The 144,179-nt window shown below is 40.8% G+C and overlaps 1 protein-coding gene across 1 annotated transcript; it reads right to left on the minus strand.

Moving 5' to 3' along the window:
• Nucleotides 1-9,682: 9,682 nt before the first annotated feature.
• Nucleotides 9,683-95,315, minus strand: vstm2a (V-set and transmembrane domain containing 2A; the record flags this gene model as incomplete). The annotated part of the gene is made up of 5 exons (XM_083901927.1): nt 9,683-9,768; nt 25,362-25,698; nt 28,570-28,620; nt 93,895-94,061; nt 95,237-95,315. 5 exons carry the CDS (start codon nt 95,313-95,315, stop codon nt 9,683-9,685), a joined length of 720 nt encoding a protein of 239 aa, XP_083758053.1.
• Nucleotides 95,316-144,179: the final 48,864 nt, after the last annotated feature.

A 144,179-nucleotide genomic window follows, 5' to 3' on the forward strand; every position in this document is an offset into this window, starting at 1 on the left:
CTGTTAAGTGGTAAAAAAATATATATCACATATATGACTTTATCACCCCAAAGGAAAATGTGTTAGTGAGTGATTACAAAAGCTGCTAAGTGTTTAAAAAATGAGGTTTCATTAGGACCATGTTTTGGTCTCCGTGAGGACTACTGGTCCTGACAAGGTCAGTGTTTATGTGAGAAATGGTCACACACACACACACACACACACACACACACACAGGAGACCAGTACATGTCTGTCCCCGGTTCCATAGTTTAATGAGGCAGGCTTCACATTCTGTCAACACACGTTCAACACTCAATACTCTTGGGCTGTCGTTTTTAATCAAACACACCCACTCACTTACAGCGGCTTCAGCACATTTCCATAACTGCCTTCACGCTGCCTCCTCCTCCTTTGCTCTGCTGTTGACATAAACCCCGTAGCTTTTTACTCGCACATGTGGAGGTGACATGGCTGACATTATACTTATCCGACTGCGTAATGCGTTATCGGACTGCGTCACCACGATGGCGTCCGAGAGAGAAAGAGAGAGAAAGACTGTTGTTGTTGTAACAGTGGCCGTTTCTCACTTTTCTGTGTCACGGAACGCAGTTTTAAGATCATTTGAGGCGAGAAATTGGCCATTTAGAGTCTAAACATGTGCTGTGTGTGTTAAGATATGACGTATTTATAGTTTTTGCAGCGACGTTGTCGGCGGTGATCAGCTCCGCCTCTGTGGACGCTCGGTGCGCGACTGTGAGCCGGCACAGAGCAGCGTTATCTCGGCCTCGTCCTGAGGACCAATCGCAGCTCTTGCCGTCTCCGTTGTCCCTTGACGGAGTGACGGACACTTAAAGGATATTTGGTGGCTCTACGACAGGCTCTCCGTCGACGCAGAGCACTTTACGCAGGAGTATAAATTGGGCTTTTGCACTCTAGATGCAAGTTTGTGCACTTTATTTGTACGTCTCTCAGCTGGGAACGCCTCAGGATTTCCCCCGAAAAGAGCTGGACAAGAGGGAAGTCTGGGCTTTTTAACCTTTAAATGCTATTTATTAAGAAATCAACTTACTTATTCATGCTTTATTTCCTTTTACTCTCTTAACACATTACAATTTTTTTTTGTTTTCCAAATTCTTTTGGACTCTTCATAAAGCTTGAGTGACGCTCCACAACGATGTGTCCAGACAAAACACATTTCCATTCCTTTGGCCTCTTTGTGGGACAACACAATCAGGCAGGGTTAGAAAGTCACACGGTACATTATAGTGACGGATTCCTGAAAGCTCAATATAGGCCTTTACATCAATGCCAGTTCCAATTGATTACTTTTAATGAGTGCAAATAAATAATGCAGGGCAGTTCGTGCGCGCACACACACACACACACACACACACACAATGTGAGGCGACAGAAACTTTAGTAAAGTTTAACGCCCTTCACTTCCTTTGCCTCTGTAAAAAATGTCTTTGAGCAGAATTGCTTGTTAGCACTTTGCCGGTCGCTACATCCTCACAACGAAATACAGAAGACAAGTCAGCGTTTGTCAAATCAAGAGGAATATTTGTCTTCTCTTTTCCAAATGAGCCCAAACAGTACATCTGTTTCAGACCCTGCAGGTTTAAATGAATAAGTACGCTAAAGGCTGGCTTTGAACAATACATCTCAGTCAAAAGAGAGTGTGACTAAATTTTACAGGCATTTCGAGATGGAGGAGAAAATTCTATTCCTATGCATTTTTCTTTCTTTTTTATTGTAAAACACTTTGAAACGTGCCGTGCTTTGCCTTCTGAATCAAAGACAGACTACAACAAAAAACCCTCGGTACGACGTTCGCGTGACTCATTTCCGCTAATGTCATTTGTTACACTTCTGGAAGGCGCTCGGTAAGACGGGATTACCGACTGGGCAGTGCAGGCCACCGACTCCCCGTGGGCACATAAACCCAGGTTAATCGTGTGTTAATTGGTTTGTGGCAATTTTGTGAATTATTGTATTTGAGAGCATTTGAGTGTCCAGACCTCCTTTGTTTCAGCACACACTGTGCTCACACCGTCGCTTTTTATTTGTGTGTAACTATCGACAACAAAAGAGTTTGGGTGTATTCCAATTCCTTGCTCAATCCTCAATCTCAAAAATGCTCTCCCTCTAGTCCAAGTTCTGTCCCGATTCTCAGAAAAATTAAGTTGAGGCCAAGTTTAAGGGCTGTATCGCCCTCAATATTGAGATTTTCAGAGACCACCCTTGGGAGCAAGGGCTACCCAGAATGCATTGCGTGTTTTCACATAAGAAAGATGGCATTGGAAGCAGCAAAACGAGTACGATACAAATGAAGTATTTTCTTTGTTAATAGAGATATAAAAATGATCTTAGTTTAGGCCCATATTATGGATTACTGACGTCATTGTTGACGTAACATTTATTTTTATTTTACCATCTTTTGTCAATAGTCGGCCGGTGTGGTTTACTTTTCAATAAGTCGTGGTGTGTGGTAACTGTCAGCTGAATATTTGTATGAGTATCATCTTATAACTAACTGACAACCTAATAACTTGACTGACAAACGGATCAGAATAAATAATCCTGACGTAAATGTCTTCTTCTTCTTCTTCTTCTTTTTTGGAGTTGACAGACTGGACGCAGCTTTGGCGTTATTCTGCCCCCTACAGTCTGAAGACGTATCTGCATTTAAGGGGTGTCCCATTTCTAAGTGACAAAATAACCCTCAACACTTGGTTTTGAGGCCAGTTAAGATTAAGGGTTGAGCTTGAGGGTTAAGATAGGAATTGGAATTGGCCCTTGTACTACATCAGAATAAAGTCTAGCTTGAATGCATCGGCAGGAGCGGCACCTGGTGCAGTTTTGTGTTTGTGCATAACTATGTTGTAACCCGAGCTTCTCTGAGTCATTTCAAACCAGACCCTTCGCTGTAAACCCTGGAGATAAACTGTTTCTGAAATATTCAGACCAGCCCGTCTGGCATCAGCGACCACGCCATGTTCAAAGTCACTTCATTTTGCCGTTCCACCCTCATCCCGATCCCAGCTCCTGTTTGAACTTTGGCCACGTCTACACACTCGATTGCTTTGAGTCTCTGCCATGTGATTGGTTGATTAGATATTTGCATGAAAAAGGCAGTTGAAATTTCAACAAACAAAGCAGCTGGTGTAATCTGTCAGTGCCAGTGACAAAGAACAAAGGACTGTGATTAGAAGACGCTCAACACACCAACAGCAAAAATCCCATTCTGTTGTCTCAGTTGAAAACTTGTGGCGCTGTAACGACGGGCTGCTGTTCGTTACCCTAATATTTATAGTTCAATTTATATTGTTTGACTAACAATACACAGAGTAATACTGTAACTCTGACTGACTGAGGGGTTGATTGTTTGTAGATTGATTGTATTGTGTGCATGTGCTGCAGCCACAGGAGCTGCACTCATGTCTCAAATGTTCAGTTGCGCTGAATAATAATAATAATTCCCTGCATTTTAACTTATTTCCAAGTAAGGCGAGGTTTGAGGGGTGTTTTATAGACATAATAAATAAATGTATGTATTGTTGTATCAATTTTTGGGGGGATTTTAGGCGTTTTGTCTGCTGAAAAGGATGCATGATGTTACCTGGGGTAGTAGAATCCGCCTATATTGAGGGGTCAGCTTCAGTGAACATTGATGGAACATCTTTCCAGCCAGCTAGCATAGGCACCAAACTTAGCACTGACCTGACTGAAGTAAAACCTGAAATAAAGCTTATCCGTGAGCCAACAAAGTTCAACAACATTCAGCCTCTACAATGTGAGACGATAGGAAGAAGGAATCACTGTTTTTTTGCAGATGTGTTCAGTGAAGCAAACACTAAACAGCTGATTTCTCGGCCCAGATACTTCCAGTCCAATCTATAACCTTTAGGCCAGTGCGCCCCTGCAGTGCCGTCGTGGTACGATCTCGCCCATTCGTATCTGACACACAATGTCATCCTCGTGGTGCCGGTAGCAGCTTAGAATACGTTGGCGTACACACGCAGTGCAGCCGGTGGGGATGCTTTGCATTAAGGCAAGAATCACAGCGGCTCTCCCTGGCTCAGCGTGGATCCTGTCTGTACAATGTATATGTATATTTCATGAGCGCTAGGAAAATCCAAACTTCAGTAACCTCTCGATGGAAGCGCACCAAAACACGAGGAGCTCTTGGCCGTTTGAGATTCGAAAAAACACAACATACATAAATATGCAAGACTTCAGAAAGCTTATTGTCCTGAAATAATGTCCACACACTGGATTTATCTGTGGTGCGCGATGAGCAGTGCCCTAATTAGAGTGCCAGAGGGAGGTCGGTGGTTTGCTCGCTGCTTGTCTCCACATAAATAACTGTCATTGCCTGCTGAATTAACAAACGTGGGCCCAGGGTTAATTTTGCATTGTTGCTCAACTCTCGCCCATCTCCCCGGCCTTTGTCCCCGTTTGTGAGCGTGCCTGCTTTGCATACTGAATTCACTGATTAAGTAAACCTGATTAGTTGAGCCGCCGCCACTGCCAAATTCACTCCATCCTTCCAGAGTGGATTCTCCCCCCCCGTTCTCTTCTCCTCATTTCCCATTTCCCTCTCTTGTCTTTCAAACAGATGAGTGGATGATGAGATTTGACAGGCCCATTTTTACCTGCAGATAGGTACTTTCCTGTTTTTCAGTCGTTGTGCTGATGGAGGCTGGCTGTCAAATCAAGAGAGCTGCAGTCGGACAAATTTGCACAGAATCACCTGCAAACTGCTCTTTTCCCTCTGGAACTTCCCAAATCTTTCAATTACAAGAAGTGCTTTTAATATCCTAACCTCAGAGAACCTTTTTTTTCCTTGTTCACTTTTAACTTAACTGATTGTTTTAAATGTATTCCTGTTGTACGTAATTATAAACATGTATATCAGCCATCACAATAAAACCAAACTTGTGTGCAAACCATGAGTCTACATTACTAGACGACCAAACAGCAACACTGAACGCCACAGGAAGTCTTTCCTACCTGTGGCCATCAAACTCTATAATTCTTCAGCCTTCTGCAGGAAGGAAAGCTAACATGTTCATTTTTGGACTGAGATCAATACCAACAACATATGTCACTATTACCGTTCATTACCATGTGCAATAACTCTGTTTCACGTGCTATATTAGATTTTTTGAATTTCAATTTCAATATTATTGGCTTTATTATGTTCATTATTATGTGCAATACACACAATACATCATGTCATTCCATTTGCACCAGTCTTTTGACACTTATTATATATTTTTTAAGTATTTCATATTTTTACTTTGTAATTATTGTTGTTATTTGGCAATTTGGGGGGAAACCTGGAACAAGAATTTCCTTCAGGATTAACAAAGTTCTATCTTATCTTATCTTTAATTGCCATACACGATGCTGTATGTCTAAGACCAGCGGCCGTTTGTGTCCTGTCAGGTTACACTGCATGTTAATGTTGGTGGTGGTGAGCTTTGCTGTAGTGTTAGGATATTGTCAGACTACAGAAAATCTGAAATACACTGGGTTTGAGGCCCGAATGTCATTGGTCAAAGTCCTGCACAAAGAGTTTCAGGCACTGGGGACATCTCTGGAGTTGAGGCAGCGGCGGGTGTCGAGAATGAAGAACCCAGAGGGCAGATTAAAAAAACGAGGCAACTCTTATTAGAACATTAGAACATAAAGGAACCCCTCATTGATCTCCAGGTGCTCAGCATGGAGGACAATCTGGTTTTCTCTGGGATTATCATGGTGGATCCGAGGCTGTCGTTTTTCAATTTCAAAATACTTGATTTGTCTCCAGGGAGATTTTAAAGACTATTCAAACATAGCTGTTTAACAGGCAGCAGTACCATGCTCTACTGAACCATGCTATACAGGTTATTATGTAACCTGTGCTGTCTACAACCCAGCGTCTAATGGTTGTATAGGTATTAGAGTGTGCATCTGTAAAGTGTGCCGGTCTCCCGTTTCATTATTTTTAATACAATATTTTTCAAAAAGTACTGAATTAATCCTTTCAAATTAGACAAAAACTGTTTTTGGTGTTTAAAGTTGAGAGTTGCTGTGACGGCGTACAGCCTTAGTGCCGTGTAAATCTATTTATGAATAATATTCTCTGCTTTATCATTCTGTTAGACAACCTTGATCAGCTAATAACTTGTTCCTGTACCAACGTCTATAGAGAGACATTCTCGTGGCCTCCTGAACATTAGATACTCTTGTGTTTCTGTGAAGTAAAGTGTCAGCGCAGAGGATTTCTAAACACACACCACATCACAATATTATTCAGAATGTTGTGTTCTTGTTAAAGTGGGTTTATTTCTAGTTTATTGTGCCAAACAGACCCTGGTACACTGACCTGAAAGGAAAAAAAACAAAACACTTTTTCAAGATGTGGCAAAAAACTTTTCACAAGATGCAAGTTACAACAACAGTTTTGTGAGATTCTGCAAAAGTACATTTAATTTTTTTCTCCCCTTCCATCTGTCACAAGCACAGATCAGGGGAGGGAAAACAACCACTGGGCAGTATTTTTACTTCTTTTCATTTTTTATTTTTTTTGCTTTCCAGATTGTGTGTTATATAAACGAAAGGCAGAGTGATTTATTTTTGATTCGCCGCTTCGTCAAATGAAAAGTAACTTTCCCTCTTAGTTGGAAACCGGGCCTGTTTTCCAGTGCTGTCAGCACTTTCTCTCCCTACAGCTCAGTCACTCACTCCACAGCTCAGTGTGTTACCAAGCAAACAGATGGAAATCCCTCAGTGTTTGAACTTCATCTGTGAAAATGATTTATTTAAATATTATTCTGATATCGTCATTATAATACAAACTGTTGCAATGTTCCAGTACAGAAGCCTCACACAATACCAAAAGGGAGGAAGGGAACAAAAAAAAAGAAGAAAGAATTGTAATTCATCAGAGTTTTTGACAGCTCAACAAACAGACAGGACCGCATTGGAAATGAAATACATTAGAAGAAACAAATACATCTAGTTTGGGATGAGGTGCGCTGCATATAAAACAGAACAGAGGAATGAATGGTTCTGGTGTGTGGTTCTGAAATAACATCTGTGGATAAAGGAGCTGCTGCTTTTTTTTTTTGCCTTCACCCTCACTCTTTGGTAACAGAGGCATTGTTGCTGCAAAAGCACCTGCGCTTCCATCAAAACCCAAACCTCACCACTCGGTTTGACTCTGATCAAAAAATTCTAATCAGTTCTTGTCTCGCTCTGTCGTCCTTTGTTATTCAACATGTTTGCAAAAAACCCACAGTGATGGTTTTTCCCCTGGATTAGGATGAAAGCTTTTTTTTTTATAAAGGAGATGTTTCTAATATATATAGATATAGATATTATTATATATATATTTTTTTTTTTTTTCGTCAAATACATTTAAACCAAGTTCATTTTGAAGAGATGAAGACCCACTTTGGACTTGTTAACACTTCAGTATGAACACATGACACCATTGTTACGAGTACAGAACATCACTGGCCTCTGCCTTTTTAAAGTTGATCTTTAAAAAATAATAATAACATGCTGATTAATTCATTTACAAGTTGTACAGATCCGTGTTTAACTTTTTACATGAGGGTTTTTGGACAAAGTCAACATGTCCTCTCAAAACTGTGCACATTCTCACCAAAGTGCTCAGGCACATTTCCAAAGTCCCGCCCCCCCCCCCCCCCATACCTTAAAATAAACTCTTATCTTTTTTTTTTCGTTCTTTTTTTTTGTTTGTTTTTATTCTCCCCTGCAAACTAAACATTCTACATCGTATTACATCACATGTCGCATTTTTTTTAAAAACAAATGCAGCAGTCTATTTCCGGTCACAGCAGAGAGTGGCGTATTTATATATTTATATATACCGTATATGAAAGTGACGCTAGATGAAGAACCGTCCAAACGCACCCGCGAAGCTATTTTTTGGAGCTGGATGGATTCGACAAGTTTTCCCGCTCATTGCTCGCGCACACCTCGCGCCGAGGAGGCGGCGGCTGACCGGGAGGAGACGTCCGTCTCTGGTATGATCCCAAAGTGTGGCTCGCTCTGTCGGCCTTTTTGAAAGTGTTCCCCACCACCACCACCGGCTCTTTGGGCAAATGTAATATGACTATAGTACATGTAAGCGCGGAAAAATAGCACAAAGTGAGGTGAGCATTTTTTTTTGGGGGGGGGGGGGAGGGGGGGGGGGGGGCACACAGGACAGATTGTTGTAATAAAAAAATCAAAAATCAAAGTGTGTGGTTAGAGAGACGGCGTCTACAAAAATAAAATGTTGTCATTGGAAGGAAACTGCTTCCTTTTACAGCAGGTTTCAATAGACACAATTCAACTTTTCAATTATTCATAAATATTCCAGTGTGCATTGGAACTTCTGCATTTCTAAGTGTTGTTGCACAATAATCCCCCTCAACCCCCCCCCCCTCTCTCTCTTTTTCAGCTCAAAGGTTAACAATAACACAAGAGGTTGTGTTCTGGAAGGTTTTATGTTAATGTTCAGAATATTATAGCATGTTTCAGACTGTGTCGAAATCCATTTGCTTATAAATGCTCTGAGTGGATACAAATCTCAATGATCCCGTGTGAATATAAACCTACAATAAATAAAAGCAGTTCTGTTTTCCCCAAACATGTAAATGAAGGGTTTGCTCAAACCTTCCCAGCACAATGCAGCGTGAGTAAATCCATCCAAATCCATCCTCCCATCCCGTAATACTGTGAGCATGCCGCTTAACTTACAACAAATGGTGCCGGCCAATTAAAATTAATCACCCAATGGTCACTTATCAGGACTTTGAATGACTCATAAATTGTGACATTTTTTTTTTTTTTTTTATTCCTACACAGGATGCAATACAAATTAAAATGACAGGAGACAACTTGTTTTTGTTTGTTTTGTTGTTTTTTTTCACACCACATGAACAAAAAAAAAAAAAAAAAAAAAAAAAATTCAACATACGACTTATGTGGCTCTTCTCTTTTAAGCCCTCTGACAAGAAAATAAAAAATATATAAAGAAAGCATGCAGACCTGTCACTAACAAGATGTAACATTACATCGTCCTGATGGTTAACGTTAACAGTCTGGATTAACACGTACGTCTTCTTCTTTGAGAGGGCATATTCACAATGGGCCTAACATGGTGGATTTCAGCTATACAGCACATACAGAAACTCTAGGCGTGTCAATTAAAACAGATTTATATATCTGGAATCCTATTTAATACACAAATATGTATTACGTATTTTTTGTACGCTTTGTTTGAGCAATGAACCACGTGAACTGGAACATCAAAAAACAAAAAAACATAATAAAGTCATACTTTTCCGTGAGAATTATCCAGTTAAGAGACAAGAGTCCGTTTTCACGCCACAGAGCTGCACCTTTACGCGGTGTCGGGGGGTGGATGTCTGTACAAAAGGTAAATCCAACTGGCTTAAAGGTGACTGGTGTTTACACTGGCTAATAACAATGTGCTGGGTTGCAAGAGCGGTGGTGGCTGGGAAATGAGGGCCAACTGTGCTGTCCGCCTGGTGGTGGTGGTGGTGGTGGTGGTGGTGGTGGTGGGGAGGGAGGGAGGGAGGGAGGGAGAGTAGAACAGGCAATTTTCTTGTTCACTTTGGGAGCAAACAGAGAAAGAGAGAGCGAGATCTGGGAGCAAATCACGTCAGTTCTTGGAATTATAACAAGGCATCCCTCACCACGCCGCACGCCAGGAGGAGGAGGAGGAGGACGGTCAATCCAGAGCAGGAGAATATTCTTGTACCTGGACAAAAAAGAGACGAGAAAAAGAAACACAAAAACACAGACATCAAATTTCCTGCTTACAGATTCCTCTGCTTGATAAAGACACAGATAAGCAGGGAAAAAAACTAAAAACTCAACGGAGAACATTTCTTTTACGGTTTAGTGTAAAACAAATGCAGAATTCTCCTCTTCACACAAAACAAGTGGAGTGAATAATGATGGAGTAAAGAGGCAGCATATGTGCCTGAAATACACCGTTCAAAAGTGTGGGCTCACCTGGACAATTTTGTGGTGTTTTCCATAAAAAAAAGTCAGACTTTGATTAATCAAAAGAGTTGCAAAATGAATAGAAAATATAGTGGAGACATTGACAAGATTAGAAATAATGATTTTTTATTCAAAATAATCATTTTTCCCCTTTGGTCAAAGAACCAGTAAAACTGTTTTCAGCTGTGCTAACATCATCGCACAAGGGTTTTCAAGGGTTTTCTAATCATCCAATAGCCTTCTAACGCCATTAGCAAACACAATGTACCATTAGAGCACTAGAAACGGGCCTCTATACACCTATGGACATATTCTATTAAAAACCAGACGTTTACAGCTAGAATAGCCATGTGTAGCGCTTGTTCATTTAATGTTATATTCATTGAGAAAAGTGCTTTTCCTTCAAAAATAAGGACATTTCTAACTGAGGCAAAACTTCTGAAAGTCTGATTTGATGAAAGGCCTTTAAATGTATCCACCTGCAGGAACTACAAGTGATGGGATTGAAAACCTGGTTTTATTATCATCATTATTATTATACATTAATGAATTAACAGCACATGCGGTTGCCTGTTTGATTTTCACCCTCTCATGCATTTCACATTTTTTCACCAGATGGCGTGATGTACGACGGACCATAAGGCTCCAGTCACCTGTGAAACCCCCGTCAGCGCGGCTTTGCTGCAGATCAGTGTTCAGATTCACGTGTTGAATCCAACATCTGGATCTGGTTTCTCACTTCAGAAAAGCAGCTTTGAAAGGTCACCGAGACGAGAGAATCGCTGCATAAATACAGACAGATTTATCTCGTCCGTGTTTGTTTGATAAGAGTGATTTAATTTGCTTGATATAACGGAAGCATTTGTTCCTTAAGATCAACTTAAAAAGGTATGGTTGCGTTTCTAATTATGCACTCGTAGAGGGAAGACATTTTGATTTCTTAAAATTACTCCTGACTTTATTTTGATATTACACATTTATACATCACATAGTCAAATTAGCCTGAAAAGCAACTGTGCTTTTATGGATCGAACCAACATTTTGTCATCCCACACATTCACAGCTGAACATGATATCGTTTGAAGACACCCACAGAAAAAACTGCATGTGTAATCTGCCTCGAAAAAAACTGATTTACACGACCAGCAACTGTCGCTTTTGGCCTGGACTAACTATCATCGCTGCGGGCGTCACTATGACTCTTTCTGCACAGCATCTAATGACTGCAAAGAGGAACACAGACTATAACGGTATATACTGTTTAAATTGTCCTCATCCCAAGGACAGCGAGCCCGAAACGATGAGAGTGAAGCAGCAAATGACAGCGGCACAATCAGTCAGAGTCTCTATTAAAGCAGAAACTGCTTTTTTGTGTGGGAGGAGAAGGGATTCGAGTGAAAGACGAGAAAGGCGAGGAACAGGAGAAGTTGTAATCCAGTGAAAACAAGGTAGTGCTCGGGTAATAGAAGGTGAACTGTTCACTTCATCATATTGACATTTTTCTGGCTTCCTGTGCCAGACCGGTAGATGGTTCTAGAATAAAAATCTTCCCGGGGTAACTCTTTGTTCCTTGCGGGCAAGCTTTGAGTTTCTGCTGGGGATAGAGGAATAAAGGAGGGGGTAAGACGTGGAGTGCTTTGACCCTTTATTCCATCCCCACGTCTCATTTAGCTTAAGGTGATCTGGAGAACGGCGGTGCCACGAAGGAGCAGCAATCACTCGGTGGCCCAAACATCGTTCACGCGGAGAATAATTAATCAGCCTCCGGCTAAGAGCCGGCGCCAAGATGACGTGTCACGGTGAACGCCACAAACATAAACCCTGCTAACTCTGGCACGGTTAAACAATATTACGCTCAGTAACATTAAAACGTCAACGTTAAAGTCCACAAAGTACCGTTACGTTTTAAAAAAAAGAAGTGAAATGGTACTTCATTATCTGAGGGAAAAGGGGGACGTGTCCTTGTGTCACGTTTCTTCTCTTGTCATGGACACGGCCTCGGGAAAAGAAACAGCAGCAGCAGCAGCAGCAGCAGCGTTTTCTCCTGCTCCTGCAGGAACGTGAGAGACTCTGGGCGGCTGCCAAGCAATCTTATGCCAATTGGAACAACCTACTCTATTTTGTCAAGCAGTCACATAAGCGTGTCCTGCTGTAGGTTCTGCTGTAGCTGTCATCTGTGTCCGTAGGTTTTAGGGAATCATCTCCCTTTGCTTTGTTTTCACACGACACGCCATAACCGATCCAAAAGACAGTTGTATTGCTTGGAAGTCGCAGTATATTTATTTATCCATCCATCCATTATCTACCACTTCAACCTCCACCAGAGGGTCGCGGGGGGCGCTGTGCCTATCTCAGCAGACATTGGCCGATAGGCGGGGTCACACCCTGGACAGTTGGCCAGTCCATCACAGACAAACAACCATTCACTGACACTCTCACACCTACGGTCAATTTAGAGCATTGGTTCTCAAAGTGCAGCCCGGGGGCCAATGGCTAAATTACATTATATTAACTCTTATATTACTTAACGCTAAACTGTAGAACTGCAATCTGGTCATTAAAATTATTACAAATGGGATTTCTTTCTGTTTTTTTTTCCTTTGGCGGCCCTCAGTCCAATGTTGGGTTCCTAAATTGGCCCTCAGGTATCAAAACTTTGAGAACCCCTGATTTAGAGTGACCAATTCACCTAATCCCCATATCGCATGTTTTTGGACTGTGGGAGGAAGCCGGAGAACCCGGAGGAAAACCACGCACACACGGGGAGAACATGCAAACTCCTTGCAGAAACCCAGGAACCCGGGTATTCTTGCTGCAAAGGCAAGAGTGCCAACCACTACACCAACCGTGGGCCCCATTGGATTCAAACGACTGAAGGAGCATCTGTGTGTATACAGCAGCAGATCAGAGCCAGGTGGAGACGAGAACTGTTTTTTCCTTACGCGTAAAAATAAAAGCTGATTGTGATCGGATCATTTGGGAAAGGATGTTAACGCCAGCAGGTCAGAATGGAACAAGGTCTATTATTCTCTAGTCATTGACTCAAGGTCATTGTTCTGCTGCAGTTTTTTTCTATAAAGACAGAGATGTGAAAGAAAAAAAAAAAAAAAACCCAAGATAACCTGTCAACCCTTTCATGTCGGGAATAATGTGTTTCTGATTATTTCCACCGCCAGATAAAAGCAGATAATACAGGAAAACTGGAGTAATTGTTAGGTTTGTTCCGCCACCTACCATGTCAGAGTGGCATGTTTGGAGAGGTTTGTGGTGCTGGCTCACTGTGCTATAATAAAGCCCATCTATTGTTGAGACATCTGCTCCCACACCACGTACGTAGGCCTAAATTAAAAACAAAAAATACAAGGAAATGTGACCGAACAAAAGAGGAGATAAATGAAGCGAGATAAGACGAAACCTGGTCAAAAAAAGTGTGTGCATTTGAGTAAATTAAACATATTTTTATTTCCTTCGCTACATATCCACCCCAACGCTACTGTAGCATTGAGTGCTAACCATGTGGCCCACTGTGGAATTATTATTTCAATAATGGAAATTGCACATAAAAGAAGAACAATCACCAATCACTCGCTATAACTTTAATTATTTCCAGAGTGAACAGAACAGCGAGAGCACTGCAGCCGTGTTAACTCACTCGCTGCACGGGTCGCTGCTTTTATAGATTGCATCGGGGAAGCTTTCTTCTATATACGTGAGCATCTTTCATGGCTTGAGAGTCTTAGCGAGTGTCTTTTCTGCTTAGCTGCATATGTGTTTGTTTGTATCGTCGCGTACACGTGGAAATTATTGAGCAAAAATCTAGGATTCAGGCAATTCATTAGAAACTATGTTCAGGCTGAGTGCAGACATGCACTGTGAATCCCAGAGCTTTGTATGTGAGCTGATTCTTTCATTTTTATATTTTTTGCTAATGCCTTTTGCAGACGGACTGGTTCATAATATATTAAATTGTTGCTGCCACGATCCGCATTCTGCTGAAGGTCTGCAATAAACCAAACACAATAACAGTGGATTTATTGATTCACGCTCAGCATATGACAAATCCCAAACACTTCAGTGGAGGATGATATACCTAATTAATCTGAGCCTGTGAACTCTATTGTTGTCAAAAGCAGTGACAAACACACCAGTGAGCTTCACTTTTACACAAAAAAAAAACAACAAAAAGAAGAAGTGTGCTGCATTGGCATTTGTTTACTATGTTGTTTACCATGTCCTTATAATGGTTTCCTTTAGGATTATTATCATATATCTACAAATCTAATAAATGCACATGAGTTTTACAAATGTGAATGAGTTGGATGTAAACCACCACCAGTTGATAGTTTTAATCCAGGAGCGACTAAGCTTGTTAAATGTTTATTGGACATTACTGGATACAGACCAATAAGTGTAAACAAAAATACTGGGTATTTACCTGGTTTCTATATGGTGAATTTTAGTGTATTATTGTGTTATAAGCTGGTAATAAGCAGGTAGCTACATCCCCCAATTACTAGCTATTTACCCAGTAAATATATGGTAACAGAAATGTGTTACTTGGTATTAACCTGTAATTAGAAGGTAAGAACAATGGCCAAAATACTGGGTAATTACCCAGTAAATTATAAAGCGTGATTATATTAATGCTTAAATTACATTATATTAACACTTATATTACTTAACGCTAAACTGTAGAACTGCAATCTGGTCATTAAAATGATCACAAATGAGATTTCTTTCTGTTTTCTTTCCTTTGGCGGCCCTCAGTCCAATGTTGGGTTCCTAAATTGGCCCTCAGGTATCAAAACTTTGAGAACCCCTGATGTAAACCCAGAAAGCGCAGAATAATCTTGAAGTATGGGCCATTTTGTGCAGCAGCCATTTTGACAGGAAACAAAGAAGTGTAAATAATCAAAGGAACGATAGCTGAGTTCTAGCGTCCTCAGAACCATTGTTAATGTGATCAGTAACACCTGAGATTTGCTAAAACATCTCAAAATGGCTGCCGTGCAAAAACAAACCCATTGTGATACATTATTGATTCAGGATGTTTGCCTCTGCGACGCGGTGGATTCTCTCTCCATCATCATCTCCCCTGACGGTCGACTGCTCTCCCTCAATGTTTGTCGCGTGACAGACATTAGGGGGATGGGGGTGGGGGGGGGGGGTGAGCGGTACATGACGACAGTGCCACTGTCTCTACCCCGCAGTGTGGTGTCCGTGCCACATCTTTCCCCCTCTCAGCTTTAATTGCACATGAGAAACCAACACAACAACATGCCTCACACATACGCACGCATGCACACACCACCAAACCATATACTGGTGATCTGGGGCGGGGGGGGTTAGCGTGAGGGCTCTCCCCCCCGTCTCCTGCTTGGTTGGGTTGGAGCTGACTATGATGGAGATGGGGCGGGGGGGGGGGGGGGGGATCTGGTCCCCTTCACTCCGTCTGTACCTCATTTTTCATTTCACCCCAACCGGTCGAGGCAGATGCCGCACATATTTGAGTCTGTTTCTGTCAGAGTTAGTGTGAAACTGTTGTGTTTCTCTGCTCCCTCTACGATCGTACGAAGGTTGTTGGCCTTACTGTGTGTACAGTACCTTGAGATAATGTATGTTGTGATTTGGCGCAACACAAATAACAGTGAATTTTTTGTTTTCCATATAGATTTTACCTGCTTGTTTTTTATCTTTTTTTCTTTTGATTTTATATCTGATTTTATAAATGTCTCTTCTATGCTTTTTAATGTTTTATGTAAAGCACTTTGAATTACCTTGTTGCTGAAATGTGCTACACAAATAAACTTGCCTTGCCTTGAATTGAATTGAATTGAATTTAAATGAATTGGAATTCTGTTGCATAATAATACAATAGATTCAAACATTCAAAGATCCAGTTCTTGAAGGCTTGGTTACTTTTCTCTTCTGTAGATATTGTACTTGTCAGTGTCAATACTGTTATTGTTCAGGTGTGTTATTAACCTGTACCTGTACTGTCTCTGGTATGGTTTTTCTTGTTTAAACTCCCTCTCTCTTTCCCGCTCACTCCCACATCACATAGTAAATAATAATAGTATCACTGACTCTGTTTAGGTTCAATAAAAAGATAAAATAAAGCTGTTCAATGACACAAGTCGACCACACTGCATGTCCAAATGTACTGGACACGACAGTTTTGCAGTTAGTTGACTTAGCTACTTTGCAAAACTAACTTTAAACTTGGTTGTTGTAATTATTTCATTTACTCCAGATAATTTCAGCGTCATTATGTTTGCTTATTTGTGCTTAGTTGGGAACAAACACGGGGCTCAGTGTCTTTGCTCAAGGACACTGCAGAGAGCCAGATTGACCAACACCTGGTCCAACAGCAGAGCTGTGGACAGCGTCAGGTACAAGGGTCACTGATTTTTACTGTCAGCTCCGACATGGTCCAGATGAGCTCTAAAGTCTGTGCATCTGTAGTGAATATGGCTACACTTCCTCTGGAGTCCGCTGATCAAAACACATTCAAGCAGAACGGGAGGGAGATTTGGTTTGGTTCATATATTATTGATTTACTGCTGAGGTATGGTTTCTCTTGTTTGATATGATATTTGCCAAGCAATTTCCCAGCAACGGAGGGTGTATGAAGATGATTTTATCATGAGAAAAACTGAACTCCTGTAATTCTCTCTTTACAGGTGAATAAGAGACTGCGGCTGAGTCAGGACGCTGCTGCAGTACTTACAGTAAAACAAGGAAATCTCATATTTATCCAATTACTGACTCTTCTTTTACCTGTTTCTTCAAATTAAGTTGACTGCTTGTTGTTGTTTTTTGTGAAGCACAAAGATTCCAAACTGTGTGTTTATTTTATTGCTACCGTACATTGTGAACCATCCAGACACCTGACCTGACCCACATCTGGGACAGGTCTTTCCGCAGGTCTTTCTCCAGTCCCCAGAGTTAACATGAAGCATGAGTAAGCAGCATTCAGTTTTTCTAAGGAGCTCCATGTAGGTCTCTTCTACCTTTCAGCTCTTTTAAATGAGCCTGGAGACCTCTCTGTTTTATAACTAAATCACCTTTAATTTACTCTATGAGACACCTGGTGTATAATAGTGCGTTTGCTGTATTTATGGTGTTCACTCAGTAAGTGTTGACATAACTGACTCCAATAATAATGCAACGACTGATGGTGTGTGCTAGAAGCTGGGGTGTGATGAACAACACTTCGCTCTGAAATTTAATTGAGCCGAAAGTCGAAAGAGAAAGAAAAGAACATGCAGTATTGCGTTCAAATACGTGCGCTAGCTTATCCGACTAGGTCAGCCAGTGTCAAACCTACTAACAAGCTCAGCTTTGGGCTATTCAACACCACCTGATATTCTCCCACCTCACATGTACTCCACCACCCATTGTTACACCCTAATGACCTTGTTTTGATGCGAAAATCGAAATTATGCACCATCCAGTGCACTCTATCCAGCCATCAATCATTGCCTCGTCTCTCCATTATTTTGTTTATCAACAAAACCCAACTGCTGTTATCTCGACTATCATTCAAAACTCAAAACCTTCTACCTGATCTAAGATCTTGTCTTAGGTAAGTGTTCCTCAGGATTTTTGCTCTCAGATCCTCTCCCTACCTCTCAGTCACATTTTCAGGAAATTCACTTCAACTGTTATGCAGATGACACCCAGCTCTATCTGTCTTCCAAGCCGACTGTATCCTCGATGTTACATCCTTGTTCTTTTAAAGCAGACCTAGAGTGGTCCTGTTGCACATATATGTTAGTTATGGAGGTCTACTTACATACATTAACTTGTTTTTATGCTCAAAAACCTCCTAGTTGCTGTAAACGAGCCGTTAGAAATCCACTTTTCTGACGATGTTGCCCAGCCGCGATATTTGAGACTCAACTCTCACACCCAGAAGACAGAGTCTTGTGATTGGCCAGTATATTCAGCACACCTGCTCTCAGAAGCACAGCTCCCCCCCCTGGAACGGTGGATGCACTGCTCCTTATTATCAAAACATTGTTTTAACAGTGTTTAAAAATAGCTTCTTCACGACTCCCCGCCGCAGTCCCTTTGACGACCTTTGACCCGGAGTCAGACCCAGAGTCAGAAGACACTGTCGCTCGTGAAACACCTCCACAACGGACGTTATTCTTCTTCTGCGGTTCAATGTACGCAACCGGATGTGCCCGGACTAGTGCCCGGAGCAGGAGGATCTGCTGTTCAGGAGAACCGCTGTTTACGTAACCGGACCGGGTTTTTTCAGAGATCTCGCTGAGCCCGAGATTACAATAAAACACAGCGTTCTCAGCAGTGACTGAACTGTTTGTTTAGAACCTTCAGGGCTTCATAAACAAGGTAATGACGCAGATACACACTAAAAAACAGCCGTAATTGGAACTTCCTGTCTAGGTCCGCTTTAAAACTCTCTCGAGCTCAATAGCGATACAAGTGAAGTGACTCCAAATCTTCTCACTTGTTGTTATTGCTGCGCTTGTTCTTGGTTTTGTTCTTATGTGTTCTCGTACATTTGAATCCAGCTACAGCCACTGTGTGTTCCCTGCTGTGACAAAGTACAATTCTGTGACACTTATATAACACATACATGACTATTGCAGCTATTAGCATGCATGTGTTATGAGAATGTTCCATTTCTCCTCTCCCTGACACTGAAAACACAAGTAAACACAACACAAACCCACGTCTGACGTTATTACTCTCATGAATAAATCACAGATATTCTTGGGGGGGGGTTTTATGTGAGGTGTTTTTCACTTTGAAAATAACCTTGCCTGTAAGAATCGTTAAGGTAAAGATACCGTCTGTGGTCCCATGCTATTTTTAGAAAACAACAAAGGGAGAACAGTTGTGAGTTATTGTTTACTTGTACACTACTGTGAATTTTCAGTGCTGCACAAAGAGAAAAATAACACCAGCAGACTCATATGCCATATGCTCATAAAACAACCCTCTATTTAGGCAGTGATTAAATCATTTCATTTGTTCGTCAATGAAAAATAACTTTTACTGATTTACAAGGTCACTGTGTCTTTGCCAGTTATTTGGAACAATAACTGGCAAATAGATTAGTATTTTGGTGACTATCCAGCAACACGGTTAAATGAAATAAAAGTGTTTTTTTAATCTTACGTGTGAGTTGTGAGTCTGAGCTTTTCCGTTCTTTTGACTTTGACTTTTTCTGCAAACCTGTAACATGTATATTTTGTACAGAGAAAAGCAGGAGTCAGAGTTTATGTCCACCAGACACAGATCACAGATCAAAAGTGTGTTTTTTTATGCCGTGAGGACATCCTTGTGTGGTGAAACAGGAAGCAAAAGGAAGCGATGTCCCTAGCAGCAACCACAACCTGACCACATTCATCTGCAGTAACTTAGGCTTTTTTAAAAAAGACATTACAGTATCTGTGGTTTGCAGACATTTACACTGGCAACACATGATCCTGGCAACGGCTTCTCTCCACCTCAGTCTGCATGCACTCAATTATCTTCAGGTGTAATGAATAAGTGTATCTGGCTGAGCTCGTACGAACCTTTTTAGGTTGTTTTTTTTTGGTACATGCTGGGATAGAATAGACCCACAATGAGCACACGCTTCATTTTGTCCTATTTAACCTAACACAACACTGGCACATTTTGCCAATAATGTTTTTGGCTTGGTGAAACGGCGATGTGGGGATATCGATTTCCAGGGCCAGCGAGGCAGTCGTTGTTCAGTAAGGTAGGGATTTGAATCACCACAGCACATCCGCAGGGAGCTCAAACTGTGGCTTACTGCCAGCTCCATCTATTCCTGCTGATCCCTGACCGGCTGACTGGCGAGCCGACTGTCTCTTTGACTCGCTGCCGCCTCTCTTGCCTGGTGGCTCTCTTCTAAAAAAAACTGGCTGTCTGATTCGCTTGTTGACTGATAGCCTTACGCTCTCTAACGGACTGTCTGCCTCCTTCAGCCATGACTGGATTGTTGGCTGACTGACCAGTTAAATACAACCGGATGACATTATTGTTCAACTGTGTGTGTATACTCCAAAATCAACACCTATTCAGAGGGTTTTTGTTTGTTTTGTTTGTTTTCTGACAGCACTGTACTCACTAATCAAAGTACACTAATGACGAGATGAGAGAAACATGCAGGCATAATATGTACGTAATCATTGTTGTTGTTCATTCATTAATATCAACTGATTTGAAGGTTGATCAAGGCAGAGTCACGCCCTCGACAGATCGCCTGCTTTATGTAACACTTAATATTATTTTACATGGATAATCTAGACATGATACATTAATAAAACTTCATGTTTTGTACATAATGTTTAACAATTCTTTATTAAAATCTGATAAATATCAGCAAATGTATCCACTCTGTGACTGATGTATCGACTGCATTATAGTATCAACATCAATGTAATATTATTATTACTGTAATACTATGCATGTGGAATCGAACCCACAACCTAAAAAGACAACATGCTGTACCACTGAGCTACAGTAGATAATACGACCATTTATTTCATGACATTTTAGAGCATAAAACGATCAACCATCTCTCTTGAATTTGTAAGTTCACACATCTTTTCACCATCCCTGCCCGTTGGCCACAAACTGCTCAGAGTTGGTCTTTTTCTTGCTGTGTGCTCACACAGACATTAACCACATTTACAAGCACGCGCGAGACATTAGTGGATAAAAGAAAGGAGCGATGGAAGCCAGACATAAATCTGAAGTGGCACGCTGACATTGCATGCGACTGCCTGAGCGATACGAACGCATCCGCGGACGGCCGTCCTGCTGTTTCTCACCACACAGTACGATCAGTTTTAAAAGGAATATGGTGCTTCTCAAAAACAATCTCAGTTATTGTGATTTTTTTTTTTTCTTTTGATAAGAATGCTTATGCAATCAAGCTGAGGATAAGGGGGCATTTTTCTTTTTCTTTTTTTCCCCCCCTGTATTAAGCTCCGGTCACCTCTGAGCCTTGAGAAAACAACACTGCCAGGAACGATGGAGGGTGAGCTGTGATCTAACAACAGCTGACACACTGGTGGGTAGTAGCTGTGAACAACCACTCTGCTGCAGCCGCTCCACCACGCAGAGCCCCCCCACCCCACCGCACCCCACCCCCCCATCTGGAAAGTGCCTCATTGTTTACAGATGCAGCAATGCGGAAAAGGGAAAATATCTGCACTCTCCCAGGTTTAATTTCATCTCAGCCAATTTACCTATTGTTGCTCAGCCGCTTCAGACCTGAGCAGAGCTTCTGTCGCCCTCAGCTCAACACCTCTCAGTTGCTCATAGAAAGTGGCTGAGGCTGTCTGAGCAGCTACGGAGAGGCATTTATCAGTGTCACCCACACCGTGCAGAGGACTGACTACAACACAGTTGTCAGCATAATTTGGCTACCTCATAATCTCCTCTGCAGCCCCGGGGATTATTCAACTTTTTACTTCCATTCAGTGGCAAGTAATATCTCGCTGTGTTTCACTCCAGGGTGCAGGAGGCTATCTGTGCACAGAGCAGGGCTGACTTTGTGTTTGAACTGTCTGGCCAGCGAGGAAATGACTGGCATACAAATATGTGGAGGATAAGGACGGCAATTATAACTCGGCTTGATGGAGAATTTAAAATATTGCCAAGACTTAATAAGAGAAGATTTACTGTGAAGCACCTGAGGGTAAAAAAAAAAATACGGCCCCTGAACAGGGGCTGATAATGTTAGACTCATGGTCTTCACCACACAGAAGTCTAGGACAACAACAATTAATCAATTAATAAACCTAGAATAAATGACGCATCGAATGTTTTGATAATCGGCAAATCATCTCAGTTTTTCTTCATTATTATCTCAAATGTGAATCTATTATGGTTCCTTTGTGGGGTTTTTTTCCACAAATCTTTCACATTTCCATTCACAGCCGTCAGGAGCATTGTGTGTCTTGCCCAAGGACACTTCGGCATGTAGACATGCGGGAAACAAGTAACCGGTTCTCTGTTGAGGAGACGGAGCTCTCTCTGGTAAAGGCATGCAAGCAGTTCCCAGAGGATTGGGCTGGTTTGGCAGTGAGTGATGCAGTGTGAGTGAAAAACAGGAGAGACGGAGCTGAAAAAGCTGTGTTTGAAAATGAATCATTAAAGAAATATGTGTCATGGTGATGAAACTGTTTTTATCAAAACATTTAATTGGTTTGCGAATCTATTTTAGTTGAGAGTGATTTATCGATGTATGCACACTTCTGTGGTTAGTGTAACTCTTGATTCAATGCTGAGCTTGACAGCCCGAAAGAGGAGTTGGAGAAAGGCTCAACTTAAGGCAAATATACGACAACACAGTGCAAGTGACACCCGGTGCAAGAGCCGATCACGATCGTCTTGATTCCAGTGGAAACAGAAACGCTGTTGTTTTACTACACCCACTCCACTATGGAGATTACAATGATTGCCGCAGTTGCCCCCTTTCCAATCTCTCTGTGGCGACACTTTAACGAGTGCCCGGGACTTAACAAAGAAGAATGACATGTTGGAACAACACACGTGCATTTGTTTGTGTGTGACCTCCAGAAATACAGATACAAAAAAGAAAAACAGTGTCTAACAATAAAAAAAATACAAAGCGATGAACACATTCTGAAGATATAGTCGGCTTAATCAGGCATCGATTTTATTGAATGGGCCCTTTGGTAAGTCTCAGCCATGTTTTTGGTCAGACTTAGGGTGAATTCCAATTCCTTGCTTAACCCTCAATCTCAAAAATGTTCTCCCTCTAGTCCAAGTTCTGTCCTGATTCTCAGATAAATTAAGTTGAGGCCAAGTTTAAGGGCTGTATCGCCCTCAATACTGAGATTTTCAGAGACCACCCTTGGGAGCAAGGGCTACCCAGAATGCATTGCGTGTTTTCACATAACAAAGATGGCGTCGAAAGCAGCGAAGCAAGTACGATACAAATGAAGTATTTTCTTTGTTAATAGAGATATAAAAATGATCTTAGTTTAGGCCCATATTATGGATTACTGACGTCATTGTTGCCTAACATTTATTTTTATTTGACCATCTTTTGTCAATAGTCGGCCGGTGTGGTTTACTTTTCAATAAGTCGTGGTGTGTGGTAACTGTCAGCTGAATATTTGTATGAGTATCATCTTATAACTAACTGACAACCTAATAACTTGACTGACAAACGGATCAGAATAAATAATCCTGACCTAAATGTCTTCTTCTTCTTCTTCTTCTTTTTTGGAGTTGACAGACTGGACGCAGCTTTGGCGTTATTCTGCCCCCTACAGTCTGAAGACGTATCTGCATTTAAGGGGTGTCCCATTTCTAAGTGACAAAATAACCCTCAACACTTGGTTTTGAGGCCAGTTAAGATTAAGGGTTGAGCTTGAGGGTTAAGATAGGAATTGGAATTGGCCCCTGGAGTCACATGTGTCCAGCTGGACATTAGACTTCATACATCTTTAATATGTTTCCTGCCTTTGAACTTGATATGGGACAAAGGTAACAATAATATGCTTTGTAATCTCCCGAATGTATTTATGGACTTAAAGTTTCAAAGTGCCCTGAAGCTCCTGTGATACAAATATAAGTGGAATACATGAATTACATTTATACAAGGTAATAAACATAACTAATCCACATATAATAATATTATTTTCAAGACAATTCTGGTGAGAATAGTGCAGTCTCTGTGGTTCAGTGTGTTTTGGAGCTGCTTCTGCTGCTCAGCAGCTGCTCATATGGGGAAGCATGAGCCTGGGAGCTTGTCCATGCAGACATTACAAGCTAAATATTAAAAAAAAAAAATCTTGAGAAAGCCCAGAGGCTTAAAATTATTATTTCTGTCTGTGATCCTCAACTAAAAAAAAAACACTGCTGTATCGCCTGCTCTCTCTGTGATCAATAAAAAAGAAAGTCATTATGGAAAAGAGGGATCTGAGATTTGTTTTATTGTTATGGAGAGGCAGTGACTGTTCGGCTCTGAAAATACATACACCCATAAGCTTTAGTGATTTAGTGTCCCTAACTACAGCTGGTGAATGTGAAACAGTATAGTTCTGCAGTCGCAGGAACCATAGACTGGTATCTGTGTTACCTGGTTAACTCATTCCCTTCTACGAGACAAACCAACGTTCATCAGCGCATACATATTGTGTTATTAAACATGCCTCAAGACCTCAAGAACGCTCAGTATGTGAACAAATACTAGTGTATTCATGTCCATGATCAAACCTAACTACCATGGTCTGAGTATTTCAGAAACTGCAGATCTACTGACTGATTTTCACACACACAACCATCTTTGGGGTTCACAGGCAATGGTTCAAAGAAGATAAAATATCCAGGGAGTGGCAGCTCTCTGAGCAAAAATACTTTGTTAATGCAAGAGATCAGAGAAAACTGACCAGACCAGTGTGAAATGACAGAAAAGAACCCTTTGGTGCAATCTCTGAATGCACAACACATATGTACATTATATGGCTGCATACACCATGCTGGGAGCTAAAGGGCCTTTACACATCATCAGTGTGTTTTGAAAAGCATGGACTTCAAACCTCATTAGCGTTCTCGCATGCTGCCAAAAGGTCAAACGGATTAAAACTTTGACATTGTTTGTCATAACCTTTTAAGTCACGTGACAGCCTACTGAGATTTGACCCGACAACCACATGAGCCTTCAGTTTTCTCCTGACTCCAGGTTTCCAGAACTTTATTGTACCTCATGCAACCGTACAATAATCTGGACAGAAAGGCCTTAACCTGACGGAAACTGCCAGAACCACGAAAAAGAGAGCACATAACACATATGTTAGCTTCAATACAGTTGTACTGCTGTGCATTATAGTGTCGTAACATTTTAAGACTGTTTCAGGACCTAAATCCAGAGTATTTGTCGATCGAAACCTGAAGTACTCGGCAAAAGCCTGGTACTTGGCTCAGGATGAAAGGGTGAGTGTAGTTTCAAGTTGGACACTCTGTAAAACAACCTACCTGAAGAAAACCACTTTGGTAAGCTCATTATCTGCTTTTAAATCCCTTTTAGGAACACATTTTTATCAGCTGTAGTGTCATCTCCGTCACACTGCCTTAAAATATGGTTGAATTTTTTTTGCACCACATTAGATTTGAGTGTTGTATGCCATCCTGCTATGGTCTGCTGGTTGTTATTCGACCAAATAACCTATTTTAACTAAAGTGCACAGCTCACAAATGAAAAACATCAGGCAGGGTTGTGGACCAAATCGTAATAATGCCAGTAATAAAAACCTCAGGCCATATGAGTGTTTGTGTTCCACAGTGCCCTCATTATCTAACCATCCCCCAGGGCCTTACCTGAGCCGGAGTTTAGTTTATCTGTGTTGGAGGATGTGTGAGAGGTGGAGGTGGAGGCCACCCTCTGGTCTGAGCTCATGCTGTCCTGCCCCAGCGCTGAGCTGGACTTTCTCGGTTTCTTGTCGGTCAGGTGCAGTGGGGAACTCTTCTTTGGAGGCTGCAGTGGTCGTCGTGGCCGGGCTGTGGCGTTGACCCTCAGCCAGGCTTGGGCCTTGTACTCCACGATCTCGCCATAGTTGGCTCGCGTCACCCTGCACTCGTACAGACCCTCGTCATTCTTGCCGACTCTGGAGATCTGCAGCTTGTGTGAGATGTCATTGCCCTGGACCTTCACTGTCTGTTGGAGTAATTAAAAGAGACCGCAGTGTCATAACAGTGTCATATTAAACCAAATGCTACACGATTCTCTGGAGGATAACACATTGGCAGTCAAGGTGACGATTACAGAGATGACAAAGATTACATACATGCGATAAATATATGTTTTCGATCACACATTTCTTGACTGGCAGCTTCTCAGCTGTTATTCTCAACTAGCTCTGACAGGGTTTTCTTGCATCCTGTGGAGTATGAAAGCTCTGAATTAACTTTTCACACTAGTGGTAAAATGGAGTCAAAACCTCCCACTTACTGGCCTTGAGCATTCAATTTAGAGGTGCCTTGTAAATAAAAAGAGGAAATGCGTCACGGTACATTGCTGTGATATAATCGTTCAACATGATTCTTAAGTAACTTTCTGCAGAGAGCTGAGAAGTGTGGGATCAGATGTCAAGGAAAAAGATTATAATCTCCAAAATCCCGAATATTTTCTTTTCTTGGGTGGTTGTGTTCTCTTACATTAGCAAAAAACCGAACTGAGCGGTAGAGTCAAACATTGACTCCTCTGATAATGTCACTTAGTCCCTGACTTGTGTGGATTCATATCACCATGTCACATCAACAGAGAAAGGAGTACAGAGTGAACAAAAGTCAGATTTATACTTAAAACACCATGGCAAGGATTGTGTGTGTAATAAATCACTGGAGATTATCCTTTAACCCCATTAAATGTTCTTTGATCATTCAAAGTCAAAGAAACTGTGAGGGGAAGAACAAGTGTCAATGAGAATGAAGAAGAACTTTGGACTGTGTTGAAGGACTGTGCTGTGGAGCCTGTCACTGAGAGCATTGAATTTCTGATTGCATTGAACCTCTTGTACCTCGTGTACTTCATGCCAGAGCTTGTTAGAAAAGGAAGAAGAAGAAGAAGAAGGGCATTAAAGCATCAGAGGTTTAACCACTAACCAGGATCCAGCCAAGATTCACCTGTTGGGCAAGTTCAGAAAGAGAAAGGAAGTAAAAGGAGACTGAAATGAAGAAGAGAACAGTGTGTCTCCTCCAGTCAAAGCCAAGGAAACAATCCCAACTGCGCTCAAACTGGTAACTGCCATGACTGCTCTCTCAATAATGACAGTCAATTTGTGCAATGGATCAATTGCAAGAACGTCTGTGAATGGTGATGACAGGAGTCAGGAAGTCCAGTGTGGACCATGAAACGGCAAAATCTAAAATGTTGGATAGCAGCACTGAGAGATACTCAGCTATGTGCTTCAGGAGAATGATGGCTGCTGTTGTGAGCAAATCATGCCACGGAGGGGAGAGACTGGTGTTAACAGTAGATGCAGCAGCAGTGAAGGAGACACCAGCTCTTCCCAAGGTTCTTCCTCTTCTTGTGCATACTCAGCTGCAGCCTTAGAGGAAGGATAAGATGAGCGCCAAAGGAAGACGTGGAGAAAGAGGAGGAGGGGAGCAGTTGGTTTGGAGGCCTTTGGCACAGGTCATGCCTGCCACCTTACATGCAAGGTCACAAGCAGTGAAAATGATTCAGTGGCTGTGGGTCGAGTGAGTGATGCTGAGAACCAGAGAGAAGCCCACTTCTGTTGGGGGTAGAGCGACGTTAAGTCAAGATCGAAGATTACGATCAGAAAAGACGGCCACCTGTGCCATATCTGCCACAAATGCAGGGGAGGAATTCTCTTTCCAACTGTTTGATTTGACCTAGATGCTGTACATGCTGTCTGCAGTACATCCACAAAGAATGGGCAACAACCATCAAGGCCATCACAACATGTGAACTCTGCATGTGACAAAAGCGACTTATCCTGGTCAATCTTGCAAATTGTGAGGGAACGGTGTATCATCCACGAGGATGGAATATTGATGGAGTTATTAGTTAAATAGATTTTTCCCACTTGCCTGCCAGAATTCGATCGTTATCTCTCAATCCATCTCACAGGTATCATTGTTAGATATATTTTATGAAGTGGAAGACATCAACCTGGTTCGATGTTCCATGAGGAGTCGTAATTATGGGATTGAGGGGAAGAAAAACTATGTTCAGACTTATGAAGTTGTGGGCTATTTGTACTTTTTTATATAAGCTGAGAACCTTCACAGATACGCATTGATCAAATGATACTCACTTTTGGTTTGGGTTATCTTACATTACCTGGGTGTTTTAATTGTATATATATGTGTGTGTGTGTGTGTTACTAATGGAGAAAACAATCCATCATCATGCAATAGCGAGTCAGGGCAACAGTACACGCAAGGTGGCGTTCGAGGGCTTCACACATCTGTGTGAAAAGACCGAGAAGAAGACAAGAAAATTGATACTTTGACAGCCTAAGCTGTGGTTAAAATGTGCCTATAAAGATACATAATACCCACCACTGGTAACATTTCCATGGGCCTGATTAGAACTGTTTGAGTTGAAAGCTCCTCTGAGCGCAAACCTGCACATGCAGAGGGGCAGGAATAAAGGGGGCAAACTAATTTCCCAAGCCATGAAAGCAGAAAGTGAACCAATGTGACAGTAATAATATACTGCCACTGATTTCTTTGATTACCCCTTTCTTTCGCCGAAGGTGTGTTATTAGGGGAAATCAGTTGCTGTTGTGTTTGGATGGGATGAAATGCTGCCAACTTTGGTCCTCGCGGCACATGTTTGAGATGCACTGAGTCACAACAGTATACGGGATCAAATGAACCTAAGCTTCAGAATTGATTTTCACAAATACTAAGAGAGTGCAAGCGTTTTTACAGGTTAACATTGGTTGATTCTACAGCTACAGACCTTTTCAGAATTCATCATTTTACAAGCTCGTAATGATTTTCACCCTCAGAACTTGTTGGGACTAGGGACATGTGGCATATTCCTTCAACTTACACTTATTTTTGTTCCCTCATCATCAGGATCAGGCTCTGGAATCATCTCCATCTGGAAAACAAAAACACAAAGCAAGGAAGAGTATTATTTTCGGGTTAAAAGCCACATTATTGACCACATGATCAGACTGAGTGTGCAGCACTGCTGCTGTTCTGCCTTCAAAGATGTCACATTTGCAACAGTTTTTTTTCCCCATTTATTTTTAGATTCTGTAAGTGGTTCTGCAGAGAAATTAAGCAGAGCCTCCCAAACACTCACTACGGTGAGCCAGCGAGGGGAAAACTGGATCAAACCAGCATGCTGTGCAACAGACGGCCAGCTTCATGGGACAAATGATGTCTCAAAATGTGCATCAGTCTGTGCAGTAAAAGTAATATTACCAATGAAAAACTTATGATGAATAATAAAATGTCAGAAGGCTTTTTTTGTGTGAAAAAATATATACATACTAAACATAAAAAGAAAGAAACGCAGAATATCAAAACCTCCTGGAATCATGAAACGTCCCCGTTTGAGTCCCAGTGGCATCATTCTAGTACGGTGGCAAGTGCTATGTCTACTGCCTACATTATGGGCCAGGCATCGATTTTAGAGGCTATAATTTATTTATCCCACATCGGATGCCAAATGGATGCGTGCCCGAGAGAAAACTCTGCTGACTACAAAGCTGAAGTAGACCAATGGTGGGGAAGCTGAAAAGAAGAAGGTGGGAGACGTGGGAGGAGTGAGGAAGTTTCTCCACAGAATGTGAATGTTTGCTCCGTAGCTGAGACAAAAAATGCAAAAGCAAGGGCAGTAGAGGGATAAGATGGCTACTCATGAGCATTTGCTGGAGAGAGCATTATTTCAAGTACTGTAATTACTTTGGAGAAATGGGGCACTTTTCTCCGGAGGATGTTCAGCAGACAGGTGATTAATGAGCAGAATTAGGAGCTGTAACTTTCCCTGTCTGCATGTATGCATGACTCTTACATCTCCACTCCACCAATCGACCTGGCATCCGCCATTGTATCAAGGAGACATCTTCAACAGCGAGGCAGGATTAATCGTCCTCTGCCTCGTATTGGACTATCTAGAGCCATCAATTTTTAGCCTGGCTATGTGGGCTATAGTGTCTGCCACCTGAAGAGGACATGAGTAGAGCCTCTGAGGACAGATGCTCTTCTTTGGTCTGCACACACTGACTGTGTTGTCAGCGACAAAGACGATGGAGCAAAATGGTTTAATTTCTTATTACACATTTCATTATGGGAAGTCCTATGAGGCTGTTAAAATGGCTTTTCATCACAACACAGCTGAACTCCATTACTTCGTAGCTTCCAGCATCTAATCATTAGTGCATTTTTGGTGATGTATGAAATCAGTGTTTTTCAGTCTTTGTTTCATATTTAAAAGCTTTTCTATCAAAGCAGTGGCACGAGCACGATTCCACGGCTAAATTGAAAGGGCTTATTTTTCTTACCAAAGACACGGGAATATAGATCTGCTGAAGTGTAAATATTGTAGACTGTGACTGAGTTTTAAGAAACATGCTTTATTCATGATTTAAAACACTTCACTACCCACAAACCAATGTTATGCACATTCTCAGATTGGTGGAAGGCCTTTTCCACTCCCACATGACTGTTTTACCATTCACCCATTCACTTACACTTCCATACAGCGCATCTATGTGCAGCCCATTTCCTATCACTCCCCTTTCATACCCATTCTCATGCTGCCATTTTGTGGGGTAAAGACTAGAGGAGACGGGAATCAAACCCACAATGACTCACTCTACCACTGAGCTAATGTCGCTGAGGCCTGTTCATCCCAGCTGTACTGGACTTCCCTTAAACCACTCACAGTCAGCCAACTGCTAGTTTTGATAAACCTATAAAAGATTTATAATTTCCAGGCAAAACTGCCTGGAACTTCACTGAACATCACACCACTGGTACATTCAGTACAACAGCACAACTACAAGAGTGGCACTGCTTTTATGCAACAGTTCTACAAAGTTATTTAACAGTTGACAATTAGAAGCTTTTTTTCTTTTTTTTTAACCATTTATTTGAGTCTGCCAACACAAATTAGTCCGCGACTGGACCAACGTGCCTGTTGCCAGGCAAAACAAACAATAAGCATATCCTGCAAACTACTACTAACAGCGTATGTCCACTACTTTGCTTAATCTACAGTTATTTGTATGCAACCAGAGGAAAAATATATTGAGATCTGGCTGGAATTCCTTTGTGTGCACAACACTTTATAAGTCGCCATGCTCGGTGTGCATTTTACCTGTGCTCAATCTCTGCCATGTTCTCTCTCACCTAAAGTCCCACTGTATATATGGCTGTGGCTCTCAGACTGTGGTTGGTGTAAGATGCATGTTTTCCTGCCTCTGTGCACATCCTGGGTAGCATTTGCGACAGCTGGTTGACTCCCAGGAGAATGTTGGTATACCAGAAGGTGTCTGCTGCAGCTTCCTCCCTCCTGGGCTGCAGGTAGAAAGCTTTTGCACCTGTTGGAATTTTCCTCAGGTATTTTTCCAGAGATGCAACACTGTGAGCTTATCTCAGTGAGCTAATTTTATTAACTTAATTTATTTAGTTGTGTTTCCTTTGTAAATTCGCAATTTGCAATGCACCTTGTCTCTCCTGGCCTTCTGTAGCTCCCTCTCCCTCACATTGGTAAGTTTACGGTTAAACTCTTATTGTTCTCCGACACATACTAGCTAACCACGCTAATTTGGTGTCATTTATAATGCTAATGTAAATTTTTGGCTGGAGTTAGCCAAATTGTTCCACTCGGTGCTACGTGACGCTGCAGATATTTATTGTGCCTTTACCTCTGGTACTGTTGTTGTAGGAGCAGGAGGTTAGGAAAGAGGAATCAGAGGACAACTGTGTGTTTTCTTGTCTTTGGCAGAGCCCTGATTAAATGTTGAAAACACAGTCTTGAGAGTTGTCATCCTTGGCCTTGATTACACATTTTGTACACAGATTCTGCAATGTGGAAGCTGTTACAAAAGCACCCATCCCCAAATCACCAACATGGGCTTTGGTCTCTCATGATTCAGGACACGTGTTACTAACTAGTAAGAAGATTTGATTGGGGGTGAAATTGCAAAGTCCTAAATTTGTGTGAACTGCCATTTTGAAAGCTTTTTCTTAACAAGAATTATCACAAAACACAGAAGAGAAGACGTAATTTGTCATACATGACTGGCACGAAAACAATCGTATACGTTGCATGTTGGGTTAACGATGGGTTAAATAAGAAATATTCGATAGAAACGAGCAAGTCAGCACCACCAGGAAACAACATTGATCTCCAGTGTTCTGTATGTGTTCAAGTAGGAAATATGATTCATCATCATTTTTTTATTTTTTTTGTGATAGTATCTCCACTCTGACTCCTGTTCAGCAGTCTGGGTCTGCATTGTCTGAAGTTCACCTCCATCTTTCGAATCTGCGTTGCTTTGAATTCAAAGGCATTGAAACAAAAAAAAGAGGGGACTTTATGAGTCTGAAACCATTATTCACCCAGAACTGTATAAGTGCAATTAACATAATAGTCAGATAATGGATGTACAATATCAATTAAGAATCCTGACATTTATTACCCAGTGTAAAAGACATTTATCTGTCGCGGAGACATTGCTTTGTGTGTCCTTAAAAAGATAAAATGTTAGATTTATACCTTTTGCAGAGAATAATCACTCCTGTTTAAATTAACTGCTTCAATTTATCAATGACTTCTTATCTAAATGTGTACCTGACGAATGTCCCACGAGTAAGTTTTGAGCCTGCGACAGCAATGACACTTTAGAAGTAAGCTTCCATTATTTCCCCATTTATATTTCATTTCTATCACACGAGTGCTTTTCTGAGCCAAAGCTGCAGCTGCTTGAAAGTATCTCAATTTCAATCGCTTGTCTCTTTATTGCAGAAACCCTTTAACCATGACGTGCTGCCATCCCGCTGGCGTATCTCAAACAGACTCCTTGGAATATGTGTTCTGTGATTACTGGGCATCACAGACTTTTTCAAAGATACGCATGGGGCTAGATTAAGGTCATGTCAGCGTCGTCGTGTGATTTGAAACATGGACTCGACCAACTGCATTCCTGTGATGGCGGAATATCACAACCTGCAGGTCCACAACCAACGGAATACGTCATCTTCGACAAACAGAAATCAACGAAAACAGAGAAGACTGCACATTTCTTTCACTTGTTCAACCTCAAGGGGAAATGTCAAATACGCAGATATTACACACACGATGGTTAATTTACTGATATGCAAATACTAGGTAAAGATCTTTAGAGAACATGAAACACAGTTTGTACAACTTGCAGGTATTTTTATTATTATTATTTTTAAGTTTCATGTTTCCCTCACCTCACCCATCTCTTCCAAGTGTGTTGGAGAACTGATATTCAGGAAGCATCAAAACTTATACTACGGTCAAAACAATTCCAAAATACGGTTTTTAAATTAAGTACAAAGAGTACTTAATTTGTTGTTGGATTCTAAATAATACGTATTGTGAAGAATTTGAACATGAACTAATTCATATCCATATTCAGTTCCAGAGTTTCATTAACAGTTTGACACACAAGTCTACAATAGATGTCTCATTTAAATGTTTGATTGGCAGTCATTAGGCTAATTAGTGCTGATAGAAAGCATTCACTTAGTATAATAGGAGGGGGGTACATTTGATTATAATGACTTAGGCTGCTTTAGAAAATGCCTTGTACTAAACATGAAGGTGTGTTTTCTATCATATGCTCAGTAAGTGGTTCCCATGTTCACTTACCAACGTATTCTATAGTAACTGAGTAGAGTAACAGTCTCTGTTTTTTTAATTATACAGTTTATGTTCCGGGTCTTAAGTATCCATTATAAGATCATTTGCTGATCCATAATGTAAGGATTCTGCCGTACGCTCATTTCTACGTGTTACTATGCAGAGGTTTTAATTTACATATGACTACATGTGACATTAGGAGCTGTTACAGAGTAAATTAATGCTTATAATTTATGCCTTTCGTTTGCATGTGGGGTAATGGGATTAGTTGCTCTGAGGCGTTCTTATGGCTTCTCACTGTAATGAAACCATTTGCCTGATGATGGTCTAGCACAGAAATGTTAATCTATTTATCCATTTCCTGTGCACCTGCCTCACGTGGAAAGTTCTTCTTCTTCTTTTGCTCTGACTGGCTGTCACCTTTTCCACCGCATCAGTGATGCTCGTACTGCTCCAACCCTTACAAGAACAATCCCAGCCATTTATCGGCGAGAAAAGCATTTTTTTTTATGTATATAACTCCGTAAGCGTAAGATTACACTGCAGCACATCGGCATATGATGCGGCTGCTGCCTGAGGCGATCCACTGGAGCAATTTCATTAAACTTTTTTAGTACTATTCACATACACACCCACATTTATAAGCACAGGGTCCAGGTCAAAAAATACCAGAATTCACCCTTTAAATACATTATAAATGACAGCATTTATGTAATAATATGGATATTAACAATATCTTGTAGGTTCAGACAAATTTCACTGCTCCTCCCCAAGCCGCCACCATGTTGGAGGGCTTCCCGTATCGTCTAGTTGTCGGGGGGCTTTATGCCCGCGATAGGGTTACCAGAGGCCCGAGGTGAGTGACTGGACAAAGAAGAACCAAATAAACGGACATCACTCTTCCCTGTCCGAATGCAGGTCTCCTGGGCCCCCCTTTGGAGCTGGGCTTGGGGGTGTGGTTTGATGGCAAGCCAGCGGTGGCCAGGCCTGCACCCATTGGGCCCAGCTGGGTCAATAAGGCAATAAGGGGTGTGTTGAGGTCCACCCCAGTGGATGAGACTGTTGTTTTCGCCTTGGCGCCAAACAGCTGTTCAGAGTACCCGTCCTTGTTGGAGTCCGAACCACAAGAAATTGCATTGTACTTGGTAAAATACCAACAAAGATGATTCTAATCCTGGTTTTGGAAAACTGTGAGAGAAGGAGAGTTTGTGTGAGAGATTTCCTATGATTTGGAATTTCTGGCACCCACACAATATTTCTGTTAAAATAAAATTGAGGATGAGTCAACTCACTGTTTTAAATGCATTGCAATTATAACCCTGTCGACAGGTACACCACACTATAATTAAAAATTAATACCAATGTAGCCAGTTCTGCTAATTTCTGTGGTTTTACTTAATAATCACCTGTTACACAATAGAAAAAGCTCATTTAGACATTAGAGATTTCTTCATTCACACCTGCTCCACCATATCAACCCTGTGTCAATTGTGCAAATTAGCAGTTATCTTAATAATTTGTAAACATTAATTAAACAATCATCTAACAACTTTTCTCATCATAATTTGTGTTGCTCTGTTTTTAATTATGGATAAGTGGAGTACTGAAAGAACCATTGTTAGCGAATGAGAATTATTGTGGTGTAATAAAGGTTAATCAGGTTGGTTTTTCAACATGTCTATATGGATGCTGTGAGTAAATCAGGCTGATTATTTATGCCCAAAAGAGAATAAATAGTGATTATTTGGTGTGTTTGAAAAAGTCTTCAGTACCACTGAGCACAGACCTATCATTATTTGTCTTGTCAAAAATCTCTTTACTTTTTATGTGTACCACATTACCATATTGCCATAGCAACTGTATATTTTTGTGTGTGTGTGTGTGTAGCCTGGAGATCATTTGCATTCATTTTAATCCAACATTTGATGCCCTTAGCAACTGAACATGTTTTACGATGCATGTCGATCACCTTTTGTACTCATTAACAGATGTAAGAAAAAAAACATGATCCTAAATCAAACATAGCCAAACTTCATTATTATTCTCACATCTCTTGGCTGCGTTCCCTTGACATCTGGAGCCATTTTATTATTAGCTGCTGCTTTGTTGTTGGTGCTGTTAAACTGGCAAAATGTGCTCAATGTCACATAATGTCAGGGCATTTTCTAACACAGCATTAATGGGGTTTGATAGCAGGATATATCTTAAGTATCTGAAAGGCCACGGCTCAGTGAAACTCTCTTACAATCAACCAGCACAGATTTGACAGTTTAAACTGCAGCATAACCACAAGGGAATGTCCACATTGTAATTTTATGTACACACATTTCCACAGACAAACATGAATTCTTGGCTTTTCTTGTCTGTTAATGAGGAATGTAGAACATAATGAGCTGGCAGTCAAAGCACAAGCAATTTCAGAGGCAGTTTGCCGGCGTCTGACAAAGTGAGAGAATCTGTGTTGATTGTTTTTTTATTACATTGAAAGAAAGCATCTGCGAAAGGCAACAGAGAAACTGGAAGAACTAAAATAATGGAAAAACACTATGCTTTATTTGATTTATATAGTGAAAAGACAGCTGTTATTATTGATGATATAGGGTCTATATGGTTGTACTGTGAGGATGAAGTAACAGATGATAAACAGGTCAACTATTCACAAGTTTAAAGGTCACATAGAGTGGTCCTGTTGCACATATGTTAGTTATGGAGGTCTACTTACATACATTAACTTGTTATTATGGTCAAAAACCTCCTAGTTGCTGGAAACGAGCCGATAGAAATCTGTCCTTCTTGAAGCACTTGTCAGCCGAGCTATTTCAGACATCAATCTCGCACCCAGAAGACAGACTGTGTTGTGATTGGCCAGTACCCCGGAAGTGACAATCGGCACACCCGCTCTCAGAAGTGCAGCTCCCCCCTCTGGAACGGTGGATGCACGGCTACTCATTATAAAAAAACATTGTTTTAACATTGTTTAAAAATAGCTTCTTCACGACTCCCCGCCGCAGTCCCTTTGACGACCTTTAGTCAGAAGACACTGTCGCTCGTGAAACACCTCCACAACGGACGTTATTCTTCTTCTGCGGTTCTATGTACGCAACCGGATGTGCCCGGACTAGTGCCCGGAGCAGGAGGATCTGCTGTTCAGGAGAACCGCTGTTTACTTAACTGGACCGGGTTTTTTCAGAGATCTTGCTGAGCCTGAGATTACAATAAAACACAGCGTTCTCAGCAGTGGCTGAACTGTTTGTTTAGAACCTTCAGGGCTTCATAAACAAGGTAATGACGCAGATACACTAAAAAACAGCGTTAATAGGAACTTCCGGTCTAGTTCCGCTTTAAAAATTCTTACTTATTTTACCTATCCACACTCGAAAAGTAGAAAACCAACAACTATCTGAAGAAAGGCTCACATATTTGTTTAGTAAGTATTAAAGTGGCATAAAGTCAACATGACACAAGTGGTTTTGTTTGACCAACACATAAAAAAACAAGATTCCAAATAGTATAACTATTCAAAGTCACCATCACTTAAAAGAAGTACTGTGTGTTTCGTGCAGCCTGATAAATGACTTGGAAAAGCGATTAGTTTTGTGAGGGGTGCACTGAAACGTCGGCCCGAGGGCATCGGGGAGAATTCCATCACATGAAAATATGGTTTGGCAGACTGATCATCAGCCACCTGTTTCTCTTAGGGAACCAACATCCCTGTGCTGAACTCCAATAATCTTTGAACATTATGATGCTGGATTTAGCCATGTTTTTGTTGCTCTTTTGTGTGCTGGCCTCTTCTGTTATTTTCTGGTTTAAGCATGGGTTGGGAACTATAGCGCATGTGCAGAGTGCCCAGGTCTAATGAGAGTATACATGTGGTAATAACACAGCTCATAATTGCATGATCTGTTTGTGTAGTCTGACTTTGAGATATTCAGTTAAGTACCATGGTAGTTCGACTGTGGACAGAATTTATGCATTTTTAAACCAAAACAAAGTAATGTGCCTCAGTTTAACAGTTTCTCGTGTCTTTTTTTTGCTAATTGCCATAGATGGTACCATCAGATTGAGTTAAACACAACAAGGTGTCTCAGTCGCATGGTTGAATCTCCACTAAAGCCCAGCTGGAATCCCGCTCACGTCTGTAGTCTGTATTTGTAATAGGTGGGACCGTGTGTTGTTAGTTGGACTGAAGAGCGTCTGACTGGACCTGAGTGGCATTTTGCAGGTAGGTTTACATGCTGTTTAATGTGCTGCAGCTGAGCAGCTAATTGGCTTTCTAGCCTGTAAACTGACTTTGGCAGCTCAGGCATGCCCCCCCCCCCACACACGCTGAATGTTTGTTCTGGTCGCTCATCCAATGAGCTAAGGTGCAGGACAAACTGTGCGTTCCTGTCTGTAACTTAGATGAGCCGAGATGAGGGTGAGCCTTAAATGGGAGCGTGTGGGTTGTTTATCAGAGTGTGCAGCAGGCTGTTGCTGCTGTTTGGCTGCGTGCGACTGCCTCTGCCTATGATCCCTCATGCTGATGTTAGTGGTTTATTCAAGATAAGATAACGATGGCAGAAAGGAAAATTGCACGGGGAGCTAACAGTGTGCTGGCAAATAAAACAACAGATATTTTAGTGGAGGCACCAATTTGAAACCACAAAGTTTAAACTAACTAACTTAATATGAATCGCTCCCTTGTGACTCAGTGTTTTACAAAGCAGACAGCCTTTGTGTTTTTGCAGCAAATGACAAAAAGGATGTCTGGATTGAAGCATGAAGAGAACAAAACTATTCTGCTTCCAAACCTTAGATATTTATTTTTTCATTTGCTAATAGGTTTGCCATTTAGAAACAGAACTTCTCTTACTTCTAAATTGTTAAAAATAAATATCCCATGTTAAATCATCTGGACTCGACAATGCAGCTCAGAGAACAGGATCATATCTCGCCTCGGTGTGAATCTGCAAACCGGAGATAAGTGTGAGCTCACGTTTGTGAACTAAAATGACATCACTTATCTACATGTCTACAGATGTGCACGTCAACGTGACCGCTTGAGGTGCTTTTGGCTGAACTGAGGAGATGAAGGCAATGAAAACCATTTCCTGGTAATGCGTGTGGTAGAGTTTAGTCACAGAATGGCTCAAGAAAAATAAATATTTGGGTTTTTCCTCACAGTATCAACATCCAGTCTATAAAAAAAAAAAAACACATCAGAATGTGTTCATGACATTAACAGCAACTTTATCTTGACTATGTCACTTTAGTAATGTTGATACGCCACAAAGGAAACCATTTGTCAAAATATATCATTGTGTGAAACTTTATATTTAGGTGAACAATTTGAAATAAGTCCAAAGTACTTTCTGCCTTCACTGCACTTGAAATGTATTTCCTGTATACTCTTTATAGCTAGCTGAAATTGACATCAAGTTGTATACATACATATCGTATCTGTACAGAAACTATAGAAATGTAATATTGCAATGGTTTACAGAAAAGGGATAATTGCATCATTGGATTTAAAATGTTCTTTCATAACCACAGCAGGTTTTTTTCCCAGCCTAAACACAACTCTTTCCGAATTGTTTATTTAGTTTAAAATAAGCTCATTTATCTTGTAGAACTCATATCAACAGAATCCCCAGAGGGAAAATCAGTCTGAGAGTAAGCGATGCATGTGTAAGGTGCATGTATTGATACTCAATGACAGGTCTTCCCTGATGATTGATGTCTTTGGGTTATTGCACCATCGAGATCATTAAAGCTACCACATGTAACCATATCTGAGTATGAGTTATGAATGCTGTGATGTGTATATTTAAAAAGCAGTCTCTCCACCTTAACCCTAACCCTAACCCTCCCTCTGGTATGATCTAAAGTTAAGTCAGACTCTTCTGAACATTTTATTTCTAATTCCATCCCTTTCTTTTTCTTTTTAAGAGATAAAAAAAAATACTTATTGCTCTCCTGTTTTCTGGGCAGTCCTTTATTTTAATTCAGTGTCAAGCTTTAAACTTATCTACTTGATATACGTTGAACCTTTATATTTGTTTCAAAAACAATTAATTGTGTGTCAACAGACTGGTTTCTTCACTAAGTAGTTTGATGAATAGCCCTACTACTATCTGAAAGACTGTCTGGGGCTGCGTGCCATTCAGACAATGAATGAGGTGAAATCCCTGCTCCAGCCAGCAGGGACACTGCTGAGTATGAGCTTAAACACTCACACACTTGCAAGTCCCCACTTTGCTTAATATTAAAAAAAAATCACCAGAGCGTCTTAGACATGATTTTACCATGATTTAAAGCATTCACTAATAGGGGACTTGAAAAAATGTCCCCTGTTCAATGAGGAGTCCCCTTTTCGTGAGTGTGTAACCACACCGAAGTCTACTGTTTTACTGGTTTACAAATACACACACACAAGCTGGTTTCTTCACTAAGTAGTTTGATGAATAGCCCTACTACTATCTGAAAGACTGTCTGGGGCTGCGTGCCATTCAGACAATGAATGAGGTGAAATCCCTGCTCCAGCCAGCAGGGGCACTGCTGAGTATGAGCTTAAACACTCACACACTTGCAAGTCCCCACTTTGCTTAATATTTAAAAAAAATCACCAGAGCGTCTTAGACATGATTTTACCATGATTTAAAGCATTCACTAATAGGGGACTTGAAAAAATGTCCCCTGTTCAATGAGGAGTCCCCTTTTCGTGAGTGTGTAACCACACCGAAGTCTACTGTTTTACTGGTTTACAAATACACACACACAAGCTGGTTTCTTCACTAAGTAGTTTGATGAATAGCCCTACTACTATCTGAAAGACTCTCTGGGGCTGCGTGCCATTCAGACAATGAATGAGGTGAAATCCCTGTTCCAGCCAGCAGGGACACTGCTGAGTATGAGCTTAAACACTCACACACTTGCAAGTGCCCACTTTGCTTAATATTAAAAAAAAATCACCAGAGCGTCTTAGACATGATTTTACCATGATTTAAAGCATTCACTAATAGGGGACTTGAAAAAATGTCCCCTGTTCAATGAGGAGTCCCCTTTTCGTGAGTGTGTAACCACACCGAAGTCTACTGTTTTACTGGTTTACAAATACACACACACAAGCTGGTTTCTTCACTAAGTAGTTTGATGAATAGCCCTACTACTATCTGAAAGACTGTCTGGGGCTGCATGCCATTCAGACAATGAATGAAGTGAAATCCCTGCTCCAGCCAGCAGGGACACTGCTGAGTATGAGCTTAAACACTCACACACTTGCAAGTCCCCACTTTGCTTAATATTAAAAAAAAATCACCAGAGCGTCTTAGACATGATTTTACCATGATTTAAAGCATTCACTAATAGGGGACTTGAAAAAATGTCCCCTGTTCAATGAGGAGTCCCCTTTTCGTGAGTGTGTAACCACACCGAAGTCTACTGTTTTACTGGTTTACAAATACACACACACAAGCTGGTTTCTTCACTAAGTAGTTTGATGAATAGCCCTACTACTATCTGAAAGACTGTCTGGGGCTGCGTGCCATTCAGACAATGAATGAGGTGAAATCCCTGCTCCAGCCAGCAGGGGCACTGCTGAGTATGAGCTTAAACACTCACACACTTGCAAGTCCCCACTTTGCTTAATATTAAAAAAAAATCACCAGAGCGTCTTAGACATGATTTTACCATGATTTAAAGCATTCACTAATAGGGGACTTGAAAAAATGTCCCCTGTTCAATGAGGAGTCCCCTTTTCGTGAGTGTGTAACCACACCGAAGTCTACTGTTTTACTGGTTTACAAATACACACACACAAGCTGGTTTCTTCACTAAGTAGTTTGATGAATAGCCCTACTACTATCTGAAAGACTGTCTGGGGCTGCATGCCATTCAGACAATGAATGAAGTGAAATCCCTGCTCCAGCCAGCAGGGACACTGCTGAGTATGAGCTTAAACACTCACACACTTGCAAGTCCCCACTTTGCTTAATATTAAAAAAAAATCACCAGAGCGTCTTAGACATGATTTTACCATGATTTAAAGCATTCACTAATAGGGGACTTGAAAAAATGTCCCCTGTTCAATGAGGAGTCCCCTTTTCGTGAGTGTGTAACCACACCGAAGTCTACTGTTTTACTGGTTTACAAATACACACACACAAGCTGGTTTCTTCACTAAGTAGTTTGATGAATAGCCCTACTACTATCTGAAAGACTGTCTGGGGCTGCGTGCCATTCAGACAATGAATGAGGTGAAATCCCTGCTCCAGCCAGCAGGGGCACTGCTGAGTATGAGCTTAAACACTCACACACTTGCAAGTCCCCACTTTGCTTAATATTAAAAAAAAATCACCAGAGCGTCTTAGACATGATTTTACCATGATTTAAAGCATTCACTAATAGGGGACTTGAAAAAATGTCCCCTGTTCAATGAGGAGTCCCCTTTTCGTGAGTGTGTAACCACACCGAAGTCTACTGTTTTACTGGTTTACAAATACACACACACAAGCTTGTTTCTTCACTAAGTAGTTTGATGAATAGCCCTACTACTATCTGAAAGACTGTCTGGGGCTGCATGCCATTCAGACAATGAATGAAGTGAAATCCCTGCTCCAGCCAGCAGGGACACTGCTGAGTATGAGCTTAAACACTCACACACTTGCAAGTCCCCACTTTGCTTAATATTAAAAAAAAATCACCAGAGCGTCTTAGACATGATTTTACCATGATTTAAAGCATTCACTAGTAGGGGACTTGAAAAAATGTCCCCTGTTCAACGTTGAGTCCCCTTTTCGTGAGTGTGTAACGACACCGAAGTCCACTGTTGTACTGGGTTACAAATACACACACACACAAGCTGGTTTCTTCACTAAGAAGTTTGATGAATAGCCCTACTACTATCTGAAAGACTGTCTGGGGCTGCGTGCCATTCAGACAATGAATGAGGTGAAATCCCTGCTCCAGCCAGCAGGGACACTGCTGAGTATGAGCTTAAACACTCACACGCTTGCAAGTCCCCACTTTGCTTAATATAAAAAAAAAATCACCAGAGCATCTTAGACATGATTTTACCATGATTTAAAGCATTCACTAGTAGGGGACTTGAAAAAATGTCCCCTGTTCAACGTGGAGTCCCCTTTTCGTGAGTGTGTAACCACACCGAAGTCCACCGTTGTACTGGTTTACAAATACACACACACACAAGCTGACACACACTCATGCGACATCACTAATGAGAAACAACATGTTATCTTCGCTAACACTCATGTGAAATGAGTGTATATTTGAATATAAGAGCCAGGAATAAGGAAAAGCCAGATCTGATCTGATTTTAATGGCAGGTGTGAACAGTCATACTCTACTCTGAGATCACTGAGGGCAGATGTTAATAGCGGGTCTGGACGGGGCCATCATGGGTGTAAAGTTAGAGTACATAAAGAACAAAGTGCCTCCTTATTACAATGCTCACTGACTCCAGCTTAAATATGTTTTGGTTCTAAGCTCGGTTGTTAACCCTAATTACATCTCACAGCTGACAGGGGTCCCATTCACATGCAAACACTAATCCCCTTCACAGCCCATTGGTTTATGACAAGAGCAACGTTAATTGCATGTAAAGCCTGCAATTGTGCGTGTGGAAAACATGAAAGTACTCGGATTGTGTACAATTACTCCATTACTTTATCCGGCGAAGAGGAAATGATCCTTTGACAAGCCAATGTTACAGGAATTAAAGACCAAAGGAGCGCATTTAATGAAACGTTAGATGGTCTCAAAGTGGTCGAAGCTGAGTCTATGGAGCAAAACTAACGCGACCGTGAACGTCACATGAACTGTATCTTTCATATCAACAGCCACATTAGTGTTGGAATGAGGACACATTGGTCCCACTGCACAGCGCTTAGGTCACAAATCAACAAGTTTGTCTTGTTTTCACAAATAGCCACGGAGATGCCCTTCAGGCACTCAGCTCGCTTTGTGTTGGAGCGTCAAAATCCCACAGGTTTTAACTCCAACCAATTACACTCAACTGTCGATCGAACGATTTTAACTTGACGTTACAACATCCATAACAGAGGCATTTGAACAAAACTGATATAATGATAACAAATAACAGCCACACAATAAACACAAATAGCATGGAGACTGTGATGTTTACACACGGGGTGAAATCTAAGAAGATGCAGGTGAAACTCTTGGCAAGAGGTGAAGCTAGAGGAAGCTCAAATGACGTGGAAAATCCAAGAGTTAAAGAATAAAGAAAAGAAACAAGTAGAAATGATGACAATGTCTTACGTGTCGTATATAAACGTAATCAATATTATCAAAGCAGATTTGGGTTTGTTTTCCACACATTAAATGAGATAAAGTGAGAAAGTCACACATTGAATTATTATCACTGAAATTCAACAACTTTATTACTATATCTTAATTAAATGTCTAACTGCATGTTTATGCTACAATGTGCACAATCATCTCAATTTCTGTTTAACTGTAGAAATCACAGCATTGAAGGAGCAGGCAGATTATTTTAGAAAACACTATTTTGAACACATTTATTTCTGAATAGTGATTTTTTTTTTTTTTGCACTGCTCTCTGAGAAAAGTTGCGTTTTATTTGTGTTGCTGTCATGGCCAGGCAAAAGGTTAAATAATTACATTGAAGTCACAAATATGTATTATTACCACTAAATGCACCTTTATGATTTTCAAAATAGATTTATAAAAATACCCCATTCACTAAAACACCTTATTTACTTATTTATATTTTCCTTTGAGATTACGTTCAAACCTGGTCACTGTAATAATCGCCTGCGTCTGTAATTATTGTAATTATGCAGCTACGTTTGTGCGTTTGCCTTCTGTCCCCTGATAGACATTTTAATCAGTATTGTGTGTAATAGGAAATTCATATTGCTTTGTCTTAAATAACAATCTTCCATTTTTCTTGTTTGTCCGCTCTTATCAACGTGAATACGTCCAAATATAGCTTTTACTGCGCATTTTAAAACTAACCAGTGGTTTCATTTCTGCTGCTGTTGAATACACTGATGTATATGGACAATACTGACAATAGGACAAAGAAGAAGGAAGCTGTGTTGTCTTTTTTGTTAACATTGTGCATGTTAAACAGAGATCAGAGGTGCAGCATTCAGAGTTCAAGTTCAAGTAGTTCCATTGTCGTTATGTTCAGGGGCGTCAGACAACGGTGTAATTACATTTGCATAACACGTCCTGACAAATGCAGCATTTGAAATATATACATATGCAGTCAATAAATAATCAGTCTTAATTCAGCAGAGTGTTTTCGTGTGTGCACGGTTCCACTTCTAAGGCACAGTCATTGCAGAGTTCAAAGCGGGGGTGGGGGAGGTGGGGGAACTGAGGCCCGAGGCCAAACACACATAAATAATTCACTAATGCAGAGGGCCCGGTTTGTTTGGATCCAAAAAAAAGAGAAAAAATCAAAGGTTAACAGCCCATAATATTAGACAGTCATAAATGTGTCATGAGGAGAGCGATAATAAATCCGTCAGACAGAGAACAAAACTGCGAACATTCAAACGTCCTCGCGTCAAAACATCGCATTTGTCACTGACTCCACAATCAATACTTATGATAGATATGCTGTTATCTGCTATCGTGACATTGATTATTATTGATGAAAACGATGTAACCGGTAACAGATATGATGATGCCTGTCAATACGTCACGCAGCTCGTCTTCTTTACTGGCTGTTTTCACTGGGACGCAAAAAAAGAGTCAGGGATAAGCAAAGCTTGGACTTTTTTACGCCGTCATCAAAGATCCTCTGCTACGGTGGCCCAAAGGTGTCAGGCCAAATACAAAAACGCCACAACACAAATGCAAAAGCCACAACACAAATTACCGTTACCGTTCACTTCCCTTGTAAGTCACTTCCGTTGTGGGTTACTTCCGTTGTGGCTTTTGCATTTGTGTTGTGGCTTTTGCATGTGTGTTGTGGCTTTTGTATTTGTGTTGTGGCTTTTGCATTTGTGTTGTGGCTTTTGTATTTGTGTTGTGGCTTTTGTATTTGTGTTGTGGCTTTTGCATTTGTGTTGTGGCTTTTGCATTTGTGTTGTTGCTTTTGTATTTGTGTTGTGGCTTTTGCATTTGTGTTGTGGCTTTTGCATTTGTGTTGTGGCTTTTGCATATGTGTTGTGGCTTTTGCATTTGTGTTGTGGCTTGTGTATTTGTGTTGTGGCTTTTGCATTTGTGTTGTGGCTTTTGCATTTGTGTTGTGGCTTTTGTATTAGTGTTGTGGCTTTTGTATTTGGCCTGACACCTCTGGGCCACCGTACTCTGCAGATATGGATCACTGCTGGTGCACAACACAATCACATGAGCAGAGAAGACAAAGCAATCACAGCCCATAGGCAGTAGTCACTTCATACCCAGAATTCAATGCTTACTAAATTTAATATCTTTGTTTGAAATGCTTCATTTATGATGTGGAGTGGATGAGGGAAATGTATCAGATTGGTTGGAATACTGCAGGTCTCAGATAATGTCCTCTCTGGCTGATTACATGGGGTCAGACATATGAACCCTAACCCTAGGGATCCAGGACTGGGATTACTCATTTTTGCATCTTGTCTTACCAACACAGGCAAGAGTTGAGTAGACGTGGTGTCAAGACAACCGAGGCGAGATTCGCACGTAAACTTTATGCCCCTTTACTTCCTCTGGCCTGATTGCTAACCCCGCCCTTATTTGTTTGCACCTTGTTAGAGTAAAGAGATTGATTAAAGAGATTACAGAGAACGCCAACATCCTTTATGCTGAACACACATCAGCATCATTTAACTCCTGTTTATCACACCTTGCTGAAGTAGCGGCACCTCCTCTTCTACATTATACTGATACTGGAGATAATTACGCTCCTAAAATGACCCTGGATGTCCCACCTTTTCCTGTCAGATGGATGGACCATGTGTGTATGTGAGTGAGTGTGTGTTATTGGCCGTCACAGCACTTCAGGCAACATGTCGAGAGGATTTCATCTTAAATGATCTGTTTTTTTTTTCTCTTTCTAATACGTATGATCTGAGGCACCAAATATCGTATACAATCCAATTATCAAAAAATATTTCAGGATATGAAAACATCTTGAGCAACAGGCGACGCAAGAAAAACAACATAAGAGCAGCGAGTTGAGTGTGTGTTTCCAGCTCAGCCAAATAAAACGTGGGCTGAATATAAACCGGTAACGGTTGCATAGCACTCTATTCATCAGTATTTCATTTACGGCTCCAACATGTCAATCCGCTGCTAGGGCAAGAGAAGAACTCGCCGTAATGGGTCGACTTTTATTCCATGTTTTTTGGCAAACCGTGCAGTTGTTTTTGATTCATTTCTGTCAGGATCTAAATCCAAACCGGGTTCATTTTTCCAAACTAATGTTGATGGATGTGCATAATGTTAGTGTTTTAATTATTAGTGTCACTTTTAGCAGAGATGAGTAGTTATGGATGAATATGTTCAAAGCACCTGGCTGAAGGGCAGGCCAAAAACATTTGATCAGTGTAGCAGACATTTTTGAACGTCTTGCTTTTCCTAAAAACTCACTGTGTTCATAACACAAAAACAATCTGCAACAAATCTCCCAATGTTGGTCTTGAACTGTTCGACATCTTTAAGAACAACTCGTTTTCCATCTTCATTTCACCAGAAAAAACAATATGCAACAAATCTTGTGTCTTTTGTTGATGAGCAGGTCTCACACTTTGCTGCATCTTCTTTTATTTAGAACATAAAACAATTCTGACTGTGTTATAAAATAACAGCAATAACAATTGCTATTATGGGAAATATATAATAGTCTATATATTAGACTATTTCAGTGTCAATCTCTGACAGTGAAATAGTCATTCACTTACAACACAGTTTGCAGTATATTTCAGCCTCTGAGCTGAAATTGCAAACTTATTTTAGAGTTTGACCCAAATTTAGATGAGTGTTGACGTCAACAATGTTGACAGTGATTCAAGCTCTGGTTTGAGTTTGAGGGCCAATTTCTATCTTAACCCTCAAGCTCAACCCTTAATCTTAATTGGCCTCAAAACTCAAGTGTTGAGGGTTATTTTGTCACTTAGAAATGGGACACCCCTTAAATGCAGATACGTCTTCAGACTGTAGGGGGCAGAATAACGCCAAAGCTGCGTCCAGTCTGTCAACTCCAAAAAAGAAGAAGAAGAAGAAGAACACATTTACGTCAGGATTATTTATTCTGATCCGTTTGTCAGTCAAGTTATTAGGTTGTCAGTTAGTTATAAGATGATTCTCATACAAATATTCAGCTGACAGTTACCACACACCACGACTTATTGAAAAGTAAACCACACCGGCCGACTATTGACAAAAGATGGTAAGATAAAAATAAATGTTAGGCAACAATGACGTCAGTAATCCATAATATGGGCCTAAACTAAGATCATTTTTATATCTCTATCAACAAAGAAAATACTTCATTTGTAGCGCACTCGCTTTGCTGCTTTCGACGCCATCTTTGTTATGTAAACACGCAATGCATTCTGGGTAGCCCTTGCTCCCAAGGGTGGTCTAGGAAAATCTTAACTCTTAAAAAACCCAGAAGGTTAAAATAAAAAAATCTGGCTGCCATAGAACTGTAAAATAATTAAAAAACAATGATGTATTGATAAATTACATTAAATTGAATTCAAGTAATGCACATAAGCCATCCATTATTTGCTGTTTTATTTGAACAACTTCTAAAATAAACATGATCTGATGCCATAAAATGCAGTCTAAACAGTGGGCTGTGACTCTCTCTGTTAAAACACACTCCAATCTGCACAGAATCTCAAAGTACAGTCACGCTGCTTCTCTCTGTTGTTCACTCCACACGGCTGCCATCTTCAAATTATTCAAATGTTCACACCGTTTGCCAAAATGAAACATTCAGACATAGTTTTTATTGGCAAAATGTACAAATGCAATGTTCGCCCCAATGGTTTGCAGACAAATGTAATGTTAGTTTTTATATATAGGATGTAGAGCCATGACTGCAGAAAAAAGCATGAAAACAACGTGAATGGTTTTGATGAAAATATGATCAAATAAAATGTAATAAGTGATTTTTTTGTTTTCTGACAGATATCGTGATAACAGTTAGCTCTGTGATAAGTTTTATTTTGAAGTCAAGTTTCATAGTCTATACACAGATTACATTTTAATACAATAATGAGAACACATCAATGTTCACTTTAAAAAATTGTCATAAAAAAGCACAAATAAAGTGCTTTGTGATTTGCAAATCGCATTTTTTTTTTAAACAGCGATTTCAATTTAAAAGCAATTAAGTGTTCAGCTGTGGTCGAGTGAGAAAGAGTTTTGGCAATAATCCAACAATAATTCATTATTCATAACTGAAGTCAATTTTGTATGAACCAAAAATATGTAAAGCAATGTTTTCACAGCGAAGTGACTGTAAAGTAGCTGCTTTTCATTGGTCTTGCATTAAAAATTCAAATTAATTTACTTCCACATGAATAAAAAAAGAAACTGCGCTGAATAGAAAGAAGACTTTGTACATTTCTCCTTCTTCTTCTTCTTCATGTCTACGTTTGCAGGTTGGCACAAAGCAGAAGTGCAGCCAATAATGTCGTGGAAACACTCACATGCCCAAAAGAGCGCAATGAACAAGCGTGGAATTGAATCCGCACCTTTGAGGAGAACCCTAATTGATTTGGCAGTTTAATTTCTGTCCTCGCTGGCTAATCCATTTCCAGGGAGACAAAAAAAGGTGAAACGGCGAGGCTGAAAATGAGGGAGGACGGAGGCAAAGGCGGCCTCTGATGAATACTGAATGAAACGAGAGGCTCTGAGTGAAATGTCAATTCGAGTCGACGGCACGCAGAATGACAAAGTACTGACTGCTCACGATGCGAATGCCTAATGAGAGCGGAGAAGTGACATTTGACAACGCTGCATTTGCTCGAGTTTTTCAACTTCCACTCACAATTGAGTGGAAAAAAATCTATCTGGACTTACTTATTCCACTTTAGAAGACACTGTTAGACAGATTAAGATTCCTCTCCTCCCTGTTCTATCAGCGAACATGTGCGAGTGAGTGTATATATATATATATACACACTATTAGAAATAAGGGTTCCAAAAGGGTTCTTCTACAAGGGCTGAGGTTCTACCTTCTTCTTGAAAAACCCTTTCTTCGGGAAAGGGTTTTTTTTGTGAGTTCTTGGTAACGCTAATGGTTCCAGTAAGAACCATTTTGATCCAGAGAACCCTTTAAAACCCATTTCCTGAATAAAGGTTTTTAAAAGGTTCTTGGTGGAACCCTCCAAAAGGGTTTTCATAAAGGTTTTACCTGGAGCCGAAAAGGGTTCTCCTATGAGGACAAGCCAAATAACCTTATACTGTTCTACTTAGCACTTTTATTTCTAAGAGTGTATATATATATAATGTTTCTTTCTTCCATTTAAATAAAGATGTTTGTTTATGTCATCACTGCCAAACTATAGCATTTATGTTAATGTCAGAACTGCACACAGAAAAACAACCGAAAATGCCTCAAGAATTACCAGAGAAATTGGGACGTAACATTGTTCAGGATTGACAATCATAAGCAATCATCACTGAGGAAAATCACCCGTCCACGCAAGAGAAAAAGTCTTTATATAGTAGGAAATATACTGTGTTTTGTGGTCCTGTAGAGGGCAGTATGAAGGAAACAACTTGATTATTAACAAGAGAGTCAGTCATGTTTATAGACACTAAACCCATATATCTACATGGGCACGTTATAAAATCAATACCCACAAGTAAAAAGTGATCATAGAATAAATCTACGCTGTCTTTATGTCTCAGTGTGACAGGCGTTTCTGATCTTGTAAACTTCTCAGCCAAAGTCCATAAAGAACATCAGCCGTTTTACAGGTGCTGTTTATCCACTGCTGCCTCCATCAGGAAGTTGAAATGTGTGAAATTTTGTGTGTGTCATCAATCCCTTCGCTCAGATTTACCTGCACAACAACACCACCGTGCCAAATGAGGCAGCAGCAGCAGACTGGCGGCTCCTGTGTCTCTGGCAGCTAAAAAAAACCCCACAGATTTTCTCACCATTTACAAACTCTCGTTTTCCAGTCAAAGAAGTCTGAGGGCGCTTTCACACCACTAGTTGGATTATTTGATCCGCACCAGGCAATTCAATTGTTATTATGTAACATATGACTCCAGTGTGGTCCGCTTTCACACCAGCAAACCAACCAAAATTGGCCCGAACGACGTTTCATCAATGTGTTTATATCTTCCGGTAGAAAAGCGCCAATTTTGTCTCACTATGGAGCAACACGTCCGCACATTGCTACTTGCTCTGATCTTCGTTTATTACATTCTCTGTATTGGCAATTTTTGGCAAAATATCCAATTTGAGAATGAGTCGCGGCTGCGTCTGGAGAACAATCTGCTGATGCGCTGGAGTCGGCGAAGACGTATAGCGCGTCATTTCAGGCAGAGGAGACGCGCTATTTTCATGAATGTGGTCGTGCTAACTATGAGACGAAGATTGCTCCAAAGACCTCCAAGGCAGACTATGTCCATGGCATTTACTGCAGAATATGGTTTGGACCCGAGTTGGCGTTCTCACCAGAGGGACCGCACCAGAGTCTGACATTTGGTGCGGAGTCAAGCGGACCGAGACCACCTCTTTTTGGGCGGTCTCGGTCCGCTTGATTTGGCGCGGACCCGAGTGCGATTGATGCTTTCACACCAACGAAAACGAAACCAACTAGAGTTTTTGGTTGGAATGGATCGTTTGGTGCGCACCAACTGCTGTTGGTGTAAAAGCGCCCTGAGATAAAACGTAACGCCATATTGTGTGCGTTTTAAAATCCAGCGCAATTTCAGCTCTGAATTTGCAAGAATAAAAAAGAGCAAGAATAACGTGTACAGTTGTCGATCGACAAGCTATCACACCCGTGTGAGTTATTACTGGTGTCTATCGGGAACAAAGGCAACATTAGGTGGTGATGAATACAAAGACCACACTTTCAAACAGGCAAAGACACAGAAGATTGATGGCCGATTGAAGTGATACGTGTCTTACACTGAGAGACTGATGTCATCCTGTAATTATTAATGGTCTTTACTCAAACGTATGCAAATTGTTATATTACCATGAAATTGGATGAGTATGCTGTGGTTTTTTTTTGCCCCCAGTGTTTCACAGGTTTTAAATGTACATTTCACAATAAATACTATCATTATTATTTCACAGGCATTATCCATGAAGATATACATGACCATATTTTTCTTATTGTTTTATTGTGAAATTACTATAGGTGCATTTAAGTGTATTTAATACAGTATTTATACTGATAAGTACTCATTACTAGTGCAGTTATGCAGTATGGAGGGGATTTTCCATGACTTCCAAGAATTGTTGTGTCTTTTTGGAGATCACTACTGTCACATATTTGTACAACATTATTGACGAAAACACAAAATCCATCATGCACCAGAGATTGCGTGGGTGTTTTTGTGAGAGCACTACTCTGAACATCTTGTATTTACTCGATAATCATTAACTTTGGTACTCGCCGTTGGATTGAAACAATCACTGTGAACAACTCAAATCTGAGTGAATAGAGACAGCTCTGAATATTGTTTGAATTTAGACCCGTCATATTTACATTTATGTACACCATTATATACCCCACGCTGTTTAAAGCACAGCTTACATTTACACTTTATGTGAGTTTGCAAGTTTGGCGCACAAGCTCACTAAACCCACGCCTAGCGAGGCTTTTCTTTTGTCTCTTATTTTCTGTTAGTTTTGAAAGGTATCACCAAAGCAGGTGGTTTCAGACGAGGCAATTCGTCTTAACACCCTTTCAAAGCCGCCACTCGTAAAGCAGTCTCGTCTCCAGAGTCCCGTCGCATTAGCACAGCCTGTGATTTACGCTGTTATAACACAGACACTGGAGAGAAGAGAGGAGGATCTATGTCAGTATTTTCTTTTTTTTCCACACTGCATTTGTCTCTTTTATAAAAACCTTTCACCGCATGCTCTGCTTAAGCTGTACTTCCAACACCTTAAAGAGGGAGATATTTAACTATTCATCATTTGAAACTGCACAAGACTGCACAACACACGGCTTCCTCATGTTTACCAACCAACCCAATGTGTGGTTGTTTAATAGCAAAAGAATACTGAGGGGGGGGAAAAAAGGAAGAGAGAGCATCTATCATTTCCTGCAAAAATTGGAAAAATCAGCCTCTGAGGGAGCATCATGTGGTGCATTTTTTTCTCTGTTCTGCTCATAAATTGTGATCTTTCAATACCTCCTTTTCTCTGAGGAGGCTTCCTGGCAGCTGTCGTTTTCCAACAATGTGAATTTTGTATGACAAAAACCAGACCTTGTGCTTTATTGCCTTCCATTTCTCATATGTGGTGTGTCACGCATCACCGATGGGCCTTTGCTCGCAGAATCAGTGGACAGTGGTCGAGGCTGCGTCTCAGGGCATCTGTAGACTCTGTTCATCTTTTCAAAGAGGTTATTCAAATGAAGTGGCTGTTTATTCACTGAAATATGTGCATTACTCGGATCAAATTCTTTATAATCTTTCAATAAATTACCATTTTAGAGAGAATAGAATAGTGCATTTATAGATGAATGAATGAGAACTGCTGTTTTTATGGGTTTTAAGAGTCACACTCAAGTCTGTCCTGTGTTCATTTCCATTTTTACAATTATTATTTATTTAATTATTTGTTAATTTATGCACATCGAGTTTGCTACTATTTTCTATAGGTCAGTTTTAACGTGGACCATGTAAAGTTTAAAAGGAAAGCATGACACATCTCCCTGTATTTGTGTGTTTCAGGAAGTTGAAATGGTTGATACGCAGCACGTCTAAATGGTTCTGAAAATATGTCACTAATGCACTTTAAAGCATTTTTCATGTTGTTTTTGTTGTGTTTGCCTTGTTTCTTTGCATTTGTGCCCTGCATTTCAGCTCATGACGCATTTGAATCTATATTGGACGAATGGATGGCATCTCGCCTGTTCTTCTGAAATGCACTTTTATTTCACTGACTATATATATATATACATATATACATATATGTATATATATATACTGATCCAGCTCAGTCAGTTCTATGTCAGAGGAGCAGTCACGTTTAGAAATTCCTGCAACAAGCAAGTTTGTGTTCTGGATGTTAAATAAAATATGATTCAGCAACTGCATGACCTATTTCCAACCCCACATGCATCCACACACAGAATCAGATGGATGTTTAAATACTAAATAATCTGATTTTTTTTTGAGACCACGATGGCTGAAGGGAAAAACAACAACAACAACAACAACAATGTATCTAATGACACATGGAACCGTTTTACATGTGAATGACGAAGACAGCCGTCAGGTATACTGCATTAGAGGGTCTATTTAAGTTAATCCAGAATAAACTTTTCCACACCAGAAGCAACATTGACTGATGAAGTGGACTTTTTTTTTTTAAACCTGTCCTCTCCAGTACCTGAGACATGCAGTACGGTTGACTGCATGCCCTGCGGTGTCAAACAGATTTGCTGTGCACAGGAAGAGTCTGTGATACTCAGCCTGTAGTTGTTATTATTTTCATTCCTATTTATTTATTTTCTGACTACTGCGTGTGATGTGGGTAACCGGACCGGACAGGGGAGGATAGGGAGTGGAAGGACAAGAGGAAGGAGTGAGTGGGAGAGAGAGAGAGAAACAAGGACAACATTACCAAAGACAGTACGTGTACAGGTTAGCAACATAACATAATAAGTACATTTTCTACAGTAACAGAGCCTGTGTACGTGTGCAGGGATTGATTGTCGTTAGATGTGGTTCTTAATCTGAGTGGCGGATTGCGGCAATGTCTGGGCATCTCCTGGCAACAGGCCGATAAGGATCCGGATGAGGACGGGACGGGGGATGGGCAGATCTCTGAACCAGTCCAGAGCAGATCCCCCTACGCATAGATAGGGGCCAGAGCATGGATGTATTATATGAACTGGATAGAGCACCGCCCCCTCTGCCTTGAAGACAATTTTCACATGGTGGCCACTGTGGGTACTGCAACAGAAAACCCCATAAAAGCCCAAAAAGCAATTTTCCCATTGACCGCAATAGTCTGTAAAAGTGTCCACAGGACACCTCGAGACATGGACACGGGCTTTTATAGATCTTTGTGTGGTAGTGACACTACTGCGCATGCTCTATGGGCCCCATAACCCGAAAATAAACGCGGAAGTCAAAAAACTTTTTTGGCATATGCGCTGGGTGAGCAGCTCCATAGGAATGAACGGAAGCGAAGGGTTGGTGATCTATCCAGTTCATATAATAGTCCAGTCCAAGGAAGGCCACTTCCGCGATGCCCCAGCACAAGGTCCCGGCCAGGTGAGCAGTCTGCCACCCACCACCGTGCCATGATGGGCCACAGCCAAGAACTCCCGGGCAACCCCCAGACCAACTAAAGGGGGCCAGATTCCCCCCTGAGTAGTGTATGCTGTGAACCTACCACTGGTCAGAGGAAGTCATCTGAGGAGGCAGTCTCTGAGGACAGATTGCCTACATGGAGCTGAGGAATGTGGTCACGATGTGTCCTCAAACCTCCTCTGAATGTCACGTCTGTGTTTGGATCCGAGGACACATTCAGGAAACACTGGGGCGTGTTCAGACCTGAACAGTCTGTCCGTGATCAAATCACTAAGGACAGATGTTTATACCAGGTCAACTTCTCCTGTCAGAGGCAAGATTTCCCCAAGGCTGTAAACAGATGAGGTGCCAATGTGTCGCTCTCTCTCAGATGACTTGGTTTATATTATGCTGATCGGTTATTTAGGGAATTATGGACAATAAAGCCACAGTCACAACACAATATACTGCATCTAGGCACAGGCTCAGTTCCACAGTAAGGGTTATGGAGCTAATGCATGCCCAGCATCATAAACTGACTGAACTAACCATGGCATTAAACACAGCCAAAGTGTTTATACACTATCTTAATAAATGTTAAATGCTGAAATAAAATACAATCAAAAGAAAACACAACTAGAGAAAGCACAAACCTCTGCCAAGGCTGCTCAGTTTCCCACAAGGTTCACAAGGGAAAAACAACAAACTTGGTGATCCAGAAAATCTCATAATATTTTGTGTCATAAACCACATCCACAGAAAACTGCATTCAAAGCTGTCCTTTAATTAGAGTTATGCTTGCACACATACAGCCAGACAAACACGGCCAAAAGCATAACCTCCTCCGTGGAGGTAATTTGGCTTAATTACCGGTTTGGCTTGTTTTAACCAGTAATTATTAGAGTCACTAAAACGGCGTACATTCAAATGCTGCCGAGTAAAATGGGTCTGCAGTGTGTTACATATAGGGGAGTTTATTGGGGGAACTTGAATTTACTAAGTGTAAGTGTGGTTGTTTGGTTTTGTAGCTATAGAATAATCATTTTAAATCCACTTAAGACATTATGGAGGCTGCCATCTTGTGCCACCATGTTTCCGCAGCAGCCTGGATGGACGGAAACCAGATCTCGAAGGGGAAGCTTACTATGCAAAGTAAACTACATAAATAAGTCAAATGAAAGCTGCACTGCCAACATCACACATTGCTGCATATAGTGCAACATTGCTGTAGTTTCTTGCAATAAAAAGAGTTGGTCTTGTAAGTTTTTTTCCCCACTCTGAAGTTTGACTTACTCGGACAAAACCTCATGCCAGAGCTTGAAAAGTCACCAGCTGAGCTTTGATCTGTCAAAGTGAGGGCGTGCGCGTCAGAGCGGATACACACTTCTATCTGTCAGATTAATGTTTTCTGAAAAACGAGCAAAGGAACAACTTTGTGTGTTGCATGTGTGTGGCACAGGCAGTCAGGGCTTCCAGTAGGGGCATATGAAAAGGCCCCTCAGAAGAACCTGGTTTATTTAACGGATTGGGAACGGGAAGTTTTTAGAATGATGTTTGAGGACATTGTCGGTGGAGAGCTGAAAAAAAGCTTACTCTTTCAGGATCACCCTCACAGTTTTGGACCCGACACACTCACCACTTGCTTATCAGGTGCTTTCTGTCTCTAAAACTTATTCTATTCATATCAAGGAAACAGTTATCAACACCGTCATTGTCTCTTTTTAAAGTGAACCTAGACCGGAAGTTCCAATTGACGCTGTTTTTAGTGTGTATCTGCGTCATTACCTTGTTTATGAAGCCCTGAAGGTTCTAAACAAACAGTTCAGTCACTGCTGAGAACGCTGTGTTTTATTGTAATCTCGGGCTCAGCGAGATCTCTGAAAAAACCTGGTCCGGTTACGAAAACACTGGTTCTCCTGAACAGCAGATCCGGGCACTAGTCCGGGCACTAGTCCGGGCACATCCTGTTGCGTACATTGAACCGCAGAAGAAGAATAACGTCCGTTGTGGAGGAGTTTCACGAGCGACAGTGTCTTCTGACTCTGGGTCTGACTCGTCATGAAAGGGACTGCGGCGGGGAGTCGTGAAGAAGCTATTTTTAAACATTGCTGCGCTTCTGAGAGCGGGTGTGCTGAATATGTCACTTCCGGGTACTGGCCAATCACAAGACTCTGTCTTCTGGGGGTGGGAGTTGAGTCTGAAATATCGCGGTTGGGGAACAGCGTCAGAAAAGAGGATTTATATCGGCTCGTTTACAGCAACTAGGAGGTTTTTGAGCATAAAAACAAGTTAATGTATGTAAGTAGACCTCCATAACTCACATATATGTGCAACAGGACCACTCTATGTGAGCTTTAATCAAAATGACCACAAGTTTACATTAAAACACTATCACACTGTTATGCACTTTACTTTCTGTTCTGATAGTTCTATCATCAGTCATGTGGGGCTTTTGTGGCCTATTAAGACATTGTGTCACATCCATGTTGAATAATTACGACGCCATTGCAATTATTCATGCAAAGTATAATAACATGTAAATTACTATCATGTTTGAGGGAAATTAATTGGCGCATTAGTCAAATACTCAGGAGCTCCATTGTTAGCGCTCTATATTCAATCACACCTTAATTATGATGTAAAACAGGGTGAGTTTTTGTTTATAAGATTTACATGAGATGATAGACGGGGTCATATTACTTTCTTGAGAAGCCTGGAGTTAAGAAGTTGGAAAAGAAACGAGCAATGCTTTTGTTGGTCACGATGGAAATAAATAATAGGAGCAGAGGTGGTTCAGATCAATGCTATTAAACAATTGCTTGAAGCTTTGGAGTCAAACTTTTCTCTGCTTCTCCTGTGAAGCTCAGCCAGGGAAGGTGTGAGTTCTACATTATTGAAAGGCTGCTTTGATTCTGTAAGCAATAGACCTCTTAAAGCAGATAAAGAGAGAGAGAGGGAGGCAGATAGTCTCTCCAGAATACGTTGCCATGAATCCATTGCAGCTTTGAAGTTCAGATGCCTGACTTCAGAAGGTAATAAAATAATTATCACAAAAATTTCCCAAAAGTTAAAAGGGAGAAGCAGAAGCACAGAAGTAGAGAAATTTCACTTAGATGTCACATCCATTTAAATAAAAAAAAAAAAAAAAAGTGAAACTGCAAAAACTGCAGCTTGATTTCTCACGCAAGACTCTGGTCCCTGGGAGGAAGTGTGCCAGGCCGTGCATTACATCATTAAAAGATTATTTGTAAAACATTTTTCAGAGATAAGTTATCGATGGTTCAAAATTCTAATTCACTAATTTGCCTATTTCAGATGCCGGTTGATCAGTTCTGCAGATCTAACTATATAATAACTTCAGAATGGTATAAGATACAAGTGTTTCGAAATGAATTACCTATGGTACGTATATTATGTAAATACAAGTAGTACATCACTACACATTGGTGTATACATTCATACATTTGTGCATGATCTGCATCCAGCCTATGAGTAGTAACTGATTTCTAGAGTCAAAAAAACTTTTAAATTGAATATAAGTGGGGGTTTGTGCGGTACGTAAGGTCATAACAGACAGGCAGGGAAGGAGTGTCTTCAAACTCACGTGTCTAATGGTCAGTGTAATAATACATGTTGTTGCTGTTGTGTCTGAGTCGATGTTAGGATCAAACAGCAGCTGAGCAGGAGTTGCTAATAAACTGACCGGATAGAGTTAGGGTGAATTCCAATTCCTTGCTTAACCCTCAATCTCAAAAATGTTCTCCCTCTAGTCCAAGTTCTGTCCAGATTCTCAGAAAAATTAAGTTGAGGCCAAGTTTAAGGGCTGTATCACCCTCAATATTGAGATTTTCCGAGACCACCCTTGGGAGCAAGGGCTACCCAGAATGCATTGCGTGTTTTCACATAAGAAAGATGGCGTCGAAAGCAGCGAATCGAGTGCGATACAAATGAAGTATTTTCTTTGTTAATAGAGATATAAAAATGATCTTAGTTTAGGCCCATATTATGGATTACTGACGTCATTGTTGCCTAACATTTATTTTTATTTGACCATCTTTTGTCAATAGTCGGCCGGTGTGGTTTACTTTTCAATAAGTCGTGGTGTGTGGTAACTGTCAGCTGAATATTTGTATGAGTATCATCTTATAACTAACTGACAACCTAATAACTTGACTGACAAACGGATCAGAATAAATAATCCTGACGTAAATGTGTTCTTCTTCTTCTTCTTTTTTGGAGTTGACAGACTGGACGCAGCTTTGGCGTTATTCTGCCCCCTACAGTCTGAAGACGTATCTGCATTTAAGGGGTGTCCCATTTCTAAGTGACAAAATAACCCTCAACACTTGGTTTTGAGGCCAGTTAAGATTAAGGGTTGAGCTTGAGGGTTAAGATAGGAATTGGAATTGGCCCTTAGTGAATTCAAATGTGTCCCGATCCATAACTGAGTTGAATTCCTCAAGTTTCACAACAAACCAATATTTTTTACACCTCTCAGTGAAGCATGCATTGATGTATGAATGGCAGCTGCCACCATTGATCACCGCATACTGAATTTCTTTTTTCTATTTCAAATGTCAAAAATCTTATTTCATGACTGAGCATTGATTCACGCCTCCCCCTTCCTTGACCTCTCACTCGTCGATGGCCGACCCGGCAAAGGAATTTTGGTCATGTGCGCGGAAATCATGCACAAGTGTATTTGCATATAGAGCGGGGAAGTGGGGGTCTCATCACAAGTGGTCATTGAGGACACACTCTCATTACCAGGTGAAATGTGACAGACTGGAGTACATGTGATCCATGATGCATGCTGATATCAAGAGGCATCACTTCATCTTTCACAGTGAACGGAGCTCTTCATGTCTGGAGCCACCGGTCCCTCGTGCGTCATCCCAGCCGAGAGCGCCTCTGTCTCTGAAGTTTAATTGCCTGTTGCTCGTTGATAATGGATAGTGTTTCATTCTGAGGAGCAACCTTGGACAACTTCTTCAGCTCAGCAAGCATTAGTGTCTTAATCAATTTTATGAGGTAAACAATCACAGCAGCCAGTGGAGACACGGAGACGTCGGAGGTGCGACGGTGTTGCGGTGGGAGACGGAGATAAATCGCAGGGAAAGTGAAGTGTACTGCAAATGTTTGCATTTATGACAGCAAAAAAAAAAAACTCTTCAGTGACGTGATGGTGAATATAATGATTCATTTGTTCTCTAAGTGCTTTTAAGAGGAGATTCTACATGACAGCTTTAGAGTCTGCTGACCAGTCCAATGCATAAATCAACCACTAGTGTGGGCTGTGGGTTTTGTTATGATGGAGAGTGATTCCTAATGACTGTGATGGTTTCCTTTACCTTTGTTTCTAAACACGAGGCTCCTCTTGACAACACTTTGGCCCAAGATAATTCCTCAAAATCGAAACATGAGGATGTTTGCTACAGATGTGTGTGGCCCATGAGCTATCGATATTTAAAGCGGACCTAGACCGGAAGTTCCAATTAAGGCTGTTTTTTTAGTGTGTATCTGCGTCATCACCTTGTTTACGAAGCACTGAAGGTTCTAAACAAACAGTTCAGCCACTGCTGAGAACGCTGTGTTTTATTGTAATCTCGGGCTCAGCGAGATCTCTGAAAAAACCCGGTCCGGTTACGTAAAAGCGGTTCTCCTGAACAGCAGATCCTCCTACTCCGGGCACTAGTCCGGGCACATCCGGTTGCGTACATTGAACCGCAGAAGAAGAATAACGTCCGTTGTGGAGGTGTTTCACGAGCGACAGTGTTTTCTGACTCTGGGTCTGACTCCGGGTCAAAGGTCGTCAAAGGGACTGAGGCGGGGAGTCGTGAAGAAGCTATTTTTAAACACTGTTAAAACAATGTTTTGATAATGAGGAGAAGTGCATCCACCGTTCCAGAGGGGGGAGCTGCGCTTCTGAGAGCTGGTGTGCTGAATATACTGGCCAATCACAAGACTCTGTCTTCTGGGTGTGAGTGTTGAGTCTGAAATATCGCAGCTGGGAAACAGCATCAGAAAAGAGGATTTCTATCGGCTCGTTTACAGCAACTAGGAGGTTTTTGAGCATAAAAACAAGTTAATGTATGTAAGTAGACCTCCATAACATATATGTGCAACAGGACCACTCTGTGTGAGCTTTAAGTTTCAATGACACGCTAAATACAAACACAACCATGAGCTTCTGCCATCAAGAGAATCAGATTTCAGTCTAATTAGTGGAAGGGAGCCAACAACACAGCAATACCTCCTCAATCACACATAATCACAGTGTAGCAATACACTGCAGCGCTAATATTTTTAGAGATATCTTGTTTGACTTTGACCTTGAAGTGTGACCAATCAGCTGGAGATACACTCCTGTTTGCTGACAATCTGTCCATCTATCGTTGATTTATTTTGACCAGAGAAACTTAAACATGTCCCTGTGTGTCTCTCCCTGTTGTAACTTGGTAAATTTTCCGACTCATGCTGAAACTTTCACTTTTATAGTATTTTGAAAATGAACCCAGTATAAAACTGTCAACCGAGTGATTTGACACAGGTGCGGCATCGGCCACAGACTCAGATCAGTATTGTTGTGAGCCGCAGTGCACTTCTTCTTCCCGCTGCTGCAGCTGCTGCTGCTGCTGTTATTCGCCTGACTTCACAGTGTCCTTGGAAAAGCACTGTGAATTTGTCAGCAGCCATCAGCTGCTCTGCCCTTATCTTAACACAACTAAACCTTAATTTGCCAAATGTCCATCAGCAGGAGACAAAAAACACTCGGGTTCACTTCAACTGAGCAAAAACCTTTGCTGCACTTTTGTATCCCGTAGGTTTTTCCTTCCTGTTTATGTCAAAATAAGAACATTTCTCTCTCTTTTTTCAACACTGCCCTGCTCCTACACACCTGATTCAAATGAACAGCTCGTCATCGAGCTCTGCAGAAGCCTGACGACGAGCTGTTCGTCTGAATCAGCTGTGTTGGAGCAGGGCAACGTCTACAGCATGCAGGGCAGCGTTTTCCCTGAGGACAACAACACTGCCTTAAACAGTCACCCATCAAAATGAAGCCTCATCAATCAAATGACAACAGATAATGTTCTGGTTCTGTGAACATGAGCAAAACTGGCGCAGTAAACGCTGTCGTGCGCAGGCTGCAGCCAGTCTGAGAGGAGGATCTCCAGTAACCAGTCCTCACTTTGGCTCTCATGTCATTGCATTACCAGCATCAGCCCTGCTGCACTCCGGGTGATTGATACCTCCATCTCCGAGCAGATGTCAGTGATTCGCTTTGATTGACAGTTTGAAATGACTTTCCTCACTCACACAGAGTGCTTTCTCCGACTGCTTCCACCTGAGGATATTGAATCAGTATTTGGCGGCTGCACCCCCTCCTTCCCTCCAGACACACACACAAACACACCCACACATATACACATATTTAAAGACATATTTTTTTGTTCTGTTCTCTTCTCCCCTCAGATTATGTACCGCTCTTCAGACCGCCACTGACCCGAGGCCGATGGAGCTTTGTCAGTGGAATGTCTGCGCACTGTGGGTGTATTTAATAAATTATGATAAACCAACCACGACTCGTTCTCAAGGTCTACAGAACACGATAGTATTATCTTATTTTGACCGAGTTGAATTATTATTTCCATACCTTCAGTTTGCTCTGCCATGACACGCTCTCAAAAAAAAAAATAATGCTATGTGGTTTGTGTAATTTATAGCCACATTCTCCTTGCTGCAGCACTATGACAGCATACATGTCAGGGTCCTGGCATCTCATCTGTAGGGTTATGTAAGTGCTGAGCACAGATAATACTTAAATAAAGCATCATTGGGAATGTAATTCCATGGCCCTGAAAGCAGAAGTGGTGCTGCTTCATCATCTCAAGCGTGCGATGGAAAATTGCCTCCATGTTAATCCAACTGTTGTAGCTCATGACAACTCCTACACTCCTGCAACTCTCCCCTTTTTGTTCTCTCTTTCCTCTGTTTTCTCCCTCCGCCGTCTGAAAGAAAGCTGAATAGAAACATACAGGATGATTCGAGATTTAAGTGGAAATTTAAATTAGGTGCAAAGGAGTTATAGAGTCGAATCAATGCGGAGTCTCCGGCAATGAAGTGGTGTCACAGGAGGAGGCAGACTTTAAATGAGTTCACCGCTCTCACTGCCAGACAAAATAGAAAAGTACACATCATGAAAAAAAAGTGAGATTAAAAACAAAAAAACTCAGGTCTGTTTCAGGTAGTCAAGGGTTATTCACTATATATTAAGGTTCCATTACTGCATATTTTCGCACGAACATTAAATCAAATGACAGTGTATTACAAAAGGGCTATTAACCCACGGGGAAATAACAGCCAACCCTTGCTGCAACGCATAAGCTGATTGTTTGAGTGTGTGCTGGGTCACATACGCATTTTGAAGGGAGGTTTGAAAATATAATTTGGAAATTGAGAGAAGAGGGTACACATTAGAACTCCAACCAATTCCGTCAGTGTACAGTATCAGACCGATATTCTCAGCAGCTGCACAACAACATACAGTTCGACTGACAGGAAGTAAGTGTACACATCATAACTATACAGAGAATAACGGGTAAAATATTATGACGAGTGCAATTTATTTATAAAGCACATTTAAAAAAAAACACAAGATTGTTGACAAAAGTGTCGTCCAGTAATAAAGCGAACAAACACAAGAGCAACTCATCAGCTGATATTAGGGACTGTGAGTGAGTGTAAAGCTGAAGGTCAGGTGGAGCAAGTCCATTTAGGAAACTTGTACACAAACAATAGTAACTTAAAATCCTGATCCTGTGGTTTACTGGGAGAAAAGCCACAACTGGAGAGATATATTCATGACATGTGAATTGTTGTCAAAAGGTGTGCAGCAGCATTCTGAGTTGACGGTGAGCAATGGAAGTCGGGCTAACCCCAACATAAAGAGCTTTACAACAATCCAGTAATTTTGAAGGCATGTATACGTTTGTCAAGGTCGTATCTCAGCAAATTCAACCTATTTGCCTCAGTTGGGTTTGTTGTAAAGGGCCCGAGGATCGGCGCCGGTGCCGGATTTGCTGGGGAGTCATCGCTGATGGCGGAGGCTGAACCTTCCTCGCTTATGGAATGGGAATCTTAATGTAAGTTCTAGCTGAATATGTCCCACTGTGTCTGCATACACGATGTTACTCTTGAAATACCTTTATTTGTTAAAGTGAGCTACCCAGCAGCGGTTGAACATTGCTTTCAAGCAGACCAAGGACTAAAGTTACTAAAAAACGCTTACCATCCTCCACCATTGCCACCAAAAAAGACTTCCAGGCCACCCTCTCTCCAATGCCCGCAAATACCGTCCATCTGTTCGAACCACCTCCAAACTCTTGCGTTGTATTTTTGCAGACAGTGGCCTAATACGCAAACCTCTCAACACAAAATCATCCATTATATCAATTCTGCCACGCCCACATCTGACAACTCTGAATCAAAGCAGCATGGCAAAAGCAGATGAATGAAGAAGCCTAATTTTCTCTATGAGACAAAGGTCTTCCCGCGGGACCCTGAGAAACTGTCACTTCCAGCTCTACTGAGACACTTCAACGAACAGATGTCACAGATGTGGATGGCCAGAGGATTTGTAGCAATGTTGTTTAGGTGATCCTCAGACAACGGTTGCAGGCGATCCTGGCTCAGGAACAGATTTGTTGGACTTTGTTGGCTCTAATAAAAGCTTAACTATCTTGTGACGCTAAATGAATAACAGATGAACTGATTGTGAGTTGTGCTTAGGCAGAAAAAAACCTTACTCAACTTAAACAGAAAGATAAGTCAAGAGACTAGATAAGAAATGATCAAATAGAGAGGAACTCGAAAAAACTAAATTAAAAAAAGGTCAGACAAGGCTAAAGGAACCATCTAACAAAGAAAACAAAAGACCTCTCACTGGCGACACCCAGCACATTGGTTATAGCCAAGAGGGCATGTCCAAGGAAAATGGGCTGTCAGCAAGATTAATTTGTTTTCAATGTTATGCACAATAGACACACACTTTTCACTGTGGTCAAATATCAATACACGTTTCACAACAATCAAAGAAACAGAAGAAGAAATAACACATTGTGCTTTGTGTGATTGTACTGCTTCACTAGAACGACATTGTTCAACTGACTAAATGTAGGTTTGCTACACGATGAGGTTTGATTAACAACATTTAATGTGTCTAATTCTGGCTATGTCCCAGTTACTATGATGGCAGGACGGTCACATGCTAAAACAAAGGAATAACAATGATTTAAGACATCACATCAATTCATAGAAGAAAGTGAGCCCTTCAGAGTAATTCCTTCAGAATCTACAACCAACATCTGGTTTATTTGCCTGCATCAGCACAGGGAGGTAAGAAGCAGGGGGTTATTGCAAAGATCAGATACGTTTAAACTTCAAAGGTTCCAAAAGGGAACACTTTTCCAGACAGGCTGTTTGTGTGGTTGGCTTCATCTATTGCTCTCTCCCTGGTTTTTGAATCAACAAAGGTTGCATCTGCAAGCCTTGCACCACCTTGATTTTAGCCATGCACCATGCCGGTGTTCCTCAGTCCACTGGCCTGCATGTTTCAGATGCGTCTCTGCTCCTACACACCTGATTCACTCAGCTCGTCAGCAAGAACTGCAGAAGCTTGATCACGACCTACTCATCTGAATCAGGTGTGTTTGTCTAAAACATCCAGAGCCAGGATTGAGAAGCTCTGCACTATTGTGTGGGACAACAGCCTCCATCAACACCAGTCAAGCATTTTGCACTGTCACTGTAAACAATGTGCGGCTTCATTTGGAAAGCTACATTAACCTTAGTTAACTATAGTCAACAATTAGCCTCAAACAGTGTAAAGCAATTATGAACTGCAGATTATCCACTACAGCATGATGAAAACGGCACTATAAAGTGTTTCGGGTAAGAATGAGCAATTACACTCTATTGTAGCTTTAAAGATCACCTAAATGTTAAACACATTAGGAAAAAAAATGAGTCTATACTGAGTTGGGTTGGTTGCTTGGGGTGATTTCTTTTTTTAATTTAGATTCTACTGTGTAAATAACCTATACAGTATGGTGGCCTATCAGACCTGCATCATAATGTAGACAATGAGGGTTCATTGATAAGAGCTACAAAACATGAGCATCATAACCAAACACAAATAAAGACTCAACCCTAATTAACTGAGCAGTGAAAACCAAGAGGAACAAGTCGCTCCAACTGCCAAATCTTGGCTTCAGGCAAACAACTGTAATTGCTGATTAATTCGACATTGCTGTAAAGTACTTCTGGCACTATTTCCACTGTGACCAATGGAAGAAAATAAAGTGTTTTAAGGGAAAGTGTACAGTAAAACTCAGACTCCAAGAAACCAGGAAAACCAAGGGACGACAACACTGATATTGATGTCATTCATAATTATAATGAGTGTTTGTTTATTGAAGGCACAAAAAGTGACTACAATAAAAGACCATTATCACCAGTGTATACAAGGATCATCATCGCAACAGTTCCTGGATGAAGATCTCCACTCACAAAATACCTAGAAACCCAGCATCAGCACTTTGTACAAGCTGGACACAGGAGATTGTCATCTGGCTAATTCCTGAATAAAGGAGATTGCAATAGTCCAAGCATGTAGATATAAAAGCAACTTTTTTTTCAAGGTCAGCACTAAAGGTTTAATGGAGGCGGTAGTGCAACATCACGGCTGCCAAGTGTTGTAAAACTCTGACAAAGGAGAAGATGAGGGTAAAGGAAGAAAGACGACAGTGATGAAACATTACAGATGCCAACTGTTAAAAGAAGACGGAGAGGCAAAAGAAGAGAAAATGAGGCAGTAATACAACATTTTTGATGATGTCTGACTCAAAGCACCTGCTTGAATTCTCCAACCCTGGGATCAGAGTGCAAGTTACTCTCTAATGAGGAAAAAGCACAAAATGATTCCTTAGGACATTTTTAGGAGTTACCACTCTCCCACACACTTAGTGACAGGAAGCATCAGTCCTAACCTAATGTGAACATAAGAAAATTATATGGCCCAATAATTTCCCCTTGGTTCGAAAGGCCCTGGGCATGTGAGCACTTTGCCCATGTGGTAATCTGTCATTAGGTCATTGGTTACAGGACATTAGGCGACCACTCTGTGCAGCACAGAAGTCAGAGTGTGAGCCACTTTAGCAAAATCACACTTCAAACAAAGCAGGGTTTTCTATCATAAACCTTGGATGAGACCTGCATTGTTTTGGAGTCGCTATTATCCAGTGGACAGAAGGACAATGGTAATGCACAGTGAGCTGTGAGTGCATTGGATATGTGAGAGTTAACACTCGATATGAGTATCCACCGTTTCTGTGAGCGACACATTTGTTTTCATAAAAGTGGTGCAACGATGAAAAAGAAGTCGTGACTCACTTGGACACAGTTGATTCACGGGGGGGGGGGGCAAGGACGACGTTATACGACCTCCTCGCTGGACTTCCAGGTAATAACATTTAAAAGAACAGCTGCTGCTGCCTGCTGTGTTTCAGGGCTGCTGAAGTGAGATGCAGCTATAGCGCAGTTTTGTTAAAAAAACGCTCTGACATTTTGGGAAATACACATTGATTGCCAGCTTACCCAGAGTCAGATGAGTAGATCGATATGCAACAACTACACAGATGTAAGCCTTGAATCAGGGGAAAAGTGTCGCCATCAAAAGGGACAAGAAAATGTCCTCACAAATTACACCACAACTGTTCTTTCTGTGCCTCGTCGACATGTAGAAATATACTAAATAAGACTGATGCAGATGCAATTCCAGTTAGAGTTAAACACTGGAGCGTGTACTTTGGGTTTTCTGGAACTGAATGTTGTGCAACCTTCAAGCTAAGAGTGGGATGAGATAAGAAATGTATGGTTTAAAGCCCATATATCAAAGAGTCCCTACCTGTTTGGAGCGGAATCAATGAGTTCCAATAACTTACAGCAGGTTATTATACACAAAATAGTATATTTTGAATGTATATTCAACTTTGGTCAGGCCGGCTGAGTACATAGAGCTGGAGTTTGGGTTAGAATCTGAACTTCTACATTAACGGAAATGTGGAATCGGCTTTTGTTGAGAGTGCTCATTACGAGATCCAACACTCTCTCACACACGCACACACGCACACACAAATACACACACACACACACAGTCCACTATTTCACTTAGAACAAGACCACAATTTATTTGACTTGAAATATACAACGATGAGCCAAAAGTGTGATGACGGTGCAATTACCACAAATCATCATTCTTGGTCCAACAGACACAGAAACTCTCCCACACACACACACACACACACACACACACACACACACACACACACACACACACACACACACACACAGCCCACAATTATATCAAGTACAGGCTACAAAGCAATATCATTTTACCTCATTTAAATGTGAAAATGTATGCGGTGTGTACAGTATATCTAAGTACACAGACAAACAGTGGCAGCGGTTGTGGTCCTGAAACTCATAATGATAAAGTCTGACAACAACAACAACAACAACAACTGTTTTATGCCGACTTTACAATAATAACAGTAAGCTCAGCCGTTTACATTATATTTGGCAACTGATCAGATCTGATTTGTGTGTGTGTCCATATTTACATGTACAGTCTCGTCTCACTGGTCTTCAGCACCTGCTCCAACACACCTGATGCAAATCAACAGCTCGTTATCAAAGCGCTGCAGAAGCCTGATAACGAGCTGTTGATCTGCATCAGCTGTGGATTTATCAAGTCGTCTAAACAACGTCTAACTTCCGTCTCTCTGGACCCACGTCGTTGTCGTCGTTCAAGTCGCACTGCGAGGGAACGCAGAAGCTCGGGACAACACGGGGGGGGGGGGGCTTTTATTCTGAAAAAAAAAAAGGATGCTTAACGAATTCTGCTGAATTTAAAGATTGTGTTCCTGTTTTTGTTGCTCGGTTGTTATTCACTATTCACTTCGAACGCGAAACGCACACACCCACGACTAGTTTCCACTCAGGTCGCTGTTGATGCTGCAAGATGGCAGCCTCTGTAAATGACTTTCAAGTAATTATATATACATATATACTCTTACACAAACCTCTGCCAATAAAATATCGTATTACACATGGGGAATTTACATGTTTTTTGTTTATTCTTATTGTGGTAATTGTTTTTATACTGTACTGTATAGAACAGCTACACCATCAATAGTATTAATTATGAACACCGGCAGGCACTAAACGTTGCGTAACGTAGCTAAGGTGCAAGCGGGCGGTGCCTCAAAAGTCTGTAGGCAGCAGCAGCAGCAGCAGCAGCACGACAGATGTGCAGTGTTAAATGGTCTCAGCAGTGAGTGCACACTGCCAACTCTGAGTCAGTCACTATACCTGCATTTGCTATTCACAGAGCTGGAAGTTAGTTTGGCTGCAAACATAAAAGCTGAGTCAGCAGGAGGAGGTGGAAGCCTTTGTCAGCGTTGGACATATGGCTGTTTTCCTGCAGGCAGTGCTTAAGAGAATGAACTCAGTTTGTAACAAACTTGCAAAAACTAAAAGAGAGTTGGGGGAGCTTTTTATTTTTTATTTTTTCTACCCCTAAATTATTGAAGGCATATATCAGAACAAGCTCTTTAACCAAACTCTGAGCTTGTTGTTGTTATGTAAGGGCAGACATTCTCCAGTGCTGCAGCAGAATTTCCCAACACTCATAACACTGAGTCAAAGGCTGAGCGTTATAGAAAACTCTGACATATATCAACTTTGATTTAAATCAGGGGTTCTCAAAGTTTTGATACCTGAGGGCAAATTTAGGAACGCAACATTGGACTGAGGGCCGCCAAAGGAACAAAAAAAGGAAAAAAAAACCTTCTTAAGGTTTCTTAATAAATCCCATTGTACTAATTTTAATGACCAGATTGCAGTTCTACAGTTTAGCGTTAAGTAACATAAGCGTTAATATAATGTAATTTAAGCATTAATATAATAACGCTTTATAATTTACTGGGTAATTCCCCAGTATTTTGGCCATTGTTCTTACCTTCTAATTACAGGTTAATACCAAGTAACACATTTCTGTTACCATATATTTACTGGGTAAATAGCTAGTAATTGGGGGCTGTAGCTACCTGCTTATTACCAGCTTATAACACAATAATACACTAAAATTCACCATATAGAAACCAGGTAAATACCCAGTATTTTTGTTTACACTTATTGGTCTGTATCCAGTAATGTCCAATAAACATTTAACAAGCTTAGTCGCTCCTGGATTAAAACTATCAACCGTAATTCATTGCGGGGCCGCCAGAAATGTTTCTGCGGGCCGCCATTGGCCCCCGGGCCACACTTTGAGAACCAATGATTTAAATGAATGCAGGATTCTTGCTTTGCTAAAACTAACCTGTTTTTTTAGGTGTCGGTATGATGCAATTGATTGTGGTCGTCTGGCAGCGTCTGAAAGCTCCTTCCCTCACGCCTTGAGACAGGGGGGTAACTGGGGGATCTGCTTATCATAGCAGTTATTTTATTTTCATTTTTTTAGTTTACAGTGGTTGTCCAAGCGAGAGCAGTAGAGAAATAACAAGAACAAGAGCTTCACTTTTTGAGGTCTGGATTTTTTTATTATTCTCCTTTACTTTTTTGTGTCTGAAGGTGATTCAAATACAAAGAAGAGACACACGGTTCAGAAGTGTGAATTTTAATTCCCATTTGATTTGAAGTCTACATCTCGCACCTCTTTAATTGATTTTTTTTTTTGTTCATGGCCACCCAGAGTCACCAAAGCACAGCTGTGATTCAGGAACATGTCGTATGCTCTGCAGACGGCAGAATGAAGATCCGGTGTATGAAATATGACATGCATTCTCTGCTGAAAGTGACTGAATGAGTGTAAAGCATTTTAAATGGTGGCTATAGGCGACATAATGTTTGCATATTCCATTATTACTATTCAGCGTAATGAAAATATAGAGACTTCTGAACATCCTCTAACCTCTGTGCTCAGCCTTGTAGAAATCTGGCCCATAACTGACCAAGAACAGCACAGTTTTTATCTCATTAAACTACTGAACATCCCTTTTTTTTAAAGCAGTAGAATCCACTTTTGAAACTTTTTTTTTTTTTTGAACACTTCTTGGCATTTTCAGCCACACTCTAACCTTTTCACAGCCAACTCTTTTCACAGGCTTTTGTATAGTGTCTACACCTTGCATTAGTCATGTGTTAAAAAACAAATCAATACCTGTGTGCGGTGCAGAATGTCACACGGCGACATGAGAATAAAACACTTGCTATACTGAGAAACAGAGAGTGGGCTTGAATAGCATTGTAATATTTAAGAATTTAATACTTTTGTTGAACCGTTGAACATTTTCTGCAACTTTTCCGCCAATGATATGAGTCAAGGATTGAATACTCGGGGGAAAAAAACAAATATATTAGCATTTAAAACATATTAGTATTCATTGTTGTTATTCACCCACTGCTTGGCCCACAGTTTTTATAGTCGGCGATTGTCTTTAGCTCGTACGAATCTAACAACCACGCTAAAGAAGAGGAAAAACACCCGGTTTTAAAAGCTTAAAAGAGAGATGGTCAGTGCACAGCATCACGTGATGAAACAGGAACGTTTCAGTCCTCACAGCAGTCACTTTGCAGTCGCCACTGAAGCTTTAATGACCTGTGATTGAGACTCTGCAGTCAACTCACAATCCTGCCCAAGAAAAGCCTGTACGTCCAGTTTTGCTTTTAAAAAACTATTGGACGATATATAAGTGTGTTTGTTTGGGGGTATTTCTCAAGCCTTTTTTAGACTATTAGGCTGTTCTTTTATATAAATGGGTGTTTGGCATCATTAGGGAGTTGACTGAAAAAGAAAGTTGAAAAGAAATGGAATAAATGTGACTGTAGTGCCGGCGTGCCAGACTCGGAGTTGTGCGCGCGACTTTTATTTGATCCTTGCGTATAACTGAAGATAAACTTTTATCCCCTTTGAAATCGTTGAGCTATGAGGAGTGCGCTGGAAGGAGCGTGGATGCAGGAAATCATTAGCGTATGCCGCAGTAAAATGTCCAGGCTGAATGATGGAAACAGAGCCCCCACTCAGTCTGAGTTATGCCTCTAATCAATCGCCGTAATTGTTTGGTGGCGGCCTCCGATCGATGAAAGGATTATTGGCACCGACAACACACGAGCACATATCAGCGTGTGATCAGTGTCATAACTGCTCCGGTGCAACAATACATTACATTTAATATCCTCCGACTGCTATCCAGCTAGCGGAAGCCTAAAGCAATTAAAGGCAGAATCAATGCTCTGAGTCAAAACACTGTGACAGCTCTATTATCCCTGGATATAGGATGCCTCGTGGAGCCCCATTTCTCTCTCTGCTGCAACACACTCACGCTCTTTCTCCCTCATCTGTCTTTAAACGCCTGCCATGGAGTAGATACTGTACACACACACACACACACACGCACGCAATGCATCGACCTTTCCTGTTTCCGGCCGTTTTCCTCAATAACGTTCTCACCTTACCATCTTTCAGCCTCAAATAATCCCCCCGTCTGCTATTTTTCTAACTTTCTTTTTCAAAACCTATCATTACCTGACTGTTCCGTCTCCCTGTCAGTCAGCATCTGTCTTTTTTTTTTTTTTTTTTTTTTGACGTCAAATTCCACCGCATCAGTGTCAGCCGCGCATCAGCGCTGACAGAGCTTTTTATCTACTTCCACCTCTCTAATGCGCAAAGGGCTCCTCTACTTTCTCCAGGTACCTTACAGCTGAAAATGATTTTTGGTTGCATTTGTTCATTCTGACACATATAATATTTTGCTTCACTGAGCACTGCAGCTGCTCAAAGCTGAAAATGATCTCCAATAAATCTTTCAAAATTACAGCCCCCCCCCACACACACTCTTCTGAAGGCTAACATCTGACAAGCCCTTCTAGTCAAGCAAATATAAGCCAGCTACCATTTAGGACACTGAGGTCACGTCCTTGGTAAACACTCTTGGAATGTTGGGGATTAAGCAGCGCGGAGGGAGACGACACTAAGCAATAAAAACTTTATTTTAGCCTATATTCAGACCTGTAACTAATTATAGACCAATTTATTTTCCTATCATTCTATCTTCGTAGTGTGGAGAGGAAATTGGAACACCTTTAGGGGCTGTTGCACGGTGCACATTAATACACTTTTTCTTCTGGGCACATCTGTGTTGCACCGAAATATCTCAACTTTTTTTGGATGCAGAAAAGACTTTCAGCGTGGCTTTTGATACCCGGGTCAAAGAAGTGGTTCACCTCCATCATCCAGACAAAATGCCCCAGAATTCCCCACGCGTACATGCATCGGTGATAATGCATTGCTGAATGCATTGATGAATTCATGAGGCTGCAGCAAATTCACTTGTGATTTGGATACAGAACTTTTTTTTACATTTGCATCAAACAATCAAAAAAAAAAATGTCCCTTCAATCATTACCAAACATACAGTTGGGGCCAACATGCAATTCCAGTTTGTAAACGGATCAAAAATGTGTTGGCCATCCACCAACATGTTTTATTTTTTGGGACAGTAGTGATGGAGAGCAACGTCTGAAAGAGCCATCAAAATGTCAGCTCTCCTCTCGGTGATCAGTCAGGTGATAAATAAGAAATAAATTAAAATCTCTGACGACGACAACAAAGAAAAGAAAACTCATCATCTGTGGGAGCTGTAGGGCTGAGAAAAAGGTCAACCAGTCAATGTATTTATTCATCCTGAGTGAAATGATTGAACAGCTCTAACAGTCGGTGTTTTTGCTTCACGTACGGGGCGAAACCGTACTCGTGCTCTCATCACATGCAACCAAGTCTAAATCAATGCTCAGGGTACGGACACATAGCTGCTAAGGCGTATGAAAATATTTTACAAACCTCTTAAGGAATACTTTTTATGAATTTTTGAAATTCAGGAAAATTATCCATTTGCCCTGATGCAATTTGACAGTGAGCTGACTTTCTTCTCAAAAACAAAAAGTATCTCGGAATGACTTGAAATTTGCTATCATAACAGTCCTCATCGCCCTGAACAAGGATCTGTTGAAAATATTCGCAAACCTCTTACGGTTTACTTTTTATGAATTGTTGAAATTCAGGTAATTTGACACACTGTTTGAGGCTATGGTTGATAGAAAATATTACATTCACTAGTCTCTTTTCTTCTATTTTAAAGTTAATTGTCTCCTAACATCCTCGCCTGGCTGCATGCGTAAGGCTCAGATAATCTTATATTTGTAATGTTTAGTCATATCTTTCACTTGAATAATGTCAGAAAATCCCTGCGAATCCCACTGCGAGATATATATTTGATATATTAAAATGAAAACGAAATCCTCTCCACCAGCACGAAAAGAAATGGGCTCTGACTTACATGAACGTACGTACGTTAAAATGAACAACAGTCTCTCAGATATGAGCAGATGCAGTCAATCCTGTGACAGAGACTGACGACGCTGACTGATGAGGACGCTGCCTGAGGAAGTCACCCTACATGCAGGCTCCCCTTCCATATTTAAAGTCACTTCACTGTCAGTCAGTGAGGTCCATTTTAATGTAGCGCTGGAGGTCTTGCCACCAACATCACACGTGGACAACATCTCTGCACGAGCGTCTTTAATTAACTCGGTGCTTTGTTGTCGCTGTTTTTGCATGAGCAACATTCTTTACAAGAGTCGTTTCCCGAGTTACTTCATTAAAGCAACTCTTCTGACACCGAAGTGACTCTCTGACCTCGACGAGTGTGTCTCAATAATTGTTGTCTAATCACACGTTTGTTTTTTTCTCCCCGCTGTATGCTGTTGATTAATTTATTTAGATCCCCATTAACCACTGTTAATGTATAACATTAGCTACTTTTCCTCTGTTCTACATGAACAATTATGATTAAGAGATGAGCCGATATGGTGTAGTATCAGTCCTATACTGATCCAAATCACAGATTGGATATTGTAAAAACTCCTTGAATATTATATAAAATCATGCACACACTACATCCAGCATAAAGCCTACAGGGCAATAAAAAAAGTTTTTTTTCGGGTGATTCTGAAATGCTTCACTAAGCACAGGTGAACAACAACACTGACGGAGCATTATATTTTTGTAATGTCTGGTTCCATTCATCCATTGGTTGTTAACAACCAACATGGGCGGAAAAGAGGTTAAAACCATATCTGGCTAACGTTGGTATCTGTGGAAATTCGAGATTGTAATATCAGTATGGGACACAGAAAAGTGTTATTAAAAGATAAGAAACGACAGTATCAGTTTATACTGAATGGGAAGTGAAATAAAACTTTTGTGTTGGATTCATGATGTATTCTAAGACTGAACTGAACTCTATACATTTATATAAATATCAGAAAGTGTTGGTGAATCTCAGTCTTTGCTCCACGCGATGAGTTCAGTTGTCTTCATCAGCTTCCATGTGTTTGTCTTCTGTTACTTCCCTACAGCGCAGACAGTCCAGATGAAACTGGACAGTCGATAGAGGCCGACAGCAGCTCATATTTTAACACTCAGACTCCCTCTGTCGTTTATTCTGACCCTGTTGCTGTTAATTATTCGCAACAACTTCATCTTGTCTTTGCAATTTGGCGATGCACCATTTTAGTAGAATCTCCCAAAGCCGGATTTAGTCGATCTGTCTGTAGAAAACTGACTATTTCAGCTAAAGGAAAAAAGAGTTTTGAAGAACATCACTTTTCTTTTTTGTTTGAGTTGGGGAAAAGCAAATTAAATCTTTGGGCCAATGTTTCACAGCGAATTCCTAGTGAATGATAGACCAATACAAGTTGATCTTATCTCTATGGGGTCCATCAGGGTCCTGTGCCCCTGTAACTCAACTCTACAACTAAGTCTGACCCTGTCTGAACACATGGTGAAGTAAATATGACTCAGATCCCTTAATCCTGATTTATACATTCGCTCAACACCGCTGACAATTGTCGCTTGACAAAAGTGGAAGAGTCGTACGACATTTCAAATGTATGACCTTGCAAAAGGTTTCTGTCGGTCCTTGTTGTTCTTGGTGTTTTACGACACATGACATTCACAATGTTTGCATTACTATAGCTTCTTCTTCTTCTTCTTCTTCTTCTTCTTCTTCCTACTCACTGTCAGACAGTTCTTTGAGCTGCCAGGTTACATGACATCTTCCCGATTGGTAACGTTGGGTTGTATCATGTCTGTGATACTTTTCCCTTTGTTTCGATAATAGTTGGATTCTGTGCTGGATTCTGGATCTCCTGTTTGGTCCCTTGTATCTGAAGCCATTTTCATTTTTATTGTACATATACAGCACAGCATTGTTTTAAGCTCAAACATAGGGAAGGACTTGGAAAAGGTTCGAGCAATTCATATTTACTAAATCAAAATTTGGCAACTAATATAATTATTTATATTAAAAACAAAATATAGTGAGAGAACTTCAAGCCATTCGAGAAATGAACCAAAAGACATATAAAAGTCCACTGCATTAGATCCAAGTTCCTTGAGCGAAAGCAATATCTAACCATGAGTTCCATCTCCAGTCATTCTGACGATAACCTGCTGCTGCCATTGTACAAAAGCAATAATTATCTCCCGATGTTGTGTTTACTGTGGTCGGCCTGCCCTCCAACTCCAACTATTAAAATCCTGTCAAGCACAAACTATGTTCCCACACAGCTAAACACAAGCAGTGTATCCCAACCCTGGTCCTGTGGGAACACTGTGATGTTTTAGATGATGTTATCCTTCTCCGACACACCTGATTCAAATGATTGGTTCGTTATCAGCAGGCTTTTGTCGACCTTGCTAATCAGCTAAAATCAGGTTTTAAAAGGAAATGCAAAATACACGATAAGACCTGTGTTAAAAGCATTTCCCTCAGTTTGAAATACTTCAAAAACACAGCTACATGTATATTTCTGTCAGAGTTACACGGACGATCTGTCTCTTCCTTCAGTTTCCTGGCACATTGTCACGTTTCTTGATGTGAAAAACACCGTTAACTGCTGATCAGTGGGAACGTGTGAGGCCACTAAACTGTTGCAGGCTCGTTTATATGCGTGTACATCATCTGCTACGTGCATGAAATGCAAACATGAATGCACTCATTAGTGCTTTACCCTGCTGCATAACAAGTGGTCAGAAATTACACTCAAAAAAAAGACATAATTCATCAAACTGCAGTTTTGCGTTATGAATATATTATACACAGTGTATGTCCTTAAAGTGAAAGCCTCTGACTTCCATTCATTTGTGTGTTAATTTGAAGCATCAATCAGCAGACTTTAAACTTTTTTTGATCTCTAATCCATCACGTTAATATCAAATTTGCATATTTTGTTTCCAGCGCTGTGTCGTGATCGCAGTAAAAGCACACATTGATTAAAAAAAAAGCGTGCATTGCATTCATACGAAATAAAACAACGCAGATTTAACGGCTGCTGTGATAGATTATTACACAACCCACAGGAAATCACGAGTCAACTCATTGATTTTCTCGCTGTTAAGACATCGACCAAATGTACTCTTTCTTTCTTTTGTTCAGAATGGGCACAGAAATGAGGCCTCTTTTATGTCATGACTTATGCATCATTAAACGACCCCTGACTTCAGTAATAATAGGTGCAGAAAACACCCTCATGTTGTCTGATAATGGCAACATTGTCTCTTCAAGAAAATATTTGAAAAAGTACATGAAGCTATGACCCAAAGAACCAAGATAAGATAAGATAAATCTATGTACCACAACGGGATAAGTAGCAGCAAAGACAGTAATATCTCATAATAGACTATGCAGTATATACTTGGAGGAACCAGATTGTGGCCCATAATTGCATGTTATATTAAATGATAGTGTTCTATTGCATATGGGATGAAAACATATTCAGCTTAGAGCACAGTCTAACAACAGCCGTGATAGTACTCCTTCAGACATTGCGTCTGTTTCAGTCTGTGATGATGTCCTGCAGGGCGGTGAGGGAGGTTGTCTGTCATAGACGATAGTCTGGCTATCATTCTCCTCTCGCTCTCACCACCTCCACTAGGTCAAGGGGGCATCCAAGGACTGAGGTGGTATTTGTAATAAATCTGTCCAGCCTCCTCCTGTTGAGATGACACTGCTCCGGCACACAAGCCTCCTCAACAGGTAGCTTAACCATGTAGTAACCAACCCTAACCCAATAGGATCTGTATTAATAAAGCACTGTTCTAGTCTTGAAGTGCTTCACGTTACTCTTTTCTTTTACACAGCACTCACTCGCACCCATTCACAAGCTGCCGCTAAAAGCTATTTGGGGTCAAGCCAAGGAAACATCGGAGCGTTCGGGAATTCATCTACGAAACCGCTGAGTTTCCGATTAGAAGATTACCCCGCTGTACCTGCTGATCCACAGCTGCCGGTTTAGTTTAGCTCACTGAGTTTTCTGTGCTTAGACTTAGGCAACACAATAACACATCATCAAACATGCAAATACTGTTCCTTCGCAGACTATATGGACATGTTTACGACCACTATCAACAGCACAGAGACACACAAACAGAAAGCCAGTGCAACCTGGTGACGTTTCCAACAACCAAAAAAAAGTCCTCCAGCTTAGCTCACATGAAAGGCGTCATCTTGAGGCTTTTGTAGAAGCCTCTGATTCCATTTGAATAGTCTCTAAGTCTGACAGCTGCTGCGGTGACAACAAAATGGCTTCCCCTTGTGCTGACTGTGTGAGCGTAGATGGGTCAAAGTATAAAGGATGGGCTGACCCATCGATCTGCAGCTGTTGTTTGGGGCTAAAAAAGGGCTGATATCAAATCACTCTCCTTTCTTGTCCGGGTCGTGTGAGCCGTTAACAAACACCCTCATCCGAATGTTCCTTTTTTTTTTCTATTCACGGCTGCACCCTTAACCCTCTGCGTGCGAGGAGAGCGTGTGCAATCAAAAAGACCAGCAGTGTGTATGCGTGTGTGTGTGTTTTAATTAGATTCACCGCTACCTGGATTAATTCAAACACTTTTTCTGTGGGTGGTTGGAAAAAAACAGTGATAAAATGGTGCGTCACATCAGGCAGCAGCAGCAGCAGAAGCAGCAGCAGCCGCAGCAGCAGCAGCAGCAGCAGCAGCCGCAGCAGCAGCAGGTCCTTTTTTAAAAACATAATCCTTGCTGCCATATCAGCAATAAAAAGACATTAAATAAAGCTAGTGCATGCACATTCACATGAGGGAAAATAGACAGCGTGCATAAGCTGATTTCCACGGTCCAAACCTCAACACCTCCGTCGTCACCAATGTATTATAATCTGCTTTCACTATCAGACAGCAAAGATAAACCATCTCCCTAATCCATGTTTAATTTCCTGTCCCACTGTGAGGTGCATATAAGCCCTTTTTCTGCCATCACTGGTCATTATCTGTAGCTGATTAAAGGAATATGGCGGATTCTGAGCAGGTCGCTGGTAAATATATATATATATATATATATATATATATACATGTATATATTGTCCGCAGTATGCAAGCGCAGCAGTGGCTGATGAGCATTGCAAAGACTAATGTGTGATTTTTTCTTTACAATACACTCTGTTGTGTCAACAGAACGCATGGTTTCAAAGTAGAGCGAAGGAAAATAGCGTCCTGGTCACACAGTTGTTTGTTTTTGGATTTCATCTCATACTTTCACAGCGTTCACTGTTTTAATATTCTACAGATTAATAACCGGAACAGTTGATGAGTGCCTCTGCTGACCAGTGAAGTTTCACTCTCCACACTGATTTTTTTCAGATATTTATGACTTGCAAATGCCGGCATGAAAGGAATGTAATGTTCAAGAGGCCACCGTGACCTTTTAAAAAAAAAACACAAATGTTATCCATGAATCCAAGGGCCAATTCCAATTCCTATCTTAACCCTCAAGCTCAACCCTTAATCTTAACTGGCCTCAAAACCAAGTGTTGAGGGTTATTTTGTCACTTAGAAATGGGACACCCCTTAAATGCAGATACGTCTTCAGACTGTAGGGGACAGAATAACGCCAAAGCTGCGTCCAGTCTGTCAACTCCAAAAAAGAAGAAGAAGAAGAAGACATCTACGTCAGGATTATTTATTCTGATCCGTTTGTCAGTCAAGTTATTAGGTTGTCAGTTAGTTATAAGATGATACTCATACAAATATTTAGCTGACAGTTACCACACACCACGACTTATTGAAAAGTAAACCACACCGGCCGACAAAAGATCGTAAAATAAAAATCAATGTTACGCAACAATGACGTCAGTAATCCATAATATGGGCCTAAACTAAGATCATTTTTATATCTCTATTAACAAAGAAAATACTTAATTTGTAGCGTACTCGCTTCGCCGCTTTCAACGCCATCTTTGTTATGAGAAAACACGCAATGCATTCTGGGTAGCCCTTGCTCCAAAGGGTGGTCTCGGAAAATCTCAATATTGAGGGCGATACAGCCCTTAAACTTGGCCTCTACTTAATTTTTCTGAGAATCGGGACAGAACTTGGACTAGAGGGAGAACATTTTTGAGATTGAGGGTTAAGATAGGAATTGGAATTCACCCCAAGTCTGTGTTTGAGACAAATTTGAAAAGTGAGAAAAGACTCACAGTCAGGATTAAAACAGACAATGTTTGGTCTAGAAAATGATGAAAAATGCCAAGAAATAAACACATGAAAAAACAACACTCAAACTGATCGATTATTGATGATCAAAAACTGTTGAGGATTGACTCATTACACTGTAACCATCTGTAAATATCATTATTATTATTGGTCAGGATGATTTTCCAAATTGTGCGGCTTATATATATTTTCATTTTGGATTCAGGACTTTTGTATTATTTATATGTTTATTAATATTTGATATTCATTTTAGCCACAGGAGACGTTCACTCCACCGTCTCTTACAGTGATACTGTCCAAGCATCCATGTTTTCTACCAGGTGACTTGTAATATCACCTGTATGCACTCTAAAATACAAAGTGCATACGGTGAATTATGTCTTAACAAGTTACGTAACATTAGTGTCAAGTCTTTCATTTGCCTACAAATGTGTTTTAATTGCCAGAGGCGTTGTGCCTGAGAAGCTTTTAAATCAGGTGGATAATGAGCGACACAGTCTGTATGCAAAGCAGGTCACATGAATTAGTCAGGCACAGGAATTTTTATTTGCACTTCTTTTTTTCTTGTCCTATATTTTTGGTCCACACGTATTGGAAGCAAACATCTTCTGTTGCCAGTCCACCAGGAGTTCTGTGTGATGAGTGGTTCAACGAGTGCTTCACTCCCTGCTCTTGATACCCAAAAATGAGTCGGGTATTTATCAATGTAGCTGTGGTATGGAATGGATAAAGGTATAGTCTTTGCTTTGTGGGTTTACTTTGTACATACAGTACAGTCTGGCCACTGCACAGAGCTGTGTGTATACACAGGGGACAGTAAATAAGGATTTGCTTTGCATTCACGGAACAATCTCTTCCAGATATTTCCCCAGAGTCATCCTCTATCCTTATTGTATCATATCTCCCATATGTTTGTTTGTTTTTCCATCTGTCCATCACCTCATCCCTCCTTCCCTCCATTATCTCTCTCTTCCCGCTGCACATGAATGCAGAAGGACACGGCCAAGCTCCCATGGATGCAACAATACAGCGATTTAAAGTTCCAGCACATCAGGGGCTTTTTTTTGTTGTTGTTGGCTCTTTAGGAATAAGAATTCAGAGCAGGAAAACAGCAATATGGCTTTCACAGCGTGTCAAAAATAATAAGGCGGGCATTATTTATTTCCTTCTACACCATGCAGGTGTTGTGATGGTGTTTATCTAACTGACTGATGTAAACATGACGCCATGACAACCATGCAGGATGCAAAACCTTGACAATTGTGTGGATGACATCGAAATAAGACGGAGTTCAAAGATACGGTGACTGACAATGAGGGAAAAACACAGAAATAGATCTCATGTAACATGTACTGCAATATTGTATATTGTATATTTATATCAACGTCTTTCTTCTGTGATATTGTTCTGTTTAACGTCATCCATGCGTCCATTTTCTACCACTACCCGTTTCTGTTTTAACTTGTATTTATTAATTGTGATTTAAATTCCAAGCCATAAATAAAGTAAATCATATTGTATATTTTCATACTTCATTGTATTGATTCATATGTAGTATTGTCTACTAGCAGTACTAATGTCTTCAAAGTAAACCTCTAATAATGTAACACGTGTGAAATAAAATACTTGGCGGTCATTACTGCATTATTAGATAAGTACTTATTTAGTAGTGTCTATGATGTAATGTGTTTAAATGTGTCATTGGGACTGAGATCATACGTAGTAATACACAAATGACTGCCAAGTATTGTGTAATAATTCAGCGGCAGCTGTTTAGTACTCATCTAAAAGTATAATGCGAAAACTGTGAAACTGCAGGAAATATGACGCAAACACAGTCGGAGACAGACAAACACAAGACGAACGGAGAAGAGTAAAAAATATTCTCCACGACCTTCAGCTGTGAAAATGCATTAGGTCTGTATTGTGTGAGCACTGAGCCATTTCAGCACTCTGATATCCAAAAGAAGAGGAAAAAACAAACAGGCTCTCGGAATCAGATTTATCAATATGGAGAGAGAGAGAGAGAGAGAGAGAGGGAGGAATGGATGTGCGTTTCTTTTTCCCCTCAGATATTGTGGAATCGGCTGACCAAAGCTCCATCCGTCATACTCTGTGACACCGACGCAGTCAATCATCTGCCATAACAGTCACTCTGCTGCCATTATCAGCAAATAAATGCCCTCTAACCACAAACCCTTTCCATAACCTTTCTCCGGGATGAGGCACCACTCACCTATACTTTTAGTCATTTCAATTTGATATACACCTGCATATATATAGATATATATAGATATGGTACCACTTTAGATTAGGGAACACATATTCACCATTAACTAGGTGCTTACTAACATATTTAAGTAGCATACTAGCCCTTTTATTAGTAATCATGAAGTACGTATTAACACCTTATACTACATAACCTCTATTACGACATTAATTAAAAAAAAATTTGACATAAGGTGTTTATACGTGCATAATATTTCCTAATAAAGGGATAGTATGCTACTTATATGCATGTTAGTAAGCACCTAGTTAATGGTGAATATGTGTTCCCTAATCTAAAGTGTTACCATATATACATAAGCAGGAATAAATATGGTTTCTATTCATCTGTCATCAGAGCTCCACCATTGTCCAAAAGAATAAAAAAAATTTCCCACATAGTCTGTGCGGATAACAGAAGCACAGACTACATCCAAAATGTGGATTAATCCACACGTACAACAAAATAGTCCATAGAAAACGAGCCAGTTTCTCTGCCACTATTGACTTTTACTAAGCCAACAGTAAATACTTAAAGGTGATACATAAGAGTAAGAAATTGTGAATTGACCATGAATAAATCTTCATTTGTGGGTCGTAAAACTGTGTTTATGTTTTCTTGGTTTGTTGTAACAATTGGAAATACCGACCTAAAAAGCCTCTAAAGCATCTCGTCTGGGGAAAGTGAAGATGAGTTAAAACAGAGAGGGCTGAATAAAAGCAGACGACACAGACGGACGTGATGGATATTTAATGTTATGTAATGTTTTATAGTCCATTATTGTTACTTATGTGATTATTCTCTCGTGCTGCTTTGAAGCAACGCAATTAAATGACGATTAAATGAAACAGATGGTGGGACAGTTATGAATGTGGATATTAATGTTTGTGCATAAACACACATATATATATATATATATATATATATATTCATGTTATAATAGTATTAGAATATAACACACACAATTGTTTGCAATAGGGATTTGCTTCCTCTCTCTCTCTCGCTCTTTAACACCACAGCTCAAATACAACAACTATAACCAACACTAGATTATAAAGCTGCTCATTAGTGCTAACGTTGATATAATCCTCATCCCTCCTGCATCAAAGGCTCGTCACATGAGGAAGTGGAACCGATCCCAGGTGGTTTTAGCGGATTTTAAACCCTAGATGAGATGATGAAGATACTAGTGATGATGATAATAATGTCATTACTGGTCTATGTCTTCTTCTCTTTTGTTTCTTTGTAAATGTGATCTTTTCCTAAGGACAAAGGGTCTAAGGAGGCAGGGTATAATGCCAAAGGGTCTAAGGACATAGGGTCAAAGTACAGATGGTCTAAGGACATAGGGTCTGAGGACAAAGGGTCTAAGGACATAGGGTCTGAGGACAAAGGGTCTAAGGACATAGGGTCTGAGGACAAAGGGTCTATGGACGGGGTGAAAGAACAGAGGGTTTAAAGACAGAGGGTCTGAGGACAAAGGGTCTAAGGACAGAATGTCTAATGAGAGAGAGTCTAAGGACAAAGGGTCTAAGGACATAGGGTCTGAGGACAAAGGGTCTAAGGACAGAGGGTGAAATGACAGAGGGTGTAAGGACAGAGGGTCTGAGGACAAAGGGTCTGAGCACAGAGGGTGTAATGAGAGAAGGTCTAAGAACAAAGGGTCTAAGGACATAGGGTGTAAGGACAGATGGTCTAAGGACATAGGGTCTGAGAGCAAAGGGTCTAAGGACAGAGGGTGAAAGAACAGAGGGTCTAAAGACAGAGGGTCTAAGGACAAAGGGTCTAAGGACAGAATGTCTAATGAGAGAGAGTCTAAGGACAAAGGGTCTAAGGACAGAGGGTTTAAGGACAAGGGTGTAAGGACAGAGGGTGAAATGACAGAGGGTCTAAGGACAGAGGGACTAAGGACAGAGGGACTAAGGATGGAGGGTCTAAGGACAGAGGGTCTAAGGACAGAGGAAAGCCACTTGCTGTACAGACTGTAAAGCCCTTTGAGGCTAATTGTGTGTGTGATATTGAGCTACATCAATAACACTGACCTGACTTCACTTGAAGTGCATGGATCAGGAAAGTGCCGTAATAAGATATATATATGAATTGATCATGTACTAAAAGGCCACATCATTTCTCAATAATATTGAATATTCAAGTGGATTTATATTGGAGCGAAGCGGCGGAGGCGGCTGCACCGGACACGCGGGACGGCGCGGTAATGCAGCTCCCGCTGATTTCAAAGGGAGCCTTCTTCCCGAGGCTAATGACTGTAGTGGAGCCTGACTGAGCGGCGCATCGTCCACTGACTGAAAATGAAGCCTCTGTATTCTCTCTCTCTCACACACACACACACACACACATACTGCAGACTCTATTGGACGCACGTCCTCTGCAAACCATTTGAAAGCCATTACGATCCTTACAGACGTGTGTGCGTAGCGACGGCGACGGCAGCTGATGGGAGCAGTTTCCTAAGACAGCGCCCGGTGCGTCGCATCGACTCCCGGTATATTTTATGACGGCGTGACTGTCGGCGGAGGCCGCTCGAGCCACAGTCATGCACTGATGGAGGGGCGGGGAGGCAGACAGTAAGGTCACCGGCAGAGCACGGCAGCCAATGGATTTTATGCTTCCATGCTGTTACACCCACTGGATTTATAAACTCACTTGTTAGGAGAGGTAAAGGCTTGGCTGTGGCTTGAGTGCATTTTGGTCAAAGTGCAGCGGCGGATGCTGTTGCACTTATGTAACGGTCATTTGTATTCCCGACCACAGGCCTCGGCTGATATCAGCCGAGGAAAACCGTGCATCATGTCTGCATTTTTTTTTCTTTCTTTTTAATCTCACTTTAATAAAAAAAAAAAAAAAAAGAAGTAACATAGCCTGGGTCAGATGAGTCCAGCAGCGTCCACAGCCACTCACGCACTCCAGGCAGTATTTGAGGAAAGAAAATGCAGCATGAATATTTAAACAGCGGCACATCTGCCTTGAGTCTGCAGAATTATCTCTGACTCTTTCGGTGCCCTTGATGATCCGGCTTTGGTAAATCGTACCGTTGGAAGTGCAACCCTGACCCGGTGCCACCAGGGGGCATAACCCTTCCTCCTGTGGTCGGTATAATCTGGCCCTTTTTTTTTGAGAATAATTATCGTGGACTTTGTCTCCAAGCTCCATACTCCACACGCTTTCAGCGTAGCAACAAATAAAATCGCTGATCCTCACTTTGTGGAAGTTTGAGGTGTTTGTAAGAGATACACTCACACACACACACTCACACACACACTCACAACCCCCCAAACCTCCATACTAGAAGTAGAATGAGAATTAGTTTATAGTTTTACTCTCACTCAACTTGATGGTAGTTATGGGAAAACTATATCTATTTCATATGCCCACTCTTGGATAAACTATCAGCCTCTAAAGATATATTATATGTCCGTGTGTGTGTGTTCAGATGAAACATTAGCATATTGAACTATATTTAGTGCTCTTGCTTTGTTCCTTGTGCAGTTATATTTTGATTGATTGATTGATTGATTGATTGATTTGTTTATTCAAGTGTCAAACACCATGGTGCCCAGCCCTCATGGGCTTTTTAGACACCACAATCATTTCTCAATTATTTCCAGATAGCCACGTGATGTGACGCAACACAGAACCCAACATAACATAACATAACTAAACCAATACAGATAAGTACACATATAAAGATGGCTCGTCATATGGGATACGGAATACTTTGCCGCAGATACCAGGCCTTTTCTATACATTTTGCCAAAGCAAAAACATCATTTTTTCAAACAGCCAGCGCAAAATCTCTCCTTCTTATTTCCAAAATATATCAGGATTGTTTTAACTAAATTGATTTAAAAAGAGAGTTTGTTAAATCACAATATAAAGGGCAATAAAAAAACAAAGTGAAATTCATCTTCCACAACCTGGAGATCACAGAATTCACACAAACGTAAATGTAAATGTAATGTTATAAATGCTCTCATTATGTATAAGTCTGATGTTGCCATTTAGACTTTCTGAAGCTGGAGATCTGACGATAAATCAATGCATTTGCATTACAAAATCCTCCTTATTCACTACATCCTCAGGACAAGCCTGATGTACACTGTCTTATATTTTCCATACGCAGGGGTTTGCACTCACAGAAACCTTTAAACCGACATCAAACTGTGTGACCATGCATTTATTTCTCCATATAAAGAAAAGCGCTGATCAAAAGAGTTCCCTTTACACATTTAGCCCAGCTTTTCTTCTGCCCCCTTAAATCACCCGGAGACAATCCCACCGCAAACACATTTACAACTGGACACAGCGATGTAAAGATTTCCTCAATAAATTGATCTTATGTCAAACAACAGTGGCAGGATTAGTGGGATAAAAAAAAAGAGAGTGAGGGATCAATCCCGGAGAAGGATCCAATCCACCTCTTCAGAATGAGAGGGCTTTAGGTTTTAAAACCAGAAAAGAGGAAATCACTAATGCATTTGTTTTTCCTCAAATTGAAATTCATGGAAATGAGGCTGGTGGTCCACCATGTGTGACACACCTCTCAGTTATCACACACCTCTCAGTTATCACAATTACCCAGGAGGCTTTGTTCTGCTCCGTCTTTAGGCTTTGTAGATCTATGATGGAGGTCAAAGCAGGAGCTCGCAGCCTCCAGGATATTCTCATGAACTGTTTTTGTATTTATTACCTGCTGCAGCACAGAAAGAACATTATCTCCTCACCTCTGACTCCTTTTGTATATGATATTACAAGAGGAAACTGCAGATGTGAGTGATATTGTTACATCAGCGGATGCACGCTGTTGATCTGGCACAGTGTGACTCCTCCCCCGCCCCCATTAAGTGATTTACAGTGTTCAGTCTGTTTATCTGCAGTGCAATTCAATAGAAAACCATTATATATTAAAAAAAAACATCATATTAATAACCCATATGCAAATGCAAGGTATTGCTCCTCTGTTGCATTTCATGCATGTGTGAATGTTTACATAAGTGTAGAAATACAATACAAATAATCCTATGGGTATTTCATATTTTTGTGACAAAGTATATGCAAATGTGCACAAAGCAGTATTATTACGAGGCCACGTGCTGTACTTTCCACAGCTTTACACGTGCATAAACAGATTCGCGTGTATTTGTCAGCATCCGTCCACCTGTGGTCCACCGTCCACCGTCCACCGTCCCCGGGGAGACGCTGCAGTGCTGAACCTGGACTTTCTTCTTCTTGTGCTTGTGTGGAGTAATGAGATCAGCTTTAATTAAAAAAACGGGCGAAATGTTGCTGTAAACGGTTGGATTGCTTTGACACTGTTTACAGGAAGGTTATCCACAAGTACGTTCAATGTATTTTTGCTTTTAATATGAAATGAAAGAGTAAATAATTTTTCTGCCAAGGACTGAAAAAATGACACTGAATCTTTTTCATCCTTTACTGGAGAGGCATTTCATTGAAATTGCATTTTAATCTTTTAAAATAACCTGTCGTTTGTTTATTCTTTTTTGTCGTCATCATGTGCAACTATTTTGTTATGAAGTAAATATATCATGTCTTATATATGTATATATATGGGTTCTATGATGATTACTGAACACTGCTGGGATCTGAGCTCCTCCCTTTGGTCCAGTGGTCGTAAGATATTTAACACAGTGGGAAATAAATATTCCCATGTATTGCTTATATAATAAAATATATTGCTTATATATATGATGTCTATACTACAATATTTTCTAATCTTACATGAAGTATACTTATACTTTTATGATATATCATAAAATATATGTATATATATTTTTTTTTTTTAATAAATCAGCAAATCTGACACTGAAATTGATTTATTTTCATGGATAATAAAAATATCCCATCACGTGAATGATATAATTCATGTTTTTTATGGTTCTGTAAAGACTTAGAGGACTTGATCAATGCTGCACAATCAGCTTGTTCTTTCGTTTTATAGAGAAAAAGTCAAGACTGCTTCGAGTATAAAGACATTTGTTTGTTTATCTAATTTGATTTTATTTGCGGCTCCATATTTTAATAAGATTCCAACACTATTCATTTTAATAGATTTGAAATGTGATTACTATAGGGCTGAACAATAAGTCATTTTCAAATCGCAAAATGAAACACAATTAGGAAATTGCAATATGACGGATCTTTGCCATCTTAAATGTGCATTGCAATATAGTTAAAGGTCCAGTGCGGATATATTTTAGGGGATCTATCAAAAAATTAAAATGACATTTTAATTTTTCTTTCCATTTATTTAATTATAAACTAAAAATTCATTATTGCACTGAATTTAAATCTCAAATGCCTTTAGCCACCGAGTTGAAAGGATGATAATATTGTGAGAAGCGACGTCCACTGAAATAATCACTTGTCTTTGTGAGAGTTGATCATATAAAGTGGTCTAAATCTGAGTCTGTGCCGCATCAGTGTGACACTCACACACCTCTTAGTCCTCATGCAGTTCATTACTGATATCTCAGACAGCTGGCGTTCAGAAACAAAGCCCTGCTTTTAAAAAATGGAACAAAGATATCTGCGCCGCGACACGTGGGCCTTTTAAAACGACAGCGATGCTACATAAGCTCTTCGATAGACGACTCCCCCCTCTCAAATTAATCCTGGAATACATACATTTATGGTCCCTGAGATTATAATCTTTTGGATATACTTTTTTTTTCCTGTTGGTATTTTAATGAGAGATCAACAATAAAACAGGTGTCATCACAACCTGCATCCAGAACATCACACAGACTGATGACCCAGCACCACCACAGCAATCTGCTCGTGTTCTGTAACAGCAAATATTTATCTCACAACTGCACTCCCCCCCCCCCCCCCCCCCCCTTCCGTTCTGCATGTTTGTTTGTTTTTTTTGCTCTTTTGACTGGAATCAACAGCATCATCACAGGTGCGGAGAATCCCGTCAGCGCCACAGCTCGTCTGTGTCGTGGAGGTGTCGGTATTCTGGTTTCCATCTGTCTGCGTTTCAGCGTGATTACGATCTGGCAGCATGTCATTTGAAATCCAAGATGTGACACATTTACATCTTGTTGTGAAAGCTGTAACCAAACAGCAGCTTTTGTTTCCTCACACATTTGGTTATTATTTCCTGGGTTCACAGCAGATCGGGAGACGCACTCATAATGTCCCCGCAACACCTTTTTTATATAATACTTGTTCCATGCCAATATACATACAGTATATGTATATTGGCATGGAACAGAACGTGGAATCATGTACTCATGCATAGAGAGCCAGACTGAGGTAATCTCTTCCGAATCTGAATCGTGAACACATCAAAAACACAAAGGACAAAGGTATTTATATGCATGTGCGTCATGTAATTCACATGTAATCGTAGATATGGGCTGTTAAATCTGAGCTGTAATGACTTAGATTTAGAGCTGAAACGATTAATCGATGAATCGATTATTAATCGATTACTAAATTAATCGGCAATTGATAATCGTTAATCGGTTTGAAGCTTTTTTCATGATTAAAACAAGATTTTCTGATTGTTTTAGCTTCTTAAATGTGAATATTTTCTGTGTTTCTTTGCTCCACATAAACAAAGAAATCATTAAAACTGAATCATTTTGGTTAATGGACAAAACAAGACGTTCAAGAACATCGTCAGTTCCAGGTTTGACAAACACCGATCAACGTTTTTTAACATTTTCTGACATTTTCTGGACCAAAATCTCCAAATTAATCGAGAAAATAATCGACAGATTAATCGATTATGAAAATAATCGTTAGTTGCAGCTCTACTTAGATTGAAACAATATGGAAATATTGACATAAACAGACAAACCACTGAGCAAAGCAGTGACGGAACAGGAAGTGCTGCGAACACGCTCCTTTCAAATGAATCAATGTTGTATTTAGTCAATATTATAACCACAAATTCAAAGTCATATATATATTATCTCATTGTTTCCTATGAGCTATTTCAGTAAACCAGAGGGAAAAATAAATCATTATTGCAATGTTGTTACTGACAAATTGCTTTCATCCGCTGTCAGACGTCACGCTGTTGATATTTGATTTATCTGAAGATGCAAGTAAATGTCTTGTTAAAGCAAAGCACTGCAGCTGGAAATGACTTTGACAAACACTGGGTCATTGTATGTACATTGTTTTTTATCAATAATTATATGAAGGAAGTATTTATAGAGTTATATACATATATTTAGCATCAAAACTCAAATGATGTTAGTTTGTCCATCGTGGGCTCCTGTAATACGTTTCACATACTTATAAAGTTTGATCAAAGGTTTTCAAAGTTGGAGAAGATTCTCATTGCTTTTGTACTTTTGTAATCTCACCATTAATAATGTCTTCATTCATTCAGCCGAGACTGAAATTTTAGCTTGAAATTAAAGATTAAAGATCACAGTAGCTCATGGTGGAGTGGTTATCACTGACTCATGAATACTAATGGTTTTTAGAATAAAGGCTCCTGACACAGCAGTTTACTTCCGGGGCCGACTAACTTAAGACATAACCGCGCACGAGGTCCGACTGACCAGCGACTGCGTACTTGATCAGTGATGACCTTTATGAAAAAATGTGATGCAAATCTGCAAATCATTCGTTCTGAAGGTGTGTGACTGTCTCTCTTCACTCCAGATACAGACTGACCACAGAAATTGAACAAATGTGTTATAGACGAGGCCTCATTCCTGCACTGCCCTTGGTTACGTTTACATTATACAACCTTGCAAAACTATACATTTGGCAGAAAAACGTGTAGGACTGCATCTCATCATTAGATCCTCAAGTCTGTTTGTTAGGAGACTCCACAGATATTGATGCACAATTAGGAAAAAGTAAAAAGACATTTCTCTCATTGGCCTCGTGTGTTGCCAGGAAGTGCAAATCCATGACATGGAAGTCTGACTCCCAAAAGCAAGATATGGTTTCGGTTTGGCAGCCGTATTTGGCCTCCAATGGACACACACTGTAAATGTCTGTAGTGGACAGGTTTGTAGAAAAGGTTATCAGGAGAATCGAACCTTTGGTCATTACTCAGGACTGACTTCTGTTTGTCTTGCCTCTTGTTTCATGTTATCTTTTCAGTTGGTTGGTGAAGGTGAAGGTGTTTGTAAGGTCACTGTGACCTTGACGTTTAATGACCAAACCTTTATCAGCTGAGCATAAACATGAATGCCACATGGGTAAGTGTGTAGGCGAGGACCTGTCATCAGGGTTATTGATGACTGTATTACATAGAAATTATAATATTATAATAAAATGACATTTTAATTACATATCAATTGATGTATGTTGTCTTCTGTGCACTGCATACCAACAGTTATGTTTGTTCATGACGTCAGGGAATGAAAATAGGGCTAAACTTGGGTTAAATGTACATATTTCCACATACACTCACATAGGGATTGGATTTAGTTTTTAACTGTATACAGTTAAATATATTATGTAACACTGCTGCATCAAATTATCTAAAAAACAAAGACCTAAAACATTTCCAATATTCTAAATATCAATCAGATAAATTAATCAGAATTGTAATTGTAAGTAATTGCTCATAATAATAATTTGTCACTAATGCTCACGATGACTCAAGGCCATTTGCTGCACAAGCTCTGCCCGTACAGTACAAATGCACATGGCAACACAAAAGAACATGGAAAGACAACGATTCCCATGATGCCACGCTGCTTCCCTGACGTCTTTTGTTATTGTTTTGATTAAGAGACTCAGAAATGACTAATTATTGTGCATTTAAAGCTTGATAACCATCACAACACATTTTTACTTTCTGAGACATTGCGGTCATTTTCACTCTATACATTTCCAGGGCACCAGCTGCTTGCCAAGCCACACACACACACACACACACACACACACACACACACACACACAGACACACACACAGAGCAGCAGCTTTCATGTTTAACAGCCTTCCATGATAAGAACTGTGGGCAACAATGATGTCTGCATCAATGGACCACTTCAGCACCACATCCGAAAGTCACATGGGATCAAACAGACATCAAAGCCACAATGAGAGCTGAGCAACAATGGGACAATAATTAAAGCCTCATGATATCAGCCATCTCACTCACACACACACACACACACACAAGCGTCTCTGTCGCAGAAATACAAGCAGCATCGTTTGATGCCCGTCACTTCAACACACACACCAAAACCCTTTCCACGCAGCCATACCTGCGACATCATACGTAAGCGAGTCACGTGACCACGGCAACGGAAATAAAACACTCACTTTTCATCCACTGAAGCAACTCTGATCATTACTCGCGGGGGCCGAGCGAGGGAAACTGTCACGGGCAGCACTAATGCAACAGAATCATAAACTGCCAAAGCTCCTCCATTGCACTGTTTAATGAGGCAATATACAAGAATATGCTTTGGCTGTATTGATTCACCCATGTTTTATCCATCCATGAATAATCAGGCTCATTTACTCCATTTATGGTGTAATTAATATCCAGAACGAGCTCATTTTTTTCTCGAGCTTTTTTTCCCCCCAGTGGTCCCTGATTAATGATCTTGTTGTTGTGTTTTTTTCAAGACGTCAGTGTTCAGTTTGTGGGGGGGATTTTTTTTTAACTGTTTGTGTGGAAGGAGGGACATCAGGTTGCATTTTCATCAAATTATATATGGAATAAATGTTCACGTGTCAAATTTAAGGAGAATTAATGGAATCCAAATTAGAAGTGTTTTACAGAAATGCAAATGTTTTATAACAATTTGAGGGTTAACGTCCAAACTATAGTTGTCCATCACTTTTAAGGAGCAGCAGGAGATATTTATAAAAGTCTATATACTGTATATGTGTTGTGCTTTCTCTTGCAAGATAGTAGATGTGAGTAAAACAAAGTTGTAGCATCAGTGCCCAAAAATGTCTTCAGGACGTCTACACAAGCGAGATGATGGTGATGACATAAGGTGCTTGTGCGTAATAGCGCGGAAACACGTTGGATGGCCTTTTTTCCCTTTGTGAGTGGGTGTGCTTAGAAGGAAACTGACACAGCTCGTGACGGGGAAAAGGAAGATGGGGAAAGAAAGAAAAAAAAAGAAAGATAAGGGTCCCTTGTACCTCCTCAGCACCGACGTCCTCCTCGCTGTCAGTGGGTTCCGGAGCTTTCACGAACCACCACTGGATCTCCAAATACACCGAAGCGGTGCCGCTCTGGAAAGCGCACGCCATTTCTATGTTCTGTCCCTCTTTAACAGTCATGTTAGAGGGCAGATCCGTGAAGCGACCTGCAGGGGAGAAAAGAGGGAGAGAGGAGGAGGTGGAAGGGAGAGTCGAAGGAGGTATTATCACTTAAATGATCATGGCTCGTGGCTGCATTCACACTTCATGGCCGTGGACGGCGTAACGCTACCAGAACCATGGTTAAATGTGCGCTCTTTGTTTTAATTGAATGAGATGACGACGGACCCCCTCTCCACCCCCACCCCCCCAAACACACACACACACACACACACACACACACACACACACACACACTCAAAACCCATCAATTCCACAGATACCGACGCGGCTTCATCCGGGGAGGGGAATTTACATAACGCACACGAGCACCGCGGCCGCAATCTTCTCCCCATTTCTTTTTTCTCATCTTCATGCATTAGCCAGTGCCTCCGTCTCCACAGCCACACGAACAACTGCATAAACTTGACTGACAAGCACGACCGTTAACAATAAAGTGTGATTTAAGAGTGAACACAGCCCCAAAAAGAGTGGCGCACAGGAGGACATTCACTGTGCAAACTTCAATAACGAACAGGTCGACGACAGATTAAAAGATTTAAAGGTGTGTGTTTGCGATGTGTGGATGCAGCAGAAGGAGCACAAACAGTGCAGTTTGAAAGTAACCGCACATGAAGCAGCAGCAGCAGCAGCCGACTGCGCCTGGGCTGTGGATTTCAGGACCACGGACAGCTGTATTCAGCATCAGCAGAGGTTGAAGCGCTGTCCGTGGTGCTGAATCGACCCGTCAAAAAACTAAACCACTATTTCAATAAGTTATTCAAATAAGAGCCAAAACCTGTGTTTTTTTTTAGCACGAGAGAAAACGCAGCCTCTCGTCGTTCATCTCCCAAACCACTTGATCTCAAACAATCACCAGTTGCATATTTTTCCTCATCATCGCCTCCTTGATTATTTCCTTTGCGTCACATTTCCTCCATCACTATATGTTTATCATAAATCACCTGACTTGAAAACCGAAACATTTGCCCTCGTTTTTCGCGTCCCCTTCCCTTTGCGCGCCCTCCTTTGCTTTTGCAGAAAAGGCTGCGCACTTTTAACACTTTCTCCGACCGAGCTGCTTTCAGCACGCAGGGCGGCAAACACACCGATGACACCGAGACATAAACTGACGGAACAAGAGCACCGAAACAAACACGTATACTGTACATGAGATCCTTACCCTCAAAGGAGAATCCGAACTGCACACAAAATCCAGCTAAGAAAACAAATCCAACAGTATCATGAGAGGTCCACATCATTCCAGTATAGAGGGCACGATTTTCACATCAGCCGAAGGAAGAAAAAAATATCAGACGAATCTTTCCAACTGCAGGGAAACGGTGAAAAAAAATAAGCCTTCACAGCAGCAAAGTCACACAGTTGCCGAACGAGTTGGTTTAAACGGAGATTGCCGAAGGTGGAACATGCTGCAAAAGCACAGCCTTTCTTTCGGTAACCAAGTTCTTTCTTTTCTTGCTTCTTTTCTTCCTCCCTCTGTTTCTCTGCAGGAGACACCGTCGACTGCTCAGCTCCACTGAAGTCTGGGAAATAGCCGCTGCTGCTGCTGCTGCTGCTGTTGCTGCTGCTGCTGCTGCTGCTGCGGTCTTCTTCGTCTGCGCTACCGGAGAGACGTCAGTCTAGTGGATGATCAGTGGAGCATCCGCGCGCGCGCACACACACACACACACACATATACACACACACCTCTGCAAATCTAGTCCTCTCCTGGCCGCCTACTGTCACCTTGGGCCTGGTTTTCAAAATGCGCCACGAGAAATCGTTATGAGGGGATTTTATTTCTACTGTGCGCCAGATGATGTAGAGTTTTTTTTTGTTGCATGATTTCCCTGATATGATTATGTCATCGTGTCCTGTTGTTTGGCCACTATATTATTCTCTCTAAGCCTGTGATCTGTTCATTAACACTGGGGTTCCGTTCAACTCGAGCTGTGGCCTAGAGAGAGAATGTCATGAATGAGCTGAACGTTGTGATGTTGAAATCAAAGGGTGGATAATGGCATATTAATACAAGAACAAGAGCATGGCTGTTAAACGCAGTGTCAGCATTCCCAACTAATAATAATAACAAAGAGATGACGAGCAGATACATTGTTACTGTCAGCGTTGGTCTAAAACTGATCAAAATCACTGGATCAGAACAGTTAAAAAATGTCCTATTTACAATCCAAATATACAGAATATCACATACAACACGATCCCGTCATCGATGCATCACCTGACGAGAATATGACTGAGTGAGAGATCTACTGATGAGCTGTGTGAGCTTTTCAGAAAAGGGTCAAAAGATTGTGACTGACTGACATTGGCATTGATCAGTGTCGGGAGTGGACACAAAAGAGTGCTAACAAGCCACCTCTAACTAAAGGTCCACATGCACAGTATGTCATTGTTGTTGCCAAGGGTTTCTCAATTTGAGCTTCACGTTTGTTCCAGAAGTTACAGCAAAGGAGACCAAAATGAAACTGGAGATTTTTGGAATCATTTTGACAACTCAGATACTGAATAATATTCATGTAGAACATAGTATTAAAGGTGACAGAGTGGTCCTGTTGCACATATATGTTAGTTATGGAGGTCTACTTACATATATTAACTTGTTTTTATGCTCAAAAACCTCCTAGTTGCTGTAAACGAGCCGATAGAAATCCTCTTTTCTGACGCTGTTTTTCTGCTGCGAGATTTCAGAGTGAACTTTCACCCCCAGAAGACAGAGTCTTGTGATTGGCCAGTACTATCCAGCACATCCGTTCTCAGAAGCGCAGCGCCCCCCTCTGGAACGGTGGATGCACTGCGCCTCATTATCAAAACATTGTTTTAACAGTGTTTTAAAAATAGCTTCTTCACGACTCCCCGCCTCAGTCCCTTTGACGACCTTTGACCCGGAGTCAGACCCAGAGTCAGAAGACACTGTCGCTCGTGAAACACCTCCACAACGGACGTTATTCTTCTTCTGCGATTCAATGTACGCAACCGGATGTGCCCGGACTAGTGCCCGGAGCAGGAGGATCTGCTGTTCAGGAGAACCGCTGTTTACGTAACCGGACCGGGTTTTTTCAGAGATCTCGCTGAGCTCGAGATTACAATAAAACACAGCGTTCTCAGCAGTGGCTGAACTGTTTGTTTTGAACCTTCAGGGCTTCATAAACAAGGTAATGACGCAGATACACACTAAAAAACTGCGTTAATAGGAACTTCCGGTCTAGGTCCACTTTAATGTGTTCAAATGTGCAGCTGCCTGTCTAAGAGGTTTGATGATATCTGCCTGGGATGGGAGCAAATTGGAGGGGGGGGGATCAGTGACCCAGCAAGTGCAGGGCAAGCATGACACGACCAGAGTCATTAAGACAGAAGAGACCCCTGCTGCAATAGTATTAGTCTCCTGTGCAGACACTGTCTGCCCTTTGGCCACAAATCGTGTCTCTGATTTTTCTTTTTTTTTTTCTTTTACTATAATTGATTTGAAGACAAATCAGGGATCATCCTTCTGGGACGAGCACTTTTCTCTTCCGTCAACAAAAGCGTCTGCAGGCACGAGGTATTAAAAAGAGCCTGGTGTCAAAGTCATGCTGGATAATCGCTGGTCCCAGCTGTCAGCTTCCTCACAGCACATTCACCACTGTACTCTCAGGACAAATGACAGCGTCTTTTAAACCTCAATTCTGCAACACTTGACAACACAATGATCACGCTGGTCTTTTCAAGTAACTCTTTTAAGGAACATTGGCTGACTCTACAAAAACATGGTTTAGGAAGGTGTAAAATGATGGTAGCAATGGTAGCCCAGTGCTAGAGCGAGCCAAATTGAAGGTTGTGGGTTGTCATTAATCATCAAACCAAATTTTCAGTGAGAACTAGCCTGCTTGTTTTATGCTTTCTCTGTACAGGGGTCCAGCAAAGGGTAGGCACAGTGCAGTCAGTGCTGACGCTGTGTCCATATCTTTAGTCTGCCTTCACACGAGTTAAGAGGAGCACATCCGTCTTATTTAAATAGAAAGTTGAGAAATGCAAAACTGTTCTTTCATTTCTCTAATCATCAGAGTCTGTTGCAGAATGGAAGAATGATGATGACCCAGTTGTGAAGTGATGGAGCGGAGAAGGTGAAGGTCTGGAAAACTGGAAACTCACGTTGCTTTAATGACACTGGGAACACACAGTGACATTGTCCAGGGTGAAGGTGAGGAGGGAGTGTGCTTGTTATCTATAGATAGATAGATAGATAGATAGATAGATAGATAGATAGATAGATAGATAGATAGATAGATAGATAGATAGATAGATAGATAGATAGATAGATAGATAGATCGAAGTCAATGCACTATCAAAGTGCATCAGGGCAAATGGATCATTTCCTGATTTAAAAAAAATCATTTAAATTATTCCTTAAGAGATTTGCAAATATTTTCAACAGATCCTTGTTCAGGGTGGTGCTGACTATTATGATGGTGAATTTCAAGTCATTCCAAGATACTTTTTATTTTCGAGAAGAAAGTCAGCTCACTGTCAAAGTGCATCAGGGCAAATGGATCATTTCCTGATTTTCAAAAATTCATAAAAAATATTCCTTAAGAGGTTTGCAAATATTTTCAACAGATCCTTGTTCAGAGCGATGCCGACTATTATGATGGTAAATTTCAAGTCATTCCGAGATACTTTTTGTTTTTTTGAAGAAAGTCAGCTCACTGTCAAAGTGCATCAGGGCAAATGTATAATTTCCTGATTTTCAAAAATTCATAAAAAATATTCCTTAAGAGATTTGCAAATATTTTCAACAGATCCTTGTTCAGAGCGATGCCGACTATTATGATGGTAAATTTCAAGTCATTCCAAGATACTTTTTGTTTTTTTGAAGAAAGTCAGCTCACTGTCAAAGTGCATCAGGGCAAATGTATAATTTCCTGATTTTCAAAAATTCATTAAAAATATTCCTTAAGAGATTTGCAAATATTTTCAACGGATCCTTGTTCAGGGCGATGCCGACTATTATGATGGTAAATTTCAAGTAATTCCGAGATACTTTTTATTTTCGAGAAGAAAGTCAGCTCACTGTCAAAGTGCATCAGGGCAAATGGATCATTTCCTGATTTTCAAAAATTCATTAAAAATATTCCTTAAGAGGTTTGCAAATATTTCCAACTGATCCTCGTTCAGAGCGATGCCGACTATTATGATGGTAAATTTCAAGTCATTCAGAGATACTTTTTATTTTTCGAGAAGAAAGTCAGATCACTGTCAAAGTGCATCAGGGCAAACGTACCTTTTTTTTCCTGATTTTCAAAAAATTATTAAAATTAAACACCATTTCGTGCATATTTTCAAACATAGCTCATCTTACACACACACACCTCAGTCATAAATCTTTTTTTATTTTTTTTTATGCATTATTGATTATGTATAGCTCTTGTTAGCCCCCTAGTGGCAGACATGTGTACTTACTGCCGCGAGTAATATACTACTAACATGTCTGCTCTAAAAATAAATCTGATTTACAAAATTACAAGTCTGCAATAAAACAATGCTTAAACTCTCTTGACTGTAAGTATCGATGCTTTCCGTAAATTGAGGACATTTCATGAAGTCAAATGTATTCAGGAAGCGGCAATAACAATCTCAGAATCCATCAACTCCTTGTCTAGAAAGAAATTAGCCTCTGGGGCAAAGATACAACAAGATAATATTTTGCGGCTTCCAGTGTAGACTGCAGATATCTGGGCCAAGACTTTCCATTTCCCTTTTGTGGTTGAGTCATTATGAGCCAACTAGCAACACGAGACATGGAAATTGAGTTGTAGATGAGAGACAAAAACTCAGGGAGTTTTCAGTTTCAATCTATTAACAGCTAATTGCATATGAATGTAGATTAAAAAAAAAGAAAAAGAAAAAGCAGGTAGATGATGCATTTCACTCTAAAAAAAAAACATCAACATAGAATCCTCCTGCTCAAAAAAACCCAGCTATTCAGCAGTGTCGCTGCCAGTGCACTGCAGCTGTATACGCACAGACACTCCCTCAGTCAGGTCCCATGCCTTTGATTGATGCAGCAAATAAAGAAAGACAAAACAGAGACAGTAGAATAACATAAATGACCAAAATGTACGCACTGCAGCTTTAAGGATCAGGCAACATTTTAGGTTCAGTTCTGTGGATTATAGGGGAAGATAAGGTGTAGTTCTGACAGTGATAAACATGTGAATAATACATGGAGCAATAGGTTTTAAATGCTGCCGCAGTGGCAGGAAACAAACAGCAGTTTCACGTGTTAAGGTTTGATGTTTCACTGACCCGTCCTCCCACCTCGACCTCCTCCCCACGCAGCTCTGTCACACTATAATAATGTCACCTGACTTCCTCCTCTGCTTCTCCCCATCATAATTACTGCAAGGCACGACAGGGCTGCAGCAGCAGCAGCTGGTGCTGTGTTCATCTCCAAAGAAGGTCTCCAAACTATTTCAGAGGCAGGTCTGAGGCTACAGCTGAGGACTGTTAGTGTGAAATTAGCAGATATTTTTCTATTCTATTATTTGTTTTAGTTCTGTTTGTGCATCTTTACATGTACTCTCACAGTCATTTATTGTGGACCTCATTTCCCATATTCAAGTCAATGCACTCATTCATTATTATGAATTTGATGCCAATCACATTATCCTGTCATTGCACAGCTACTTAAGTAAAACAGAACTCTGACATGACTGTTTCTTCCCCCAAACAGATCAGAACTGTGTCAGTCGCCTTCACGCCAACGTCTTCGACTGCTGCCATCATAGGTGCGTTTGTGTTACTTAATAAAGGCTCTTAAACAACTAAGTAAATCAGTCAGATTTTATTATTTTGTAGAATGTTTCAGACAAAATAATGGAAGTGAAAGTGGCTTAAAAACAGTGAGTGATGAGGAAACACGGGACTAAAAATGCTAATGTTAAAAGAAAAAGTCAAGAGGAATAAAAAAGAAGAGAAAAATAAATCAATGGAAATGATTGATGCTAAACTTGCTACAATGTAATAATGGATTTGCAACAGAAATGTAAAATATAAAGGTTGATAAGAACGTGATAGAATATAATGTTAATATATAATTGTATTAAATTAACGTACAAATAAAATTCAGTGTACAATTTATAAAGCAAAAGGTTCCAGTTGAGCAAAAGTCAAAACATAAAGAAAAACAGCTAATGACAGATGGCACATACCATCATGTTATTCTTATAGGGTTCCTGATTCAGCCAGTTTTGCCCCGTGTGAGTTGATGTTGACAGATTTGTGCAGTCAGATTAATACATGGTTGATTATATAATCAGAGCAGCCTCTCTAACACTTAGCAGTTACATGGAAATAACAGATAATGATTCAGTCAGATGTGAGAGTCTAAGCCGAGCCATGTGTATAATGAACATTATATATAATTGTATGAAAAAAAAAAAAATCATACTTAAATGAAATTGCATTTTTATACTGTATTTGTTTTATTTGTGCGGCTGAAAATAAAGGAGTTTAACCTCCGATGACCTTTGTGGTGCAAAATCAAACGTCCGGGCCAGATAACTGACCAATTATCTGAGTAAATAAAGCATTTAATTTCTCTGCCTTGCGGGAAGAAGAGGTGATTTGGACAATCGCCCACGAGTTATTTCTGAAATCCCATCCTCTTTTTTTCATCTCTAATGGCTTTGAGGCGAGGAAAAAAAACAAAAAAACATTCACATCGACAGAGTTATTTGTTCTGGTAACTTGATGTTCAGCTGTTGCAGACACTGATCATTAGAAAGGGAGGAGGAGGGGGAGGAGGGGAATAAAGCAGTGTCACCTCTTCTGCACCAGACCCTCAGCGCATTTCCACTTTCAAGAAATACCATCTGCCCTGTCAGTACAATGGCCATTAGGCGGTGGAACCACAGTTTAGCTGGTTCCCTGCCAGCACCCATTTTGTCAGCCTGAGCACACTCTCCACGAGGCTCGCTGAGTGCGACAGAGTGCATCAAAAAATAATTAAACACTTTTTTTTCCAGGGTGATGATGCACGCAGTAATTAATTGCTTGAATTGCATTCAGTAATGTTCATTAATGTGACTACAGCACAATAATAAAGCTTTTCCACCAAACTGTCTCATCTCTTGTTATCTCACTTCCCCCCAAGGTTTCATGGTCCTAATATGTGGTCGTGGAGAGTAACCGGCATGTCAATAAGCCTCAATAAACACACGGCGGCCGGTGGAGCAAGTTTTACGACAAACAATATTCATAAAGCTAATGTACGCGAGGAACATATTAGCATATAATGAAAAAGAGGCTTTTTGACTCACTCTCACTCTCAGTGTTCCAACGGAAAGTCGCTAAATGCGGCCCAGAGAAGCCGCTAGATGTCGCCAGTAGGCGGCATACGGTAATTTATTCATATATGTGATCTCATTTGCATATTGACAACGTTAGACCCAGTGCCTTTTGATTATATTCTTTACGCTATATTTAAATCTAAACAGAAGAATCAGATTGAAAGTCAAAACAGAACAATGGCCTTTTTTTTTTGCGTGTTTTTCTTCTTTTGTGTATATTATTTGTGCGTGTCACAGTTGGATGCACTTTAAAAGGAGCGAACATGTCTAATTTCAGAATTCAGATGAGGACGAGTGTGATGGATTAAGTTTGGGGAAGAGTGAAAACAAAAGCCATCCACACACACACACACACACACACACACACACACACACACACACACACACACACAGACAGACACTGTTTTACTTGGATGAATAATACAGATTAGGTGATTTGTTCTGCACACGTGTCTCCCTGTCTCTGTGTCTCCACACCGACTCTCCAGAGTCAGATGCAGCTCGTTCATGCGGCAGAAATGGCTCAGACAGTAGGTTGGGTTATGCCAGAAAGTCACAAGTTGCTTTTTTGAAAAAAAAAAAAAAAAAAAAAAAAAAAAAGAAGCCCACGGTTGGTGTAGTGGTTAGCACTCTTGCCTTTGCAGCAAGAAGACCCGGGTTACTGAGTTCGAGCCCCGTTTGGAACAACTTCGGAACAAGGGCCTTTCTGCAAGGAGTTTGCATGTTCTCCCCGTGTGTGCGTGGGTTTTCTCCGGGTTCTCCGGCTTCCTCCCACAGTCCAAAAACATGCGATATGGGGATTAGGTGTGAGTGTGTGAGTGAATGGTTGTTTGTCTCTATATGTGGCCCTGCGATGGACTGGCGAACTGTCCAGGGTGTACCCTGCCTATCGCCCAATGTCTGCTGAGATAGGCACAGCACCCCCCGTGACCCTCTGGTGGGGGAAAAAGCGGTAGATAATGGATGGATGGATGGAAAAAAAAAGAAAAAAGTCGCCTGCGGGGGTTTGAAAAGTTTCTAAATATAGTGACAAATGTCTCTCTATGCTCTCACTAAAACCATGTTTAAGTTCACCACAATAAAATAAAAAAATCTACAATGTCTTAAGAATAAATTCACTTTAAATAGACGTGTGTGCGCTACTCATTCCTCTGTTTACAGGTCAGAGGTCAAGGTCAGTTACAAGAGATGTGACGTGTGTTCTTTGGTCTTTGATTGTAAAGAAGGTGACACAACACTGTCTGACTGAACAAGGAGATGTTTCTGAATTCCTCAGATAATCCACACTGACTGTTATATAGACATTAAAGGGATAGTTCAGTATTTTAGACATAAGACCTATTTTCCAACTCAGCCGGTGTGATGGAGACGTCTGGAGACGTTTTCAAGAAATTTCATTCAGTTATTCTAGTTGCCTCATAGCGACTCCACAGTGTTCCCGAGGCAAATCAATTGTAACGGCAGACTATCGATGTACATGTCTGTTCTTTTCAGATCTGTAGTGACATATAAATAAAATTAAATTGGTTTTTAACAATTTGGTACCGAAGAAATCTCAAATGGCACAGACGGTGCCAAGCTGTGCCAAAAGTGAGAACGCCCAGACATCTCTTAATTAAAACCTCTGTAATTTCACTCTGCTTCACTTCAGCAGCATCAGACTTTGCACAGCTCGTGTCCACGTGTTGTTACATGACCTCCATGTGTTTTTAAGCTCCTACTGCATATTTTAAAGGTGATATTTGCTTTAAAATACAATGTTTTTTTAGGCGAGAGAAAAAAAATCCTTCAGTTATGCTGTGTTCCATGTACATTTACTCTGACACAGTGGCATCTACAGTGAAACTTACACCTCTGGTGGAATCTCACAAGTGTTATCTTCTAACTGCAGAGGTTTACTCTATTTAGTTTGGGCATGTCATTTTCGAGCAGGGACTACCAAAAAGAGGGTCAGGGAAGAAGTGGTTAAACTGAGCAACTCTTTTTCTCACACCGAGGCCACAGAGTTGTGATGAAGTAGTGTTAGTGTTTTTCCGTGTCAACTTTCACCTCCTGTCCTGTCTTCTCTTGTGATTGTCCGCCCTGTCCTAATGTGTTTCACCTGTGTCCTTGTTGTCCCACCTGTGTGTGATTATCCCTGCCTTCCTCCCTCCTGTATTTAGTCTCTGTGCTCCCCGGTGTCTAGGTCCATTTATTTTGTTTCAGTTCCCTGTGTTTAAAGCTTTTCTTTTTGCCTTCGCCTCCTTCTTTGGATTGCATTTGCCTTTTTTGTGGCTTTGTTGTTTTAATAAGGACTTTTTTTTCAATCTGCAAACCTGAGTGCTAATGTTTGCACATGGTGACGCTCTGCTTGACCGTGGCTCGGTTCACTGGAACAAACAGTGACCTCATCAATACGAGGTTCTTGTTTCATGTGTTCCTGAGATTTGTGGCTCAGCTTCAAAGCAGTCGCAGATAAATGATCGCCGGGGTCGTCGTCGTTACTACGCGAACAAGTGACATGTGAGCGGTGAGTGATGTGCTATACGGTATAAATGGGCTCCAGAGCATTGTATGAAATATTCATGGCCCTCCTCAGACATGTTTAGTAATTCCAGACCATCGTGTCTCTCCATGTTAGATATATAAATATATATATATTCCACAGTAGTGCTTAAATGACTATTCACCCTATTTATCTGACTCTCAGTGTTATGCCACTGCAATTGGCAAGTTTAAAAAAAAAAAAAAAAAAAAAAAAAAGCAGAGTTGGGGAACCTTTTTTTTTTTTTTTTTTTTCTATCATTTTCTGCCATTTCCATTTTTATAACATCCTTCAAAGGCCGTGCTAAATTACTGGGCATTTATATCTCACAACTTCTTTAAAGTCATAGCAGCAAAATCGGCTTCTTTTTGGTGCCGTGCCTTATGTCTGATATCAAGTGGTGGTGATGATGATGATGATGATGATGATGATCAGTTATCTGGTGTTGAAGTTACTTTGTCTGGTTCTAGCATTTGCAGCGTCAAACCCCTTTAAGGACAGTTTGTACAAAGAAACTATAGAGTCACAGTTAGCAAAACCCTTTCCTCAAACATTGCATTAGTGTTGGGTTTTCTCGTGAGCTGAAATGTCTTTTGTCCTTTGATGTAAAAATCCTAAAGATGAGGAAATGGAGTAGAGCAGAACAGAAAGAAGAGCAGACGCCTGCTGTGAAACTCTGAATCCAGAACATCAGCACAAACGTTGATGAACAGTGACGTACTCGCTTTGGTCCCTACGAAAATGAGGGAAAGTTATTTGTAACACACTTTCCTATGAGGTCACACCGTCAGTTATTAATGTATAAGAATTTTACATTTAAATTCATATCTCTTTTGGAGCCAAAACTGTGGAGGAGATTTAAAAAGTTGATCCCAGCACATTTGTCCTTCCAATTTCCCACGTTGACTTGTTTTGAGCTGTAATCACACTTGACATTCACACGTTTTTCTCATCACTGCCAATAAATGAGTCACGCCGGAGTCTTTTTATGCTTCAGGAACACAAAAAAAAAGCCTGTCCAGTTCTTGTTGAACTGATATTAGTATTTGTGGTGGTTGGCGGTGGATGTCAGGGTGCTGTGTGAGACATCCTTTTTTTGTGTGTGTGCTTTGTGGCTCCGCCCATTCTGCTTGTTCCACAGGTGACGCCAATTCAGCTCATCAAGGTGTGGACATACAAAGCTGGGACAAGCTTCTGTCTTTGGAGTCATGTTGATGTGAGAGTGTGTGGTCGCTGTTCTGCTTGGGAAGCTGCGTGTTTTCTCCATTTAACCTTGTTCTTACCTTGTTAGCCATGGCCCATCGGCTACTTTTGGTGCAGCTCAGTTTAAGTTCACATTTTATCAATTATGTTCCGGGTTGTCTCTGCCTTTCTTTCTTTTTAAATATCCAGAGGTTTTATTTTTCGTTCTTACTCCCCTCATGCCCTGGACCTATATTATTATTATAGTATTATTTAGAATATTTATGATGGACCCTCCAGTTAAAGGTGCATTATGTAATAAATCCTAAAATCCTCCTAATATGTCACAGAGACTCAGGAATAATGTTCATATAACAAACTGAACTCACCAACAACAACAGTACAGACAAAATAATATGTGCATCAAAAAAAAAATATTTTGCAGACTGCAAATCATGTTTATGTTTTTGAAATCATGTTTTGGCGTCATGTGGCGCCACCTACCGCCGTCTACCAATCATTGCACTCAGTAGAGTCTCAGCTGCCGAGCGACCACGGGTTGCCAGTTACTTCTGAAAATCAAAACTAAAAGACCTCGGTATTTTTAATTTGAATGTAGTAACCGTTTTTGGCCACATTCTTACATATGGCACCTTTAATATACATTATATATATATATATATTTTTTATTTTTTTTCATGTAATACTGGAGTAAATGTGATGTTTCTCAGACTGAGAGAAGACAAATCATGCCTCTTAAATGTTACTAACCTGGGATATGATTTACAAATACAACTTTTGTCCTCACTTATTTATGATTTCAACAGAAATAAAACATTATTTCTACAGCAATAATCGAAAAAACAACATTATACTGTATGTAAGTCAGTTCCATAATGATAATTTCCTTTTTACTGACAGTGAGCTACTTGAAAGTTTACTTCTTTACCTTAGTTATTTTCCCTGGGAGGCGAAATGAACTCGTGCCGTGAGATATTGTTCCACAGAAGGGAATCTGGAGCTGAGGAAAACCTTTGATACCTCGTATGTATCCATGCTTTTTACATTGCACATGCATTATGGATCCACTGCTCTGGTTTACACCATGTTGTGTGAGGAAGTTTAAAGCACAGCACAAGCACCAATCACGTTATGCAACTATTCCTGCAAACTAAATCATGTTTATGTGATTATGGTCGAGCAGTGCAGCGTCCAAGGTGGCTGCGGATACTGCTGGTGTTTTTTGTCCGAGCTCACATAAACACCACGGACACAGCGTTTCCACAACATTAGCAACGCGTATCAGTTTCACACAGGATATAAAACGACCTCCTGTGTGAAATGTGAGTGGATGGGAAAAGGCCGGGGGTGTCATTCCTTTACATAAGACTCTCAGTCTTCAGCAGATCACTGGCCAGTGCTGTTGGATGTGGTGTGACTGGGACGTGCTGTGTCATGTTCTGTGTCAACAAGTTAATCTGTTCTTGCAGCTCCCGCGGCATGGCCTTCAAATCTATCATGTCAGTGGAGGCGAAGCTATTTGGTTGTGCACTTGCTCTGAAGTGCAGATCACAGATGGTAAAGAGAGAATAACTCCGAGCCCTACCTTTATTTGGCTCCCCCCCTCCCATTCCTGATGGATTGCTGCTGCTCTGACATCTGGTCCAGTCACGGGGGTTTTGTTGAGGCCGTTGCTTCCGCTCCCTGCACAAGGTTCAGAAAAATCCGACAAATTGGCCTCATAACAGAGCATCTTCATTATCAGGGGTTTTATGCTTTATTCATTCCCTTTGAGAGAAGACAGCAGGGGAGGGGGAGTTGTTTGGTGTTGGGAAGCAACTGCAATGGCTCTGCATCTGGCTTCATCCCAGAGAGAAGAACCATGTAAAGCCTGACGAAGTCTGCTTACATTGCAGAGCATGTGTGCACAGTTTACATTTCACTACATTTAACATGTTTCACTTTCAAGCTTTGCAACTGCAACTCTATTTTAAAATATGTTAAAGCGTACTAGACCGGAAGTTGAAATTAACTCTGTTTTTTAGTGTGTATCTGCGTCATTACCTTGTTTATGAAGCCCTGAAGGTTCTAAACAAACAGTTCAGTCACTGCTGAGAACGCTGTGTTTTATTGTAATCTCGGGCTCAGCGAGATCTCTGAAAAAACCCGGTCCGGTTACGTAAACAGCGGTTCTCCTGAACAGCAGATCCTCCTGCTCCGGGCACTAGTCCGGGCACATCCGGTTGCGTACATTGAACCGCAGAAGAAGAAGAATAACGTCCGTCGTGGAGGTGTTTCACGAGCGACAGTGTCTTCTGACTCTGGGTCTGACTCTGGGTCAAAGGTCGTCAAAGGGACTGAGGCGGGGAGTCGTGAAGAAGCTATTTTTAAACACTGTTAAAACAATGTTTTGATAATGAGGAGCAGTGCATCCACCGTTCCAGAAGGGGGAGCTGTGCTTCTGAGAGCGGGTGTGCTGAATATGTCACTTCTGGGTTGAGAGAGTTGAGTCTCAAATATCGCGGCTGGGAAACAGCGTCAGAAAAGAGGATTTCTATCGGCTCGTTTACAGCAACTAGGAGGTTTTTGAGCATAAAAACAAGTTAATGTATGTAAGTAGACCTCCATAACTAACATATATGTGCAACAGGACCACTCTATGTGACCTTTAATAATACACGCCTTTTTAAGATTATCATCAACTACATTAATATTATTAATGATATAATATATATATATACTGTACAGTGGTATGCAAAAGACAAACACAGTGATATTATGTATATATATATATATATATATATATATATATATAAATGTCAATAGCACAAAAAAAACAGGCAATAAATAAAATAATTTACAACAGTAAACACATAAAGAATTCACATCAATTATGAGGAGTCAGATACATTCACCTGTGTTCAGACGACAGCACCAGTGTCTGCATACGTTCAATGTGTTCAGGTCTGAATAATTAACATTCTGCACATAGAAACATAGATGTATGCAATTTAGGAAGCCGTCACATGCCATTGAGACATTTATGTGCAGTGTGTAAAGTTTAGTCAATTGCATTGAAGTTGCACGTTGCAGCTGAACACCCCTTACCTTCCAAATGTGTTGGAGCACCTATGCTAACCTTCAGTTAGCATCAACGCAAAAGATGTTTATTTTGTCCATTGTGGGCTACTGTGATCCAACATGGCTGCCACCATAAAGCTGCCCTGACTCCTGTCTACTACTACTATTATTATTATTATTATTATTATCACTATCAGTTTAATGATCTAAACCAAGGGTTAACACGTGTTGTTTCACACATTATGGCAAACCTGAGCTCCGTCCTATATAAATGACATTCACTTGATCTTGACGAGTCTCAGATGCTCATTGTTTCCTGTCATACAGGGCCGCACTAACATTAACGACCCGTGGAGGCCGGGCTTGATTGAATGCAGGACTTGTGGACAGTAATTGCTCACAGTTTGTTCCACACTGCTGACCTTTGACAAATGAGATATTTGTGTGGAGTCAGTATTTTTGTGAAAAGCCCTCTCTCCTCGAGCCGCTGATCTTATCAACAATTATTGAGGCCGGCGCTATCAGCGAGGGGGAAACCTGCGAGCCTTTCTCTGACTATAATACAGAGCCAGTCACACATCAATGAAAACATCTCATCAAACATTTATCCTATCAGCTATGCAGCAAATCCATTTGAATCAGCTGAGCCCCAGGTATAATTACAACCCATCATGATAAATAATCTTTTAAGCAAAGTTACTGGGATGCGTTTGGGGCGTTGGGTTCCTCGCAGCCAGTGCATGTGATAAAATAATTAATAGCAGCGTGAAAATCACGACACGTTTTTTTTTTCCTCTTAATGCTAATTATCTGCCTCGCTGTGCAGGATTTCTGCAGGCTCACTGTACGTTTGCTATAAACCCAAGGTCTCGGCTCTGGATGTGTTTAATGAAATAATGCGGAACAATATGTGGCTGGATATGGGAAGATGGAATAAAATGACGTGTTTGTGCATGTTTCTTTTAGCCTACAGCGCTTAATAACTGATATAGTATTGATATTTGACTATAAAAGCTGGTATTCTGCTTTTTTAATTGTCAAACGGGTCTTTAACGCAACGTTTTCATTCTTCTTTTTTAGCAAAGATATACTTCTTTGCTAAGTTTGTTTATCTTGCGTCTGACTTTCTCGTCTTCGTCAACGCTGTCACAACATTTACAGATGTTCGGAGCACACATAACCGACCGTAAATGCGGCAGTTAAAACAAGGCACCTCTGCTCGAGAGTTTACGTGCGACAATAATGACTTTATTAATGATCGATAAATAATTATGACTTGCTGCTGACAGTCATTACGAAAGGGTCACGGGTTCTGTCCAGTAATTAAGAAAAAGGATGTAATGCATACTAAAAATGTGAAAACAGACAAAGCGACAAACTGGAAACACATGACGATTAAAGTCTAAATACCAGAGATGGGAGAAAGTTACACATAATATACAAGTCACATTTTTGAGTCAATGAATTGGAAGATTGAAGGCTGATATGAGTCAAAAGTCGCTTTGCTATGTATGTACTGTTCATATCTAAACATTAAACAGAAGAAAAGAAAATCTACTCATATTTCATTGCATTGCATTTATCTTTATTTCCTTCAGTTAAAACCAGAAGCAACAGACCGACCTATATTGGATAGTGTTAATAATAACTTCACCGTCAACCTGAGAACTGCAGACAACATTATTCACAACAGTCAGACGCCTCGGTAAGAAAATATGTAATTTGCCCGTTCACATACTGCATTTAAGTCCAATAACTGCAGTTTGTTGGGTTACTGGCCGTTTACTACACATAAATTAGCTTTCATCACATTTCTTATGATCTAACTCAGACCAGAGAGAATAAAACCAGCCAATTTAAAAGAAAAAAAAAGTTAACTTCGACCTAACGTCATTACATGATTTTAACAAAATTCCAAAATAAAGTGAAGCAGATTTCCCTTTAATCAAAATGCATAATTGATTTGAAGCCAGTTCTAATGTGCCTCAAACTTGATGTTCGCTCTCATATCATAGCCAGTGTTCGATGTGGGCCCAGTATGTGATAACTGACTCATCTTATTATCATTATTTTATTATTAAATATTTGTTTCTCTTTCATATCTGGAGCCTCTCTAATGCATCTCTGGTGTAACGTCCCTTAGTGGGTTGCCAGGTTTGTAAGCAAGTCCGCCAAAAAATCAGGGATCCAGTGTTATTCTGTCGCAAAGTGAACGTGTCAATATTTGAAAAAAATTTAAACTTTCTGTAAAACAAGTCTCTCATTTCTGCTCATTAATCACTGGATTAATGTGCGTGTGTGTTTACGAGAGAAAGCATATTATATGTTTAAATTAAAATGCAAAACTTGCATTTTAAGTGTTTCTGATTTATCATCATCAGCCTAATTGTTTGGATTTGTCTTTGCTCTCCATCTCTGGGGCTTTGGTATAAATAGTTTTTTTTAATATAATGAGATCAGTGACTGATTACAAAACCCAGTTTAAGTCAAAAATAAAGTGCTACACATAGAAGGCTCACTATTGTTACTCCTTACCAGCGACTATGCCACCTGGAGATGGCAAAAAAAAAATCTAATTGTACAGCTGACCATGTCACACAAAACAATTTGGGGTTTAAGCGTTTGATAATTCAAACATTTACATAAACCAAAGGCGTTTGGGAAAGCTCAATACATGGACACAAAACACTGGCCGCTCGTAGGGATACAAGACTTTAGTAAAAGCTCAACTCATAATAACTATGCTATGCTAAACAGTTTATTGTTGTCCTTAGACGGCCTTTTCTGAGCGGAAACTGAATTTTCTGTTGCTTTGCAAATCACTGATTCTCCTCGAAACAAAGTCCATCAACGCAGACAGTTGATGAGTTGTTGATCCACTGCCGCCTCCATCAGTACGTTCAGACGTGTCATTTGTGATTTCACTTTAAGACACTGTGTGTATGTGTGTGTGTAATGATCTAAGTGACAAAAAAAAAAACTACCAAAAAGTAGGTTAGCAGGACTCTTGTCCCTGGAAGCTAAAATCACTTCTCTGTGGATTTGGACTTTATATTGGCTCTTATTGGCTCTTCTTGCAAGGTGTCTCGTAGAGGATGGGTTAAATGCAGAGAAGGAATTTCCACCTGCGGGACTGATAAAGGCAAATTTGACAAATTTATTTATTTATCTATAAAAAGTCATTATAAACTCTGATATCTTGGGTTTTTACTCATTTGGGTTCATCTCAGCTGAGTTGGCTGCATCACTCGCTGCATGAAAAGTGGGATTTGCGGCAGTTATCGTCCCCGAGAATTGCTGTGAAACTCCCAGTCAACTGGGTGTTTTCAGTCAGTTGCAGATAACTGCCAGGAATTTACCGTAAACTTGCAGTCTAGGTGAGAAAGTAAGGTTTTTCACATGTAAATGACGATGCTGTGATCTGTTCAAATGCAGATCAGGAGTGTGTGTCTCCATGGAAAAGATAGACACACGTCTCAGGAGCCATTGAGTTTTGCTCAATAGATGTAAGTTTTGTTTCCCTGTAGAAGGAATTTCATTTTACATTTTGAAGAGCCATTATTTCTTTGACCAATTGGAGTATTATTTCATTGTATTATGTGGTTAAAAACTGGATTATGCCACCACACCTTTACACTTAGCAATGCCATGTATCAACATTGTGTGTAGATTAACCAGCTGTTCATGGTAACCTTACTATGAATGATAAGAAAATAACTTTGTAATGGTGCCTGACAGTTTAAAACTGTAAACATGGTTTATATTGTATAACAATATCTATAAAAAAAAATTCCCTCAAAAAAGAAGAGAAGGTTCTACATATGAAAAAATTTAAATTTTTGCACTTCAGCGGATTCCAGAGAGTTCCAGCTTAACTGCACAGTGGATGTGTTTACAACGCATCTACCAGCAATGTGTTCTACAGGGAGAAACCATTCTGGGTGCGATGTGTCTGTTCCCTGCAAACTCGTAGGGTTAGTACTTTTTTCTCTCCATGCTTTTTGACAGTTAATTTCCGTGTGTTTGGATTTTAAAAGTATGAACCGACAATGTGCACATCCACGGTAAAAGGCTAAAAAAAAAGAAGAAGAAAGAAAGTCTCCTTGTTGTATCTCAGCTGTAATGTAGATTCCATCAGGCCAGTGGACGAACCAAATCCTTGTGACAGACAAACACGAGGCCGAAACCTCTGTGAGTCCAAAGGGTGACAGGCGGTCCTCCTGCATCATTAACCCACTTTGTTGTGAGGACCTGCTGCCACTGTGAGGTTGTGTTTTTGGCAAGCTGTGTTATCTGTGGTGATGGGAAGACTGATTGCAGCTACACAAGGGGGAGGAAATTTCCACAGCCCATCTATCTCCGCCGCAGATAAACAGATGGGAGACTGTCGGCAGTACAGGCCGAGCACAGAGCCTCCCTGCTGCCCATTTAGGCATTCAAGAAGTAGCAAATGGACAAAAAGGTAAGTTGTTTTTAAAGGTAAAATCGCACATCCACATCCATGAAATCTCTAACACTCGAGGGTCACACGGGGGAGTTGTGCGCTGACATTGGACAAGAGCTAAAGTACATCATGGACAGGTCAATTTGGAGTCAATGAACTGGATTCTGGGAGAAGAGAACAGTCAATATCACAACATAAAAGGACCAGGTCACACCAGGAATTCAACTGTTTTCCAGTTGAATTCCTGATTAAATAAATTCATTCTAGTCATTTTAATATAAGTGACTGTGAGAGCTGAGGCGAGAATCAGAGAATCAGTCAATCACTGATGAATCAGAGAAAAGTAACTTCAGCTGCTGTTTTAGTTTAAGATTTTTTATTTTTTTTTTTAAATATGCATGAAAGTGTTTTATGTTTAAACGACTTCCACAATCAAGGCCTATTTTTGACTTGACACAATAAAGGTTTATTCATTAGAGAGCTTTTATTTATAATCCTATAAAGACGGGCAAGACATGTCGATCAGGAAAGTGTATATTTTTGTTGAGATCTATTCGTTTGTGCCTTTTTTATCAAAAGTGCTGTGTTTGTCTTTGTTTATATATTTCCTGTTAATTTATTTCCTACAATAAGAGCTCGAAAAATAATACAACATTGATATTTCTTTGGCCTTGAAGGAGCACTCGTACCTATTGCTTTTTCCTCTACAATGAAAACAAAAAGTAGGCTCAGCAACAGGGAGGGTTATTTATGAAATGGAGTCTTCATCCTTACATTCAGCACAATAGGAATTTAAACTGCTGGCGTTTAAAGATCGCAACACAATGTATTGACTAAAAAAAAAAAAAAAATGTTTCAACAGAATTGATTTTTCCTTACATTTGGTCAAATGTGTGGTCGTCGGACCAATGACTTATCGTGTTAGGTGTCATTTAATGGAAAATATCTAACATCTAACATGAATAAATAGCACATCCAGTCCAGCTGTCACTGTGTGCATTCAAAATCACACAATAAAGAACACAAACAATAATAATAACAATAACAATAATAATACATTGTATTTGTAAGCGCATTATTTCTCACAAACACTCAAGGTCACTTTACATAACACACATACATACTACCCTGTCCTACTCCTGCTCCTCTTGTTTTGAATTATTGCTTCTCATAATGGACTGAATGTGTTTATTACGATGTCACACTGAAGTTTCTGATATAAAATCCAGCTGTCAACACACACACACACACACACACACACACACACACACACACACACACACACACACACACACACACACACACACACACACACACACACACACATCATTCATGTCCTTTTCTATTTGACGCTAAATGAGATCATTTCAATAGTGTCGTCCCTATTGAAGAGAAAACAGGAATCGGGCGTTTGTGTCCTTCCTCACATTATATCAACTTCTACAGTGTTTACCATCAATTCAGTCCATTGTGAAAAGGATCGTGTTGACACAATGAACTGAAAACCATATATTGTATAGTATGTAACAGACTATACAATATATGGTTTTCAGTTCATTGTGTCAACACGATCCTTAATCCTTAAGCTTAATCGTTTAATACGAGACATCATTTGCAGTTTTTATATGAAAGTGCTTTTAAATGACCGTCAATTTGAAGTCTATTCATGTTCTGCTATACATAACGTAGACGTCAGGTATACACGCGGTACATTTTACGTTTCTTGTATTTATTTCTTACAATTCTGCCTCTGTGTTGTTCTTAAACGTTCTCGCACTGCAGCTTGCGATTGCTTTTTTTTTCATACGAAAAGTCCACAGCAATGGTTCGACATTTTAAAAAAAACAACAAAATTACGCAAACACCTTCACAGTGACACAGCCCCAGCCTGTGCATATGGAGCAGATTGTTAAAGTGTTGTGTTAAGAAGACCCTGCAAGATTAGGCCATCGCTGTGTGATTGAATGCTGGCAAAACAAAAGGCACGACAGGCTGCAGAGACGGCACGATAATAAGCACACGGAGTGCGGCAGCGACTTAACGACAACTGTGGCTGTGGAACTTCCGCTCCCAAGGCTGATGATTGTGTGTGTGTGTGTGTGCAGTGTGTGTTCTGTGTGGGCACATAGAGATGATTCACGACATCAGGCACTGACTCACTTGAAAAGAGCACAGGATAATAACAGAATGTTGCATTTAAGAAAATAACAACCTACCCCAGTAAACTACACGAGGTGGCATTTCTGCAATTACTGGTGAGCCAGAATCCTGTGCAGAGATTCTCACATTCCCTGGAAAACACTTCTATTTCATTCCCGGTGTTTGCCTCTGGAACAGTGAGATTTATTTTGTAGACTTATTTTACGTGCATATTTTTTTTTTTTAAGTCAAATTCAGCCATGAAAATGCTAAATGTAAACCACTGAGCCTTCTGTGAGGACTCAGCTTGAACCAGCAACTCAGTCTTGCGCTTAAATCACCAGCAGCACCTTCACTGCTCGACGCAATGCCAGAACATCAATAAGCCATCTCCAACAGCATCGAGTCACTCTGCTGAATTTGATCATTGTTGTCCCGAAGGCCATGGACCATTGGCACTCCAAGGCTGATGGAATGAAAGTCATTTTCAGGTGCGTAGGCCTCCACTCTCTGCTCTCTGTACTGTGACAAATACGTGTGGCATTAAGTTCATACTTTAAACGGCGGAAATTGCTTCTGTAGTTTTTTTTCTGGAATCTTTCTACAGTTTAGCCGCTGACGGACATGTTTGTCTTTCAGCCAAAGGACACATCGAGGTCTGAGCTTCCATGAATGCATCTTCTAATGAGACGAGGAACAACATACCTGCTTAAATCATGTTTCGACCAAAAGATACAGCACAGTTCAGAGAGAGAGTGGAAAGAGTCTCGACATTCAAAATCAAGGCAATCGAGACAAGTTTAAGGGCCAATTCCAATTCCTATCTTAACCCTCAAGCTCAACCCTTAATCTTAACTGGCCTCAAAACCAAGTGTTGAGGGTTATTTTGTCACTTAGAAATGGGACACCCCTTAAATGCAGATAGGTCTTCAGACTGTAGGGGGCAGAATAACGCCAAAGCTGCGTCCAGTCTGTCAACTCCAAAAAAGAAGAAGAAGAAGAAGACATTTACGTCAGGATTATTTATTCTGATCCGTTTGTCAGTCAAGTTATTAGGTTGTCAGTTAGTTATAAGATGATACTCATACAAATATTCAGCTGACAGTTACCACACACCACGACTTATTGAAAAGTAAACCACACCGGCCGACTATTGACAAAAGATGGTCAAATAAAAATAAATGTTAGGCAACAATGACGTCAGTAATCCATAATATGGGCCTAAACTAAGATCATTTTTATATCTCTATTAACAAAGAAAATACTTCATTTGTATCGCACTCGTTTCGCTGCTTTCGACGCCATCTTTGTTATGTGAAAACACGCAATGCATTCTGGGTAACCCTTGCTCCCAAGGGTGGTCTCTGAAAATCTCAATATTGAGGGCGATACAACCCTTAAACTTAGCCTCAACTTAATTTTTCTGAGAATCGGGACAGAACTTGGACTAGAGGGAGAACATTTTTGAGATTGAGGGTTAAGATAGGAATTGGAATTCACCCCTAAATCTGTTTTATTTCAACCCCTTGAGATGGTATGACCTCGTTTATATGGGTGTCCAACACAAGACAATTACAGTTGAAGAGGAAAAAGACAAGGCAGACGGCCACAGCGTAACTGAAAACACAAAAAAAGGTCTGATCTAATGAAGTTTCGTTTTCAAATTGGTGTACAGAGAAAACAGAGTGATTCACGTCGAGCTGATAGATTGTGTGAACTCGCTGTACGTCGGTTTGAATGCAGCCTACATTTATTTGAAAGTTACACAGTACAGCGAGAACACAAAATGACGCAAAACACGCCAACAAACGAACCCGTTGGAGTTTTCTAGGAGCGACGGCTGTGCCCGGGGGAACTGCGCGGAGCGAGTCACTTCAAATGGAAGCAAAAGCCGAATCCAAAGACAGCTGCTGCTCTTCAGTGGCCGCCATGTTGGATGTCTCTGCTGTCGTCCCGTTAATCCTGCCTCCAGCGTGATTGGTTCCCTTTTTAGGAGTTGGCTAAAACGCCGTCTCTGCAGAGCGAAATCAAATCCCTGGCACATTCAGCTGGGTTCACCCACAACAGTAAAATATCTTTCACTCACAATTAAGATACAGATTATTTTTTATATATATATATATATATATAAAAAACATGCATTCATTATCTTGGAAATGGTCAGCTTTTCTGTGTCGCACATGTTTTATTCCAAACTGTTCAAATAGAAGTCAAACAGAGGAAGTGCTTTCAAACTGTTGCGGGGGGAAGATTGTTGGAGTTCACGGTCTTGACACGATTTGTCCGTGATCAGTTTTGATGGAGGTTTCTCAACGCAGTCATTTTAACACTTTTAAAACACTTCTTGTTGGCAGACGTTATATGTTACGTTTCATTAGTTTGAAAAGGAATTTTCAAACTTTTTAACTTTTTTCCAAATTGACCTTAAACGTGTGTTTCATTCAACTCCTGTAGGTCGTTGTGAGCTAATGAAGAGCGGAGCTTTGAGTTGAGCCACCTGTCAGACCATAACTTGGTGTAAGTTCAGTCCTTCTGCATATTTGTAATCCTCAACCCTGAATGAACCGGCACTGGAGTCGAAACTGTACACATCTCCGGGCTCTCAAATACCACCGCCTAATTCCAACAGAATAATTCTGTCGTGTTTTAATTGGGCCAAAATAATTACGTTCCACTTTTATGCTGCTGTAACATTTGGAGATCCAGGCCCATTAAACCCTGCGCTACTTCATTACTGCAAGGTGAAACCTTGGACAATTAATAGCTTTAGCCTGTGCTGAGGTACAACTATAAAGCATTTCCCCCACTTAATGTAATCATAAAATGTGTCAGAAATCTGTTTATGCTTTATTAGCCTGCGGTGAAGGGATTTCTGAGTACATCCAATTATGCTGGGACTCACCAGCAAATGTCATTGGGTGCTTTCACAAGACCACGGCTTCATGTAAATGCTCCAGTGAGTCTTTGCCACCTATCGTGACATGACGTAGGGATAGGAAGTGAAATGTGAGGGAGTAGCAGGTCCCTGTGTGTGTGTGTGTGTGCGACATCTTTATTCTTAAAGGGATAATTTGGTATTTTGGACATAAGACCTATTTTCCAACTCAGCCGGTGTGATGGAGACGTCTGGAGACGTTTTCAAAAAATTTCATTCATTTCTTCTAGTTACACAGATATGTACATCAATAGTCTGCCGTTACAATTGATTTGCCTCGGGTGCACTGTGGAGTCGGTATGGGTGTTTCTAATGCCATGCTAACTTGTATCATTGACTTGCGCTAGCCATAGCACCAGTGAACTTTGGCAACAAGAAGAACTGAATGAAATTTCTTGAAAACGTTTCCAGGCGTCTCCATCACACCGGCTGAGTTGGAAAATACGTCTTATGTTCAAAATTCCGAACTCTCCCTTTAAACTCAACAACTGATTTTGGAAAACAAGTGGGCTGAGAGCTGAGTGAGGTAGAGGAGGGCCGAGGAAGAGTGGGAATCAGAGCGAGGGGATTGGGGTGTGGTCGGGTAGTGAATCAGACACCAGTTGCAGTTATGTGAAAAATCCCCACTGCTAATCAAGTGCTTAGTGACTTGAGCCTCTCAACCTCTCAGACTCAGTGCTTCCGGTGGTGCAAGAGGAGAGTAATAAAGAAAATGGTATTACTAGATTTGCCAATTCTTAATTCTTCTTCAATATTTGCACCTGGATCAACTAAAAATGATACCAGACACTGATTTATAACATGAAAAAAGGTGGTTTAAGGGTTTTAAGAGTTTTCCCAACCCTGGTCCTCGGGGAACACTGCCCTGCATGTTTCAGATGTTGTTGTTGAAAGAACAGCTCGTCATTGAACTCTGCAGAAGCATGATAACGATCTGCATCAGGTGTGTTTTAGAGCAGGGCGACATCTAATACATGCAGGGTGTAGCGTTCCCTGAGGACCAGAGTTGGGGAAACACTTAAGACTTAAAAATTACACTGAAATACTTTTTACACTTGCATTCTGTGCACACACACACACACACACACACACACACAAAAAAAACATAAGAAAGATTAATGTTTTGCAAACCACCACATCCTTTTTCTGCTCGAGGACTTTTCTCTCCACTAAATCTGGTCAATGAGGCCAATTACCATTTTCCACGCTCTCATAATTCTTTCGTCAAGGATAGGTCAGGAATTAGCGCTGGTCTCTAATCAAAATCTAATGGCGAGAAACAGAAATAATCATCTCCTTACAATGTGCTGTTCATTAATCTTTGTACGATGACGATGGGAGCTATAACCGATGGAAAAACATACTTATTACTGATTTGACCACACGCATATTAGGCAGGTTTTAGCCCTTTAACGCATCTACTTTGGTTCATACCAGTACACCGTATTCTTCTCGTAATCTTGTCATACTGGTAAGTGTGGACTGCTGATTCTCAAAAGAACAGTATTACGTCTTAGATGTTGCTGCTGAGGAGTGTTGTGCTAATGAGTTCTGTTGAGAGAGTCAGACCAACAGAAATACACAATAATAACACAATGTAGTCTCATTTTAATGCCTCTTAAATCATTTGAGACATAGTTTAGTTGGTGTTTTTATTTAGGTTTTTTCGGTCTTGTTACGTCACTTCCTGTTTTATTTTGGTGATGGGTTTCCACTGTCTGTCTTCACCATGCCCCTTTGATTGGTAACCACCTGCACCTGGTGATAATAACCACTGCACCTTTAAAAAGCTTCACTCTCCCCTTCTCTGTGCTTCACAAATGAGTCATCAGAGAAGACCAAGTTATCGATTCAAGTGTTTGTATCTCGCTGTTCCCTCGTTCATGGTTATATCGCAGCAAGGCTGACGTTTGGATTTCAGTTTTGTTTGGACCTCTGTTTGCCTTTTTGAATTGCTTATCCAAGCTTCAGTTCTTGTGCTTTTGAGTCCAAGATCTTGACTCCGGCCCTGACAAATTCCCCTTAAAGCTCCCACAGACCTGAAGTTCCAATTAAGGCTGTTTTTTAGTGTTTATCTGCGTCATTACCTTGTTTATGAAGCCCTGAAGGTTCTAAACAAACAGTTCAGCCACTGCTGAGAACGCTGTGTTTTATTGTAATCTCAGGCTCAGCGAGATCTCTGAAAAAACCCGGTCCGGTTACGTAAACAGCGGTTCTCCTGAACAGCAGATCCTGCTGCTCCGGGCACTAGTCCGGGCACATCCGGTTGCGTACATTGAACCGCAGAAGAAGAATAACGTCCGTTGTGGAGGTGTTTCACGAGCGACAGTGTCTTCTGACTCTGGGTCTGACTCCGGGTCAAAGGTCGTCAAAGGGACTGAGGCGGGGAGTCGTGAAGAAGCTATTTTAAAACACTGTTAAAACAATGTTTTGATAATGAGGAGCAGTGCATCCACCGTTCCAGAGGGGGGAGCTGCGCTTCTGAGAGCTGGTGTGCTGAATATGTCACTTCCGGGTACTGGCCAATCACAACTCTTCCCAACTTAATCACAAGTCTTCTCAGGCAAGATTTATGTCTGAAATATCGCAGCTGACAATTGCTTCAAAAAGGACAGATTTCTATCGGCTCGTTTACGGCAACTAGGAGGTTTTTGAGCATAAAAACAAGTTAATGTATGTAAGTAGACCTCCATAACTAACATATATGTGCAACAGGACCACTCTAGGTGACCTTTAAAATTTAGGCCAAGTTTGAAAGAATTCCCTCCAGAAGTTCTTGAGTCATCACATTACCCCCAAAAAGAATGGATATGAAAACATAACTCCTCAGGCCAGGGATGTCACCAGCAGCATGGAGCCATAAAGTCTGAGATAGAGTCAGACAATGAAAACAATAACACTCATCAATATGGGGGGGAGCATTTCAGACATGAGAGATTGCCTGAGGTTATCTGCACGTATTATACCTGCGCATGTGCACGTGTTCCTCACAACAGAGAGCAGTGACACCAACGCTGTCACTTTTTCAAAGACTCGGGGGATGAAACTCAACAATCGACTGTGATTTCCTGTCCACTGCAGCTTTAACACAGACTGTGAACATGGAACTCCAAATGCAGTGTTTTGCTGCGTCGGCAAAGACTGAGCCAATAATGGAATCATGTAGAAAGAAAGAATCCGCAGCGGTCATAAAAGTGTAATGCTCTCTCCATGCACAATCATGTTGGACTCGTAGGAAAGAGCTCACTTTAAAAAAAAAACAAGAAAAGATGTTTCTGTGTCGCTGACGTTTATTCTTGCCTGATTGGCCGCCGGCCGATCACTGCTGCACTTCCACTCCTGCTCCTCCTCCTCCCCCATCTCTCCCACTGGTGGACACTTTATAGCCAGCCATAAACAATAAGCAGCGAGCCTGTCATTGTGCCAACCAATGCAGCAGCCGCCATCTCCGAGGGTCATCTAATTAATGCAGGGGATTATTGCCGGGTCCCTGGGCCGAGGCAGGGCCCCGCTGTCTCTGAATAGGGTCATTATGGGAGGTAATGAACAGGGTGAGCAATGAGTTTTAGGCTGACTTGGCAAGGGGGCCTGCCTTAAATGTCAAAGCCACAATGTAATCATCGCTTTGTTTGAAGCACTAGGGATGCACTTTATTTGTTTTTTGTGTAACTACCAGTGTGGAAAGTGCACCGATGGCTCGTGAATGGCGTCGCGCGGAGGGTCCAAGCAGGATCGGTGCCGCTCAAACGGTCGGTCATGTGAATGGCCCGCAGCAATCGCTGTGGATTCAACCATTTAAATATCATGTAATAAACACTTGTTCCTGTCACTTTCTCCTAAGAAAAATCTATAGTCAACTTTTGCTGAATATCCCTGAGCTGAAAAAAAGAACACAATCACACTGTATTTCTTCCGAGACCTGCACGTCTCGTTAGCTCACGTCGTCCTTTTTCTGTTTTAGAAATGAATAACAAATAACGATTTTACTATTATCAGCTGTAAATCACACCAGGATCCACAGTCAAGCGACACAACATTAATGCTGAGGCCTAAATCAAAAGTTAAAAGTCGCCCTGGGTCTGTAAACTCTGGAAGTATTTGCCAGAGAGGGTAAGGTTCACAGAAACACTAACTAAATATGGGACTAAATAATCTTTTTGCCTCAGAGTTTCTTTTTCTTTTTGTTTTTCTTTGTTGTACAGAACCTTATTTAAATGTTGCTAAACAAACAACGGTGTAGCAACAACAACAACGATTAATACTCGATATATCATATATAATATATATATATATATATATATATATATATCTATCATTACAACTATTACTCTTAAAGACCAACATGTGTTTTGTGGTTTTAATTTAAAGGTCACATAGAGTGGTCCTGTTGCACATATATGTTAGTTATGGAGGTCTACTTACATACATTAACTTGTTTTTATGCTCAAAAACCTCCTAGCTGCTGTAAACGAGCCGATAGAAATCCTCTTTTCTGACGCTGTTCCTTAGCCGCGATATTTGAGACTCAACTCTCTCAACCAGGAAGTGACAAACACACAGATACACACTAAAAAACAGCGTTAATTGGAACTTCCTGTCTAGGTCCGCTTTAATGTCTTTGAGTCACATGTGTCACAACTCTTGCCCAGCAGAGACGGATCATCCTGTCACTGGTCCACTGACTCCTGCTGGTTGGTCAGAGACCTTTGCACATGTATCACACCACACTCCTTGTGGGGTGGTGAATCGAAGCAGATGGTTTCTCATTGTGTATCGAAGGCAGCACGTGCCTGTCTGCAGTCTCTAGAAAGAAAACAGCAATATGGACTGTAGCATGAAGCAAAACGTTGTTGTCCCGAACTGAAGGAAAGCTGATGCAAATACACCTGACAAACATTGTCGTTTTCCACAAAATGACACAAACACACACACACATCTAATTTAGTGAGTGTGGAGGTGTGCAGTGGTTGAACTTTTCATCTTGCTGCTTTTCCTCCATTCTTCAACTATCTAAATAGCAGCACATTAGCATTTTGCATCACATGAATCCCAGACTGCACCCACATGTTTGTTTGTCAGATTCACTGCCTCAGGAACATAAAGCCACGCGAGACACTCTCCATTCTTGGAGAGAGTTATGGGAGCCGGTGTCACGTGGCCAGAAAGATGATGGCACACTTTGCCGGTGGCAGATTTCATCAGTGAAAATTTCAAAAACACTCAGTGCAAATGCAGTGTTTGCTAAGTCTATGACAAAATTCAACATGTACGTCCCACCCACCACACACTCCCATCACCCGTCTTGCACCAAATTGGACCTTGGTGCAGGCATGAGTGGTTTACAAAGAGACATATTTGAAAAAAAGCCTCTTAAAAAATGCAAGATAAGAATTTAATCAGTTCTAAGTGAATGTTTCTCCCAAATTTAAAAAAAGGTCCATGTGACAGGGTAACCCCGTCTGACTGCATCCAACACAGAGGAGCACAGATGTTCGGCTCTGTCTTCATTCAACCATCACAAAGTTTCTCAGTATTCACATTAGTCAGTAGCTCAGCTGAGGGTGCACACGCAGTTGTATAAAGATTGTTCCTTGAGTGCAGCACATCTATTATCTATGTGTAAAATGTGTTCACATTACTGGGAATTTGTTTAAAATTCATTTATTGATCCGCTCTATGTTCTCCAGTAGTTTCCCCAGCAGACCTGAGATATCAAAAAACATGATTACTAAGGTCACAGTGTCCTTGACCTTTGATCATAATCAAATCACATTCTCTTTAAGTTCAAGTGAAGATTTCTGCCAAATTTGAAAGCATTCCGTCAAGAACCTGTAGAGATATCAGAGATGAAAACATAAACATAATTCCTCAGGTCATGGCTGTCACCAACACAGAGCTATGGGTTAGGGTTAGGACAAATAAAACAATAACACTTATTAATATGGAGGGAGCTTGCCTTAGGTTATCTGTCACATATGCCCTTTAATACATGGACTGTATATGGTTAGTAAATCCTATAAATAACCCACCGAGCCACGCGCAAGCTGTTGTCTGCAGTGGAACTGGAGATTTGGCTGCAAGTCGATCTGCCAGGACTCACTTGTTAACTTCTGTCTTTCCACACTTCTCGCAGATGTGGAAATGATGAATTGGTCTTAGCGTCACCTGCTGTGTACGTACACACACACGAAGGCAGGTTTGCTGAGTCATTTACAGACATGAAGTCTGACTTATCCAGAGTTTTTTATCCACACACGATGAACCCGGGATGTTGTCTTTGTGCATTTTGTGCAAGGTACATTCACAAAAGCAGGAAAAAATAGCTGATCCAGAGGAGAGTGTTGTGTCTGGATTTACTGAAATCTACCAGGTTGTATTTTATTATTGTTGTACAGATAATTGATTGTTGTCTGTTAGAATATTTCCTTGCTGTTTCCCAGGAGCTGGAACATCTCTGGAGAATGTATGAAGGGACATTTGCAAACATTTGGGTTCACACAGTCATTCTACGGATAATTGTATTTATAGATAGATATATATCAATAAATTAAGACGATTTCAACATATAAGATAAAAAGTCACAAACCGTAACTTGAGCTCTTTTGATATTCTTGTATTCTAAGACATCTTTGACTTAATAAATAATATTTGTGTCTCACCAGATATTGCACATTCAAATTCAATCAATTATTTCCTTACAAGACACATAACTGTGCATGCAGACGCAGAATTAACACCAAAGCAACTGAAGAGTAACTAAGCTCTACATATTAATTACTAACACATGGTTTATCACCATATGTGCAGTGTAAACAAACCTCTAATTACAGCACAACTGTCATGAAACACGGCGTTTTGAGTCGGTTATTAATCAGATGCTTACTGAGATGACATGTTATGCCAATGTGAGACATGCGTGTGAGGTTCTCAGTCGTCGTCACCTCTCGTGGAAACGCAACATAACCAAACCCTGTTGAGGCAAAGGCGAGTTTTCTTCGTGGAGAAGGAGCTTTAGTTTGCAAATGTTGACATAAGCTGTAGTTTCGGACGAAAGAATATGGAACTTTTAGTGCCGATAACTTTTGGGTTTCTGTAATTCACAGTTTGCTGATATTAGCACCACAATCTGCGGACCAGAGTAGATTAGACAAACCAAGCTGGCAGCCTGTTCTCGTCATTTCCTTACGCCCTATCACGTTCCTCGGTGAGGTACATGGGTATCCTCTGGACCAGGCTTTATATATTTATGTGAACGATCACAAGCTACAAGACAAAGACAAAGATGCATTATGTTGCTGTGTAAAGTGCAGTGAAAACTTTTATTGTTTTGAAACTGTGGTGAAAATGATTTTAAAACAATGAGCGGGGGAATTCAAGTCATGCTGTTAACATGAAAGAAAAGCGTTACACGAAAGATCGAAAGACCGGGAAACACTGATGGTCCCAGGGCGGACAGTTGATGACCGAGCATATTAACCCATCGACACCTTTAGAGCTGACTCGGCATCTTCAGAGTCACCTGCTACGCTAAGTTTGACAGAAAGACAGACGGACAATCCTTGTACTTTTAGATAATGTGGTGTGTCTCCCTGCAACGTCGACCTATGTGTTGTCAAATCAGTTCACATAGTGCTGATTAAATCTATGACTGAATCCACACGACTCTCTGTGTTTCTCAGTAACAACAGGTATGGAGGATGAAACCTGACATATCAATAAATACATAAATGCGTAAATAAATACAGGAATAAATAAATAAATGCACCAATAAATGCATAAATAAATACAGAAATAAATACATATAGAAATGCAAAAATAAATACATAAATGCTTTATATTTATTTCTACATTTCTGTTTACCTACATTTATTTATTTCTGTGTCCATATGTTAATGAGGTAGGAGGTCCTAACCTCAGTCGGACAGCATGATTGGTTACAGGCTCGATTGGGCTCTACTACTTCTGCCTTGTGGCGCTGATTCCTGTACAGGGATGTTGTTAGCAAGCAGCCCGCCCGCTCAACTGCTCAATCTCTGGTTTAGTGATGGCATTTTTCGTACGAGCGGTTGCTAATGAACTATACGATCATTAGCGAACGGTTTAGAGAACCGCGCAACCAACCAACCGACCAACCATTTATTGATACGTCAGGTTTCGTCCTCCATAAACAGGAACATTGTTCGAGTAAAGCAAGATGGCGACTCAAACTCTCGGAGGAGCGTCAACGAAAGGTTTCGAATTGAAGCTTAGTGCTCAAAGAATCTTGTCATTCAGCAGCGTGATGGGACCAATTCTTCATCTCCACAAAACAGCTGAAGGCACAGTCGGGTGGAAACACCTGCAAATATTCTATATTTTACTAACTGCTATGTGTCCTTAATCAGCTTGTGTTATGTGCATTTGTATGTATTGTAAGGGTAGAGAATAGAACAGCAGTGCATCGTGGTGGTGATGATGATGATGATGATGCACTTCAAAAAGAGTGACACGCCATTTCCCTCTGCTCATTTGAAACCCCATTTCAAACATCACTGATGGATGACTTCCTATCCTCCATCAAATTCTCTATCCTCTATTGCTTGCCTCTGAAAAGCCCATTCGTTATATCTCCATATCTCTAACTGTCTATAGCGGAAGATAGTGTCCTGGCTGTAGGGAAATGTGAGGGCGACTTGACCCTGCGCTTATGACAATTTAATTGTGTCTATTTGTATTTTAGCGGCTCAGGAAATGAAAGCCATTGTCTTGATGTAGTGTTAGTAACTCGGCTCTCCATTAGAGGAAACTCAGTGAAAAGGGCAGCTGATGCTTACTGTTGTTGATGGGGAGCTGTTGCATTTTACTGTGTGTGTGTGTGTGTGTCAGGAACACCCGCCCACCCCACACGCCTGCCCGTCGGCCTGCTGGGACGGAGTGGATCTCATAAAATTCAGATTGGCAATGACTGTCTTAGTGGTGAGATGAGATGGCACATTATGTAAATGCTGCGCCCTGTTCATTCGCTGGCGTGTCAACGCGGGGACAGACGTGAGTAATGTTAACAACATCTGCAGATCCTGAGCCGCTGGATGGTCTGACAAGACGGACTGACACATTCAAGATTTCACATTTACCACGGAGAAATGAGTTTCCCTCTCCTGCATCGGTGGACTTTGATGGCATTGTGAGTGTGTGTGTGTGTGTGTGTGTGTGTGAGTGTGTGTGGTTTGAGTATTACTCAGGTTGTGGGGACACAAATCTGTTTACACGTTCACAGTGTGGGGGCGAAAAGCAAACTTCTCATGATGGAATCTTATAATGGAAAACTGACTGTTTGGTCTTTAAGGTGAAAATATGCTGTTGTTTGAGGGTAAAGATCAATTTAGGACATCTTCAGTCGTCATATAGGTTCTGCTGTTGAGAAGCAACGTTTAATGCTAAATCATTAGCTTACGCATTAGACTCTCATAGGTCTGGTGTGGAAGCTAACCAACACCTGACCAACTGTAGTTCAATTAACAGTTCAAACCAAGTATTAAAGGTGAAGTAAGTAGTTTATAGTGCCATCTAGAGGAGAGGCTGCAACAAAGAACTGCTCCTCTGCTCACCCCCTCCCTTCCCTGAGCGCTACGGTATCCTCAGCCGGTCAAATGTCGTCCTCGTCGTCTTTCTCCGTGTCAGCAGATGAGGTTCGTGAGGCGAGGGAGAGGGCGGAGCTACCGCGGCCATAGCAGACGAAGCGGAGAGAGTGGAGGCGGGACTTCCTGCTACAAGTAAAGAGACGCTTGTTTTGTTCTCTCGCGTTTGTCCTTACAGGCTCCGGTAAAAACATGGCGTCTCGCTGCTAACAGTGTCAATGCAACAGCGGCCCGCGACCATGTTATTTTACATGACTTTTTGAAACACTACGAAAATGAAACAAAAACTATTATACAGCGACTAGACAATGCAGGAGCACATAATATGTATAAAAAAGTGGATTTTGGGTTATATAAACCCATAAATACTACACATTGTCCCTTTAAGTAATAGCAGTAACAAGTAATAACATATTAGCACTTCACCTTCCTCCCTCTCCGTCCTTTTTAGGGTTATGATAATAAATGGGTAATCATTTAGAGCAGGGGTGTTAAAATACGGTTGTTACCCTCAAAGGACCAGATGTAACTGTCATACAGAATAAATGTAACTAAATGTAACCAAATATAATGTCAAATAAAGGTAACTACTCCGTAACATATTGCTAAATAACTTTATGTATTTATTACTGATTCAAGTTACCAATGTGATGCATTATAGTTACGCATAACCTGGTCCGCGATGGTGATACCGTCACTTTGCTGGTAACACAATCTCCATGCATTGTGGGAAATGTAGTTTATGGTCAACGCACGCCTTATAGCAGCATAGACCGATTAATCACTCGCGGGCCACGTAAAATGACGTGTCGTGCCACATCTGGCCCCCGGGCCTTGAGTTTGACACATGTGATTTAGGGTAATAAATTTGACCAGTACATTTGATCCATTTCCAGTTGTGTGTGCAAGAGTCCTGTTTCTTTCCCATCTTTGAAGACGTTTTTTTTTTACTAAAATGTTCACTTAACACTTAACTAACCATTTTCAATGAAACATCTCAGTGCTTTTAGTGCACGACATGTCACCGTGAACGCTCTCACAAGAGCAGCTGAGCAGCTAATGTAACGCTCACACGGAAGTCATGGAGATGTGTGCACACGTGAGTGTGTGCATGTGTGTGTGTGTGAGAGAGAGGGAGCCTATAATTGGTTTAGAAATGCGTGCACAAGTGGTCTATCAACCAACTGTTTGCATTTTTCTAATTACGTTGGAGGATTGTGTTTTTTTTTGTTTTTTTTTCCAGAGCCTTTGCAAAATCTGTGGTTGTCACGCACCGTGTGGGCGTAGAGTATGTTAGACATAGTGTAGATGTATTAGTGTGTGTACAGCGAGCGGAAGTGATGCATATACGATCATAAAACATTAAAATGAAAGTGACAGGAGCAAGATTAACTTTTCTTTTTCTTTTTTTGTTCAGGCCAGCAGACTGTAAACAGCTGCTATTCACATCCACAACATTACACCAGCAAATTATAACCTCGACAGACTCTGTGGATTTTGGGGATTGATCACGTTTTATTAACAATGCGATTATTATGGCGGTACTGCTGCTGTTATCACTCCAATTTCAATGCAATACTGTACTGTATGTTATAATCATTTCATAAAAATAGTATTTTTAAATATCTGTGAATTGAGTATAATAAAATGAAATAAAAAAAATGTGTGTGTGTATAGCATGTGCATACTACGGTGGCCCTGAGGTGCAAAACACAACACAAATCACAAAAGACAAAAACATTAACCCAAAAACGGAAACACAAATCACACAACACAAACACAAAAGCAGAAAACACAAAAACATTAACTCACAACGCAAACACAAAAGCAGAAAACACAAAAACAAAAATCGATATATCGCCCACAAAAACGTTTTTTGTTGTTGTTTTTTGAGTTGCGTTTCCGTTTTGACATGCATTTCTGTTGTGTTGTCTGCTTTTTTGTGTGCGTTTTTATGATTTGCGTTTCCGTTATGAGATAATATTGTTGTGTTAAATGCTTTTGTGTTTTCTGCTTGGGACGGGATTCTGCTTTTGTGTTTGCGTTGTGTTTTCTGCTTTTTTGTTTGTGTTGTGTGATTTGTGTTTCCGTTTTAAGTTAATTTTTTTGTGTTTTTGATTTGCGTTTGTGTATTTGATTTGCGTTTGTGTTTTTTGATTTGCGTTTGTGTTTTTTGACTTGCGTTTGTGTATTTGATTTGCGTTTGTGTTTTTCATTTGCGTTTGTGTTTTGCACCTCAGGGCCACCGTAGCATACACATGGTTGTATTTTTTTTTTTTAAGTGCATATCTCAGGCTTTAAAGCCTCCGTAGCCACAAAACCTGTCACACTGACAATATAACTACTTTTTATGGTCTTACCAAGGAGTGAAGCCAAAAATGTAAAGTAGGCCCCGAGGAAAGTGCAACAAGAAAGCTTTCAAAAATACAGATAAACATCAGCAGGGAAAAAAATGTATCTTATTTTCAGCCTGTTGAAGAGAACAAAACAGACTTCTGCCTATGTTTATCTCTTAATGTAAATTTTCAAAATTCAAAGAACTGATATGCAAACAGATATTAAGAATGACAATGTATATGTTAAACAGCTGCAGTATTTCCCAGGAAACACTGCTCCTGTCAACATGACCAGATTAACACCTGCTGCTCACATCTAAGCTGCATCTGAGTCTGAATCTGAACAGCTAATCCTGCACGTTTAGTTCAAGAGCAAAACAGTGTTTGCCGAAGGAGTTTTGAATCTACCGCAGTCACTGAAGTATATCAACATTTGGCCAATTATACGTCACTTTAATACATTCTATACAAATCAGTTGAATTATAAAGTATAAAAGGTCAGTATTCATATCCAAGAATAAATGCAGACAAGTAAGGCTGAGTGGTAAACCTAGTTTTTAAGTTATATCCATATATTTTCAAACACAGTCGAGGATTAGACGATACGCTTTATATTGTGTTATAAATCCATGCTCGTGTCACAGCTCCAAGTGGACTCCTTAAGTAACGTTATTGTTTACACTTAACTGACATGTTGTAAATATGAACACTGATAAACAAATCCTCGATTAATTTAGCTTCTCTTTCTCTGTCACTCTCACACACACAGGATATGTATTCATTTAAGTAAAGACTGAGCGAAAAACTGGGACTGTTGTGTGTGAATGATGTGTTGAAATCCCTGCTCCAGCCAGCAGGGGCACTGCTGAGTATGGGCTTTAACACTCACAAACTTGCAAGTGCCCACTTTGCTTAATATCAAAAAAAAATCACCAGAACGTCTTAGACATGATTTTACCATGATTTAAAGCATGAGTAACAGGGGACTTTAACACATGTCCCCTCTTCACATGGAGTCCCCTGTTTGTGGGTGTGTAACCGCAACGAAGTCCACTGTTTTACTGGTTCACAAGTACACACACACACACACACACACACACACTGACCACTGACACATCAGTACAGTCAGACTCTTTAGAAGTGATTCAGCTGGTGATCAAATGAAACCACGTGTTACTGAAAGTCAGGCACCTGCCGAAAGGTTTGCATAAAGAAATTAAGGGCGCCATATGTAAGAATGTGGTCAAATACGGTTACTACATTCAAATTCAAAATACCTCAATCTTTTAGGTTTCGTTTTCTGACGTAACTGACAAACCGTGGTTGCTCGGCAGCTGAGACTCTACTGACTGCAATGATTGGTAGACGGCGGTAGGTGGCGCCACATGCCAAAACATGATTTGCAGTCTGCAAAATATATCTTTTAATGCAAATATTTTGGGTGGTACTGTACATAATGCATCTTTAAATAACAATGAAAACAAATTAATTTTTTTTCACTTTCTACAATTTGAATGTTGAAATTCCAACATCCCAGGATGTCATGATGTTGATGTATAAGAAACACTGATTGACTGATTTACACAATTTTCTGCATATTAAGTATCAAATGGGCAATTAATTTAAAACATATTGATCCATTTTGAAAATCCACTTTGCAAATGTGTTTTACTCTGCATTTGCAGTTAATCATTATTAACTAGTTACACTATATACTGTATGATTCTCGAGGTATAATCTCACTGCAAAGACATTTCAATTCTAATTACATTACTTCCACAGCTATGATAGACTACTGTAATACATTTAACAGTGTCATTCAAACTCATTTCTGTCAAAACATGAGTCCCTATAAATACTGCAAAGTGACAGAGATTATTCAGAGTAACCAAGACAACAGGCCTCATGTAGAAAAAGAGGAAACTGTTGAATGAGTCACTTTCTGCTCTTCCAACTCTTCATTTTTTATTTCTTGATTGCTTTTGCAATTATATTCCTTATTGCAGTTTTCTTTAGCAGTGTTTATGTGATAAAATGCACTACAGCATACAATTACAGCCTGTTATTTTGTTTCATAAAGCTCTAAAACAAGAACAGCTCAACAAACCCTAAACCCTAACCCTAAATGATGATGATCATAATAATAAAAGCATCAAACCTGGATCTGGATCCTGCAGCCTGCAAGATGAGGACACAAAGATGGTCCAGGTTTCCCCGAGCCAGCTCTAAATATTAGCTTTATCACAAAGGAAAGTTTTAAGTCTAACTTTGAATACAGAAAAGAGCCTGGTAACGGAAGGCTCTGCCTCCCATTCTGCTCTTACAGACTCTGACATTTTGGGAGCAAAGTGATCTGTTAGGATGATACGGTAAAACTAGTTTTTAAAAAGGATTTGAAATTGAATTCTAAACTGTACAGAGAGCCAGCGTAGAGAAGCTAACGCTGGAGTGATATGGTCTCTCTCTGTCTGCAGCATTTTGAATTAACTGAAGGGTTTAAGCAGACGTGTTGGTACATCCTGATAATGAGGAGTTACAGTGCTCTTATCTAGAGTTGTTGATGCATCGGTCCCTCCAACATTAAGTTCAAATGCCTTATTTTATGACCTCAAATCCTTAACTTGACCAAATGTCAGTATCTCATGCAACCACACTTCAAAAAACCGGAACTTTCAGTTGGATGCACTCATATATTCTGCTGTAGGCCAGGCCAACATGGAAGACCAGCAACACACACAATCAGATGCTCATTATTGGAGCTTGAAATGAATTTACATGTGATCGTGCGGCCAAATCATCGATGTGGTCGTGAGATATCGCCTGGGTTTCTAATGTCATAGGGCACCGGAGCGCTTTGACGTCAGCGCCGTCTCCGACAGTCCACAACAAAGTGGACGTCAATACTCACGTACACTCATGCATAAAAGCAGAAAGTGCCACTGACTGCTGCGGGCGCAAACGATAGATTCAGGGACTCAGTCAGTCACAGTCTCGGTTGCCAGCTGAAAGCGTCTTAAATATATAGCAACTGTTTGAGGAGGAGAAAATGCACTGTGCGAGGATTTAGCCTCCCTATCCTCTCTGACTCTTTGATCGTGCGAGTCTCTCGGGGATGAAGAAGCTATAGGAGGATGGGGGCTGTGTGTCAGAGGCGACTCACACATGCAACATCACATCTGCTGATGTTTAATGAACCTTTCGAGCAGCCTTTCGCTGATCCCCCTGGACACTAGGGCGGGACCGTCCTGCAGCAGCCAGAGAGATTATTGACTCCTGAGCATCATAAAAATGTGAAAACCTTGAAGGGATAGTTCGGAATTTTGGACATAAGACCTATTTCCAAGTCAGCCGGTGTGATGGAGACGCCTGGAGACGTTTTCAAGTTTCAGTTCTTCTAGTTGCCGAGTTCGCTGGTGCTATGGCTAGCGCAAGTCAATGGTACCAGCTAGCATGGCATTAGAAACACTCATACCGACTCGAGGCAAATCGATTGTAACGGCAGACTATCGACGTACATATCTGTGTTGATAGAATGATATTTGAAACAAAACAAAGGTCGCATCGCATGAATTTTTGAGGGACTACTTTCTCAGCGGCAGCGGAATCAGTCCGCCGCTGCCAGAAGTATGACGCGCTGCTGCTGCTGCTGAGACATAAATCCTTCAAATTGCAAGGTTGGTTTTATTTCAAACATTCTATCAACACAGATATGTACATCGATAGTCTGCCGTTACAATCGATTTGCCTCAGGTGCACTGTGGAGTCGCTATGAGTGTTTCTAATGCCATGCTAGCAGGTATCATTGACTTGCGCTAGCCATAGCATCAGCGAACTCGGCAACTAGAAGAACTGAATGAAATTTCTTGAAAACGTCTCCAGACGTCTCCATCACACCGGCTGAGTTGGAAAATAGGTCTTAGGTCCAAATTTCCGAACTATCCCTCCGAAAAAAGCCTCTTGCAAATAACATGGTCAGTTTTTATTTCACAACCAGAGACCATGCAGCATGACATATATCAGTATTTCTGGCTGTTACAGACGCTGGTTAAATAATGACTCTATGCAGAGGCTACTGTAATACAGTATAATCTGTTTTTCAGGTATTTTAGATGAGCTTTACATCCTCTGCAGCTGCAGAGTGAAATGCACAGAGACGAGCCCTGACTTGTGATAGCGGGCCACATTCAGAATTACACTGATTCGCCTGAGGGGTGGGGGGGGATTTGCAGTTACAGGTCATGGGGGGCTACATCATTGCTGGAGCGCGACATGTTTACTGCCGCTGAGTTTGAACAGAGGCTGTGAGCAGTTATTGGTTTACTTCAGACGCATCGCAGTGAGGCAAAAATTCGGGCCAGACGCAATTAGATCAGAGAATTCACTTTATGTTGTGAAACTGGGAAAGGTGAAGCAAAAGAGAAATTTAGTGGATCATATACTCCATGTAATCTCGTTTTTATGACAGTTGGCAATGCCGGCGTAAACACTTGTGCGAGTGGTGTGACCATACACTGCGTATTCCTGAGTGTTCCATTTTTTTCCCCACATTTATTTCCTAAATTTGATCTCAGTCAGAGACATTTGGATGAATGGTTTTAAACAGTTTTTGCGAGATGAAAGTAAACATAAAAATGTCCCTGCTTGTGTTTTTTTTGTCTTTCGTCTCATGCATATGTATGTGGATTTATATTTAGTACAGCGCAGAGTGTTGCAGCCTCTTCACAGCAGGCAGCTTGTTTGTGGTCACCGGTGTTTGGAGGAAAAACCTGGCTCCCCACAGTTTGGGCTGAGCTTTAGGGGAATACCATAAAAGCTTGGACGATCCATCCTTGTGAACCCTGTTTATGCCGTTGCCTCTCTGAACACTGTTTTGAAAGACACGGTACATCGATTCTGTTTTCATCTCACTGCTTTGCTCTTGCCAGCATCCAATACCTGTCCAACGCTTCACTGTGAGTTAAAATGTGAAATTTGTGGCACATTTGTAGTGTTGATGCAAACAAAAGGTTGTGATGCTAGCTGACTATTATTTCACTGTTTGCCTTGATGTCATCTTTGATACCAACACCACCTCGTCATCAAATTTACATTATATTAATACATTATTTTAAAAATATGTATTCAATTTATCAATGCATTACATCATTGGTTCTCAAAGTGCGGCCCGGGGCCCAATGGCGGCCCGCAGAAACATTTCTGGCGGCCCCGCAGTGAATTACAGTTGATAGTTTTAATCCAGGAGCGACTAAGCTTGTTAAATGTTTATTGGACATTACTGGATACAGACCAATAAGTGTAAACAAAAATACTGGGTATTTACCTGGTTTCTATATGGTGAATTTTAGTGTATTATTGGGTTATAAGCTGGTAATAAGCAGGTAGCTACAGCCCCCAATTACTAGCTATTTACCCAGTAAATATATGGTAACAGAAATGTGTTACTTGGTATTAACCTGTAATTAGAAGGTAAGAAAAATGGCCAAAATACTGGGGAATTACCCAGTAAAACTATCAACTGTAATTCATTGCGGGGCCACCAGAAATGTTTCTGTGGGCCGCCATTGGCCCCCGGGCCGCACTTTGATAACCAATGCCTTAGACCTGAGGGTGGAAAGCATCAAGTTTATGGCAAATGACAAATGTTTTACTATTACCTATACATATATGTTCTATTTTTGCCTGGTGCTAACCATACATCATCAGTGGGAGGAGGAGGACTCTACCAGAGAAAGCTGTTTTCAATCCACCAAGATTTGAGTGAATCATCAATAATGATGAAGGTGCTGCTTTCAATTATTTAAATTGGCTAGGTCACAGTCTTTTTAGGGTTAATATTTTATTTTATTTTTTTACTTTCACATAATAACAAGGTTTTTGTCCATTCTAATGACTTTGTACTACACCTGCTTGTTACATACACAGGTCATGGACAGTTTTCTTTCATCACTGGATCCAAAGCCGCAGTAAAAAAAAAAAAAAAGGTTGCATCAAAAAAAGCAACGGATTAGATCGAGATCAATCGTAGTCTTGCTTTGGGAAGTTGTGATTGCAATTGGTGGAGCAAAAGATACCTTGAAATCCTGCAGAACACTTGTCACGACAATAGATTTGTTCCGCTGCTGCACACAATGGCCAACAATGAATATTTCTACCCATTATATGAATGATAATTTCTGTCTACTCCTGTTATACTTAGCTTTGACCAAAAAAAAAAAAATGAAAAAATGTCCCATTGTACAACCACAACTCATAATGTCCTCAAAGACTTCAAAGTCTATTCAAGGAATAAATGACTACATCATGACAGTTTTCTCAAATCATTTCCACATTTTCCCTTCAAGAGCTTTAACAGCAGTCTGTACAATCAAGTTAAAAACCATTGTGTTAAAAAAGCTAATCTTTCTCTGTTAAAACCCATGCAGGGAAAAATATAGTTTATTAAACTATAACTAGACAATATGGCTGTGAAATGAGAATGGGCCAGGTAGAATATATACTGTGCCAAATTAAATCATCCCCTCTTCATAAAAAACAAAACAAAACAGGATGTTCCTGATTGGAAAGGATCAGAAAAACCATTGGGTATTCATTGAATAGAATAAATGTTTCCTGTAAAGGCACATCAAGCATTATGCATGTGAGACTCGGGGCCAATTCCAATTCCTATCTTAACCCTCAAGCTCAACCCTTAAGCTTAACCTTAAATGCAGATACGTCTTCAGACTGTAGGGGGCAGAATAACGCCAAAGCTGCGTCCAGTCTGTCAACTCCAAAAAAAGAAGAAGAAGAAGAAGAAGACATTTACGTCAGGATTATTTATTCTGATCCGTTTGTCAGTCAAGTTATTAGGTTGTCAGTTAGTTATAAGATGATACTCATACAAATATTCAGCTGACAGTTACCACACACCACGACTTATTGAAAAGTAAACCACACCGGCCGACTATTGACAAAAGATGGTCAAATAAAAATAAATGTTAGGCAACAATGACGTCAGTAATCCATAATATGGGCCTAAACTAAGATCATTTTTATATCTCTATTAACAAAGGAAATACTTCATTTGTATCGCACTTGTTTCGCTGCCTTCGGCGCCATCTTTGTTATGTCAAAACACGCAATGCATTCTGGGTAGCCCTTGCTCCCAAGGGTGGTCTCGGAAAATCTCAATATTGAGGGCGATACAGCCCTTAAACTTGGCCTCAACTTAATTTTTCTGAGAATCGGGACAGAACTTGGACTAGAGGGAGAACATTTTTGAGATTGAGGGTTAAGCAAGGATTTGGAATTCACCCTCAGTGTCCACCTGGCAACGCGACGCAGAGTTACACGCACATCAACGGCAAGACCTTTGAATTCTCTCTATTAGCATAATACGGACAGTACCTATAGCAGTGTGTGGTGAAGGGTGACAGCAGAAGACAGGCAGTCTTCATAAGCAGGAGCAGCAAAGGTTTGCAGCAGACAGGTCAGCCGAGACGAGGCCGCTTCCTCCCCCACACAGGTCAGATGGTGCGGTGACAGAAGGCCACTGAGGAGTTTCCTTCATGTGCTTTCAGAGAGAAAAGCATTTACAGCAGAGGGAGAGTGCTGAGTGAACCAGGAAACAGAGGAAATACACCGAAAATACTTGACATGATACGCTTTTGTGGGGAAAAATGTCCTAAGACTGTCGGGTGAGCTCTTGTGTCACAGTTTAACGTCTGCGAGTGACTGGAAGGCTTTCGGTGAATAAATAATTCATTACTCATTTTAATACGGCACTGTTTCAAGTAAAGAGTTAGTGTTTGAAGTGTGGTTGGATGAGGTACTTACAGGTATTTAGCGCCAAAGGATCTGTGTAGAATCAGGTCGTCTTAATCTCATTAAAAACATGGATAGCAATGGGAACACAAGAAAGAATCTCATGAAATCTATTTCCGCATAAGTATATGAAATCATAAGGCAACATGCTACGTTATCATGTCATTGGACTACAGAGTTTATTTCCTATCACTATTCAAGGGGATGGTATTTCAGTTTGAGAGCATGATTTACTGATTTGATCTGCTTGTGGATCGTTTTTTTTTCTTCTTTTCCTGTCAGAATTCCCCAACCAATAAGTTGCCAGGTCTTGCGTCGTCCAATGACACGATCCCTGCCTTGCCTCGCCTTACCTTCCCTATAGGGGTGTCCCACACGGGCAGTTAATCTTTATCGCCGCCAATCTACTCTCCAGCCCTCTACGCTTTATTTTAAGTACTTCCCTTTAACAGTTAACAGTTTTTGGGGATAAAATGAAAATGATCATATAGCAGTGTCTGTTACTGAAGCAGCTGGATCTCACTTTAACAGTGACTATATCACAGTGGAGGGTTTCAAACAGCAGTCACAAATATTATCAACTTACTGGTGGAGGCAGCAGTGAGTCAACAAGTCCTTTGTGCTGTGATGTAAAGCTGCTGATTTTCTCTATGGACGTTGGCGTTATTGTTTAACAAATTCTAATTCTTATCTGAAAGGATGTCTTATAGTAAGATCAGGCAGTGAACATATTAAGATATAAAATCTGTTAAATTCAGCCATGTTTTCACTGGTTCTCAGCTCACTCCCTGTGTGGCTGCTTTGTCCTGCTTTGCCTCCCACAGTCCACAGACGTCCAGACTGGGTTCAGGTTAATTATAGACTCTAAGGGTGAATTCCAATTCCTATCTTAACCCTCCATCTCAAAAATGTTCTCCCTCTAGTCCAAGTTCTGTCCCGATTCTCAGAAAAATTTAGTTGAGGCCAAGTTTAAGGGCTGTATCGCCCTCAATATTGAGATTTTCAGAGACCACCCTTGGGAGCAAGGGCTACCCAGAATGCATTGCGTGTTTTCACATGAGAAAGATGGCGTCGAAAGCAGCGAAACGAGTGCGATACAAATGAAGTATTTTCTTTGTTAATAGAGATATAAAAATGATCTTAGTTTAGGCCCATATTATGGATTACTGACGTCATTGTTGCCTAACATTTATTTTTATTTGACCATCTTTTGTCAATAGTCGGCCGGTGTGGTTTACTTTTCAATAAGTCGTGGTGTGTGGTAACTGTCAGCTGAATATTTGTATGAGTATCATCTTATAACTAACTGACAACCTAATAACTTGACTGACAAACGGATCAGAATAAATAATCCTGACGTAAATGTGTTCTTCTTCTTCTTCTTTTTTGGAGTTGAAAGACTGGACGCAGCTTTGGCGTTATTCTGCCCCCTACAGTCTGAAGACGTAGCTGCATTTAAGGGGTGTCCCATTTCTAAGTGACAAAATAACCCTCAACACTTGGTTTTGAGGCCAGTTAAGATTAAGGGTTGAGCTCGAGGGTTAAGATAGGAATTGGAACTGGCCCTACATCGACCATCTAATATCTGTGCATATGTGAATAATTGTTTGTCCCTGTATGTCGGTGACTTGGATGAACCCGACTCTACCTCACCACTATTGACTCCAACTCACCCTGTGACCCTCATGGATTGTCCATGGTTTAAATGACTTGACATTGATCTGCCACAGTTTGAATGTCGTTGCTGATCTTCGGTTCCCCCCCTTAGTGGTGGAATGTGACCTCTTTGCTGCAGTGTGGGGACTTCATCCCCCATCATTCATTCATGTTTAATAAGAAACACTCATTACACCGGTGTTTGGCATGCTTCATTTATGTTTATGTTTGATTTATAAACTCTGCTGTTGTTCTGCTTCCACGTGAACAATCACAGCTTCACACTCTTGGACGACGTAAACCTTCATAAAGACAAGAGTTTGTTACATAACCAACAACCTGGAAGACTTTTCTTTTCTATTTGAAATTAGTGGTAAAAAAAAAAAGCATATTACTCAAAGCATGACAGCACAACATGCAAATACGCATAATATTTTTAAATTGCAACCCCCACTTTATCTTCATTTACAAATGAATGTGTGTCTCTTTATTTGTGTTCTTGTATTTTTGGGTTTGTACATCTCTCTCTCTTTGCCCGTGTGTGTGTGTTTGTAGCATATTTATGCACACATTGTAGATTCTGGCAGTGGGCTGCAAGGAGAAAGAAAGAAGATGGAGAGACAGAATTGGGCCAGAGAATGGCAGCGCTCCCTGCAGCCTCACACACAAAGCTGCACGTCTGAGGAGGAAGTGGAAGCCGCCGGGCAAACACTGACATCACAACAGCGTCTTTCTCACGTCTGACAGGACGGCGGCGCGTCAATCTCACACACACACACACACACACGCTGCACGACTGCACTCGCGCACACTGCAAGGCTGAATAAAGCTGTTAAGCGCTGTGACAGGACGACAACGTGAATCATCGCCCTGCTCTGATAACACATCCATGTGAGAGAGGGGGAGATGTTAACTAATAATAAACAATACACATTATTAGAATACTATAATATGTACGTTGTCTACTTTATTCCCAAGCGATTTCAATGTATTTACAATAACACCTGTATTGTGAAAGCATTACGCGGTTTTAGCGCTCTGACAGAGAACGACACTACTTCACGGTCTCTCTTCATCTCGTCTCTAGCGTCACAAGAGGCGTCGGCCAATCACAGGGCAGCGATGTGCTCCTATCCGCTGTTACACCACACCTACTCTGCTTACAAGTGCCCTCGGTGGAGAATTGCAACTCAACAGGTTTCTACTTTGCAAAGAAACCCAAAGAAAAGGAAGAACCACACTTTTATGCACCTGCCCATGAAACTCGGTTCTATTTTCTCCAGAGGTCCCACTTACTGTGGTACGTTTGGCACAAGGAAAGGAGGTTGATGATTAATGATCATGTCGGGGTCGTACCCATGTTCCCCGGGTCCTATGTTCCCCGATCGGAGAGTTTTTCCCCCAACAAAAAAGGTCCTATGTTCCCCACTTTGTGGAAGCCTGGGTGTGGAGCTCCAGGGTAAAGGGTAAGGGTTACAGAGTGAGAGTGAGAGGGGGAGTTTCCCAGTTTGGGTGAAAGCGGACAACACATCCCGGCCACATACAAAGTGGGGAACATAGATACGGTCCCATCATGTCAATGTACCTGTGGTTAGGTTTTAGTTCAACTCAACATTTTCCTCATAGAAAATGGGGAGATGGGGTGATGTGACTGAAAATCTAACATAGTCTAAAAACTGATGATAAAACACACACTGCATTCCTGAATGACATTCCTTATTCTATGCAATTAATAATCCACTAAAGTTGTGTTGGAATGTGATTGTTGTGGGCCAGGGTTGGTTCAGTGCAGACGATGCATAATAACATCATTACTAAACAAGCACCAGAAGCTATGGGAATAATTTCAAATATTAATCTTCGTCACGGGCTGTAAAGAAAAGCACATGAGAAGAACAGAAACTACATATGCATTTGGTATAAAGTCAGTCATCTTCTATTCTTACTGATGTAAAGAAACAAGCATTGCACGTTCCTGTGCTCTGTAGGCGTAGCTTCGGAGGGAAGACTTTAGAAAGGAGCTTGGACTTTTGAATTCAAAACGTAGCCTGCTCAAACAGTTTTTCCAGGATCTCCAGCCCTATATCTTTAAGCACTGTGTGATTGTTTCGATGACGTACCATCAACTCCCTCACTAGGACATGCCTCCACTTCTGTGGTGCAGCTACACCAGCATCACGTATATTTGTATACAGACAAATCATTTTGGCAGTACCTGTATTGTATTCAGTGTTTGCATCCAGTAAATTGGCCAATTACTTCAAATATCATAATCTAAAAAAGTCTACCATGGACATCCTGAGTATTACCCATATTACTTCTTCTTCTGCTACTGGATTTGCTTTCTTCTTCTATATTCAAGGATCTCAATCAGAAATATGGATTTTATTGGTTTTAAAAGTGCTGGTGTGCACAGCATCCACAGAACAGCGTACACATATATCAGTCTGACTCGGTAAGACTTTCTTTGGCTGCATTCTGACTGAAATGAGCTTAGCTCGTTAAAAAAAAAAAACTAGCCCTCTCATTCATTAGGATAAGCCTGTCTTTCAGTGCAGCGGGGGTGCCAATGCATGCAGCTCTAGTAATTAAAAAAAAAAATGCAGGATTGTCCAGCAAAAAAATGTCGAGCTTGGCTCCACGTTTAGCAGAAGGTTTGCCAGGAAGTCAATGGGTTGGCCGATTAAACACAGTGTTTTCCTGTGCACCGTCTCATCGGTGATAGAGAAGACAACACAAATGTGTGTGTGATCAAATCCAGAGAGGCAGAATGACTGCGCTCACTTTATATATAGAAGCTAGGTTCGTCATAGTAAAATGTGGTTGTATGAGGTAGTGACATAATGGTCAATGTTGACTTAGTTTGTCAACCACACCCCCCTTGTCCCCTCCCGACACCGAAAGGTTTTTTTCCCCATGTTTTCGGTCTACTTTTGCCTCGTTTCGTAAGTTTCTGTTTTGCATATTTGAACTTATTGATGGAGGCAGCATTAGGAGAGAGTGAAGGCCACATTATACTTCTACAACTGCGTAATGCGTTATCCGACTGCGTAACCAGGTTGTTGTGCTTCTGGCTACAGTGAGCAATGGCGTCCGAGAGAGAAAGACTGTTGTTGTTGTTGTTGTTGCAGCTGAATAACATTGAAACGCAGACACTTTTGACACAAAAATGGAGACGTGAAAGACTGAGGAGACAGAGACTGATGGCAGGCCAATTTAACAGTCTTACTGGACCGATGAGGGACATGGACGAACTTCTATGCCGTGTGCTACCTCATTATTAATCCTCAGGGCACCCACCACATGCCCGTTGATGCCGCCCAGAGACTGGCTGAGGACCAATCGCAGTCTAATTGCTGTCTTGACGGTTGTCCTTAGAAGGAGTGACGGACACTTATTAAAAAATATTTTGTGCAGCCGGAGACGACGGAGAGAGGTCTCGGTAATCGACGTAGAGCGCTTAACGCAGGAGCATAAATTGGGCTTGAGTTGCACAAAATTGCATATTTGGACTTCACATTGGAGAATCACATCTCTTGCGTCGTAAACTTGGTAAATCAGGAACTCAAACCATCACTTACACATCACTTAAAATATTATAGACTTTAGCAGACATGGGTTTTATCAGTGAATCCTTTTTTAAAATACCATTTGTTTTTCTGAGAGCACGCACGCCACAATCAGCATTAACCATGTGTCATATAACGACACTTTAAAGCGGACCTAGACAGGAAGTTCCAATTAAGGCTGTTTTTTAGTGTGTATCTGCGTCATTACCTTGTTTATGAAGCCCTGAAGGTTCTAAACAAACAGTTCAGCCACTGCTGAGAACGCTGTGTTTTATTGTAATCTCGGGCTCAGCGAGATCTCTGAAAAAACCCGGTCCGGTTACGTAAACAGCGGTTCTCCTGAACAGCAGATCCTCCTGCTCCGGGCACTAGTCCGGGCACATCCGGTTGCGTACATTGAACCGCAGAAGAAAAATAACGTCCGTTGTGGAGGTGTTTCACGAGCGACAGTGTCTTCTGACTCTTGGTCTGACTCGGGGTCAAAGGTCGTCA

The sequence above is a fragment of the Microchirus variegatus genome (genome assembly GCF_963457635.1).
Source record: "Microchirus variegatus genome assembly, chromosome: 15".
In the NCBI taxonomy this organism is placed as follows: domain Eukaryota; kingdom Metazoa; phylum Chordata; class Actinopteri; order Pleuronectiformes; family Soleidae; genus Microchirus; species Microchirus variegatus.